The following is a 124,817-nucleotide window of genomic DNA, read 5'->3' on the forward strand; positions in this document are numbered from 1 at the left end:
AGCTGCAGACATAGCCAGCGCTGGGCTGGACAAAAAAGTATATATATATATATATATATATATATATATATATATATATATATAAAGTGGGGCAAAAAAGTATTTAGTCAGCCACCGATTGTGCAAGTTCCCCCACTTAAAATGATGACAGAGGTCAGTAATTTGCACCAGAGGTACACTTCAACTGTGAGAGACAGAATGTGAAAAAAAAAATCCATGAATTCACATGGTAGGATTTGTAAAGAATTTATTCGTAAATCAGGGTGGAAAATAAGTATTTGGTCAATAACAAAAATACAACTCAATACTTTGTAACATAACCTTTGTTGGCAATAACAGAGGTCAAACGTTTACTATAGGTCTTTACCAGGTTTGCACACACAGTAGCTGGTATTTTGGCCCATTCCTCCATGCAGATCTTCTCAAGAGCAGTGATGTTTTGGGGCTGTCGCCGAGCAACACGGACCTTCAACTCCCGCCACAGATTTTCTATGGGGTTGAGGTCTGGAGACTGGCTAGGCCACTCCAGGACTTTCAAATGCTTCTTACGGAGCCACTCCTTTGTTGCCCGGGCGGTGTGTTTTGGATCATTGTCATGTTGGAAGACCCAGCCTCGTTTCATCTTCAAAGTTCTCACTGATGGAAGGAGGTTTTGGCTCAAAATCTCACGATACTTGGCCCCATTCATTCTGTCCTTAACACGGATCAGTCGTCCTGTCCCCTTGGCAGAAAAACAGCCCCATAGCATGATGTTTCCACCCCCATGCTTCACAGTAGGTATGTTGTTCTTGGGATGCAACTCAGTATTCTTCTTCCTCCAAACACGACGAGTTGAGTTTATACCAAAAAGTTCTACTTTGGTTTCATCTGACCACATGACATTCTCCCAATCCTCTGCTGTATCATCCATGTGATCTCTGGCAAACTTCAGACGGGCCTGGACATGCACTGGCTTCAGCAGCGGAACACGTCTGGCACTGCGGGATTTGATTCCCTGCCGTTGTAGTGTGTTACTGATGGTGACCTTTGTTACTTTGGTCCCAGCTCTCTGCAGGTCATTCACCAGGTCCCCCCGTGTGGTTCTGGGATCTTTGCTCACCGTTCTCATGATCATTTTGACCCCACGGGATGAGATCTTGCGTGGAGCCCCAGATCGAGGGAGATTATCAGTGGTCTTGTATGTCTTCCATTTTCTGATGATTGCTCCCACAGTTGATTTTTTCACACCAAGCTGCTTGCCTATTGTAGATTCACTCTTCCCAGTCTGGTGCAGGTCTACAATTCTTTTCCTGGTGTCCTTCGAAAGCTCTTTGGTCTTGGCCATGGCGGAGTTTGGAGTCTGACTGGTTGAGGCTGTGGACAGGTGTCTTTTATACAGATGATGAGGTCAAACAGGTGCCATTCATACAGGTAACGAGTGGGGGACAGAAAAGCTTCTTACAGAAGACGTTACAGGTCTGTGAGAGCCAGGGCTTGTCCTTGTTTGAGGTGACCAAATACTTATTTTCCACCCTGATTTACGAATAAATTCTTTACAAATCCTACCATGTGAATTCATGGATTTTTTTTTCACATTCTGTCTCTCACAGTTGAAGTGTACCTCTGGTGCAAATTACTGACCTCTGTCATCATTTTAAGTGGGGGAACTTGCACAATCGGTGGCTGACTAAATACTTTTTTGCCCCACTGTATATATATATATATATATATATATATATATATATATATATATATATATATTAGGGGTGCAACGATACACAAAATTCACGGTTCGATACTTTGGTGTCACGGTTTGATATTTTTTCGATACAAAAAAATGTTCATACCTTTCTAATTTGTCATTTATTAAAATTATATATATATTTAACTCAAAAGTACAGTTTTTAATTAAATTTAATGTTGCTGAAACAACAGAATAATAAAATAAAATAAATCTATCTGATCGAGAAATCACTCATCTTTGGAGTTTATTACAGAGAAATGGCTCTTTCCAAAATAAAAGCTATACTATAGGCTTCTTCTGGGGTATATTCTCAGCAGCATATTAAACATATCAGGTCCCCATAAGGAGAATCGTGCTAACGGCTGTCTAAATAACTCGGGTAAAGTTTGTAGCATGCGTGCTTGTTGTTTTTGTCTGCTTCCACTTGTCTTTGCACTAGGATGATGTCGGTGTAAATGTGCAGTCATATTCATTGTGTTCCCACTAGTGCTGTCAGCGTTAATCTCGTTAAAATGACTTTAAAGCCATAATGCCGCAAATCTCCGTTAACAAGTTACCGCGGATCGCCCCGTGCGTGGGGCTGGACGGCGTCAACACGTTAACAAGCTAACTGCGCTAACACAGTAGTTCCCAGCATTGCGTGGCACATCTGACATACTGTTTTACTTTTGTCCATGACGCTTACCTTCGGGGTCATACTTCACATGAAAACCAAGGTAGTCCCAAACGCCACTTGATAGTGCAGCCTAGGCGGAGTAGTCGAACGCAGATCCACTGAGCGCTCAACACAGACAGCATTGTCAGAAGAAAAGTTGATAAAATAAATTTTAAAAATTGTATTGTTCGATACATATGTGTACCGAACCGAAAGCACTGTATCGAACGGTTCAATATCAATATATATCTATATATCTATATATATAGATAGATAGATCACGTTTAGTGCAGGAACAAATAAAAACGTGATTTCCTTTAAAAGATAGATAGATAGATAGATAGATAGATAGAAATTTCCCTTCTTGCCCCTGTGGGCAGTCTATCCTTCAAGCTTAGGTCCTCTACCAGAGGCCTGCGCAGTATCTTGGCTGTTCCTAGGACTGTGCTCTTCTGAACAGAGATATCCAATGTTGTTCCTCGGATCTGTTGGAGCCACGTGCTTAGCTTGGGAGTCACCGCACTTATTGCTTATTGCTTGCCCTCGGTACTTCTCAAGATTCTCGTGTTCCTTCTTCCTGATGTTGCTGTCATTCGGAATCGCTACATCTGCTTATTTTGTTGGTTTTTGTTTTTTGCCCTTTATTCCCGTCCCTCTTCCCCGCTGTTTTTCTTTCCCTCTTCCTTTCACCCCTTTCTTTTCCCCAGTCAAGTATGTCCCATATTTAGCAAGTGAAAATAAAATAAAATAAACAATTAAAGGTGAATCAAATAGACCATTACAGCAAGGCTGGGTGGTCCATTTGGTAAAGTAAATCCGTTAGGCATCTTTCTTCACCTTTAGACAATAATTCTGATGACAAAAGAGCCAAAAGGGACAGGCAAAAAAAAAAAGGAATCGCTACATCTATCACTACGGCTGTCTTCTTCTGTTTGTTTACCATCACTATGTTTTGTCCATTTTGTCACCATTTTATCTGTCTGTATCTGGAAGTCCCACAGGATCTTAGCTTGGCATCTCCCATTTTGACTTCAGGACTTCCAAAGATGTTTCTGTATACTATGCCGGCCACTTAGTTATTGCGTCCCATTATGCCCTGCCCGCTAGCATCTTGCACCCTAGTAGATCTTCTGAGGGTACTTCATGTAGTCTTGGTAACCGGCTATGGAGAATCCAGGTTTCAAGCCTCGCTATGACTTTATCTTTCAGGTCAGTTCCTTTCGCTCACTTAACAATCCTTCTTCGAACACACTTGGGGCTTGGTACCCAATCTTGGGTGGGGGTGATGGTATCTCCCCCCTGACCTATATCCTGGCTCCCCCTTGCCATAGCATGTGTGTTGTACCTCGTCAATCTCTAGCCGTGAGAGCATTCCCTTCTTCCAAATGTGGGAACACTGAGAGACTAGTTGTTTCGCAGTCAAAGTGGATGTGGGTATCGAAGATTCCATAGGTCCCTCATCCTATTCATGTAACTCCTTCCAAATTTGTTTGATTTTTGGGTTAGTTCCTAGCTGCGCTACACTGTATTATTTAATGGTCAAATGTTACACTATAGCTTGTAGGAGTGGCTCATAGTCAAAGTAGCCATTGATTTGACTTGAAGCCTTGGATCTCTCCAATCCTAATTATGTCCCTCCATCTTTTTTCCTACCTTGATAATTTCACCCTCTTGTGTCTCTTCCTCTGAATCAAAACAAGTCAATGATGAGGTCGCAGTTGCTGTTTTTAGGATTGGGTTTTTTGGACACAGTTTGGACTTTACTTTTTATTTTTATGCAATAAAACAAATAAATTGTTCTTATATCTACTGCTTAGCAGTTGTTGACTCAAGATGAAGTCAACTGGAAGGAAGTATGCAAATTCAGTGTAGGCTGTCAGTTCACCATTTACCACAAATGTTATGTTGTCTATTTATACAAAGTAAATAAAGTAAAAAAGAGTGGATGAGTCAGTGAAGCTCACTTCTGCCTGATGACAGCAATACTGGCTGAGTTGTTAACGATATCCTGAACTTTTTTGTCAGTAGGCGCTGCTGTTAGCCAGCATTACTGAAGCTTTATTTGAAGTGGACCTAACATTGCTGGATTCAGACACTTGGCAAATAAACTCTCATGTGATGTTAGAATATGAGAGGGAAAGTGAGATTTTTAGAACCCTCAAGCCTAATATCAGCTGGCATTAATGTTAGCTTATAACCAAGCTGTTGTTGTTTAACCCGCTCATTATTCATTTCCTGGAGACAGGAGGGTCACATGTCTAATCTGCTGACAATAATTGTGACAATATCTGGAATGGATAATCATGTTTATGTTCACTTTCGTGTGTCAGAGACCTGATTTCAGTTCAGGAGATGAGGTTTGAGGTGAGGAGGAAGAGAATGAGTTGAAAATGAAGAAAGACAGAGAGTAATGGTGGAGAAAGCTGGTGGAAAGGTGGATGAGACAGGCATAATGACAATAGATGATGATAATATACACGTACGAACGTCAATGGTCTCATGTATTTTCAAGTGACAATTCTTTACTGTTAGTGCACATTTGAGGTTGTAGAAGTAAATTCTTTAGACAAACAAAACAAACAAACAAACAAAAAAACCTCAGGTGAACTAAACATGGAATCGATTTAAATAAATTTTATTAAAGGGGAATGCATTCAAGTTCTGGAAAAATGCAGTGGTGGAGCAGATTTAAATCATCTATCAAGTTGCCAGCAGAAATGCTATTTTAGCTTAATTCAATAATCAGAATGGAGGCACTTAATAACAGTTGTCTTAAAAAAAATATGAACTGACAATCAAATAAATTTTATGTGCAGGGTCAGTAGGAAGCTGAATTACACACACTGAAATATCTGAGGTTTATTTCAGCATCTGCATTTACCCACACAGTGAAAATACCTGTCAGTTTTATCACTTGGCAACACGGTTTCTCTCTGTTCAGCTTTAACCTTATACATAAAAAGGTCACAAAGTGGGACTACACACACTTAGCAAACATCACTATGCATCAGAACCCTGTCACTACAGTGGTAGCTGTGCAAGCGCTTAGGGAAGAAAATCATCGTAAAGCAAATCACTGCATACCCCACGTAAACGGGGAACGTGGATAAATTAAATTCATTAAAGTAAATGATTAAAGACGTGGAGGTTTGCTGATGCATGTCTAAAATTACATTTGAACCAACATCAAAGCCACAGCTAATATGTGCATGCCGTTTATATATGGGTTTTTTTATGTTTAGGTATATGTAAGGATGGATATGCAGCCCGTGAGTAATCTTGGAAAAGGAAAAGAAAAATGAGTTTAAGTCTCCTTCTTGCCAGTTTTCCATTTTCTTTTATCACAGTCGTGATAAAAGCCTGTGTAAATTAATTTTATATTAATGCATATTCATATTTCCATTATTTTTTGGCATTTTCATAATTTATTTTTATAAAATCTAAGTCAAAGATTTTAAAAATCTGCAGTAGCCTGTATATCAAGTATAAACATCCTACATCTGAAAAGTCATTCAGGGAGAGCAAAGTTGTGGCACAGACCTTCAAATTTAATATGAGACTCTCCTAACACCAGCAGAAATGCAGTGGAAATGAAGAGTATGATGGGTGAAGAACAAATAACTTGCATTTCTCCTTTCCTCTCTGTTTGTGATTTTCACTTAGATGTGAATGCCTTTGTTGAATTAAATTTATCTGCCACATGTATTCATTTCCAAGAAAATTATATTTGAAGTTTCCTTTTCTGTCTGAACTGCAACCACATTACCATAATGCATCTTAGGCAGTTTCCATAGAAACAATCTTTGTGAACATTCCTTCGTAGAGCTGATGTTTTCCAGCGTCTAACTTTTGTCATTAGATGAAATAACACTGCCAAAGTTACCTTCAATAAATGATAAATATGCAAGTAGCTTTAGTTAGATAATGCATAATTATTATCATTATTTTGTACATTCGTATGGAGCCCGACCTTTCTTACAGTAAAATGCTGCTCGAGGGCCTGGAGATGTAGGAAAACCAGATGAAAAAACACATTTACATGTTTAAGACATGTTAGCGTACTCCCTGAGTTTACTTGGTGTACCTCTCACCAAACAAATCATATCTTTCAAAAATACTTTTTTTTTTAAAGTAAAGCTACACAAATTCTAAATGCAAATAAACAAAATCCAAAACACTTTTAAAATTGCTATGTATATAATAGTGGTTCAGATATTACATGTTTGCTCACTGTTATCACTCTCAGCTTTATTTATTTCTTTAATTCCTGAAATGTTGTAATAATAAAAGTTTTAAGCTCAAGTGGTCTAGGTTGAGCCATGGACCCTAGAATGATGGTTTTGCACTAAAATGAACAGAAGTCTCAAGTTCACTCAGTTCTAATTATTACTGTTTAGGGATGCTTAATTGTTTTACCGGAAAAAATAATGCCTTCTTTGTCCACACAAGAAAAAAACAGGTTGATGAATGAACAAAACCAGCTTTAGGGTCAACATAAAGATGACATGAAGAGCATGAACACAGAATAAGGAAAAGGAGGGACCTCAAGCCTGGGACACTGGTAAGCAAACAGACACAGTGACAAACGGCAGTGCTTTAAATACACAGTGTAATGGAAACCTTTGTGGAAAAATATATCATAAAACTGTAGTAAAACACAATAAATATGAACATCTGGATATTACTGTCTGATGCTAAACTGTCTTGCATCTACTTTATAGTGTCACTTTACCTGTATTCAGAGTACATGAGCCAATTAAAATGGTCTCAATCTTATATAGGTGTCACAAAAGTCTTGTGAATTTCAGGATTTGATGCGTCTGTAATTATTCCAATTAGGGGCACTACGCTTAAAGATAAGCCTATTACATTTGTATGAAGGCATTTTTTTCAAAATACTTTTTAAAGGGCAATCTGTTGTTTAATTGAATCATATAATCCAAAATTAATCCATATTAACAGTCATAATGCAATATGTGAAAGTATTTACCAAATTAATTATTGCTGCAGTTGCAGTGAGCAGAAGGTAAATTCATATGCTGGATCAACCTTGTGGAAGACATTTCAGGCTTATTGAAATTTTATTGATGTATGTTGTTCATTTCATATTCATATGTTTTTACTTTTGGCTTTATTGATAGAAAAAGCAGGGAATGTTAACTGTTCTCTAGCACTAGATGAGAGGACTTTGTGTGGACTTTGTTTTGACACAAAATAGAAAGAAAAAGAAGAAGTAAGAAACAGTCCTCTCCCTGTGTTTGTCTATTACGTCTTAATTTCTGATGCTTAACCCTTGTGCGGCCCCGGGAGAAAACCAAATAAAAGCCCCGAGCAAAAAAAAAAAATACAAAAAGTACAAAGAACTACATTGAGGAAAACCGAGTATCTGTCCCACACGTCCTCATCATCATCATCATCATTTCACACACACACACAAACACACACAAACACAAACCTCTAAACGGGACCAGTCTCTTGTCCACGGTGACCTTGGGTCCTGATCGGTACATGAGAGTCAAGCGCCCGCACCACTCGACCCACACCGCTCGGACCAGGGCCAGCTTGTCGTATCGACTGCGGTCGTCGCAACACCTGGCCTCTCTGGTCTCTCGGTCATTGAACAGCAGGGTGCTCCAGTAGGCCCGAAAGGTCTTGAGCGGCATTGTGGCTTTGAACATGGACCTGCCGCTCTCGGCGTCCCACAGGCTCTTGCAGGCCTTGCCTTGCGACCTGTACACGCCGGCGAGTATCAGCAGCCCCACGTAGGCTCGGAACTCGGCGCGGCCCAGGGGCTTCCAACCGTCGATGGCGGTCCGGCGCCTGGATGCTTCCAGGTTGGTCATCGCGATCGCAGTGTCCTGTATCTCAGGCAGAAAGTACGCCATGAACGAGGACGCCTCGTCTCGGACCGTGGGTAGAGCCTCTTTGGTGAGTCCTCCTCGCTGTTCGAGGTTGCAGAGTTTGGGATAAGTCGACCGTGACAATTCTTGTTCTTCTTCGTAGTTGTCGGTGTCGTCTTGTCGCTACCATCTTCGTGATAATCATCATCACCATCATCGCCATCACCTTCGTGGCAATCGCCTACTGCTTCGTGGTAATCTACGTCGCCGTCTTCCCCGTAATTATCAACCATCATCACCGCAATCCTCAGCACCCCCCTCAGCATCATCCTTGCGAAGCTCGGCCTCCGAGTGCTCATGGTAGTCTTCCAAGTCCTGTTTCGAGACATCTTCCGAGTCATTGTCCTCATAAGTTTGTGTCTCGATCGCAACACAACCAGAGATTTGCAACTCGTGCCGAACACCCAATGTTTAGATTGACTCTGAATTCTTCTTCTTCTTTCTCTTCTTTTTCTGTCTTTCTGGAGAAGGTTTTGCGTTCGGACCTGTCTATTACGTGACCACTGGCGACCGTGTTGTCCTCTGCGTCTTTGCTGGATAGCCCTTGATAATGAAACATTCTAATAGAGCAGCAGGAGCAGCAGCAGCAGCGCTCAATGTGCCTAAGTTTCTTCCGCTGAAGGAGCTGCGCTTTCCCCAAGAGGTTTGCGACGCTGACACAGATGTTGATGCTGTTGATGCTGCTACGTGTCGATCCCTCCTCGGCTCCCACGGCCTGGTGCGGGACATGTCCTTTGTCGGTGGTGTGCGCTCTGTCTGTCTTTCTGGCTGGCTATTTGTCCGCAACCCCGACATGCTTAGTAACTCATATATCGCTACCTTTACCGATGTCGTGGTGGGGTATTTCGCTACCCCGCATTATTCGCATCGAGGTATTTTGCTACCCCCGTCTCATTGCCTCGGTGGTATTTGTCGACCCCCTAGTAGTCGCGATGGGGGGGTATTTCGCCACCCCAACCCAGACTCGTAAGTTACGATAGCAAACCTTGATGTCTGGAGGGACCCCAAAGCGCCGCGACAACAACTCTCAACTTCACATCATCGTCGTCATCATCATCGTCGTCGTCATCGTCGTCATCGTCGCCATCGTCGTCATCGTCTTTAGCCGTATTGGTCCCGGGTTACGCGTTAACCGGCCTCCACGAGGACCTCGGACTCTCCCTGCCTCCCAGTCCTCCTACCTCCTTCTCCTCGGTTCTCCTGTGCCTCGCTGGCGAGCGCTTAGCTGTGTGGCCTGCGTATTACCCGAACACCGCCCTCCATTTGGACTTCAGACACTCCGTGCCTCCTCATCCTCCTTGCTCCTTCTGTTTCGTTCTCATGCGCCCCGCTAGCGTACGCTTAGGTCTGTGGAGGGCAGGTTTCACGAACACCGTACACCATTTGGACATCAGACTCTCTATTCCTCATTTGCTGTTTTTGCTGTCTTTGCTGTTTTTTTTTTCCTTTTTCTCTTTCTCATGCGCCCCGCTAGCATACGCTTAGGTCTGTGGAGGGCGGGTTTCGCGAACACCGTACACCGGTGAGCCTCAAGTCGAGTTTCACGCAAGAGGAACTGGATGCTGTGAAGTGGATTCGAGACAACTTTGGTGAAGATGTCTCCACCTACGTCATAGTTCTGTTTACGCATGGGGACCTGCTGCGGGACAGCAAGTCAGTGAAAGACTACATGAAAAAAAGTAAACATTTACAATGACGCCGAGCTTGGCGGTTGGGCGTCTTCTTTATTCGTCGATACCGTGAAAACTGCGGTGTATCACCTACTCAACCTAGTGATCAACGAGTACCGCACCGACGCATGCGATGGGTGTAAGAGCAATCACCCCAGCCAGAGACAACACGAGTGTCTGTGAGTCTTGGCGGATGACTTTTACGCTGAACATTATTACAGCATCAGGAAAAGACTCCTCACGCCTCGTTTCATTCCTTCCATTCAACATCTCCTGATCGCCCGCAACATCGAAGCAGACAATGTCAAAGTCGCCACCGCGGCAGAGACGCTGTTGCATGAGCTGAAATCAAAATAAAATTCAAAATTCAATTAAAAGAAAACTCAGAAGCGTCTGTGTGTTGTTTTCTTCTTATTATTATTATGATGATGATGATGATGATGATTATGCATCATTTTCATGTACTGAGGTATCAATGACCCCGCGCTGCTGCAGCGGCTTATGTGCGTGGCCGTCAAATGCTACATTTTCTTTCCTGATCCCCTGACAAACCCATTACAATTACAATCCACTACAGGAAATTAAACAAAGTCTGTGATACAATGACCTTGCAACTTGAACCAAAAAACGTTTTAATAGTCTTAGATTTACAACATTAATCTCCCAGTCCTAATCTAATTTTCCACTGACGAGTCCAGTTGGTTTGTTCTCAAAAAAATATTTTATATCCTCTTATGTGATGTTAATTCCACATTAAGATGGATTGGATATAGGAGTTTTTAGATGTTTTGCATGTAATGTGCATGCATTTTTACTTTACTTTATTATATTATTTACAGTGTTATATTACATCCGAAAAGGTTATGTATATTAGAAAAAGGTCATGGTGTGAAATCTCACCCAAAAAGCAAGACTTAACATCACACATTATTCAATAAAAAATGTAGTTGAAAAAATAGCCTTTCAAATTTTTAAATTACCAGTATTCAGCAGTATTAAGCTTGATAAATGAAACCCTTTAAGCCTATGGGATGGTGTGTCTTTAGATATTGTATTATACAATGAACTAATGTGGTAACTATTGATAATGCGTCCTTTAGAAACACCAATTGAGTATTTTAAAAAATTAAGAAACTTCTCGGATTCTAATTCAGACAGTGTTTACATTATTGCTTATTGAACACACCAAATTCCAGAGAGGAACTCTTGAAAGTAGGACATGTTTGACATGTTAGACAAATGAAATAAAATTAAATTATTTCTTATATTAAACTAGATCTAATACAACCAAAGAACTGGTTGTATTAGAAGAAAAATGTCTGGGAAAAGGGGACAACATTTAAGAGAAATTCTGTTTGATATGCGCCTCAGCAAAGATAAGAGAGTTAATAAAGTTGGAGATAAGTAATTTAATTTCTCTGCCACCTCGGTAGGGAGTGATAAGAGTATAACGGAGAAGAAAATGTTAGCTGAAACTGAAGGAAAAGGCCAAGCTTTTAGCTCACATGAAAAGATTTCTTCTGGTCAATAATTAAAAGTAATTTCTGTGATGAGGCATGCAGTTCCAAGTTATGGTCTTGAACTATGAAGTAGCTTGTCCTCATCACTGTTTATGTGTCTTATATTCTTCTTAAACAGCATTAACTGCTATTTGCTTGCTAAAAATAATATGCCTTTTGACACAATGACTTCCTTTCTCTAGTCATCCAAAAAGTATAAAAATGGATTAATGCCCATTTTAATAATTGAATTAAAATGGGCATTAATGGGTGAATTGTAACAAAATGTACACCTCACATCATTGGCGAGAGATGGGCATCTCTCAGCTATTTCAGAAGAGCTACTGCACAGAGAAGTACTTTGGTTAACAGTAAGCCACAAAATAGATGTCACCCCTTAAGCCAGACTTGTTACTTTTTTTTCTGAGCAATGTATTATAGAACCATGATTTTTTTAATTAAGCTGATTTGCGATGTGCACCGCTGACACGGCCATTTATTTTTTAATGCACAATCTCAGATTAACTCACTGCATGTCGTGCCCATGTGGGCTGGACTGGGACGAAAAAACAGCCTGGGCATTTTGACTAGAGACCGGCCCACCAGGTATTAAAGCCATAAAGCCTTTGAATGAAAACAAACGCTGTTGTGACAGTGATGTACAGTCTTGTTGGTATATGTATGATTTCTATACATTTTACATCAGATAAAAACTTTGGTTGTAAGCTTCAGATAATTATTTAATAACAGCCAGACATTTTAAATGAAAAAAAGAAAGTATTTCTTTGTGCCCCCCTCTCCCTGTTAATGCCCCACCTGGCCCCCCTGGCAAAACTTTGCTAGATCCACCCCTGCACAGTTACCAGCTGTCAGCTACTTAGAAAATGATATTGGTGTTATTTGTCTCTCAGAAACAGTTCATAACTTCCCTTCAACTCATTCATGTCACCTAAAAGGTAAACCTGTTTCTCCATCACCTGTTCAGCTCTGATGATTCAGTAAGGACATCTCCTGGTTTCATCTTCATGTTTCCCTCTCAACAGATATACAAACCGATATCATGATGTGGTGGGGCGTGGTCTGCGGTGCCATGCAGGGTTAGGGCGGACGCACCTGCATGGCATCCGTAATCACGCCCGCCGGGTTAAAACACGGGGACTCAGGTGTGTGTGGTGTTGTGGTGAGATGTGAATAAAGATGGCTGTAAATGATACTCCGTGGTGCCGCCGTGCCTTAATTCCGCCACACATGACCAGCACTTTTTACAGCTGTGGCTCCAGCAAACATCAGCTAACACTAGAAATTAATATAATAAATTCTAACAACAGCTGATCAAGCTTAAACGTGCAGCTGTTGTTTAGTGCGACATCCGGTCTCCTCTTTCTGGCGCAAAGTGGGCGATAAACAAACAAAAGAAAAAAGCCAATCAGCTGATCATTGATCAGTTTCATGATTAAAGCAGCAACAGGAGAGAGAGGGGAGAGAATGAGAGAAGAAGAGGCAGCTGTGCAGCAAAGACAAAGAATAACTCCAGCTTTGTGTCTTTTTCATTCTAGCTGAAGTCCGGAACAAACTGCGTCCCCTCTCAGCTCAACACAAAACGCGTAATAATTTCTCTGAATGTGGAACGATTCCGTCTTTTTACAGGACGGTTGGCAACTCTACTAACTAACCTTATGAATTAAATAAAGTTCAACATCAGCAACATCAAAGCACCCACCCAGCTGTATAGAAACTCCGTCATGCTAGCTAGTACGCAGTACGAGTTATTGTAACTGACTGTAAAAAGTCAGCACAACGAAAATAAACTCCACCTAAACTTGGTCATAACTTCACCTGACGCTCGGACCGGCGGCCGCCTCGGGTCTCTCCTCGCCTTGCCTCCGATCTCCCTCATTCACGTGCTGGCCTCCACCACTTGTTAATTTTACTGAATCTGTGGAAGCTCCGCGATGCCACCACCAAACAACTGAGTTATTTTTACACACCAGCCAGCATCTGGCCAATCCAACACCTTTCATTGTTTATACCTTTACAAAAAAAAAAATCATCGGGCCACCGAGCAAATGTCCGATGGCTAGTCCAGCTATGGCCGTGCCATCAGTTAACCCTTCGCGTGCCAACTGTGGCACACGTGCCTAGGGTTGCTGACCCCTGGCTTAGAAGAAGACATTCTTAAGGAAGGGAAAGTGGAAAAAATAACATATTACAAAAGAACTGAACTAAAAACAATGCCAGCAGATCTTATGGAGTGATGAATCCAAATTTGACATTCTTGTTTCAAAGCACTATCATTATGTACAGACAAAAGACACTGTCTATAGTTGTGTGTAAAACACACAAATTCATAGTTTGGGCTGCCAGTGGTGTTGGGATATGGTGTTTTCAAAATTAATGTAATTATGAAAACAGATAAGTGCCATCAGATTTAATGCCAGTTGTAAAGGATGTGAATATATTCATTTTTTGAGCATGAAAATAATCCTAGAAACACTGCCAGTGTAATAAAGGGATACATAGACAATGGAACACTATCAGTCATGGACTGACCTCCCCGGAGGCCGGACTTCATCATTATTTAAGCAGTGTGCAATCATCAGACAATGGAACAAAAGGCAGCAAACAGTCAAAGAAAAGCTTTGAATGTCCTTCAAGAAACCTGGAGAACTATTCCTGAAGACTACTTAAAGTAGTAGAAAGAAAGTTTGTCTAAGACAGTGGTTCCCAAACTTTTTTTTGCTAGGCCCCCCTTTGTTTTATAAGAAAATCCCCCTCCCCCCAACACACACACACACACACATCCTCCAACCACACACACCCACATTTTGTTTTCAACCTCCGGTGCAGTTTATTTCATAAACAATTAAATAAATAAAAGTAAACTGCAATAAATTACAGGTAGCAAGAAAATAAACGACTAACTCTTTAACTCTTTTATGCTACGTCCACACCTACATGGGTATTTTTGAAAACGCAGCTTTGTCTGTGTGTTTGGACCTTTCGTCCACATGTAAACAGCGTTTCGAATCACCGAAAATTGCGATTTTTTAAAACTCAGTTTTTGCATTTACGTGTGGACGAGGAGTACAGAGTTCGTCATGCAACGTCAAAGGTTTGTGCTTTTTTTCACGTCACTCTCTACACCACGCTATTGTTTACATGAGATGTAAATAACCCTAAATGCCTTTATTTAGTTCCTTGCACCTTATTTTGACACTCATCGCTGTTTTCTACTACCAGCTTCCTGTTTGGCTTTAGAAGGTTTTATTTTGATGGCACGATTTCCTGTAAAACAGTTTTTGGCGCAGTTTTTGTGGCAGTCGCTGGAGTTTTGAAGTGTGATGGTTTAACGGAGCCCATGGAGATTTCTTTTGTCATTAACAACCCCCTTGATAGAGGCACAAGGTATGTTAATATTATATGTATGTTATTATTATTATTATTATTATTATTATTATTATTATTATTATTATGTTATTATTGTAATATGTTATTATATGTATGTTAATAACATTAAAGGTTGTTGGCCAGAGGGGCCGATTGCGCGATATGGCAGCCTCGCTTCTGTCAGTCTGCCCCAGGGCAGCTGTGGCTACAACCGTAGCTTGCCTCCACCAGTGTGTGAATGCGAGAGTGAATGAATAGTGGCATTGTAAAGCGCTTTGGGTGCCTTGAAAAGCGCTATATAAATCCATCCATCCATTCGCTTCCGCTTATCCTTTCCAGGGTCGCGGGGGGCGCTGGAGCCTATCCCAGCTGTCATAGGGCGAGAGGCGGGGTACACCCTGGACAGGTCGCCAGTCTGTCGCAGGGCCAACACACAGGGACAGACAACCATTCACGCTCACATTCACTCGCACATTCACACCTAATGGCAATTTGGATTTTCCAATTAACCTATCCCCACAAGCTGCATGTCTTTGGACGGTGGGAGGAAGCCGGAGTACCCGGAGAGAACCCACGCAAACACGGGGAGAACATGCAAACTCCACACAGAAAGACCCCGGCCTGATGTTGGAATTGAACTCAGGACCTTCTTGCTGTGCGGCAACAGTGCTAACCACCGTGCCACCGTGCTGCCCATAAATGCTGCTATATAAATCCAATCCATTATTATTATTATTATTATTATTATTATTATTATTATTATTATTATTTTATTTTATTTTTTTAAATAAGGAGATGTTCAGATGTTTTGTGTGACAGAGGCTACATTTGTTAAATTTTATGTTGAAGCTTACTTTATGTTATAAGGTACGATTGTAAGAGTGTGGAATTTTACTTACACGCTGCTTCTGTGTATATATCCCCAGCTCTTACGGTGAGATTGATGGTTTACTGCCATTAAACCTTCAAAACTTCATCAGTAAAATGTCATCCTTCATTCAGGGGGGTGGGGGGGTGGTGGGGTTCGCTACATGAGATGAATTTCTACAAGGGCGCATAGAGACAAAATACTGGTATTGTTAATGTTACTATCTTCAGGTTTTACACGCTTACATATACACACGCAGTTACTGTCCCTCCATTTAGAAAGGCAGAGGCGTCACGGTGTGATTATTTTACGTGTAGTTGTTTTTTTCCTGTGTAATAATATTCAACATTGCTATCAATCCATTTTTCAAAAAATGCCTCTCTGTGCAAAATGGGTTGAAAAACATAAACAACTGTGGGATACTGTTTGTCCGTGATTTGGACAGGGGGAACAAATCGTGGCAGGATCAGCCTGATATTATTTGTATCCCACTGTAACTTTACTGTATAAAGAGCTAACATCTCCAAAATGTCAGGAATAGTTAGCTAAGAAGTAAGAAGTGTTTGTGAACTAAAAATCAAGAATGTGGGATACTGTTTTTCCGTGATTTGGACAGCCCAGCGCGTGCTCCCGACGCAGGGGAAACTAATTCTGTCGGGGAGACCTACCTTGGCACTTGTGCAGGTAAAACCAAAGGCAAGATATGCTTCATCATATTTTCTAGTATTTGACTTGGAAGGAAGTTGGGTTGGAAACATATTTGACGATGCTTCAGCTTCTGCTTTGCGTTTGTGTGGAAGCCCCGTCAAAAACCTGTCCATAAAAACCTGTCCATTATGCTAGCATTGTCCAAGCGTTCTTTTTTTAATTCATGCCGCGTCCCCCTTACAATGGCTCTGCCCCCCACGTTGGGAACCTCTGGTCTAAGTACCTAAGAAAATAAAGATGGTCATACCAAATATTCATATTGAAGGTTGTTAGAATTGTACAAAGTCTATTTTTTGCCTTATACACTGTTTTTTCATGTGCGCCTATTTATGCTGATATATGATGTATAATGTGTGTGTGTGGGAGCTGCATTTAAATTTGCTTTTCATTGTGCCTGTTTTTTTATTTATTACCCCAGCATAATGATTTACCTACCTAATTAAATGCATTAATGCCTTTCTTTCCTAAATTTAAAGACCACTAAATAATTGATTAGAGAGACCCGCTTTTATTCCTAAAATATTGATTTCATTAAACCGTGATATCTGCATTATGAATCAAGCAAAGATCACTGTCACTAAGCCCTTGAGGGGACATACACTCCATTGGAAGTAAGCATACTTTCAGTGTTGCTGTAGCTTTCAAAACTACTCAAAAGACATCTATACAAGGACATATTAGTCCTGTTCTGCTATTTATAATAACAAGCTTGAGGCAGCACTTATCAAACCAGACAAAATACTCACATCTTCAAATATAATCTTGTTCTCAATCATTGTTTTTCTACAGGGAGATTATATTGCTTCTAAATCATTTTAAAGCCGGTGTACAATGCTTAGGTCTCACATTTCTGGACAGAACACTCTCTCATCTCAAAGTCATAAATGTGATCTGCTGCATAAGTGCCTCATAAGCCAGGAACAAACGCCTACAGCTTTGAATCTATGGAGAGGATGAAAAAGGTGGATTTAAGAAAGAGGCCAGGTAAACCGCAATGTGATTTCCCATCGGACTAGAAAGGATAAACTCCATGGGATTTCTTACAGCATTTTTTTCATATTGAAGTTTGCCCAGCAATCGACCCACTGCCATACCACTCCCTTCCAAGAATGATTACCTGCTAAAAAAAGCAGACCTACTTACATGCCACTTTTTTCCTTACCTTTGTTTCCTTTTTTTTGGTGTGTTCCCTATTTTACTCCACATTTAATTCGACTATTTTTCTTTGAATATTTTTTTTAGAAACGAGAATATTGAGCATTCACTTACATTTTCTTTTAAATTTTTAGTTATTTTTTTTAGTTAAACTACAGCTGTACCAAATTGTATGATTAATGAAATAAAAAAAAAAAAACACAGCTCTACTGTTTTTTCTTTCGTAAAGAATGGATGTAGCAACATCAAGTAAGATTGCGTGAACACATGAACAAGGTCATCTACTTCATTCATTCATTCATTTTTCAACTGTTCTCTTACATTCACCTGAGCCACTCCTACAGTAAAGCACAAATCCACTATGCGCTCTTTCCATCTGAACATTTTTCTTTTGGTGAAGGCAAGCTGTGGAAAGTAATTATTAGAAAATTGAACATGGAATTGCAAAGTGAAAGTGAAAGGTAGAAAATGAGTGCAACGTGCATTACAAGGTCGACAAATTTAAGTGAGGTGGTTGCTGAACGGACAAAGCATTCAGTCGAACAGATTTAATGGAAATGCTGCACAGTCAACTTCCCCTTGAATTATTCTAACTAAACGAATTCTCTAAGTAGATGGAGTTTAACAAATACAGATGGGGACTGCACTACCTTCCAACATGTGGTTAAAAAAAATACAGAATAGCAAATGTGTAATGGATGTGTTATTCTTGTCCCTTGACCTATGATGCTTAGAAATAAATCAAATAAGATGAAAAATAAATATAAAATAAAAACACCTCTGTCCGTTTCAGCATATGATCTAACCTTAACTATACAGCAACACAAAGAGCACTGAAAGCAATTTCCAGAGCTGGTTCTTTGCCACATGGCTATGGTCAGTTTCCATTTAGAGGATTTTGTAGAACAGGTGTGAACCTGATAACAACTGGATTCTCTGCAACTATTATTGAGTGATATATAGTTGTTGTTTTTTTCCCACAGTAACCAAGCAGAGTGTGACAGATGGAAATGTGAGGAAAAAGTGGGTTGGAACAGCTTGCTGCCACACACTCATGCATGCTCTTTCTTTCCCCCCTTGCTCTCTCGCTCTCACTCACACAGACACACACATTCTCCAGTCAGTAGGAAGTCCTGAAACTGTCTGCTGCTAGCCCATGAAATAAGCTGCTCCCACACTGTTCCACCATGTGCTTTAATTTTGGGCTTCAGTGGTCAGAACTTCATTCGGTGAGCTGGTTTCTCTCAACTGAACATCAGAGGTGTGGCTTTCCCCTAACTGACTTTGAAGTTAAAAAAGAAAAATCTGTTAGGGTTACTTTGCAATTAATGGTATACTTTTTTGACTGTCTTTTTTTTTTTTCTCTGTTTCCTGTTTGCTACACCTCTTACTCTTTAATGAGTATGGACCTTGTATTGTGCCATGGCTGAGCTGCATCTGAATTGTTTTTTTCGATAAACTGCATTGTGTCACAAGCTGGCCTGTGACAAAGAGGGGAGACAGATAATGATGAGCATGAGGTGAGTGGAGGTATTGTATCAATAAATGACAACGGTGCATAGATGAGTGAAATACACGTTTGATGGTGCTGTAACACACAAGACATGAAATATACCAAAACCCAGAGTTTTCTATCCTAGAATCAAAAGAACTAAAATGATTAGTGAAGGCCTACTTAAGCCCTACACAGGTGTACCCAAATTAGCCTAATAACCCTCTCTGCCTTCTGGGACAATTTAAGAGGGAGAGAGAGAAAGCTATAGATGGGCAGATAAAAGCAAAGGAACAAGTGACAGCAAGAAATATGGCTCTAGTCTACCGGCCCATAATCTATAGGTGGTTATGGTCTATATAAAGAATCAGTGGGATCACTCTAGAGCCAACATGTCAAAATAATTAACTAAATTCAATGCTAATTTTTTAACAATAGAATAATTCAGTTTGTTTTATTAAACTTCTTCGAAAATGATCTCACAAAGAATAATCTACCCTGTCCTCAATGTCCTTTTAGGGAACAACCCCACCATGTAGCTCGAATTTGGACCACACATAGTCCAGATATACCGCACACCCTGTCAAGCCTGGCCACCTGGTTCCTCGGCAGAAACATTTCTTAAACCAAAAACACATAACTGTGTATAACTGCTGACCTGAAGGGGGGATGAATGTTGATATCTTAAATGCCCTTTTGGTAAGTGGCAATTGCCAGTGACCAAGATATACATTTTAAATAAATAAAAAATGGCCTGTATTTGTCTAGCGCTTTACTAGTCCCTAAGGACCCCTTTACACATCCAGTCATCCACCCATTCACACACACATTCACACACTGGTGATGGCAAGCTACATTGAAGCCACAGCCACCCACAATGGGTGAAGTGTCTTGCCCAAGGACACAACGACCGAGACTGGTACATTAAACGAAACCTACATGATCAATATTCCATTCTAGAAGAGTACAGAACTTAGCTTTTATGAGAATATTTACCTTGCAGTAATCTGTCAAGCTGCCTTTTTAACCAGAAAATAAGAGAGCTCCCAGTTTGAAGGACATGGCTCTGCAATGCTATTGTCAAAGATGTACTTCAGCCTTCAGCTGGTTTTTCTTCTCCTCAGACATGTTTCTGCTATACCAGGACCAGCATCTTCTACATCTATGACACGCTCTAGGATGTATGTTAGAGATATGGTTTCTGATAAGTTTAACAATCTCCTCACTTTTAGTCACATCTAAATGTCTTAGTGTGTAAGTGTTTCAGAGTTTTCACCAGGCTCTGTATCAATTCAGACACCCCCCACCGTCCCACAAAAAAAAAAAAAAAAAAAAAAATGAGCCAAAGCCTTTACCACTCTCCTAGTAATGACAGTACACAGAGGATACGCAGACAGATACCTGGTCAGTTGACAGATCACAGTCAACGAAAAACAGCATCTGGATTTAGACTGTCACTAATAAAAAGGCTGTCCTTTTGAACACCTTGTTACACTGCAAAGTCAAGGACTTGTGACAGCACAAGCTGGGAAACTGTCATCAGGGCACAATCCATCAGAGTCTGGGGATTTTGGAAATTCCTCTCTAGAAGGCGCTGATGGCTGCTTTATGATAATAGGATAACTATGCGCCTGCACATGGTTTCCTGTCAAGTCATTTCCCAATAGCATTGGCACTCCCACGGCAGGCAGCCACAATGCCTTCAACAAGACCACAAGTTGGTGTCATTTGGTATTAAGGAACATAGAAGGGGACAGTGCAATGATATGAATAATGACACAGCAATCAGTATCAGCCAAAAAAATGGATTCCATATTTAAAAGAATCCGTCACCATTTCATGATACTATTGAGAACATTGCTACTTATCAATTATACAAAGCTATCAAATACAAAAGCAGAATAGTCGCAGTGAGGAGACACCAGGCCAAAACGGGTCTGTAGCTTAGTGTATTCAGGTGATTTCATAGGAACAACCATAACATCCACTTATGTTGAATCAAATGACTCTTTTTTTCTTTTGATCACAGAACACTCTTTCTTCTAATGCTGTTTTCCCTGAGAGTATCAACAAGTGTTGGAATTATCTTTTCATCCGACACACTGTTATCAGATTTTGATACAACTCCCTCACCTGCTGGCCTTATTGGCCTAAGGTAATTGTCATCTCCCCAAAACTCCTTGTTCAACATTTATCCTTGACTTTTGTTTATTAATAAATATATACAGAGTCCTTAAACCTCAGATGCAGTCTACATCAATTTTTTCAGTTGTGGCTTCTCCAGCACCAGTTCTAATTTCAATTTCATACACTTTACTATTTGCAAGGATGAATAGGCCTCTTGAGCCTTCCTAGTCAAAAACATTGTAGCCACATAGTCCTGTCAGTATCTGGCTAATCCCCAGCTTTAGCAAAGAGAAAAGAAAGAATCTTTGTCTGACTCACTGAATTTAGGAAGCAAGCAGAGATTTTTTTTTACCAAATCAAACCATTAGTCCTTGTTCTCGACCTGCTGACAATCTTTTGCGAGAGTCCCCTCAAACTACTTTTTCTCTTTAAATCTTTTACCAATATTGCTACACTTCTGGCTTTGCCTGTTCATTTCTGTGCTTTATTTCAGGCTCTACCTTTCGTTCATATTAGAGGTACCCTGTATCAAACAACTGTTTTAAATGTACCTCTAGTATTTATTTTTTTATTCAAATATGAAATGACCAGTGCTAGGTAATATATTGACTCTTGGACTGCTGGCAGGCTGCTCCCAAAGAACTCCAGCCTCAATAATATTCAGCAGGTTTCAGATGCTGCTCTTTGGTGCACTGCTCCAGTGCTCATCTGGACAAAATGTAAACTAGTAAAAGAGCTGCTTTTACATTAAAGTTTTTCTAACTCATACAAATCATCCTTTTGTCCTGCAGAATCAACACAGGACATCAGGTACACAATTCCAAGAGTGGGGAAAAGATTTGTAGTCTGTTACTTTAATGTAATGGTAGCCATCCTGTTGAAGGCATTTTAAAGTGATATGAATGGTGTTAAATGCTACCATTCATATCAATGAATATGCTCAATTTAGAATGTGAAATCTTCAATGAATGTGAGCAGAATAAAAGTTACCTTGGCTTTTTAATATTGTTGACTTTGACTACATGTCCATGTTCTGTTGTCTCTGTTTTTGCTGTCCTTATTCATCTTTCAAACCCTCTCTATGCAGCCTACCCTCTCAAATTGTGTGCTGTCACCAAAAGGTAAATGTAACAGTGGAACAGTGTTATCCTAATAATTAAATCCTAATAATTAAATGGCTGGAAACATGATGAGCTGGAAAACAAACCATATCTACACCTACCAGGACTGGTCATTTGCCACTAGTCCCATGACAGGTAGTGGACATATTAGTCAAATCATATACAGGCCAAGTCAAGCATGATGCTAGGTTTATTTCCTACCACATGGCTGGATCTCAGACAACCCCCACTTGTCACAAGCTGGTTCACAGCGATTTTTTGTCAGTGACTTATTCCATCATGCTCTGTGCCTAGTCTCCTTGTGTCACAAAGCTTGTTAGCATACTGCATGCTGAATATTGTGATAAAACACCACTTTAAGAATGTGAGGGGGTAATCAAGAGGAGCACCCCAGGCCAGCATGCTAATATCTTGCTTTGATTTCAGAAGCTACTTAACTAACAGCTAACATTTATTGAGTCAATTACAGCACAGGTTGCAAAATAAAAGCAGTAGCCATTACACTTCAGCTCATCAGCAGTCATACAAGCAGCATGAAAAAAGGAGTATGCTAACAAATTAAGTTTTAGCAAAACTTGAGGCAGAGTACTACATTTTCTTTTCAGCGTTTGACTGTACACTACAGTACAACGTATGTCCTTGCATAACTTTAAAAAAAGCAATCCTTCTTTATAGCAGCATTTCCATGAAATGTGTAATTAGAACACCAACATTGCCTTTTATACCCTTTAAAAAATCTTTTATGAGGCTCTACAAATTACTATTCAACTCTCCATGTGTGCTTCTGATGAAAAATCTCATGCGGTTTGTTATGTCTAAGAGCAATGATCTTGGAGTCTGTTGTATAATGAAAAAATAAAATGTATTATAGGGCTCTGTTTTTAACCTTACACCAAAACCCTGAGACAAATCCTTCATTTATTTCAGTCTGTATTCGACTTATGACCACTTCAGTCAGACTGGAAAAAGAACAGCTTTGTATACCATATTGTGAATGATGTCAGAAAATTTGCTGTTCACAGCTGTGCTGACGCACAAAATCCAATACAATCTATAACAAAGTGGATTGTGGATCTGTAATGATGTTCAGAGCTGCTGGCTCTGGTTAAAATTAAATTAGTCTTGCAGTCCAGAATCCCCACCCTCTCCGCTTTCAGTCAAGAGCCCATTAGTAAACCAGTGACAGACTCCATTCTGTTCCAGAAATATATGGCCCCTCACTGGCCTTGTTTGATTACATCGCTGCTCACCATTTCTCTTTTGTGTGTCCATGAAAGGACCTCTTAAGTCAAGTTACTTACCCAAGTATCAGTTCTTGGATTGATTTCTGGGTTGCTTTGCTCATCATTAGCATTGAGCGTAACAGAAAACCAATGAAAATAGATGGCTTCTTTGCATTTTTTTATTTCAGCAGACAGTAAAGATGAATTTTAGTTCCCCAAGGCACAGAATGAGCAGAAAACACCTAAAAGGAGTTGATCAATTCTATAACCTCTATGGTGACATTTGAAAGCTGTCTTTGGCCATTTGGGGTTAATTATGTAGCATAATGTGAGAAAGATTAAATGAAAATTTTATGCAATCCTCAAGGGAGACTGTGTTGCCATATAAGAATCTAACACAGAGAAGCTTATTAATTTGCTTGGCTGTATTTCAAATGATGTCTTCACTTCAGCTTTTTTTTAAACTACACATACATACATACATACATACATATTTATCTTCTTGTCTGCATCCAACAACTGAGCATCCAGTGACTTCAGTGTGACATGGTGGAGAGACCAGAGGGGTGTGTGCTGACCTCTTCTCTGACACTTTCTGTGTCAGGGATTTGTGGAGAAAAAAAATCAGGATAAAAGATGAGGCTGTGATATCGCTCTCCCTGTTCATTCGTCGGTGTCACATTTCACCTGGCAACAAAAGAGATTCGCGGACATTCCCTTGAGCCCACACCCCGGCTCTTTGTGCTCATGGACGATAAGAAAGAGCAGAATAAACTGGTCATTTTATCTGAACCAGGTGGCTGAGTGACATGTTTGATTTTTGTAATGCATAGCTTTGTATTCTCCTTGATGCTGTAAGATGGAGACTCTGTTTACATCAGCGTTAGATAGAACAGTTATAGTGTTGGGATCCCAAATACCCAAACTGCATTTTTATGTGACATATCAAAGCAAGTCTCAGTGTCAAGATTTCAACTGTTGTGACTCCAACATAATGATGTGGAAAGCATTATCTAAGCTGTTTGTGTAGATTCCAATCTTTCCTGGAGGTTGTGAGGAGTAAATCCAAATGTATACATCATATTAAATACAGTCTGTGAGACCTTAAAATAGAATTTTCATACTGACAGTCTCAATCTGAAAGTTAATCTTGCCCAGCTAATGAATCAGTGCAAACATTTTCTCTGCTACACAACATACAAGTGTACCCATACAAATATGCAACTTTCAAAAATGTATGATTTACATGAATACTGGCTCTGCTGTTGGCTTATGAATATTTAAAGAGGAAAAAATAGGCTCTCTAATCATACTTACTGAACAGCAAACAAAGATAATTATGGTATATGTTAGCCGCTAAAGTCAACATTCTCCCATCACCCTCATTCTATTATATGAAAACATAAAAATGTTTGACTTTTTTTTATGAACCTGAGCAAACTGGGGCAATTTTGACATGGGATTGCATGCACAGACATGGAAACTATATAAAAAGGTCATCCACGTACATTTTTGAACTCCAGAGGTAATGACCTACCAAAGCAAACAGACAGATCCCACTGACAAACAAACACTGCCATGTTTGCCATGCAAGCTGAGCAGCTGTGATAATCCTCATCTCTCTGCTTGTTATCTAAACAGGTAGCAGCATATGCATACATTACCAGTTTGCATCTCTGAAGTGAAGTGCGGTTGCTCGCAATGTGATAATAGTGGCATGATAGACTATTTATCCTGCTAGTGTAAATGTTCTACTTTTTGTCTAGGCCCAGTGAAGGCAGAGTTCGGCCGCAGGAGGCTGAAGGGCGAATATGCAAATGCTTGTTATCCATATACAGTATAAGATTATGTTTTAAAACATTCATGGCTAAACTTGGATACTTTATATGCTAGCTGAAGTTGGACAGCATGACATTTTGACAGCAAAGACAACTAAAGTAGATGGCTGAGTTTTCAGAACAGCTGTAAATTTATATTTACACATATGAGCAATACATGAAGAGCATAGCCTCCCCATTTCAACGAAACCCCAACCTAAGTAAGAGCAATGTCAAGAGAGAAAAGTACCAACCAAACACACACACAACAAAAGAAAAGAGTAAGGTTATGCCTACCTTACTGTCAGATGAAATATAACCTTGCTCAGCTTTTACTGTAACACAATATGGTATCATCTAGCAATGCACTTTGTTTGCAATCAGTTGAGTGTATACATCACTGCTAATGGCACAGGGGATAGAATGATAGCCCCTGTGATAAATTATTAGAAACCAATGTACAGGGTATGACAAGTTTAGAAATGTATTAATATATTAATGAAACCGACCTTGCTGGAACATACATCACCATCATTTTGCCAGCGCCCGAAACAGCGTGCTCCCACCAAGGTATTCCCTCAAGATTTTGGTAGGAATGCAGTTAAATATATCCTTGTCTTAAATTCACATGCTAATGTTAGCATTTATTTTACCACAGCAGGGAGGTCTGGGTGTAGAGAAAAACACAGCAAGCCATTTATCTTCAATATACCTGATCAAAGAATATAAATGGAACCAGCCCAAATTGCATTTACCAGCAGTCGCAGACACTATTTCTTCCCATAAGAATGTCGACTATCTGTTGACCGAGAGCTGCTTTTTGCCACTTCTTTATCATTTCTAACATTACAATGTTGTGTGGCGCTCATGTTTTTCCATAGAGATCAGGATGACATTTTTATTCTTTAGTTTTTCCTTATATGTTAAAAATAGTTTTAAAAAAAGAAACAAAATAGTGCACAGTGCATCTTAATTTAAGTATGTGAGAATGTGTAGTTTGAGCTGGGATTTCTTTATTATCATAATGCATTGTTGAAATAAATAAATAAATGTTCCTCATCTGGTAGTGATTTTCACTTACAACGGTCTTCTTCCTCTTCATTATTTGCCAATAAATCATTGCTAAATGAAATTCAGTTAGTACAATTTAATCCAATTTTATTTATACAGTTGCCCCAAGGTGCTTTATATTTTAAGGTAGACCCTACAATAATACATTCAGAGAAAAACCCAACAATCATATGACCCCCTATCAGCAAGCACTTTGGCGACAGTGGGATGGAAAAACTACCTTTTAACAGGAAGAAACCTCCAGCAGAACCGGGCTCAGGCAGGGGCGGCCATTTGTCGCAACCGGTTGGGGTAAGAATAAAATAATGGTCTTTCTTCAATAGGTACCATATTCTGTAAATGTGTTAAAGTGAAAGTAATTGAACAGCTAGCCAGAACAGACTAGGCGACAATCATTTACAGCTCAGCAGATATATCTGTTAGAAAAATAGCTCAGTGTCAGTGAAACTCTATGAGATATATCTTATTATATACTCTATATTGTGACAACTGCAGTCTATTGAAAAATGTACCAGTGATGTCTGAGATATCACACTCTATGGTAAAATGAAGGACTGATAATAATATCAGCTTTGCAAGCAGATAAGTTGTACTTTTGTTGTAGAGGGAAATATGTATTTCACTAAGAATTTCCTATATATTTTCTGATATGTGTGACAGTCATCAGTATGCATTCACACCTTAAACAGTCCCAACTCGTAAATCACACCACTGCCTGCCATATTTATTTCCATCATCCCACTCATAGCTGATGGACTGATGACAGTAAAGAAGATTATGTTTTTTGACCATCTCATCAATCAAATTTAATGTCTGCTGATACTTTATGAGTTTGAACATTAAAGGGAACACACACCTTTGGATAATCCTAATGTGCAATGTGATTCAGTCATTATCTAAGGTTATTCTTTGATGTTCTTATTTCTGTGATGTACTGCACCATTTTGTACAAGTTCATTTTTATCCCATTCCATCTTGTGATGAGCAGTTCTGTTTGATGTCTGTTTATTTTTTACGAAAAGTCATGTATACAGTACATTAGACTGTACATATGCTTTACTGCAAAGTGTACAATAAAGATTCAGCTACATGTTTCCTCATTTATTGTTTTTGCCTCTGCATACTTCTGTTCATACAGAAGTTCTTCTTATGTATGTTCATGTCTTTCTAAAATGTGTGCAGTAAAACATATTTCATGCTTGGTGTGTAGAATATAACAGGTTTTATACTCAGAAAAACAACCTCTCTTGGACTACTTACAGATTAATTTACTCAGACACAAATGTGTAGTTTCATGTTCTTTTCCTAGAGTGTAGTCACACAGAACATACTCTGACATTGTTATTATGTTTGCATGAGGACTGAAGAATTCACTAAATGTTGACATGCACAGATAAAGGATATAATGGCTTAGCATACTGTATGTGTTCTCTATATTTTTGTTATTTTTACTTAAGCAGATTATTTTTTGACTCTGGTGATGTTACAAACCTGTAGTTTCTATTCTGAAATAACCATTATGTGTGGTGAGGATAACTAAGAGAGGATGGAGGAGACAAAGCCACCTGAGTAATCCTCATGGCAGGAATATTATGAACTTTAAATAATACATTGCAGACTGATGAGGCTGACAGAGTTTTTTACTGAAAAGACAGATATATTTTCACAAGGAATCAGTTAATCACTTTGCCAGGGGGAGTGGAGCACTCAAGGATAAAAATAAGTCATTAATAACCACAGGAGGTTGGCAATGCCAATACAATTTTTCACATCTACTTTTTTTGTCTGAGTGCATTCACATATTAAGAGTGTGTTAACTAAGGTGCCTATTGCATCCCAACAGTATGGCACTCCACTGAAGAGTGGGGAATAAATGAAAAACAGAACACAGAGTAACCTAGTTCTGTTTTACAAATTGGCAATCAAAAGATAGCTTTATCAAAAAAGAAGGAATTTAAAAAAAAACAACATAAGAATACAAAGAGAAAAAGGAAGTGTGAGATAAACACCGGCTGCTGATTTACTTCAGTGTTGGGAACCAGCCCAAAACTCAAATGTTCACACATGATTTAGTCAGAAAAAAGATAAATAAAAAAGATAAAGAAGGCCACAGATGTTTAACATACAGTTCAGTACTCATACATTCTTCTAAACTATGAGAATATGCCCTAACACATTAGCTCATATAGATATTAATTAAGATATCTCAAATGTTAGATGGATAGCCATAACATCCATCCATTCGCTTCCGCTTATCCTTTTCAGGGTCGCGGGAGCCTATCCCAGCTGTCATAGGGCGAGAGGCGGGGCACACCCTGGACAGGTCACCAGTCTGCCGCAGGGCTAACACACAGGGACAGACAATCATTCGCAGTCACATTGACTCCCACATTCACACCTATGGGCAATTTGGATGAACCAATTAACCTATCCCCACTAACTGCATGTCTTTGGATGGTGGGAGGAAGCCAGAGTAACCGGAGGGAACCCACGCAAACACGGGGAGAACATGCAAACTCCACACAGAAAGACCCCGGCCTGATGGTGGAATTGAACTCAAGACCCTCTTGCTGTGCGGCAACAGTGCTAACCGCCGTGCCACTGTGCTGCCCATTAGCCATAACATGTATCACAGATGTTATTTTTTCTCTAAGAATTCTAAAAACATCATACTCTGAATCTATTTTCATCTAGGGTGGTTTAGCTCTCCAAACCTAACCGGGCCTATGTGAAACAGTAATTGCCCCCTAAAACTAATAATTTGCCGTGCCACCCTTTGCAGCAAGAACTGCAATTAAGCATTTGAGGTAACTGGCAGTGAGTCTTTCACATTGCTGTGGAGGACATGTGGCCCACTTCCATGCAGAATTGTTTCAAAATGCATTACGTGTTGCATGTTGTTGCCTGTCTAAGGTCATACTATAACACAGACTTTCACTAGGCCACTACAAAACTTTTTTTTTCTTCTTTTTGCCACTCAGAGGTCCACTTGATGTTGTGTTTCTGATCATTGCCCAGCATAACAAACATATTCAGGACAACTTGTGATTCATCTTCAGGATTTTCTTGAAGACAGTAAAATTCTTGGTTCCATCAATTACAGCAAGTAGTCCTGAAGCAGCATAGCAGTGCCAGATTTTTCTTTTAGTTTGTGTTAGATATACACCAGACGTCGCAGCACTCAAAACTTCCAAAAAGTTTTTTGTCATTAATGTGTCTTGGGCTAATGTTGTTTAGCCAGCCACTCCTTGGAAGATTCACCACTATTTCAGATTTTCATGGATTTTGTGGAATAACGGCTCTTATCAAGTCCATAAACTTTAGAAATTGCTTTATAAGTCTTTCCAGACTGATCATTGCCAATGACTTTGTTAATCACCTATTTCCAAAGTTAATGACATGATGTGTTGCTTTTTGAAATAGTTTAACCTACTTCATTATGTCAGGCAGGTTCTATTAGGGCAGTAATTAGGAGTTGGTGCAGCTAGTGGAATTGAACTTCGCTTTCCAAAAACATGTGGCTAATCACACTTAATTTATCATTTAACTAGGGGCGGCAATTACTAGGGCCAGGCATTTTTCTAGTTTTTTTCCCCTTAGTAAATGTAATAGTTTAAAAACTGCATTTTGTATTTACTCTGGTTATCTTCATCTAATATCAAATTTTGTTTAAATATTCAAAATATAATAAATGCAACAATTACGCAAAAAGCTAAGGAATGTGGAAAGGGGCAAATATTTTTTCTTGGTACTCTAACTTCTAACATCAGCATGCAGGCAGATTTTCCTGGCTTGGTTACCACTGAGGGTGAGAAGTGTGCACATTAACACACTTATCTTCCTGACAGTTACACAGATGTGCAAATATGTACATAACTGACCAAACAAACATACATAAATAAATGAAATTAAAACAAACAATGCTGGTTCAAAAATTAGTATGCACATGGTTTTATTTTGGCTCTGGCTTATTATTCTTTGGCCAAAAATTCCTCTACGTAGGAAAAACCCTGGAAGGTAGTTTCACGGTGGGTAATATAAATGGCAACACTGTTACTATGTGAGTACATCCTCAAGCAGTTGTTAGTGTGGCTTTTAACTCTTACATTTTGATAAATAACAAGTAAGCAAATCTAAAATTAAAGCCTGTATTAAATTGCTGTTTATGTAAATTCCTCAAAAGTTAATATCAAATATGACATCTGTGTATTTTTATATAAATTTAAATGAGCAGTGCAAGAGGTGGCAGTGCATTAATTTTCCACAATTCATGTCAGTTTTCGGAGCAACAAAACAGATATACCATTTAAACAGCCATTACAATTATCCCATTATACCTGTGTTTATTACACAGTTTACCCTGTGTCACCACAAAACTCATTTTCATTGTAGCTTCTAACAAAAGTAGTTCATATTTATAAGCCTATGAACCACAGCACATCAGAGGGAGAAGCCATATGGCTTAGATCAAAACCTCCCCTCAACTGAAACGAAAACTCTGCTAATTAAACGCTTCCCGATTAATTCAGCCACTCTAATTAGATGGGAATTTATTCCACATCAATATTTCACTATGTCAGCAGAAACACCGGCTGGGCCACAAGAGAGTGGAAAATATGGCTTTTTTAAAAAAAACCAGTCTGCCCTACCTCCCTATCACACCCCACTGCTACACACACAGGCACACACGCAGTAATTGTGTGTACACGCATATGCACAGCTGCCCAACTTATTTAATCTTTTTTTTTTTTTTTTTTTATGCTGATGAGTCATTTTCCTCACTGACTGATTTTGAGGGATGGAATGATGCAAGAAAATACACATACAAAGTTGATCAAGTATTTACAGCTTAACGTACTGAAAAGCCTCCAATATTAGACGTACCCCCTTTCATGATTTCCATCATGGACTTAATTGTAGCTTGATTTAAATCAAGTTCCACCTGAAATCCTCCCAAAATAACAACTGCTTTTGGGATCAAGTCATTGCATTTTTTTTACACTTGACTTCACTTTATTGTCTTATTCTGTTGTTCTTGAACAAAGCCCAATGAGCCCAATGTATTTATATCTATATTATTATTATCGATCTTGAATCTTACAATTTTGACATTTTAAATAACATTTGAAAGCATGTGACAAAGTGGTAACGGTGTTTATGTGGCTAACAAAATAAAATCTTGACAAGAAAAACTAATAAGTAAAAATGAGTCAAAGATGAGCCAGTCCACTTAAGACCTCTTTTGACTGAATTAAATAAAGCATTTATTTTGTGTGGCACTGCATTTGACCTGTGTTACAGTAGAAATCGTTTCCTTTTACTGTTTGTGCCTAATTTACTTCAGATTTTACTACATACTGCATGTGTAAAGCGTTCTGCTGTGTCCACCGCTCGTAGCTGCTCTGCTGTTTCACTGCCCGCTGTTCTACAGCAGCTGTATTTGTAATATACAGGGTGGGCCATTTATATGGATACACCGTAATAACATGGGAATGTTTGGCGATATTAAAGTCCTGTTTGTGGCACATTAGCATATGCCACCCATCTTGAGGGCAAACTCCTCAAGATGGGTGGTGACCATGGTGGCCATTTAGAAGTCTTGGATACAACTTTTGTTTTTTTCAATTCCTATTTTATTACGGTGTATCCATAAAAATGGCCCACCCTGTATTTTAGATTTGTGTATTTATTTTTCCTTCTTCTTTTATAGCGTACTGAATATACAACAATAGCTTGTTTGTGTAATAAGAAAGAAAGGTCATAAAAGTGAAGTTTTGTGATGAAAGAAAATGCTGACAGAAATCCATTTTATTCTATAGATGAGTCATTGTGTTTGTTTCCGTTTGATGCTTGATGCTTTCACTTCACTACGGGGATGTTTTTTGTGGTTTTCTTTGCCACATTTCAAGTTGATTTTTATGGTGTGATGACTTGTCAACTTGTTTGGATTTCTTGCAAGAACTAAAAGCACATTTTAAGTTCAAGATATAGGTTTGTATGTTTTTAATGAGAATTGGTAGCTTTATAGTTAAGAAACAAAAAAAAAACAGAAATATGATGTAACTGATTTATTTATACGACTATTTTTTTCATGCAGTTGGAATAATTCTGCAGTCATCACAAATGGCTTAGTTTCTGCCACCCTGTGTGGTTGGGAATTGATGTGATTAAGGTACTATTGCAAAACAGCCATTTATAAAACTGAATAAATAAATAAATAAATAATAGAAGATTAACATTATTGCAATAAAAAATAAAGAATGTTGACAAACTAGTTAAGCAATGAAAAAAACAAAACAAAAATAATATAGCCAAAGAAAACAAAGGTTTGATGATGAACAAATCCAACAGAGAGCAAACCGGTGGTTTGCTACACAGGAGTCCTTTTATTGATCTCGCACAAATCGCTCATTCTCACCACTTAGAGCACATTTTAGGCTTGTATGAGAATAATTCTAAACAAGCGAGATAAGTAACCAAGCGCTTGGACTGCCATACAAGTGAGTGGAAATCCAAGTCTAAAGTACAAAAACCACTTTAGCTTTATGTAACCTTGACTTGACTAACCTTGTAACTTTGACTGTGCTACTAACAATTAGCTGAGCCAGAAAGATGTCATGAAAACTGGACATAATTTTATAAAATGCATATATTCTTTGCTTTCTTTGTTATATGACTCCAAATGAACATGTGCCTTACATGTAAGACAATTTGGGCTGTAAAATATATAAATTACCTTTGGCAAATGAGGAGCGTAAAAAGTCACGAACTGTAAGTCAAAATAAAGATGACACAGAGGGATTAGCTGGCAGACTGCAGATCAACATGAAAAAAACTGAAAGGTATGAGGAGTTCAAGTTCAGGTTTGTTTGTATTGCATCATTTCATACATACAAATGCAAGTTAAATGTTTAACAGGTTTATGAAATTGAAAAAAACATACAGAACAGCACTGAACGTACTAATACTGAACTAAAATAAGAAAATCTGTGTGACTTTTGTTGCTTTCCGTGTGGTTTTGCTTCACTTTTTTCCTCATCCTTGGACTTCCATTGCAAGGAAAGGTGAAACTGCAAGTTGCCTATAATTACGAGTTGATTTGTTTGTGCTGTCTGAGCTTTTGTTATGTTGTTTGACATGTGGCCTGCCTGAAGGGGGTAAGTGTCACCCAAAGTAAACTGGGATATGATTCTCCTATCCTCCACCTGAATGAATAGGAGAAAACAGATGGAGCAGGAGGTGTTTCCGAACAAAATGGCAGCACTGTTGTCATCATGCTTCTTCACATTATGTTTTCCAGGAAGGGATGAGTCATCACACTCGTCTTGGTCTCTGACGACAGCAGTTTGGAGCCTGACAGCCTACTGAGAAAACCCAAACATGTCACAGTGATAAATAGGACATATGCATGTATTTAATTTTATCAAGCTGAGAGGACGATGGACAGGTTGCTGTATACTGAATAGTTAAAAGGATCCTTAATAGCTCTATGGTGCTATTTAATTCTGAGAGGATAGCTCATTCATGTTTTATGGTCTTAGCTCTCAAGGTGGATGTCCTCCATTCTGGGCTCTAAAAGTCTTGCAAGGTTGGGATGGTTTATGTGCTTTGGTGACCAAAGTAGTGCCCCTCCAAGCGAATGCCTCTCACGTCACTTGTCACATCTGAGACTGGTTTTAGACCCACTCGGCAGACAATGTCCTCACGAAGAACTCCTGGCAAGCTTCAGCAACATAAATTCAAACATCCATCCATCTGTTTTCTTAACCAGCTATCCAATTCTGGATCACAGGAGGGTTGGAAACTAATCCAACTGATATAAGGGGAAAGGTGGGATGAGTTACCAGTCTATTGCCGGGGCTTATAGATGAGCAAATGGTAAAAGGTGTTTATTGGCATCCCCGACTGACGGGAAATAACTATTTGACTGCTTAGTGTTAATATTGCGTGTGAAAATGCATCCTACCTGGAGCCAGTATACGGAGGCACAAGCTGTACTTTTTCAGAGTTTACATATTGTAAATAAAAGCAGAATACACACGTACACATCATTCAACACCTTGGACACATGTATTGTTTTTTTTTTATAACTCAGTGTTACACATTTATGAATTTTGTCCAAATGTAATATTTTATTTTTCGTGTACTATAACAGTAAAATTACAGGGAAAGAATTTTTAAGAAGGGCTGCTTACTCTTCTTATTTTTTTTCTCCATAGTGAGACAGCAGAGGTTGTTACAAGCCCAAGGAGATCACAGTAGTAAAAGCAGTATAGCTGAGAAACTAACTTACGTCCAAAAGGGAGGATTATATGTGTTTGAAATTAAGCTTCCCTGTGGACTGTACCACACACCTCACCCCCACCAGTCTAGTATCCATTAAGCTTACTTGTGTGAAGATTCATTAGGAAGACAGAAACATTGTCACTTGGCCCGACATTTCGTTTAGCCAGACAGTACGGCTATCCTGTATTACAGAATCTTATGGATATGGTGTCTTTGTTTTTTTTTTAAATTATTTATCAAAAGAATTCTAAATTGTTGCAGTTCTGAAGTTTTAGATTGTTCTACAGATTGGTGATCTGTTTAAAGGTCTGTTGTTGCTCTTTGCTTTAATAGCACATCAATTGTTTAATTCAGTTATAGCAGAAACACGTATATGCAGTACGTATATTGCCTGTTTTTCCTCAATATTCACATTTTTTGGTCATCATGCCTTCATTTTCCCCCCGTGCTATTATATATACAACATTTTCCCTTATATGGAGCGTTCCAGTGACCTAGAGTAAAATGTAACTGAGGGGCATTTAGATGATGGGGGTTTATGTCTTTCTTGAGTGGCCATCGTCATCACAGATGTTTGTTGAATGACACTCTTAACATTTAATGGAAAGAATGATGGAAAAAAAAAATCCATAAATTATGACCTTGATGCTTGCATGTAGGAGTCAGGATGTGGTATGACTGATGGTATTTCACTTGCTGCTAAGTAACCATATCCCAGTGGCATTATTCATGTAACCCAGCATAACCTGTAACCCATGCAAGCTAATTTTTGCATCACAACAGACTGAGTGATTTACAGAAAGAGCTTTAAACTTTATACAAGAAAAAGACGTGTAATATTGTCCTTCTAATTGCAATATACAAAATTAACTCAATATAAATCCCTTTAAGCTGTTGGATATTGTATTACAATGCATAGCCACAGTTTGCTTCCTGTGGTAAAAGGGTCCATCTGGAGGGTATGCACAATGTCATATCTTCAAGATGGCACCTTGTAATACTTGGTATAATACAGACAAGTTCATGGTTCTCTGGAAAAAACTATACTCTCGGGTTCCTCTGTGAATTTTGTGTGAACCCGAGTATGTAATGGCAGTTTTAAAACTGAGGTATCTAGGAGTTTTGATGACTGGAAAGGCATCTACACAAATCTGTTCCAAAGCTGTTTGGATTTTATGCATAGAGGAATGAAAAGGTATTTGCCCATCTCATTTCCTGGTAAACTACTGTCATGTTGCTCATGTTGCATATTATCAAATGAAGTATGTCACATGATTCAGTAGTGTGTAGAACCAACTTTGGCACCAATAACTTGAAGTAATTACTTTCTATATGACTTTATCAGCCTCTCACATCATTATGCAGGAATTTTCGCTGAATCTTATTTACAATGTTTCTTCAGTTTATTAGGCATTGCAACATCTTGATTCTGTTCTGTTGTAGATTTTCTGCTGTGATTCATTGTCCTGTTGCATAACGTAGATACCCTCATATTTGAGTCACTCTGTATGATACCAAAGTATCATACCGAGGTGTTGAACACATATTAAACAAATACATATGTAGGACTGCTTTCTTCCATTTGCACAATTTGTTTTATTTTTGTAATTTGTTATTATCCAGATGTCCTAAAACCTCCATAAAAAGCCTTCAGTTGATCCAAAAGAGCATATTTCTCCTATACTGGCTTCCCTTCATTGGCTCCCTGTTAAATCCAGAATTGAATTCAAAATCCTGCTCCTCACATGCATGGTCTTGTATAATCAGTCCCCATCTTATCTTAATGACTTTGTAGTACCATATCACCCCATTCGAGCACTTTGTTCTTGCACTGCAGGCTTACTTGTTGTTCTTAGAGTATTTAAAAGTAGAATGGGAGGCAGAGCCTTCAGTTTTCAGGCCCCTCTTCTGTGGAACCAGCTTCCAGTTTGGATTCGGGAGACAGACACTATCTGCACTGTTAAGATTAGGCATAAAACTTTCCTTTTTGCTAAAACATATAGTTAGGGCTGGTGACCTTGAATCCTCCCTTAGTTATGCTGCAATAGGTGTAGGCTGCTGGGGGATTCCCATAATGCATTGGGTATTTCTTCTTCAGTCACCTTTCTCACTCACTATGTATTAAGAGAACTCTCTGCATTGAATAATACTTGTTATTAATCTCTGTCTGTCTTGCACAACGTGTTTTATCCTGTCTTCCTTCTCTCACCCTAACCAGTTGCAGCAGATGGCCTCCCTGAGCCTGGTTCTGCTGGAGGTTTCTTCCTGTTAAAAGGGAGTTTTTCCTCCCCACTTTCTCATAGCGGCTCATATGATTGTTGGGTTTTTCTCTGTATGTATTATTGTAGGGTCTACCTTACAATATAAAGCACCTTGAGGCAACTGTTGTTGTGATTTGGCGCTATATAAATAAATGAAAATGGCCTCACCTGACTCCTACTTCCCCTCTTAATCCCTTTGAAAGCAGTAATGGTGTACTTAAATTTTTGCAGGAATTGTGTCGGTCTGGGAAAATGTTCTTTTTCATATGATTTTAGCTGAGCTTAACTGAACATATAACAGTTTGACCATTTTTTTAAATGTCTTTCATTCAGGTCATGAGAAAAACTTTCATAACTTAGCAAGCTGGATCTTAATTTTCCTAAAACTCCTTTATTTATTTTTTGTGTACCAATCTTTATTTGTATGAAAAATCAGCTCCCAATGGTCCACAAGTGAACTTGATTGGATTATAAATGTTTGCAGACTCTCAGAAATTTCATCTCAGTTAAAATCAAAGTCTTAACTCTGTGTGTTTTATATTATGGTTTCCCTGTATTTTTCCTGTTATTGTCAAGCTGGATAGGATAATTTGTCCTAGGCTGACTAGATTGATTTCTTCTTTAGATCTCTGCACCGGCTAATAAATAGTGGAAATCTCCCCAGCTGGCAGGGCTCTGGGAAGCAAGCTATTTCGTGAATATTAAATCTTCTACAACAAGAAATTTCTCTCCCTCCAAACCCTGAGCAAAAACAAGCACAATGTGAGATCGGACACCCACTGACGGATGTGCTGTAAAGGCTGAATCACGCTACACAATAACTACCTGTGTGTTCACGGAGGAGGATTTAGTCCGTGGGCATAGCTTAACAACTCAGTGGCTAACAGTCGTGCACCAGCACAGTGGCTTGCTGTGCACTGTAGCAGAAAATATAACACCAACAAAAAAACACAGTCACTTACAGCAATTTTCCAGCGACTGAGCAAGCTCGCAACTGTAGAACAGGAGAACAATGACAGCAGGAAGACACTGGGTTTGACACAAAGTCTGGTAGTCAAGTATGCTTTAAACTCCCTCAGCAGTGTCGTACTAATACTGCAAACTGGGGCTTACGTTAGAAAAACACCTGCACCCGGACAGTGTGCTAGCAGTGAACATGTGGGTGGAGAAAGAAAAATGTGGATGAGGAGGAAGCGCTGCCTAATTAGGCGGTGATGTAAAAGCCCAAAAATGTGATACAGCGCCTTAGAATTGTTACACTGTTACACAACTACTCTATTTAGATCTCTATTTGTAAGTCACTTGTCTGAATCAGCTTGTGACCTTTCAGCGCTTGGTATCTCCGTCATATCCGTCACAGCCTAATCAAACCAAATAAAGCACTGATGCATATAATACAGTTCAATGACTCTCAAGACATCTAAGGAACGGTATTATTGACTCAAGACTAGACTTAACAGACCAGCTGAGCATCCTGTAGTTGAGCGAAGGCTGCTGTTATGAGACAGAGAAAGAGGGCATTGTCTGAGAAACGCATGCTGTGTGAGATATTTACACACCTTTTTGACATGCAGATATAACCACTGGTGGTGTTTGGGTTGTTATCCTGTGATTTTTGTTGTAGCCTATTCCTACTGTATGTGAGTTCATTGAAATGATAAAAAATCAATGAATTATGGTAATCGTTACCATCATTTAGCCCAAGGACATGTGTCCACAAGCTAAGTGACAGCACAAGTTTACACTGCTGCTGCTGCCAGCCACTGAACCAACATCCATGATTATTTGCTGCCACCTACTGTTTTCAACGATAAATGCCACATTGTGTGCATTATATGTGAAAATTAACAGTGGGTTTTAAGAGAAGCTTTAATACTGCCGATTGTAACTACGCTCCTTTCAAGCAGTGGCCTTAGTGATTTCATTTTGGACATTGTGTTAAAACACCTCATTCTTGTTTCTTCTGCTGTGTGGTTCAAATATTAATATTCACGGGTTTTTCTTGTCCTGTTTAGAGCAAAACAAGATCTAGTATATGTGCCTATCTATACTGATATGGAATGCAGTCAAATATCCTGTAGATTTAAAATTTAGCAACAGAAGTAGTATTTCAACCGGAGTATTTGACTCCTAAAATGGGGCAGAGCAGTGGTTCCACCGACCTTCAGATTGACAGACAGCACACTCTTTCTCCTAAGCCAGAGCTGCCCTTGTTATCCAGGAGTGTGTGCATTTTTAAATTTCACATTTCAACCCAGATTTTTCAGCATGCAGTAGTCTACAATTATTTTTGCTTCGAGTATCAAGCTTAAGAGTGCATTATTTGCTTCATTTTGTTGAAGTATTTATGATTCCCATGGTATTAAAAAAAGCCTAAAAATGCAATCTTAGCTTTGTATCACTTTTCTAACACACTCTGCCTTCGCTTCTTCCTTCCCATCAGCCTCAGGGCAGTCTTCATTTTCACATCTCTCTTCATTTCCATCACGCTGTATTACATCTTTTTGCTCACTATCTGCTACACTGACAGACCCTCTCTAAGAAGCATGCAGGACTGATATATTAGCCTCTCAACCTGCTAACAGCACAACGGAGGTCAAACCAGATCATCAGGCACCCTATAATAATGGTAAATAACGTAATTGCATTGATAATTGTAAAAGTTTTAAGTAAGTGGCCACATGTATTTGTGTGTATGAAACTGTAACACTGTAATTACAGCACCTCGGTTGAATAGGACTAATAGCAGCATATTAAAATGTATTAGATTACAAGTGGGTTATGATACTGTATGTGCAATGACATAAAATGTAACAGCCATTTTCTGTTAGTGTTTCTTATATGTTCTGAAATATTATACAGCAGTCTAACGGTCTTGTGGATATACTGGGTGGTTTTGTAATCCGTGAAAACATTCATGACAGTATACACAGGTATGCTGGTGTGCTGGCTAATGATGTATTGTCACTAGCAAAAGCTAAATAAATGCATCAAATTTTTTTAAATTAAGAAGCAGTGTTATTGAAGAATTTTAAAATGCTATGTCATCAGCCTGAAGTGCACTGGCTTCCTCAAAATGCTTACTTCAAGGCATCCTGGTTGAAGACTTCTGGTCCAAAATTGGCTGAAGTGAAGCCTAACACTACTTAATGTTAGTGTTGCTCAGTTTTCAGATGAAACTGTCATTGGTGTAAATGAATGCTTGGAAAAACCTTTGGTTGCCATTATATGAGCTCACATCTTGCAGCTCATTTGCAGAGGGACCTGCTGCTGCTTCATGCTCTCTGGCTGTTTCTAAAATTAAGGGCCACACGTGTCCAGGGGCATTGGTGTGTCACAGTGTTGTGCTAGGTCATCTAGATATACTGTTACTGATCTGACACTGGCTCAGTGCCTTTTACAGCCCCTCAAAGCTAAATCATTCTTAATCTCTCGTCTTCTGCTTGCCTGCTTACCTTTCTTCAAAAAAACCAAACACTTTCCTTTTAATACCCTGATTTTGTTTCCTTGGGGAATGACACAGATATTCACAGATTAATATAAAGTTGTGTCTTTTGTAATTGCATATTGGGTCAAAATATTAGTCAAAGTAAACTCCGCTTACTAGATTGGAACAAGTTTTTCATCAGGCTCAATTGTTGTTCTTGTGACATTACCAATAAGTTTGATGTGTCACATGGCCCTCTTCCAATCCGGTCATTAAGTGATGACGTGACGAATCCTACTTCCGGGCCTAAAGTAGTCTGCGTTTAATATGGCTTTTGTGTTGTTAACATGTTTAATGTTTTGTATTTTCTTCTATTTAATCTCAAAAAGCTCCTAAAACAGTCAGTGATCACTGTTGACCTCCCTCGGCTTTTATCACCTCTAATCATTTATTTAAGCTCAGTTTTTAAAACCTTAGGATGTAACTACAGCCCAGCCCATGCAGCAGTATATAAATGACTAACCCCGTATTGTGGATGGATTATCTCAGTTGTTCTCCTGGCTGAAGTTTGGTCCTTTTACAGCATCCTGCCATGCGATTACATTTGTTCCTGACCACCGAGAACAGTCAGGTTAACTTTTATCGAGTGGAAAAAAAGTTAGCTTGTTTATATTATGCTAACATAGCTGTGTCGCTAGCAGTCACGTAGCACATCATTATATACCAGCTAGCCAAACTTCAGTAACCCTACAAACGTCACTGCTGTTTAGTTTTCTGTCTTCATTTATGTTGGTAGTGATAACAGAGCTGTACGTTTTAATTTGTTTCCAAAACCCCGCAGTCAGGACAAGCTATATTGTATTTAGATAGAAGCTAGCGAGCTAACTTCCTGCTAACCAGTGGCGGTCCTAGCCTGTTTGGCGCCCTGGGCGAACACTCCCTCTGCCCCCCCCCCCCCCCCCCACACACACACAAAACATATTAAGGATTGTACATTAACATAAAACTGTTGTACACACACATATGAAGAGAGAGAGAGTATGCATAGTATGCAAACGGTTACCTAACAGCCATCATAATTCGTCATACAATGAGAACAGGACAAATCAACAATTGACAATGACTAATTAATATTAAAACCTGTAACATAATGTATTGTTTGGAGTTTAGTCTGTTACTGTTACTATTTCTTCTTGGAGCAACTGTAACCCACATTATTTCCTTAGAGATTAATAAAGTATTCTGATTCTGATTGTTTCAGGATGACCTGCCATTATCCAATGACACATCTGCTTACCTGTATCTTTTACTCGTTTCTCTTCCTCTTCGTTTCTCTTTTTTCTAAACTGAGGACCTGATGGCTTTGAACTTTTCTTGTCCATCTTCCATTGGTTTTAATTTTGCACTCCAGTATGAACACCCATCCCTCAACCCGAGGATCACCACAACATGATCTAACACACCTACACCTTAGTTCACAGATTCACTTTGTCTAGGGTGCATTTCTGAGATTTCACACAACCTGACCTCATATCTGGGTTGTGAATACATAATGGGCTTGGATTTACAACATTATGAATGAAATGTGCTCTATTTGGAAGCAGCAGGGCCCACCACCCCTTTCGACGGCTTGTGTGTGAGACTTTAAATCATCAAACTGTAAATTTTAAATTTTAAATTGTTATTGATCCCTTTACCCCGAGTCCTAACGTGTATATGTATTTTCTTACTCTTCTTATATATATTGTTTGTTTACTTGCACTGCTGTAACTGGAGCCTCGTTGTCTCATCTCTCTATATACTGGACTGTATGTAGCGGAGATGACAATAAAGTTTTCTTTGACTTCAGCAGCGAGCAGGCGCGCCGAGGGCTCTCGCGCTCACTTTTCATGTATAGAATTTCAAAAAAACATCGGTGAAAATTATAAGTCTGCACTATAATGTCTGGTGTTTTTGTGTTTGTTTGTTTGTTTTTATTTTGTTTTACTTTGCGAGTTGGTTATTAGATGCTGCTCCAGCCGGTCAGAAAATCCCCCACCGCCCGGCCCCCTCCTCCCTGTGTCACAAGCAGCAGGCGCACCTCGCAAACGAAGGGCGCCCTTACTCCCAGCAAATGGGCGATAGAAAACCAATCGGTGCCTATGCCATTCCCAATATGCGCTGGCTGACGTCGGGGCAGCATGAGTACGAGCATTTTTTTTTTGCCGATGCCGGTGATGCCGCTCCCCACCACGATGCCGCCCCGGGCAACCACCCGTGTCACCCGTATCTAAAACGGCTACTGCTGCTAACTTCTAACTCCGTTAAATGTCATAAATTCCATTTTCATGGATGCATGGATGTTAAACCCAATTGTTACACCTGGTAGAGCAGAACGCTGATCATTTTATTAAAGATGAAAGACTTTAGACAGTTTTTCAACTCTCAGTAATGCCATAGTGATCGTTTGATATATGGACCTGCAGCGGAGTTTAGGCCCAGACACGGCTAGTGACGTCAGACTTAACGACCGGATTGAAAAAACAAAAGTTGTTTCCAAGATGGCCGACTTCTAAATGGCCACCATGGTCACCACCAATGTTCCCTCTAATGTTTCATGTGTCTGAGCGAACACACAAACTCCTTGAGCGATCCCTTGGACCACTGTGAGCGACATCAGACGTGTGCACTGTGGTGATGCCAGCATCGAATCCATCCAAGTTACATGGTTTATTAAAATCAAATCAAATTACAGCAGTTACATTTATGTTAGACTACCTTTAATTAACTACTTTAGCCCACTTACAATGAAAATGTAAAAAAAATCTAGTCATTGACATGTTAAGACTATTGGAAGTAAAAATAACTTGAACTCCAATTTCGAAAACACAACTTTCTTTCTTTTTTCTTTTTATAAAGCTCTGACTTGTATTATGAGTATGAGTCTGTGGTCTGGGAGAGAGTCCTGTAACTCTCTGTCTGCAAAAAGCAGTATATAATGACCAATGTTGGGCAATTAATTATATAGTTACTTCTTCAAAAAAGTAACCGAGTTTAGCAAACAACAACGTTTTTTGCAGCTATTTTTTTTTAAAATGCAGCCAATGCATTTTTAAATAAACATTTCAAACTATTTACAGAACAATCAGCTGTTCTGCATCAAATTTGATGCCACACAAATTATTTGTGCCACTCCAAAAAATAATTTCTGTCCACTATGAGATAAAGGAGAACAACAGCCTGATACCTGCAGGCCTGACAACAGGAGATGTATCACTGCTGTAACACCTGTAACATTCAGGAGTCGCCTCATTGTTCTGACACACACAACAAAACTATTGACTACACTACACACTAACTACACAAGATTTGCGCTAAACGTCTCAAATCTCACATCTCAAAACACCGCCGTCACTCCTAAAACTTCCCCCCGTTTCTTAACAACTAGATGCCAAGTTGCCATATCATTTTTTGATTGGTCGACATGGTACTTTTTTGGACGAATAGGAAAGGGGCAGCGGGGAAGAGGGGCTTTCGAGCTTTTTTTTTTTATAAAATGCAGTTTTTACCGTTTCTTCCCGCAGTAAATATAAACAACGATAGTATTCAGGAAGAAAACCAAACATTGCATTTCTTTTTATCACAACTCTGGTTTTACGTGGCCTATCAACACAATTTAAAAATTGTTATAAAGTCCACACTTTTCCCGTCAATTGTTCCGTCTGTCCTGCTCACATCTCCTGTGATCTCCTGGTCTTTATCTTATTATTTTCTGTTGAGATGTTGCAGCAGAAACTCAGGGTCAGCCACCAGATCATGTTCTAGACTCTGGCGTGTACACTGAAGACTATTTCACAAAAGACAACTACAACTACAACCAACAGCGCTGGACATTCAAGACCACCCAACAATTTAAATACAAGACAGGATATGAATCTTTGGAGACAAGATACATAAAACTGACACGTCTCGATGACCTCAAACAAATAATGATGTTTAGACGAGGACCAGAAGATGGCCAAAGCTTATTTGTCAGCCTAATTAAAGACATGTTGGGCTTGGATGCACATCAGCAGATAACACCCTCGGAGGTTCTCCGGCATCCGTTTTTCAGCCCTGGCCTCTCTAACAGGTCCCCAAGTATCAACACTGAAAAACCATACAGAATCAATCTCCAGCATGGCATCTTCCACCCTGGACAAAAGTGATAAAGACACAAACTGGTGTTGGAAAGGGATATTAACAGCAAATTACACTGGAAAAATTAAATACGCTGCTCCAATAATGACCACTATGGCTTTTTCTTTTTTCAAATTTTCACTCCCCCCACCCCAACCAGTCGTGGCAGATGACTGTCCCTTCCTGAGCCTGGTTCTGTCGAAGGTTTCTTCCTTTTTAAAGGGAGTCTTTCCTTCCCACTGTCGCTAAATGCTTGCTCATAGGGAATCGTCTGATTGTTGGAGTGGCCAAAACTCTAGGGGAACTAGCAATTCCTGTGAAAATTTAAAATAAAAAAAGAAAGCCTACCAATATTCAAAGCAGAGCAGTGGACTCCTTACCATCACATCAGTCCTTCAATCAGACCTAAAACACCATGTTTACAGAAATAAATTCGATACAAATTGGAAATATATTGTGTAATAATTGTTGTTTTTGATTGTTTATAAATATATAGTGCTACCCTTCAGCCTCCTAGTAGACATACCTGTGTTATAAATGTGAAACTCCTCTGATTCTCTGAAAAGTTGACCTCTGACCTTGAAGTAAAGGTCATATAAACTTCACAGAGAGTTTCAGTAGATGCTATCAGGGTATTGTTTTGAAAAATCTACACTATTACAAACTTGGGTGTCTACAGCGCCTCGCAATATATCAATGATAAAGAGATGTTTTTTCTAGGTTTTTTATAAAAATTACAAAACACAAATATCAAAAATGCCAACGCTATTGCCATTTTTGACAAGGCTATTTTGATGTTGTGTAATGTAGCACAAAAAACGAAACAAACCCTAAAATTAATAAATAAAGTAATTTTTTATCAGTACTGGATAACAGGTACTTCATAAATAAGAGTAAAAAAATATATACATTAAATAGGGATGCATCGATACACAAAATTCAGGGTTCGGTTTGATACTTTGGTGTCACAGTTCGATATTTTTTGATACAAAAAAATGTTCATGCTTTTTTAATTTGTCATGTATTAAAATTATAAATATATTTTTTAACTCAAACGTACAGTTTTTTAATTTAATGTTGCTGAAACAACAAAGGGATAAAATAATAAATCTATCTGATCAAGAAATCACTCATCTTTGGAAAAGAGAGTTTATTACAGAGAAATGGCTCTTTCCAAAATAAAAGCTATACTATACGCTTCTTCGGGGTATATTCTCAGCAGCATATTAAACATATCAGGTCCCCATAAGGAGAATCATGTGCTAACGCGTGTCTAAATGACTCGGGTAAAGTTTGTAGCATGCGTGCTTGTTGTTTTTTTCTGCTTCCACTTGTCTTTGCACTAGGATGATGTCGGCGTAAATGTGCAGTCATGTGTTCCCACTAGTGCTGTCAGTGTTAATCTGAAATGACGTTAACGCCACAACATGGCAAATCTCCGTTAACGAGCTACCGCAGATCGCCCGGTGCGTGGGGCTGGACGGCATCAACACGTTAACGAGCAAACTGCGCTAATGCAGTAGTTCCCACCCATGTAATTGAGCATTGTGTGGCACATCCGACATACTGTTTTACTTTTGTCCATGACGCGCTTACCTTCAGGGTCATACTTCACATGAAGACCAAAAAAGTTCAAAAGGCCAGATCTGAATGAGGGTGGGGGAAGTTCAATTTGCCATGTTGCAACGAGCTTAGCTTCTGTCTTGCTAGCTTGCGCTGTGCTCAGTAAGATAAGATAAGATAAGATAAGATAAAACTTTATTAATCCCTCGGGTGGGTTCCTCTGGGAAATTTGTTTTCCAAAAAGCACAGCACCGACAGAAGTTACAGAGTTAAGAATATTATATATATATATATATATATATATATATATATATATATATATATATACACACATATATAAATACAAAGACATATATAGATAAAATATACAAAGGGGATAAATAGAATAAATAGGAATAAAAATAAAAATAAAAATACAAGTGAATTGCACATTTCAAATATGGAGTCTATTGCACCGCTGATTATTAACAAAAAGTATTGCACAAAAGGTAATTGCACAGTGAAGTGAAGAGGCACTACAGCTTAGTTGTTCCCCCCTCCTTTGTCCTCCTGTTTCCCCTCCCTCTTCCCTCCAGAGAGGAGTTAAACAGTTTGATGGCGTGTGGGACAAAGGAGTTTTTAAGTCTGTTGGTTCTTGTCTTTGGGAGAAGCAACCTGTCACTGAACAGACTCTTTTGGTTGTTTATGGCCGTGTGCAGAAGATGCCCAGCATTGTCCATAATGTCCAGCAGTTTCTTTAGTGTCCTTTTCTCTGCCACTGTCACCAGTGTCCAGCTTCATGCCGACCACAGAGCCAGCCTTCCTGATCAGTTTTTCCAGCCTGGATGAGTCCTTCTTTGCTGTGCTGCTCCCCCAGCACACCACAGCATAGAACAGTACTCCAGCAACCACCGACTGGTAAAACATCCTCAGGAGCTTCCTGCAGATGTTAAAAGACCTCAGCCTCCTGAGGAAGTACAGTCGGCTTTGGGCTTTTTTGTACAGGTGCTCTGTGTTGCATGACCAGTCCAGTTTATTGTTCACCCACAGCCCGAGGTACTTGTACTTGTTGACCACCTCCACCTCCTCCCCCTCTATCTGAACCGGCAGTGGACATGCTCTGGACCTCCCAAAGTCCACAACCAGTTCCTTAGTCTTTGAGGTGTTGAGTTGCAGGTGGTTTGTGTGACTCCATGCGACAAAGTTCCTCACCAGACTTCTGTACTCCTCTTCCTGGTCATCCCAGATACACCCCATGATGGCTGTGTCGTCTGCAAACTTCTGAATGTGGCATAATTCAGAGTTGTAGCAGAAGTCAGAGGTGTACAGGGTGAAGAGAAGAGGGGACAGCACAGTTCCCTGTGGTGCTCCTGTGCTGCTGACCACAGTGTCAGACGTGATGTCCTTCAGCCTGACGTACTGTGGCCTGTCGGTGAGGTAGTCGGAGATCCAAGCGACCAGGCAGGGGTCCACCTCCATCCTGTTCAGTTTCTCCTGGAGCAGACAGGGCCGGATGGTATTAAAGGCACTGGAAAAGTCAAGAAACAGGATCCTGACCGTGCCTTTTCCCCCATCCAGGTGTGAGTGGGCTCTATGCAGGAGGTACAGGATGGCATCCTCCACTCCGACACCCGCCTTGTAGGCGAACTGTAGTGGGTCCTGGGCATGTTGTACCTGTGGTCGGAGGAGGTTGAGGAAGAGCCGCTCTAGAGTCTTCATAAGATGTGATGTCAGTGCCACCGGTCGGAAGTCATTCAGCTCATTGGGCCGGTTCCTTTTGGGGACCGGGACGATGCAGGATGTCTTCCATAGGGCGGGCACTCTCCCCAGTCGCAGACTGAGATTGAAGACTCGTTGTAGCGGCTCCCCAAGTTCAGCAGCACACGCCTTTAGCATCCTAGGACACACCTTGTCCGGACCTGCTGCCTTTCTGGGGCGAAGCTTCCTCAGTTGTCTCCTGACCTGATCCACTGTGACACTGGGAGATGATTGGAAGGAGGGGGGGGGAAGATGTCCTGCTGCTGAGAGAGGGATTGGAGGAGGGGGGTGTCATCATAGTGTCAGGAAGGGGGGGAAGCAAGGGAGGTAGGAGAGTGGGGAGAGGGCTCTGTAGTAAAGGTGAGGGTGAGGGGGTTGTGGGCTGGTCAAACCTGTTGAAGAAGTTGTTGAGTTCGTTTGCCTTCTCCACAGTCCCCCCCACTGTGCTGTTCTTGGTGTTGTGGTCTGTGATGGTTTTCACACCATTCCAGACCTCCCTCATATTGTTCCTCTCCAACTTCTGCTCCACCTTCCTCCTGTAGGTGTCCTTTGCTTCCCTCAGGCAGCGTTTCACCTCCCGCTGTGCTGCTTTCATCTCCTCCTTCACTTTGCTCCTGAAAGCCTTCTTCTTCATGTTGAGGACAGCTTTGACTTCCTGTGTTACCCACGGTTTGTTATTAGGGTAACACCGTACCGTCTTAGCAGGGGCGACCGTGTCCACACAGAAGTTGAGGTAGTCTGTAAGACAGTGTGTCGCCCCCTCTATGTCCTCACCATGTGGGCTCAGAAGCACGTCCCAGTCTGTGGTGTCATAACAGTCTCTCAGAGCATCCTCCTTTTCTGGGGTCCATCTCCTGATGGAGCGTGTTGTGACAGGCTGCCTTTGGACGAGGGGTGTGTATTGTGGCTGTAGGTAAACCAGGTTGTGGTCTGACTTCCCTAGTGGGGGGAGGGGGGTGGCTCTGTATGCATCTCTCACATTAGCATACAGTCCTGTCCTGTTGCTCCTTGTGGGACAATTCACAAACTGGTGAAAAGCAGCCAGAGTAGAATCCAGTGTGGCATGATTAAAGTCTCCAGATATAATGATGAAAGCCTCGGGGTTTTGTGTCTGAAGTCTTGCTGTGACTGTGTGTATTTTCTCACAGGCAGCTGTTGCGTCGGCCTTCGGAGGGATGTAAACACACACACAGATCACATGACTGAACTCCCGAGGTAGATAATATGGCCGCAAGCCAACAGCTAGCAGCTCCAGGTCCGGACGGCATACCGAAACTTTAACGGAGACGTGTCCGGGGTTGCAGTATCTGTTGTTAACGTAGACAATGAGTCCCCCACCTCTGCTTTTTCTGCTGGCCTGCGTGTCCCTATCGGCTCTCACGGATGTGAAACCGCATAGGTCTACGTTAGCCTGTGGCGTTAGCTCGGTTAGCCACGTCTCCGTGAAGATAAACAAACTGCACTCACGGTATAGTCGGTGGTTGTTCAGAGCACACAGTTCGTCCATTTTATTCGGTAGCGAGTTCACGTTGCCCATTATCACTGTCGGGATTGATGGTTTGAATCGCCTCCGATGATCCGCTTTCCTCGCTCCAGCCTTGCAGCCTCTGTAGCTCCTCTTTATCTCAGCCGGGATGTTGTGTCGCATGCCGGTCTGTCCCTTTGTTCTTAGAGCCAGCAGCTCCGCTCTCGAGTAGATGAAGGAGCTGGTTCCAGAAGTTTTAAAAAGTGCATTATCCATCTTGTATCGCTATATCTAAGAGGTAGAAGTACAGTAACTAGAGGAAGGTGAAATAAAGTTTGAAAGCCTAGTCTAAAAAAAGTTAAAAGTTAAGAAAAAGTGCGGTGTTGCAGAGCTACTTGGAAAGGCTGCCGTCACTCCAGCGCCATCTTGGAGGAGGATCTGCGCTCGACAGTGCAGTCTAGGCGGAGTAGTCGAACGCAGATCCACTGAGCTCTCAACACAGACAGCATCATCAGAAGAAAAGTTGATAAAGTAAATTAAAACTTTTGTATTGTTTGATACATATGCGTACTGAACCGAAAGCACTGTATCGAACGGTTCAATATTTATACGAGTATCGTTGCATCCCTAACATTAAAAATATAGCATACACCACATTGTTAAGTTTAATATGGCTTAAGTGGCTGTTTGGTCTCTTGTTAAGAGACCAAACAGCCACTTAACAAGCGCATGGCACAACATAGACAAGAGGACACAGGACAAGACTCAGCAGTTCATCTGCATCTAAAGGACAAAGGTCACTCTTTCGAGGATGCCAATGTTCATATTTTGGACAGAGAGGACGGATGGTTTGAAAGAGGAGTGAAAGAAGCCATCTATGTCAACTGTGAGTGACCATCTTTGAACAGAGGCGGTGATTTACGACACCAACTGTCTGCCATCTATAATCCAGTTTTGAGTTCCCTCCCCAGACGCCTTAACGCCCACTCACATCCTGGGCCATCTGACCTCAGGAATTCGCATGATAAGGTGGGGCCAGGTTTCACAAAGAGCTCACCCGAAACCCTGGCTGATTGGGACCCACACCCAGTTTCACACCTTGTCTCAAGCGATTAGAGGATCATCAGGGGGTCCTTTTGTCCCTCTGTGGGGGGATACTCCCACTATAGGTTTAAATCTGGGACTCCCCACCATTTGACCTTAGAACTGAAGAAGCTTCTCGGATGAGAGGTGAAACGTCTTCAAGCAACTTAAAGAAGTCCAGACGCTTTTCTTTGCAAGCTCCTTTGACTACAATGACCTGGATGACTGAGAACCTTCACAGACATCTGCCTGTGTAAGTTATTTGGGTTCTCAGGCTGCGTTCGCACTGCAGGTGGAAGCGCATCAAATCTGACTTTTTGATCAAATCAGATTTTTTTTGTCTGCTTGTTCACACTACAAATAAAATGTGACAGCAAACGTGCTCTCATGTGAACCCTCAAAGTGGCCCACATGCGCAAAAGAAGACATCACACACAATGCGCTCTGTTTAGACCCAGACCAAACAGTATTGTTTGACTGATGGCCTTAATATAAAGCTTTTTGGACTTTATGTTTCCCAATTTTGCTTTAAGTTATAAAGTTATTGTGTTATTTACATATGGCCTAATAATGATCCTTATTGCTCTTTTAGAGAGGAGCGGTGCTTCAAAGGATAGTTGCAGATTTATGACAGAATCTACAGATTCAGAATCTGCAGATTGTCTGCCCAACAGTTTCACTAACATCTACACTGGATGCCCAGGAAGCGTTCTTGATGTCTTCTCAGGCGCTGATAATTGGCGTCTGTCTTGTGTCAGTGATGTAAAAGACAGCTTTAATGCGACATGACCATTCAAACAACAGTTGCTTTCTAAAACATCAGATTTGCATCGGATTCAGTACCACATATGAAAGTGACCCAGGTCGGATTTGAAAATATGGGATTTGTGCTGTTCACACTCTCATACCATGATCGGATATGGGTCGCATAGGGTCAAAAATGTCGGATTTGATGCGCTTTTGCCTGCAGTGTGAACGTAGTCTTAGTTTTGTTCTGTTTGAGTTCAGCATTAAAGTTGTTTGAGTTCACGTTTGTCTCCGGAGTCTGCACTTTGGGTGCTCCATTTCACCACTCCTGCCTGCACACTAGTGATGGTGAGATGAAGCACCCAAAGTGCAGACTCCGGAGACTTCTTCAGTCTGAAGAAGTCACTTGGATGAATCTCCAGATGAACAGAATCAACCTTTTGGGTTGAAAACAGATTTATCAGCTATTTTAATGATATTCCAGTACAGAGGCTCAGAAATATACAGATGGACAGAGGGAGATGCTGCAACTGTTTGAAAACTTGAGGATTTTAGGGAAAAGAAAAAACCCACAAACCCCCCCACAAACCTGCAAAGTGTGCTTCTTCTTCAATTCAATTCAATTTTATTTATATAGCGCCAAATCACAACAAAAGTCGCCTCAAGGCACTTCATAGATACAGAGAAAAACCCAACAATCATATGACCCCCTATGAGCAAGCAATAGGGGGTCTTGAGTTCTTCTCTTCCTATATCAGCACTTATGTGGTGGTATTGTCTGAGTGGCGACACCTATTATTCAGGAGAATATTGCAGCAGGTAAAATAGAAATGGCTGTGTGATGACGTTGTGGCGTCGAGTGAAGCAATCAATGCAGTGGGTATACTAGTATGCTTAGAAAGTGTTAAGAACTGTGCACCACTATAGTGAAGTAAATGCTGAATAATCAACAGACTTTTGCCGACTGCTATTATGTAAATCTTGTTTTTTGATCTAAAGAACACCGAATATTATTAGCTGTCTTCTAACATCCAGAGATTTATATGATCTGTTTCACAATGATAATAATAATGATAATAATAAGCCTCTTATGAGCAACAATAGTCACTACATGACTGAAGCACAAACTTCATCTTTTCAAACTCATCTCTTCATCTCTAAAATTCAAACAGGTCCAATGTTAGAATTTTATTCTAGCAGACTCACTTTTTCTAGATGACATATTCAAATTTTGTAATAATAACAGCTCAAGCAAATGTAATTTATATAGCGCCAAATCAAAACAGTGGCCTCAAGGCGCTTTATATTATGAGATAAAGGCCCTACAATAATACAAAGAAAACAGAGAAAACTCAACAAATATATGAACCCCATGAGCAAGCACGTTGGTGAGATTGGGAAGGGAAAACTCCCTTTTAGCAGGAAGAACCAGGCTCAGGGAGGGGCGGCCATCTGGTGCGACCGGTTGGGGTGAAAGGGAATAACTCACCAAATTTCACATCAAATGTGAAAATCAGTAAAAAAAACCATTCTATACCCACTTTTTTTTTAATGGATGATATTCAAACTCCACAACAATTAAACTGGGCCTCGGGGGGACATGATTACCTAGACGGGTTAAACATTTGACGTTGAACTTTATTGTTAGCTAGGGCAAAGTTAACCTTGGGAAAAAAATTAAAGAAACTATATCAAGTAATATATCTTATGAAAGGGCAGGGAGACAGCTTTACAACACACTTTATTTTTTTGCAATACAATGCCTGATGATGTCACATTAATGTGATAAAGTGTAGCAAAATTGATATATATATATATATATATATATATATATATATATATATATATATATATATATATATATATCTTTAAACTCTTAGAGCTTATAGAAGCCAAAGATTTCAGCCAGTTCTGCTCCAATCATATTGGTAAAGATAATCAAATACACCATTTGAGTATGTAATTCCTCAGGGTCATAGCTAAAATGTCAGGGGTCACAAGAAGTAGGAGAAAGTTTTAGTTTCCATTTGATTATCTCCAAACTTTAAATCAATATATTAGTCATTGAGTGACATAAGAACATTCTTTAAAATGTTTTTTTTTTTTTCCAAAACAACATTATAGAACTTCATAATGACACAAAAATATAAATAATACTACACTATTTCCACATTAACAATGCTGACATCAGAATAAAAAGTCAGTTTTACTAAAGTCTTTTCCCTTCAGGTGGAGTCGGGCTCTTTAAGTCCTCTTGTTTAAAATATGTTTCATAAGGCAATATCTCTACAGCTCCCACTACTCATCACTGTGTGGTCAGTGTCAGTTTAAAACCTGAAGCAGAATTAAGGTTTTGACTAGAACATTTGAATTTCAAAATACATTTTCTAAATGATGGGAGTATTGCATCGCTGTGGGAAAAAAAAATCTGATGTTCAATTAAAGAAATAGGTGAATTTCATTCTTATGGATGGAAATTCAAATATTTTCAGTATAAAGTGAGAGAATACTCCACTGACTATGGCAGGAGAACAAGTAAAAGCCAAAGAGAACAACAACAACAAAAAAACCTTCTAAATGGCATCAATATCTTTTGTAAAATCACTTTGATGTCAGATACTCATAAGGAGGAACCTATCTACAATCAAAATTTGATGAGTTGTATTAATAAAAACTCAGGGTGCATTAATTCATTCCAGAGTAAAGTGGATTGAAGATGGTGGAGAAAAGGGGAAAAAACACAAAGAAAACTGTTAATATTACAGTAAATTAGAAAGAATGCAACCCCAAAGAACCAAAAGTAATAACTGATAAATTATTTACATTTAGTTAAAACCAATACTCTTTTTAATTTTCAGTGACTCATTCCAAGAACTGTTTAAAAATGTAAAATGATTCATCTGCCAGATTGATTTAGATCTGAACAAGAAATTTGACTTAATTGACTCAATTAAGTATATATACATATATATGTATATATATATATGTATATATGTATATATGTGTGTATATATATAAAAATACATACACATATATATCTATATATATATCTATATATATATATATATATAGATATATATACACACATATACACACACACACACATATATATATATATATATATATATATATATATATATATATATATATATATATATACATATACATATATATACATATATATCATAATGATCTGACAATACATATAATATTGGCCATATTATATTTACATTACCACAGTCAGATGATTTTGGTCTCATGAACAACATTAGCTAATTGTTATTTACTAACTAATCTTGAAATGACTGTTCAGTACAGAAATGAAGCCCAACAATCATGTTTTACAGTCCTGTGGTCTCAGCCTCAGATACTCAACAAGTGATGTCATGACAAGAATGAATGACCAACAAAACATTTTTCTCCGTCATTTCTGTCAAACAAAGCTGAATATAACGTTTCTCGCGGTTAGTATCATGGTTGCTAGGCAACCTGAACAGCGCGACGTAGGCCAGACCGTCCCATTTCACAGGCCTCTCACTTCCGCACTTCTCATACTTGTAGTACGCACCGTACGTAGTATGCGTAGTGCGCGTACTTCAAGCGTTCAGACCCTGAAATGGGACACAGCCTCTGAATTGGGACACAGATAAGGAAGTTGTGGCGCTTAAGGAGTCTTCCGGTTGGAGCTGAAGCCTTTCAAAGTAAAAGTAAAGCTTAGAGCAAATGTTCACTTAATGAAAGAAGAGAATACAATAGTAACGATTTACAGTATTCACTTTTTAACAACAGAAGCCAAAGATTAGCAATTAGCCTGTTAAAGCAGAGTAAAACATAAAATCTGTTTGCAAAGTCTTTTTTAATGGGAATACGAAACGACTTCTCTCAGGCTTGAATTGGGCTTTTATGTTGAAAAAGTCAGATCGGAAATCTCTTTGTTGACTGCACTGACCAAACAGCAGTCATGTTTGGCTTTTTCATACAGTCAGTTTGCTGGTCTTGAGCGGTGTATTAGCTCATGTAAATGTCCCAGCTTTTACTCAGGTTCGTTTTCTTCATCTGCACTCATGAACAGGACACAGCTGAAGCGCTCCAGCATCTTGAGGATGGCATTGAGCGGTTCTGAAATGATGGACCGGGACGAATCCAGAGAGACTTTCGTATTTCGAGCAGTGAGAATAGCAGCTGTGGTTGCACTATACTGGTTTATCTCGATAACGATGGTGTTCCTCAATAATCACCTGCTGGACAACAAAGACTTGGACGCGCCGTTGTTCGTCACTTTTTATCAGTGTGTGGTCACTGTTGCACTTTGCTGGCTCATGCAGCTGCTATCAAAAATGTGCCCCCGACTCATCGACTTCCCCTCGGTCAGGTTTGACGTGAAGCTGTCCCGGGAGGTTCTGCCGCTGTCCATCGTGTTCATCGGCATGATCACCTTCAACAACTTGTGCCTGAAACATCTCGGGGTGGCTTTCTACACGATCGGCCGCTCTCTGAGCACAGTTTTCAATGTGCTGTTATCGTACATTATCCTGAAACAAACCACGTCTTTCAGGGCTCTGGCGTGCTGTGGGATCATATTAGGTGCGTTTACCCTGACATGTTCCTTATAATGATTTGCATGTGATAATTGGTCACTGGATGTAAATAAGTCTGCACTCAGTTGCTCCTTTCAGAAAGCTAACACCAACAGTGGTGGAAACGGACACTCGGTCCTGCATAATAATAATAATAATAATAATAATATAATTTTTTAAACTAGAGCGTTTTCTCAGCTGTAATTCGTTTACTCTGGTCTGAATCAGTTCGTGAGTTTGTAAACTCCAAGCGAAATGCTTCACTACAAATCACGTGACAATTTTCAGTCTGCAAATTGGCCAAACGTTTATGAGGCGGGAGCAACAAGAGTAAAAACAGGAAGACGGTGCTGTGAGTGGAGAACTTGAAAAATTTACGTTCATTTCATGGATAACTGCTAGCCTGGACATACCTTTGTACGTCTATCGTACCTCGCCACATCTCAAAAGACAAAGCATTTCTTACTACTCACTAGCTGCTGACAGGCAGCTTTTTTCGTTCCTCTGTAAAACTCACTGCCACACTATGATTTGACAATTCAGGCTTGCCATGGTGACCCATGTGCAAATCTTTGCAAATTTTCTGCACCTACTTACAATTCGCTTGCAAAATGTGAAGAAATTAAGGGTTGTTTGAGACTTTTGCACAGAACTGTATGAAACGAAGAAAATATGAAATATAACACCCAGGTTTGCAGGCCAATAGAAGTTTTTAGTTTGCTGTGCTGTAAATACAGCCTGGATGATACTCGATTTTAGAGAACCGCATCAAATTTTAGGGAGGGAAAAGTTATAGTGTTAATACTGTACTATTCAAAATGTTTCCATACTGGGATAGCCTAGAAATGGGCATTGTCATGGAGTTTTCACCTTGGCAGATTACACTCTTTTTTTTCCTTTTTTTTTTCCTCTCTTTTTTCTTTTTTTTTTCCATGCACCTTAGAAGTAGGTCAGGTTGTCACAGAAACTCAGTTTTTACAATAACCTGGAAGTGGAAAATAAACTCCCTGGTGTGTCCCTGTTTCCTGACATGAACTGCGTGCATGTGCAGAGCTGTACCACATGTGACAGCCACAGGGCTCGCTTTCCATGTTGGCTTTCTCTTTCTAATCACTTCCAGGAAACTGGTGGGTGGAGTTGACCTAGTTAATGTAGCACACCTGAGCAGGCTGGACTTAAGGCACCATGAAACAGCCTTACCAGAACCTCTCATTGGCTCTTCTCTGCTCTGCTCAACCTCCCAATTCACGCTGACCACATGCATACACTCCTACCTCGTGTATGTTAACATATAAACATTGCAACACTTCATATCACCCTAAAACTGTGCAGTTTCCATCCTTTGTCACATTGTTTTGAGCTGGGTTTTTTTGCAGTGTTACAGTGACTGGATAGCATTACACTGAATGGGTGTAGATTAAAAATGAAATACTAGATATTTAAGTGTTTAAAATATTTGATTGTATGTTGTGCTTTCCAGGTGGTTTCTGGCTTGGTGTGGACCAGGAAGGCATCACAGGGTCCCTCTCCTGGACAGGCATATTTTTTGGGGTGCTGGCTAGCGCTTGCGTCTCTCTCAATGCCATCTATACTAAGAAGGTAATGCCTGCCCTGGATGGAAACATCTGGAAACTGTCCTACTATAACAACATTAACGCCTGCGTCCTCTTCCTCCCTCTCATCCTTGTGTTCGGAGAGTTGGGCCAGCTCATCAAGTTCAGCCGTCTCACTGACATCAGCTTTTGGGGAATGATGACTCTCGGAGGAGTGTTTGGTTTCGCCATAGGCTATGTTACAGGGCTCCAGATCAAATATACAAGCCCGCTCACGCATAATGTCTCAGGGACTGCAAAGGCCTGTGCACAGACCGTCATTGCAGTAGTGTACAACTCTTCCGCTAAAACCCTGCTGTGGTGGACCAGTAACATGATGGTTCTTGGTGGTTCGTCTGCTTATACTTGGGTAAAAAGTCTAGAAATGAAGAAAAGTCCCAACACAGTCCCTCAGGACTCAGCAAAGGAAAAATTGCTTTCAGGGGATAAAGAAAACCAAGCGATGTAAGTTAATAAACTTTGTCATTTTATCTACGTGGGCTGAGAATGTTGTGACAGTACAAATGAAGTAACTTTTATTCCAGAGGAAAAAGGAAAGTAAGTTAATTATGATATTCGTGGAACCTGTCTTTTTGTTTTTGTTTGTTTTTATGTGACAAATGTCGAGAGGTGAGGGGAATTGGTAATTTGTTGAAGTTTATTGAAGATGTGAGGGACAAGGTAATCAGAAACCTTGTGTAACTGTGACTGATCTACTACAGGCCTTTTTTATCCTTAAGGAAAGCAGTCCATGAATGTTTTAGTCTGTTACAGTTTTGAACTGTACACCATTTACTACTTGCTTTTGAACTAAATAATACTGGAAATTAAAAGTAAATATTGTCATGAGATATATTCATTTCATAATCACATTTCCAAACAAATGTGAAGCAGATCAGGAAAAGGACCTGTTTGAATATGTGCATATGTATTTTCATATGCCACAGTTTACTTCTATAACTGCACCTGGTTTATTCAAAAGAAGCTACTTGAAAAGGTTTTTGGTGAGGTATAATTTGTGATCTCGCTTTTTAAGGTGTCATGAAATCATCGCAGCATTTAAGTTTAACAGAATGAAAGATTGTAATTTATGGTGTCTTTGCTAATGAAATGATAGTTTTCACATGTACTCTTTTGATTTACAGTTGACAAATAAAATGTATAGTTTTTATTAGTGGTGCAACGGATCACGGTTGATCCGTAATCTGAACCAATCCCACTCCACGGTTCGGCACGCACGTGATCCGAAGATTCGAAAAAGAAGGGAAAAAAAAGTATGGGTATGGTGCGCGTGGTGGGTCTGTCAAGCGATAGTTATGGCCAGCGCTAGCGGTCCAAGTAGAGGAGCAGAGGAGTTTGCGGTATTTAAGCAGCCCTTTGCTGCCCAGTCAGCTATTACAAAAGCTACTGGGGTGTTTAGCTGCAGACTGGAGGCCGTATTCCGTTGTGCAAAACAAGTGGTTTAAACTATGATGAACATGCTTGAGCCACGCTATGATATCCTGTTCGCGTCCACTTTAGTGGCAAGATCGTTCCAAGCATGTATGAGCAGGAGAAGATTTAAGTTGTGGCTGAACTGTCCCAGGCATCTTCTGTTGTCCTAACTACTACAAATGGATGGACCTCCAGGGCAACGGAAAGCTACGTGACCGTGACAGCTCATTATATCACAGCAGAGTGCGATATAATGAGCGGTATGTATTATTGTAGGGTCTACCTTACAATATAAAGCGCCTTGAGGCGACTGTTGTTGTGATTTGGCGCTTTATAAATAAAATTGAATTGAATTGAGTGGTAGATGCAAAGACTGTACTGCCCTATATTGTACCATAATTTTTTTTTAATAATTGCGTGGAATGAGTCTAGAGTTGAATGTTTTTAACAGGCAAAAAATACTTCAATAAGTAAATAATTAAATGTTCAATTTCAATTTTTGTCTTTTTTTTTGTCTTTTTTTGTCTTTTTTTTTTTTTTTTTGCTGATCCGAAAATTGATCCGATCCGTGACTTAAAACCGTGATCCGATCTGAACCGTGAGATTTTTGATCCGTTGCACCACTAGTTTTTATACAGACATTTTCCATAGATCATCATAGATTAAAAGTCCAGAGCAAATGTAGTAAAGTTTGAGTTTTGACATCATTTCCTGTGTGACACTTCTCAAGAAAATGTTAAAGGCCAGCCTCATTCTCCTCATTTCCCTTTCACTTCCCTGTGGGATAAATGAACCTGGTTGTCATGTCAGTAGCTCATTTGGGACATGGGAAAGAAGATCAGTCATTGTGACATATTTTCTTCCACTTAATGTGGCTGATTCTTGGCACATGGAGAAGTTTCCCTGAAACATAAAGCTCTTTGATATGAATGAATAAAAGCTAAGAAATGACTCTTGTAAAACAATGTTTCTTTATTAAATGTATATGATTAACTTTAGTCATTTTCAGTACATTTATTTATGAGATGAGATGAGTTGCAGGTCTTTTGCCGACAACCGAGATGACAGACCTTGCCGACCGTACATACAATACACAAACATCACATTGGGGAGACAGGTCAGGCTAGGTAGCAAGGAAAAAAACATCGAAATGCACAGATATCAACACACCATAGCACAATAAACACAGACAGCAACATGGGAAAGAGTTCCGGTGTGTACATCTGATCTGGGACCGCTGCAATCTTAAGCGTTGGAGGTGGCATTGGATCCGGGGTAGGAAGGGTGATGCGTCGGTGAGTGCTTATCAGTATCAGTATATGTATGTGTGCGTGTCCATAGTTCAGCTGAGAGAGTGTCCTTCGCCCTGCCAGGCTAAGTAAACAGTCTTCCAGCCAACCCAGGTGGCCTTGCATGGAATGGGAAGGAACAGACTAAACACAGTCGTTATCAGGGTGTTTTGTTCAGCTCCGGCCTTGCAGCTGGCGCCGAGAGGGTATCCTCATGAAGTGATGTTATTTTTTTTTACTTTAGTGTGAACAGCTCATATGAATTTCAAAGCAGTTCTACAGTCCAACACTGGTCCCGTTGGAGAGCCGCGAGCTTCGCCATACTTGCGTTCTGTGATGTTGTCATTTCTTGTGCTCAAGGAGCCAATTTCTGAGAACTCACGGCAGTGTGCCTCCCCGAGATGTTATCCAATTTTGCGCCCAGAGATGTTATTCCGAGCGAGCCCTTCCGAGATGTATCCAGTCTGCAGTCAGAGATCTTATTCTGAGTATTCACAGCAGCCGTAGCCTCTCCAAGATCTTATCTGTGCTGACTCAATGAGCCCATTTTGAGAAACTCACGCCTCTCCCATCGTTCCAATCCCAGCGGGCAGCCTTGTGGGGGTTTGAACAGCCGGTTCCGCTTCCTTAATTCTTCGATAAGTCAGGGCCAAGCCAGCTCCGATCAGCCAGAACCCTGTTACCATGGTTCCGAATAGGTAGATATCTTCAGCACTCAGGCTCACCCAAGCCCAAACTTCTCGTTGAGAAAGGGGTGTCAATTGCATTTAGGGACCAGTTGATCCAATCCGTAATTCCTCTTTTAGGTTTTAGAGAACAGACTGTGAGAGAGTGTTCCAGGGAAAATACAAAAAAAACACGAGACTAGACAAGGACATAAGCAGGGAAGATAAGGGAGAGGAGAAAAAGTGTGTCCGCCTCCTCCGAGAGCCAAAGAAGAAAAATCTACATAGTTCTCTAGTATCTCTCAATAACCTTTTTTCAGTACTTTACTCATTTTAAAATAACAAATTTATGTTTTTTTTTCTTACAAAATTTGTCAATATTTTCTGATTGAAAATTCTTAAACACAACACCAAAGATGTGTGCTATAAAGCTATGTAGAGCTTAAAGTCAGTTTTCTTCTACCTTCTATCAAAGTGGCTCTCTTTTCACCAGGAAAAATCACCATGGTAACTTATGCTGAATTCATAAACTAGATGGGAGCAAGTCATGTTTAGAGTTTTGAGCTTTCACTGATTCTTTTATTTACAGCATGTTGCGTTATACAGACTCTCTGCTGGGCCAGTATGCTTTATATGTGAAAGTTGTTACCAACATCGTGGATGAAGCCCAGCTGTAACACTGTAGCCGCTAAGACTGCATCACAGTAGCACTGAAACTTACATGCATTCAGCTGATGATGCAAAAAATACTGATGTGTTTTGTACTTGGCCCTAACCCTCTACTGCGTAGCGTTGCCCTGAGGCAGCAAACCACATTTTCATGCCTCACACTGGCCCTTCAAAAAACCCCAAAAAAACCCAAAACATTTTTTTCTCAAATAATGCTACCAGGCACATCTCTTTCCAATAAAATGATGAGTTGAAGGTGGTGTGACTTTCATTTGGGGAGGGGGGGAGGGGGGGTCCCTTTCTGCAAGCTGCACTACATGAGAGACATCTCCATTAGGAGGTAAGATAAAGATCACTATTTTACATGTTTATAGTGAAATAAATGTTATAAAAATACTTGTATGTGCATGAATATGTTAAGAAGCATATTTGATTGTTTGTTCTACTTATTAAAATTTATTTATACAGTAAAACTTAATTTTCATTCGTTGCCTCAAGGCTGTGCAGTTAGCCTAGTTTTTTTTCCAGGCAATATAATGCATTAGCATATGTGTGTAGAGATGTGTTTGTGTGCATTTATATGATCATAGTCAATGTTTTTTACTTTACAATCTACTCATAATTACAGGACATGGATGTAAAAAACTTTTATGGAAGGAAAACAAGAGAATGTGCACTTTCTGTCCTCAGAAAGTGAGGACAGTGAGCTGACACTTGGGTGCCAAGGGGTCAGTTGGTAAAGTAATTGTGTGTGTGTGTGTGTGTGTGTGTGTGTGTGTGTGTGTGTGTGTGTGTGTGTGTGTGTGTGTGGACGTGTATTATTTATTGTGGTGGGGACAAAAAACATTGTGAGGTCTCGCCTACTTTATGGGGACAAATTGCAAGGTAAATCATTAAATTTTAGGGTGAAGGCTTGAGTCAGGGTTAGGTTCAGGCAGGGACTTGTGATGGGTAGGGTCAGGATAAGTCTCCAGGAAATGAATGTAAGTTAATGTAATATCCCCAGAAGTGATGGAAACACAACGTGTGTGTGTGTGTGTGTGTGTGTGTGTGTGTGTGTGTGTGCGTGCGCATGGGGTTAGGGTCAAATGTTGGATGTATTTTGGTGCCCACACACACGGACCAGTACCTCCTGTTTGACTCCCATCACCCTCTGGAACACAAACTTGGAGTAATTAGGACCCTACACCACCGGGCAGAACATGTTCCCTCTAAGCCTGAAGGGAAAAAGAAGGAACACACACATGTAAAGGAAGCACTCAAAATGTGCGGCTATCCTAAATGGGCATTCTTAAAGTCAGCAAAGAGGCACAGAAAAGAAGATCAGACACCAGCGAGGGAGGATAAGAAGGACAGACGCAACAACATTGTCATCCCCTATGTAGCAGGTGTATCAGAGAAACTCAGGAGGGTTTTCTCCAAGCATGACATCCCGGTGTACTTCAGACCCAGCGACACACTCAGACAAAAACTGGTTCACCCGAAAGACAAAACGCCAAAACACAGACTTAACAATGTGGTGTATGCCGTACAGTGCAGCGAGGAATGCCCAGACCTCTACATTGGAGAGACCAAACAGCCACTTCACAAGCGCATGGCACAACACAGAAGAGCCACCTCCACAGGACAAGATTCAGCTGTCCATCTGCATCTTAAGGATAAAGGACACTCTTTCGAGGATGCCAATGTTCACATTTTGGACAGAGAGGACAGATGGTTTGAAAGAGGAGTGAAAGAAGCCATCTATGTCCACTGTGAGCAACCATCTTTGAACAGAGGCGGTGGTTTACGACACCAACTCTCTGCCATCTGTAATCCAGTTTTGAGATCCCTTCCCAGACGCCTTAACGCCCACTCACACCCTGGGCCATCTGACCTCAGGAATTCGCATGATAAGGTGGGGCCAGGTTTCACAACGAACTCACCCGAAACTCTGGCTGATTGGGACCCACACCCAGTTCCACACCTTGGCTCAGGCGATTAGAGGATCATCAGGGGGTCCTTTTGTCCCTCTGTGGGGGGACACTCCCACCAGGTTTATATCTGGGACTCTCCACCATTTGACCTTAGAACTGAAGAAGCCTCTCGGATGAGAGGTGAAACGTCTTCAAGTAACTTAAAGAAGTCCAGACGCTTTTCTTTGCAAGCGCCTTTGACTACGATGACCTGGATGACTGAGAACCTTCACAGACATGTATTTTGGTGTTTTATTGTTCTGTGAAATGTTTACATTGTTTATTTATTGTTTATCCATTTGTTCGTCCTTGTTGTACTAATAAAGCTTATTATAGAATAACTTGGTGTTTGACTACCCTTGTCGCACAGTGTTGCCTTGGAGCAACAAACCAATATCTGTTTGGGGGGGGGGGGGGGGGCAGGGTGTCAAATTTTATGATGATATATTAATAGGGACCCTAAAGCTGCCCCAAAATTAAAAAGTCACGCAGTAGAATATCTGTTCACCTAAAACACATTTTCCTTTGATCTGCTGAGAAACTAAAGCAATTTTCACAGCGCCTTTGTTAGACTATGGGACAGTCAGAGCTGAACACAATGAGTAGTCATTAATGTTTAAATCTACCCACTTTAAAGATTCTGAACTCTAAAGTGCAGCTATCATGTTAAAAATAAACAGCATCACCAACAGTGCACTCAGCATTAAGATCAATATATTAGCTTGAATTAAAATGTTAATTTCATCACTCTGCGTGTCAAATCTCAAGATTAACAATTTTATGCAGCATTAATCTCTTAGTTACAGCAGAGTTGGATTCACTTTTTTATTTGTTCTATTCTTTATAAATTTTTATCACAATTTTATCATCATCAAAACATCTGATAGTAAAAGGAGTCACTGGCGGTGCCGGGTTATTTTGACAAAGAGTAATGTGGCACGTGAAGCACCCCTTTTTATGTGGGCACACACAGATCCTAAAGCAGAAGGCCCAGTTTAATGGAGAAAGTTGATAATCACCATCACAATATCACCGGCTGTGGATTTAGGTTTTGTCGAGCCAAAGAAAGCCTGGCTGTGTTGAACCTTCCATGTAGCAACCCCTCAGCTGCCTTGGTCACTCTCTGACAATACCGGTCATGTTGAAGTCACAGTCATAGTGTTTGCATAGTGCAGTATTAAAAAGTACTGTACTATCATTGGTTACTTTTTGTCAGGCCTGCATTGCTTGTTTGCTTTGCTAAGGTATTAAAACACAGACATGTGAGTTAGTCTACAATGTTATTCTTTTTATCACTACTATAAATATTACTGTTTTCAGTCAGATGGAAAAATGGTTGTTCACAAACACCCAAAAATGAATAATAAAAATATTTATTCTTCTTTTTAAACTGCAATTCCCTAAAGATATATAGATGCTGATAATCATGGTACCCCAGGCAATTTATATAGTAATTTCATCCAGATTGATTAACGCGTTTAAGAGGAGTGACACATGAATTATACTTTGTGTCAAATATACATTATAACTTACGGCATAACTGGAACCCAATTTTAATCCTATGCCTCAATGTTCTATGTAACCACATCGGATCAACAAATGCCACAATGACTTCAACGCCGTGGAAGATTGCGGTGTAGGGATAAAAAGAGTTTCCATTTACTATGTAGGCAGGTCTAAGTCAGGCTTTAGGGTAAAGACATTAATTCGTACTCTACAATCATTATAGTCAGATGGTTACACACTATGTGGACTGGTTCTTAATTAGCACTTTTCTACTTGCAGGACTTAAAGAAACTTTATACAGCTTGCCTCATTCACCCATTCATGCAAACACTTTTTTCCTGTGCTTTCCCTATGTAAGTGCTTTCATCAACTAACAAAGTGGAAAAAGTTTCTTTTAGCTTAGCTTAGTTTAGCTAAGCTCAATTAGCTGAAAGAGATTTCTCAGTAAACTTTTGTTATCGTTCCATCTGTTCAACTTGCTTTATGTCTGACGGACATGCTGAAGTTAGCTGGAAGTCACTGAATTTGATTTTCAGGCTATCGAATACATTAAACTCCTCAGCCTTCAGATTCATTTTGTTTGACCAGGTGTTTCCTTAGATTAGATGGGTTGTGGCCAGCTTTGCATTTTGCATTACAAATGTTGCAGAGATTTTTGTCTGTGCTGAATTTTAAAAAGCATTACCACAGATGAGACTGCTTTTGGCCCACAGCTGCCGCCATTGTCATGTGTGTTTGCAGTTCTTAGCCTTGATGTCCTCTTATACTGAAATTTGGCACTGAATGACTTCATATGAATTAGTACTCCGTAAGATCCATCTAATTCAGTCCCCAACCCTAGCATTCAATGTAAAGACATTAACAGCAAGGTTCATGTAACTGGTGTATCGCTGTCATATGTCTTCCACAATCCTTTTTACTGTGTATGATGAGAGGTCCCTGTGTTTCACTGGGTAGTTTGGTTATTGTCACAAGATGGAGGCCTGTGGATGTCGGAGCGGGGTTGGATGAGACAGTCTTTGACGTCCAAATGAAATATTTCACTGAGCAACAGAGGGCTAAAATAGCTGAAAGAGCACTGTGCGTAATTACATGAGCTAAAAAACACTGGTCTCTGATGTCAAGAACTCATTTCAACAGTGAGTTTGGCCTGGTGGCACTGATGAAAGTTTTGTAACTGTGCCATAATGCGGAATACATAATCCCCTACTCCTCATCTCTTTCTCTCTAGGTCAGATTTGACATGACAGAATGAGGAAAAAATCTTCAGCCATGACTGCCACTTCAAAGGCTGCACGTATCATAAGAAATCATTCAGGCCTCTTCATGTCTGTCTGCTCAAAGTGGTGGTCAAATAGTGGTTGTCACTTCACTGATGGCAGAGTTAATTGCTACTTTGATGTTTTCAGTCAAAAATCATGACGTGTAGAAACAGGTTCTCATCATGCAATAAAAGCTAACACAGCTCCTTCACTTTTAATTCTGTAAGGAGTCGGAATATTATGTAAGCGAGGTCCAATCTGTTTTCCTAAAATGAGATGGGTCATTACAACCATTGAGATTTTCGTACTTGTTGCTTACAAAAAGCTGTAAAGACAGAGTGACGGATAGCCAAGGATTTAGCAAGCTAATGACCAGGCTCAGTTGAAACTGCAGCAGAGGGTGGGGTAGGGGATCATTTTTCATGTTCACTTAAATTAGGTTCAATTCAGTTTTTAAAAAATATATTTGGTATATATCAAATACCAAATCACACCAACAGTCGCCTCAAGGCTCTCTTTGGTGACACATGACTGCACTGCCAAATTCTTAGCACAAATCAGCTCGTCTAGTTTGATGCAGCAGTATAAAACCCATCATCAGACAGGATGAAACATCTGACAGAGCAGTGGTGGAGCTGGTGTGGAGACAACGATCTGTCTCTTAGTGTCAACAAAACCCAAGAGCTGATTGTGGACACAACAAAAGATGAGCATGCTCCACTTCAAATCAAGAGCTTGACTGTGGAAAGGGTCAGCAGCACAAAATTCCTGGTTGTCTACATAAGAGAGGCTCTCTTGTGGAACTCAACACCACACGCCTGGCCAAGGAGACTTGGTAGAGGCTGCACGTACTTAAGATGCTGAAGCCACACACACACGCGCAGCCACACACACACACATATATATATATACACACAATCCTCACCATTTTTTACTGAAGTACTATTGAGAGCATCCTGATGAGTTGCATGGTGACTGACACGAAGATTTTGCAGTGTGTGGTGAGGATGGTTGAAGGGGTCAACAGGATCTCACTTGGAAACCAGTTTCAAGAATCAATGCAAGAAGAAAGCTCTCTGCATCATGAGAGACTCCTCAAAGGCCGCTCAAGGACCGTTTAATCTCCTGCCATCCGGTAGGAGATATTTGATTGATATGTTTATTGATTAGCATTCAAATATCTCAGTGAAGACAGAACAAAGATTTACCACAAAGCAAGAAAGCATGAGACAAGGCTAATCAAAAGGTATTGGCTGAAGCATTTGCTTATTACGCCAACCCTTTTAACAAAAGATCTTTTAGCATGCAGCTCCTGTACACAGGGCTCGAAGCAAATAATAAAATTCAATTCAATTCAATTTCATTTATATAGCGCCAAATCACAACAAATGTCGCCTCAAGGCGCTTCATAGATACAGAGAGAAAAGCCCAACAATCATATGACCCCCTATGAGCAAGCACTTTGGCGACAGTGGGAAGGAAAAACTCCCTTTTAACAGGAAGAAACCTCCGGCAGAACCAGGCTCAGGGAGGGGCGGCCATCTGCTGCGACCGGTTGGGGTGAGAGAAGGCAAACAAAGCAAAAACAAAACAAACAAACAAACAAACAAGAAAAAACACCACCACCTTAGTAAGTAACTACATCAAAGCAAAAGAATCAAGAGGTTTTCTGTTTTTTGTTTTTGTTTTTTTTTTTTGCTCTTTTCATTCTTGATATATATATTTTTCTAATACTCTATTTTTAAACATATTTTTAAACAAGGAAAAGGAACTACACCTTTTTAAATCACTGTCATAACTATTCCACAGGTTAACTCCTCTAACAGAAACACATCTCTGCTTTATATTTGTCCTTATCTTGTTTTTTTTAAAGAAATCTGTTCCCCTTAAGTCATATTGACTCTCCCTGACTTTGAACAGCTTCTGAGTACTGGGGCAAAGCAAGCTATTTTGTGCTTTATACATTATCTGTGCCATTTTATATTCAACTAAATCATAAAATTTCAGGGTATTCAGATTAATAAACAAAATGTTAGTTGGTTCTATATAGTTTGATTGGTTTATAATTCTTATAGCTCTTTTTTGCAACTTGAAAATAGGAAGAGTGTTCGTTTTATATGCATTACCCCATATCTCCAGACAGTAAGTCATATATGGAAGCAACAGAGTACAATAGAGTGTGTATAATGATTTTTTGTTCAGGACATGCTTTGTTTTATAGAGAATAGCAATGGTTTTTGACATTTTTGTTTTCACATGGTTTATATGAGACTTCCAACTCAGCTTATCATCAATTATCACTCCAAGAAATTTATTTTCGTACACTCTTTCAATTTCAATTCCATTAACCCTGATTTTAGATACATTTTTCATTTGTCTAGTGCCAAAAATAATCAATTTTGTTTTCTTTATATTTAATGATAACTTATTTACATCAAACCAGTTTTTTAATATATTTAACTCCTTTTCCGCTGTAGTCAGAAGCTGTTCCAGGTTTTTACCTGAGCAATACAGAGTGGTATCATCAGCAAACAATACACATTTTAACAGTTTGGAAATGCTACATATGTCATTTATGTATAATATAAATAATTTAGGGCCCAGCACAGAGCCCTGAGGAACACCACAAGTTACCTTCAACTGCTTAGATTTTACATTATTGAATTCGACATATTGATATCTGTCATCCAGGTAACTTTTCATCCACTTGTATGCTAACCCTCTTATGCCATATTTCTCTAGTTTATTCATTAATATAGAATGATCAATCGTATCAAACGCCTTTTTTAAGTCTATAAAAACACCAACAGTATATTCCTTATTATCTATAGCATTAGATATCCCTTCTACAAGTTCCATCACTGCCATCGAAGTGGACCTTTTCACTCTAAAGCCATATTGGTTATCACTTAGGAGATTATGCTTCTCAATATATTTATCAAGTCTATTAACAAATAACTTTTCTAAAATTTTTGAGAACTGTGGGAGCAGTGATATTGGCCTATAATTGGTAAACTGACTTCTCTCTCCGTTTTTATGGATTGGAATAACTTTTGCTATTTTCATTTGTGAGGGAAATACACCAGTTTGAAAGGACAGATTACAAATGTATGCGAAAGGTTGCACTATATATTCTATAATACTTTTAACTAATATCATGTCAATACCAAAACAGTCAGTGGACTTTTTATTTTTAAATGTCTTCACAATGTTAATTATTTCTCTATGAGTTACAGCACCAATAAACATGGAGGACACATTCTGAGTAATATGTTTATTTAGGTCGTTATTATTTCTTGACTCTGGAATTTCTTTTGCTAAATTAAAGCCAACATTTACAAAGAAATCATTAAATTCATTTGCAATGTCTTTAGTTTTATCAAGCACAATATCTTTATCTTTTTTAAAATAATCTGGATAATTCTTATTTTTTGAGCCCTTTTTGATTATACTATTTAATATCCTCCATGTTTCTTGTGTGTTACTTCTACTTTGCTCCAATAATTTGTGGTAATATTCTTTCTTACTTGTTCTTATAATATTTACTAATCTATTTTTATATAACTTGTACTTTATTTCAGCATCTTTTGTCCTCTGTTTTATGAATCTCTTATATAGATTATTTTTCTTTTTACATGCATCTTCTATCCATTTTGTGATCCATGGCTTATTTGATCTGTGATGCTTTCTAGTGATTTTCATTAAAGGACAATGTTTTTCATATAGTGAAATTACAGTTGATAAGAATGCATCATATGCACTATTTGAATCTTCATTTGCAAAAACCTCATTCCAATTGTATTCCTTTAAGTCCACCTGGAGGGCAGCAATGGCTCCTGTTGTTCTAAGTCGTATCATATCAAATATTTGATTCTTTTGTTTAGTTTTAATCCCAAAATAATTTTGAAAAATTGCAAAAACAGGAAGATGATCGCTTATATCAGTTATAAGAAGTCCACCTACTATTTCATGGTCAATTTTATTTGTGAATATATTATCTATCAATGTAGCTGTATCAATTGTTATTCTACTTGGTTTTATAATTACAGGGAAAAGGGAGTTACTATACATTGTATTTATGATATCTGTTGTTTTCTGATGTCCATTTGGGTTTAGCAAATCTATATTAAAATCACCACAAATTATTTGCACTTTTTTATCATTTAGGTTGCTAAACATAGCAGCAAGTTTTTCATTGAATGTCTCAAGGCATGAACCTGGTGTCCTATAGATGCAACTTATAATTATATTGTTAGCTTTTTCAACATGGATTTCAATAGTGACACATTCCAATACGTTATCTATGGTGCTTGACATACATTCAATCAGACTACATTTCAAAACTTTATCTACATATAAGGCAACACCGCCTCCTTTTTTATTCACCCTGTTCATTGTAAATAATTCGTATCCTTCCAGTCCCATTTCACTAATTTTCTCATTATCGAGCCATGTTTCTGATATTGCAATTATATTAAACTTTTTTAACTTACTTAAACATTCTGTAATTTTAGAAAATTTTTTATACAGGCTTCTACTATTGAAATGTATGACCGACAATGCATTTGCCATTTTAATATTCATATTGAATTGGTCATCCGTATAGTACTCACAAGTATTATTGGTGTTATTGTAGAAGTGGGTATCTGGGTCAATGTTACTTTCAGGGTCATGCATGTTGTGCTCTGCATAGTTAAATGTTTTGAAGTTCGTTTTCTCAGCGTGTGTGGCAAAATAACCACCTTGACAGTCCTTTTCATAATCAAATTCTTCCTCTTCAATATCTCTGAATGGAAACCTATAATCTGTGTCCAAACTTGTCATTTATGCGTTTTTGTTTTTGTTGTTGTTTTTTGAGCCGTAAAAAAAGCCGTATATTCCTCCATTAAATCACAAACAGCCAACATGTGCAATAACTTCTTTCCGCTCCCTATAACATACACAGTAAAATCTACCTCTTAACATTTAATCATAGTGTTTAATCTTTTGATTGTTTTAATATCTCTACATGGCATATATTTTATTCTAGCCATAGCATTTATTTATTTTTTATGTCATTTTCTGTTTTAATCATTTTTAAAATTTGGGTATTGACTGCACTGTCTCTGTATTATATTGTTCACTTTATCCTGTGTGGTTTCTCAATTTTTGCACCGACTGTAAGAAGAATAAATTTTTTCCAGTGCATTTTAAGATGGCTGGAATGAGAATTAAAATTACCTTGAACTTAAAGGTGCTGTATACTGCACAGTAAAGACCCTACACCAGGAGTGTACAACATTAGAAGCAGGGGACAAAGCAGAGACTCCAGTTTGGCTCACAGGATGACTTTGGATAATTGGAAGGAGTTTTAACAGTGTTTTTAATTTTTAGATTTTTAGATTCAAGTTATCTAAAAAAAAAAAAAAGTCAAAACCAAGACCTACTTAAGCTTGACCAATCAACTTTAGATTCTTCATCAGTTTTAGCTGTTGTCCTTGTGCCAAATTAAAAAGACAGGCACCTAGCAAACACAGAATAAATTTTGTGGTGTCATTTTAAAATTTGAGTCAATGTACCAGTCAAGATGTTGAGTCACGGACAGAGAACAGAAGCTTCAGAAAGTCAAATGGCATGTAACCACGGGATAATATAATATAAGAGACGGAGCTGTAATGGCCAATTTCACTGCCAGAAAACCTGGGATGTACTTTACAGATGCACTACATGATTCAGTTCTTTCTTTTAAATAAAACTGCCTACACTGCTGTTGAGATGTCAGGCTCAGTAACAGGCTAGGTAAGACTGGAAATATGTTCAAGAATAAAAATAAAGATTCATTACATTGCTTTTGCAACAAGATGAACTGGATTTTATCGAATGACTCCTACTGTCAGGAAATTTAAGCTTGTTGTGAGTTGGCTGTGTGGCAGTCTTCTCGTAGAACTAATATAAGAATCAGCATGAGTTTAATTCACTAAATGTTAATGTTGAAAAACTTTTTGCTGACTGGACCAAACTGTACACAAGTGCATCAAGTCGTGCAAATGTATCTATAAGAGAAAGCCCTGATTCATTAAGCTAAATATAATCACATTTATAGAGACAATAGCCATGTGTAGCTTATTTGGATATACGTGTATTTCCAGCTCATTCTCTTTTTAAACACTTCTATGAAAATTAATATAATACATTAACGATATATACAACCTGCAAATTTAAATATTGGATGTGTTATCCATGATAACCTTGACACCACAGAGTCTCAGACATTTCAAATCTCAGTTTAACCCTTTTGTTCAACATATACTGTATGTGAAGCCAAACCAGTTGTTAAAGCCTTAGATCTTCAAAATAACTGATATACATGGAGCTGCTTGAAATGGACTTTGACACATTTCAGCCAATTTAAAGTTATTTATTCTCCAGCCTGCCAGCAACCCTGACTGGCTGCAAGTTTGAGGTTAGACATAATTTGTGGGAAACAGAAATGCTTATATTTTTGAGTAAGTTATCTGACTTTAGTTGATATATTGCAGTTTAAAGGCAAATCATCACAGCTCCAAGTATTTAAGATGATATTTACAGTTTAAAGCTTCCCAGTCTGCCTTATACACAGATATGCTGATGAGCGATAGAAAACAGTGACAACAGGGAGCAGCAGCCTTTCAAACTTTCAAATTAAAAGCCTCCAGTTTATTTTAAAATGAGTGGAATTTTAAAAACAAAAGCCTTCAGTTTAGTGCAAGAAGTTTTCCTTTGGAGCTCAGAAAGCAGAGCTGGTCGGCTACCAATTGAAAGGTTGGTGTTTGGATCTCCGGCTCCTCTGTTCTGCATGTCTTGGTCAAGATACTGAACTGAGATACTCCCAATGTTCCTGTTTGATTTTCTGTTTCTGTACCAGTAATTTCTTCTGTCAATCTCACTTTGTATTTAGTTTTACTTCCTTGCCTGATCCTCTGTGATTAGTGTTAGCTCTTCTCTCACCTGTTTCCTGTACTCAGTATCTGGTGTGTATTTATTGTCTGAATCGTGCATTTCCCTTTGTTGTGTCCTCCCTCATGGTTATGTGACATGGTTTCAGGTTTTCAGTTTGTTCTGCTAATTTCCTGCTCTGTGTATGTTTTGGGTTGTTTCCTGTGATTTTCCAGGACTATAGCTGAGTTTGAAATTAATTCCTTGTCTCAGGGGTCCTGAGTCTGGGTCCAAATCTGCCTGCCGCGCAGCCATTTTACGACTTACGAGTTAACTTTAGAAAATACATTTGATCATCCAAAATGGATCAGATTTTCAAAATAAAACCCCTCAGTGAGTTAGATTTTAAAAAATAAAAGCGTAGTTTACTTATTTTTAATTTTAAAAGTTTCGAATGCTATCTCTCCTGAGCTTTTCTTATGCCAGTCTATTTAACGTTTTAACAAAAAACAATAGAAAAGTCCCACAGACAACTATACAAAAACCATTACAGCAACTAAAAGGAACATAAAACATTCAAACATGACATGTAAAATCTATGCAAAGTACTGTAGATCAACTTAATATCAACATATGTGATGAAACCATTTTTTTTGTTATTTATAAAATAAAAGAAGTGAAAGGCAACATCATCCACATCTTCAAGATGAATAATTTTAATGCTCTAACTCATTTAGAAAAAAAAGAAAAAAGAACAAAAATAATTTAATAGCAATGTTAAATTTGTTGTAATATCTATATTAGGTATCACAACAAGTTTACCTCCTGTCTTTTAAAGTCTCAAATTGTCTGTTCACGCCCTGCTTGTAAGGGAAAGCATGAAAACAGATACTTAAATATGGAAATACTGAAAGCTTAGGCGATGGAAAAGAAGCCTTGGACATAAAGTAGGCGGTGATGAGCTGTCAGCCTCATAGCTCCAGGCGCATAAACATTTCATAACAACTTTAGAGAGTACATCTGTTATTCGTTTTCCAAGATGTTGTGAAGCTGTCACGTCTAGTATGACAGCAGGTGCATGATGAACTATCAGTAAACGCATTTGGCTCGATGCACATGAAAATCTGCAATTGTACCATGAAGTGTTTCTGTGCAAAAACTACTGGTTTTGAGTGTCTAACTTGCAGCTTCAGAAAGATTCCCATAAAAACCTTCCTCGCTGGACTTGATGGATATTTTTTGCCTGCACTTTCTTCATCACTTTCCACTGTTCTTCTCATTATCGTCTTTTTATTCCTACTAAATGCACTTTCCATTACCTTTGCCAATATTTTTCCATTGTTACTCAGCACACATACCGGACTCATAACAAGAGGAGAGGAACAGGAACTGCTTGCAGACCCAGTACAGTTGTGCACAACTTCAGACCAAATGCAATCTTTCACAAGATGAGAGCGCAACGGAAGGAATGGGTTAAAGATTTCCGTCCACCGTGCTGAAACAGGAAAATGAATCGTCTATAGCCAGTTACACTTCAGACAGACCAGGATACTGCGGATATCATCAAGCTTTTGCTCCTTTCTTGGAGTTTCTCAGGAGGTTTCTTGCTGTTTGGCAGCCACCATGCTTCCTTTCCTCACAAAGAGCGTCCCCCTAATCTTCCACCTCTTCCTAAGTCTCAATTTGTGTCTAATGGGCTGGACACACGGTAAGTAAAATACATTATATTCTGATTCTGAAATTCCAATGAGACCGTCTTCGTGAACTTTTGTGTCTTTATGGGGAAAAAAAGTTTTAACAAGAAATAAGCGAGCTGACTGAGTTGCTGACTAATTGTGGAGTTATTTTATAACTATGAGTCACTTCTTCTGCTCATCTGAGACTTCAGTCACTTCATGCTATGCACTCAGTGTGGCTTACTGAAACAAGAGTAAAACGTACACAGATACAGATATCAGGCATGCCAGTGACTAAAGCTGGGATACTTTTACAGTTGAATTCATTTGCCTTTGTGAGTAGAATTAAACCTGGGAAAGCTCTAATTGTTTGTAGCCCTTTGGGAGCTATAACCTGAGACACATGTTTCACTCAATGACTGCAGTTTTCTGTTTGAGAGAAAACTACCATTATACAGCAGGTATATTCATTAGTGCTCCAAATGAAGCATCGTAAATTGGATTTAGGGCTGTATTTGGATCGTTCTCAAGCTGCTCAATATGATCAGCATCAATGTGACACTAGGTTCACCAGATTTTTTTTTTTTTACCTAATTTTTGTTACTAAGAAAAATGAGAGCCACATATGAGGATATTCGTTTAAAATTTCGATAAAACAGTAGCAGTATAATGTCCTCGTAAGTGGATATCAGGCCCTTGTAGAGCAAAATTGAGTATTTTGGTCTAAATAACCCAAAATGTGATGGCCACATATGTGTATGCCAGGTCCTAGGAGGTTAAACAAGGGCAAACTGAGATTTGGTGTACACACACTGTATACTCGTATAGCCCTGTTTGATTTTGATGTTTTTTACCTGCTGTGAAAGATCAATATGGTGCCATTCCATCATGTGATATGTTCTTGGAAGTTTGATCTGCCTCATCAGACGATATTTGAAAGGGACTTGTTGGTACTGTTGACTATTTTTCTACAATCACAAACACATAATTTACGATTACTTATTTTACTTATGCTGAGGTTTCCACTGGCAGCTCTTAGATTTAAAATCTAAATATTTTACTTTTCCTTCACAGCCCTGAGGGGGGACAACTGCCCGAGCTCTCAGTGGAACGTGATGTGTCGCCCGTGTTGTGAGTACCACCTGATCCAGTGTCGGTGTCCATCAAAGGGCACAAGGGTAGGCTACACTGTTCCCTGCTGCCGCAATGTCCTGGATGAATGTGACCCCTGTATTGTTCATCCAGGTAAATTCTTGTCCTTTTCTGTTTTTTCTAAACAAAACGTATTACATGATATATTGTTGTGAAAAAATATCAGAGCTGTTGTGGTACTGCAAATGACTAGGAGTTCCAATTTATCTTACAGTTTTTCTCCATTGGTTTGGCTCATTTCTTGAAACAGAAATTACATTCTCAAAATAACATGGACAAACCTCCAAACCTCTTGGCAAATGTTCACAACAGAATGGCATTCCTCATTCATTTTATCAAATGGCAAATGCCTTAGTACATGTCTCAATTGTCTCAGTGCATCTTTGCAAATGATTAAGTACAAGTAGCCTACAGTTATACAGTTAGCCCACATTTAGCACATTTTCCAAATGAATAGATCTTGTAGATCTAAAGTGATTAGTTGATTCTCAGTCTAATGATCATTCTCTCCAAAACATGTCAGCATGATTTCATTGTATAAGTACTCGCATGCACAACCGTCTGTTCAATTGTCAAAATTGGTCAAGAACATAATACCATGAATACCATATATGAATTTCTTTGAATATTTGATAAACTGATGACAGTCATTGACAGTCAGGTGAAACTAGGTGTCACACGCAGGTGTGTTCCATGATTGTGTGCTGCCAAACACAGATGTATAGAGCTTGACCAGAGCCAGTCCGATCTCTGAACATGGATAGACAAGGCCAAGCAAACGGACAAGGGGAAGTTCTTCCTCAAGGAAGAGGAGGAAGAAGAAGAAGAAGAGGAGGACTGAGAATGCGTGGTGGAGGAATAGGGGGAAGAGGAGGCCGAGGAGCACGAAGACACTGTGCTGTCCCGAATGAAATTCGGGCCACAATTATAGACCATGTCATAAACCATGGCCTCACAATGTCAGAGGCAGGTCGTCGAGTGCAGCCTAATGTGCCTTGCTCTACAGTCTCCTCCATTATCCAAACCTTTCGCAGGGAAAACAGGTATGTACTCTATGTAATCTATAATGGAATTATATGTTATATAGGACAGGGCACTGTGCGTGAGGCAAAAAATGTATAACTTACTGTAGAGATTTTGTGTGCACCTTCCTACAGTGGTAGGTCTATACTAGCAGGTGGAGAGGACTAGTGGAATGTTTTGATACTAAATATGACAAGAAATATATTGAACAAATTACTGTAAACTATGGAATTACATAATTTATACAGTTTAGAGTAGTATTCCAGTCACTGTGCAGCGGGAGAATTAGTACAGCAACCACTGAATAAGTCCTTGTTTTTTGATTTTGTGTTCATACAATTTACTACTGTAATGTACATTTTCTTTTTACATATGTATGAAACTTTCTTTGCGTGTGAATAAAAAATGGTTATCATTTCCTTGGTAGTGTGAGTGCAATCTGTGATGTCAAACCTTGGAGGCTACTCTTTTCTGTTGTATATTGTTGGTCCTCTGCCATAGTGACAAAACATCTAAACATTTTGTATGGCAGTACTCACACAATGCCAAAGGGACGATGCATTTTGGGGGCACTGACTATTCAGATTAGAAAGAAATGTAATTTTGACACATGAGTGAACTGTTTTAGGGGAGATATGAGCTTTTGCAGGTGGACCATGTTGTTGTGATCAACCATCCAGGTTTATTTTGACAAAAGCACCAAGAATGATGAGAATGTCCGATCTGTGTCGAGAAATGAGCCAAAGCTATTGAGAAGGATCTTTGCCATTTTGGAGACACTGACTGTTTAAATGAGAAAGAGATTTAGATTGAAGCCTGAGTGAACAGTTTTGGAAGAGATATGAGCATTTGCAGGTGAGCTATAGTGTTGTGCTAAACTGTAAGAGTGTTTTGCCAAATGATCTTAGAGTTTTGAGAATGTAATTTCTGTTTCAAGAAATGAGCCAAACCAATGGAGAAAAACTGTAAAAAAATGTTTTCAATTATTACTTTTTGCTCTGCCGTTGTCTCTCTCCAGGCTGCTGTCTATTTGAGAATTGTAAAACCTGCAACAATGGAACATGGAGAGCTAATGATGACTTCTTCGTGAATGGGAAGTATTGTACTGAGTGCCGTCAAGGCTGGAGTGGAGGGGATTGTAAAAGTGAGTAAGTGCTTTAATGAAGTATTCCTGTGAGGCCTGACCAAGCTACAGAAATGTCTAATATTATGAATCATATTCTTAAATGTGATTGCTGATAGGAAAACAGAGATCATGCAAAGCCTACATTATGAAGTGAAAATGAACAGATAAGTCGAGTGCTGATCTTTTTTGTAATAGCATCTTTACAATCCCAGGTTGTTTTTCTCTAAGGGATTTTCATTTTATGTCACATTTGCCAGTGTAGTGTCTTATATTTAGTCAGAAATATTGGGATGCTATGTAAAATGTAAATCAAAACAGAATGCAATACTGTGTCCTGAATCCACACTTTATTCACAATAGAAGACATCAAATATTTAAACTTTGATGAGTTATTATTTCACAAAAATGATTAGTACATTTTGAAATGTTGGGATGGGGCCACAAAAGGCTGGAAAAGTAACTGGTTCTAAAAAGAAATACTTGGAGACGTGCTATATAATTAGTTAGTTTAATTGTCTACAGGTCAGCAGCATGACTCTGTATGAAGACAGCATCCCTGACAGACTCTGTACTCTCACTTTTTATACTTATCTGTATAAAAAGGGCATCTTAAAGAGGCAGAGTTTCTCAGAAGTTGAAATGGGCAGAGGTTCACCAGTCTGCAAAAACGTTAATCTGCAAATTTTGGAACAATTTCAAAATAATGTTGCTCATTGTAAAATTGTAAAGAGTCCAATCCAATCCAATCCAATTTTATTTATAGAGCACTTTAAAATACCCAGCACAGGAACAAAGTGCTGTACAGAAAATAAGTTAAAACAATAGAATAACAGAAAACAGCAAAATAAATAAGTAAAACACATAAAACATAAAATTAAAACAGCCCTATATTGAAACAAAAACAATATAAAACAGCATTGAATCACCTAAAAACAACTAAAAATAAAAAAATAAAAAAATAAAAAACCAACATCTCACGTGGTGTCAAAGGCCAGGGTAAAAAGGTGGGTTTTCAAGAGGGACTTAAAAACAGATAAAGAACTGGCCTGTCTAATCTCTAAAGGAAGCTCGTTCCACAGTTTTGGAGCTGCTACAGCAAAAGCACGATCTCCTCTAAGTTTACGCCCAGTCCTGGGTACATGCAGGAGCAGCTGATCAGCTGACCTGAGAGAGCGGGTGGGTGTATAAGGCTGTAGCAGCTCAGAGAGATAAGATGGGGCTAGGCCATGGAGAGCTTTAAAAGTAAATAAAAGAATTTTAAAATGAATCCTAAAAGAAATGGGCAGCCAGTGAAGTGAAGCTAAAACAGGGGAAATGTGCTCAAACTTTCGAGTGCCAGTTAAAAGACGAGCTGTGGCATTTTGCACCCTCTGTAGATGACTAATATATAATGTGCTGACCCCAATATAAAGTGCATTACAGTAATCCAGCCGAGTGCTAACAAAGGCGTGGATCACTGTCTCAAAGTGCTGCCGTGAAAGAATTGGCTTTATTTTTGCCAGTTGCCTGAGGTGAAAGAAGCTTGATTTTACCACTGCTTTTATCTGATTATCAAACTTCAGATCACAGTCCACTTTGACCCCCAGGTTTGTGACAGTTGGCTTAACATACTGTGCCAGGGAATCTACATACACATTGGGGGTCTCAGTGGGGCTACCAAAAACCATCACCTCTGTCTTTTTATCATTGAATTTTAAAAAGTTAACAGACATCCAAGCCTTAATGTCATCGAGACACTGAAGTAATGGCTGTGTAAGGTATCTGCCTTTTTTCTTTAGAGGGACATAGATCTGACAGTCATCAGCATAAAAGTGGAAAGGAATGCCGTGCTTTCTCAGTACAGAACCAAGAGGAAGCAGATATAAAGAGAAGAGGAGGGGGCCTAGAACTGAGCCCTGTGGGACACCACACAAGAGGGGAGCGGAGGACGACACATAGTCACCAAGGCTGACACAAAAAGTTCGCCCCGCCAAGTAGGACCTGAGCCACTCCAGTGCTGTGCCCCTAATGCCCACCCAGTGCTCCAAACGAGAGAATAAAATGGCATAATCCACTGTATCAAACGCAGCTGTCAAATCTAAAAGCACAAGAACAACACAGTCCCCAGCATCAGTCGCTAGAAATATGTCATTAAAAACTTTTAAAAGGGCTGATTCAGTGCTATGAAAGGGTTTAAAACCAGATTGGAAAACCTCTAAAACATTTTGCTTTTCCAGGAAGGCCATTATTTGGCTGTAAACTACCTTTTCCAGAATTTTGGAAAGAAAAGGTAGTTTGGAGATAGGCCTGTAGTTTGCAAGAACCGTAGGATCAAGAGCAGGTTTCTTTAGGGACAACACCTGACATCAGACTATGGTTTACCAGCTCAAGAACCAAAGGACCAACTGTAGGTAACACCTCTTTTAAAAGTCGAGGAGGGACAGCATCATTTGGAGACCCTGCAGGCTTAAGATGACCAACAGTCTCCTTTAAAAAGGACAGAGTCACAGGCTCAAACCTGTCAAAGACAGCAGAGCAGGAAACAGAGACTGAGAGGTCATGAGCACAAGGAGAGATTTGAGCCCTTGTGGAGGAGACCTTCTCAATAAAAAAGTGTAAAAAATTTTCACAGGCATCTGATGAGGGCTCGATACAGTCAGTATAAGGTGCATTAAGAACAGAGTCAATAGTTTTAAATAAAACACGCGGGTTGTGACAGTTTGACAAAATAATGTCAGATAAGTGTTTTCTTTTGGCATCTTTTACAGTTCTTTGATATTGGCGCCAACAGTCCTTCAGCATCTGGAACGACACTTCTAGTTTGTCCTTTTTCCACTTGCGCTCAGCTCGACGGCAGTCGCGCCTGACAGCTCGGGTCATGTCGTTCAGCCAGGGCTCAGATTTAGTTTTAGGCCGTCTGGTTTTTAATGGAGCCACAGTGTCCAAAGCAGTCCGACAGGTAGAATAAAACCATGAGCTCAGTTCCTCAGTCTGGCTGCATAAAAAATCCGGGATCTTACAGATCTGGTCAAAGACTGTTGAAAAGTGTTCAGCAGTGGAGGAGTTAAAAACACGACGGCGTTGAGCAGTAGCGCGAGGTTTAACTGAGGCACAGGCAAGAGGAACTTCAAACATCACAGGACTGTGGTCAGAAAACACAGCATCACAAATATCTATGTTAAAAACAGAAAAACCATGAGATAAAACAAGATCAAGTGTGTGTCCACGTTCATGTGTGGGACCTGTCACACATTGCACCAGATTAAACGAATCAATAAGGTATAAAAAGCCCTTCGCCATGGGCATATCAGGACAACACACGTGAATATTAAAATCCTCAACAATAAGAACACGATCATATTTTGGCATGAATTCAGCCAAGAAGTCAGCAAAGTCACTCACAAAGTCCTTATTGTATTTTGGAGGCCGATAAACCACCGCACACAACACTGTGTGAGAGCAGCCCAGCTCAAACACAGACAGTTCAAAGATGGTGAACGACGGGGTTGATAGCTGCTTACATTTAAAATGACTTTTAAAGATCGTAGCTATTCCTCCTCCTCGGCCCAACATACGTGGGGAATTAAAATAGCAGCAATCGCCAGGTAGAAGATCTGAGAAGATGCTGCACTCACCGGCGCTCAGCCACGTCTCGCACAAACAGAGAAAATCCAGTCCTCGGGATGTGAAAAAATCCTTCAGGATAAAAGTTTTGTTCGCTAGGGACCTAGCATTTACCAGGCCAATCCTGGCGGTAAGCGGCGGATCCCCGTTGCTAGCCGTCCTAGAAGCCCGACACAGAGGCCGCAGGTTCCGCAGATTCACACCACGCCGACGGGGGCGAGGAGAGCAGGGTTTTCGGGACTGGAACATCCCATCCAGGCCGATGACAGGTACCAGCCAGGCACAGACAGGTTCCAACGATCGCCGAAAGAAACAGAAGTTTGGCACCGCTCCTTGTTTTCTGGATAAGGGCTTAAGAGAATACCTTAACGAAGCTTTCAGCTTCACCAGGAAGCCAGCCCTTCGACCCCGGCGACGGCACTTTTGCCGGAGTGGTGGATCTGGAACACGGCACAGGTGAGCTGGGATCTCCGAATTTAGCGGGGGCAAAGTTTTATATCCAGCTTGGTTCCACTTTGCCCAGCCTTTGGCAGAAGGTCGGAGATCCAGTAGGGTTTGGCGATCATACACCAAGAGAGAGTTGGCATTTATTACAATAGTCAATAAAATCAAAACAAACAAACATAACACTGGCAGTGACAGATGGCAAGCCACTGGCAAGCTTCACATGGCAAGACATATGTGAAGATGATCCCAGCTTCTCTGATCAAAGCACATTTAAAATAGACTGTGGAAAACTGTTCTGTGGTCAGTCTTTTAGGAAAACATGGACGCTGTTATCCTCTGGGTTAAAGAAGAGTGGGACCATCCGGCTTGTTTGCAGTGCTCAGTTGAATACACTGCATACAAACTGTATACATACCTGAAGACTTTACATAAATTCATTCAAATAACTCTAAAAATACTAAAAAGAACTATCACAACCAATAAAGAAATAACTAAGACACAAACTCACTTAATTATTTTCTTTATTGGCCAAAGGGCTCCATTCTCTGTGACTGTGATAAGATGTGCACCAGGATACCAGTTATGAGCACTAACCCAGTAAATCATATTCATGATCTGACATTTACATGGAACAGTGAGGCAGAGAAGTCCTATTATTCATCCCCCTGCATACATGATAAGTAGCTAACACTATTTACTACAACAGAAGTACAAATACATGCAATCATATTAAGAGACAGACAGCTGCTCTGCGAATTATGCCAAGCAGAAACATGTGCATAATGATATTTCATCTCACTGCTTCTATTTCTTCTTTGGACTAAGATGAAAACGATCCTCAATTCTCCTTTTTTGTTACTCAGAGCCCAGTTTTTGTGGAAGAAGCTGTGTACAGGATGCTGAATAGCACTGTGCAGCACACACACACACACACACACACACACACACACACACACACACACACACACACACACAAACACACACACACACACACACACAGACAGACCCTGGCCTTAGTTACAATTCATTAGAGTTGATGCTGACAGTGCTCGTTGCCACAAATGCAACAATTCTGCTGAAAGGCAGGTAAAACAAAAAAAGTAAAAGTGACTTATGACTGAATAACAGGCGTCCATCCATCCGTCCATCCATCCATCCATTCTTATCCGCTTATCCTTATCAGGGTTGTGGTGAGGAGGCGTTAGGGTGCTGCAGTCTATCCCAGTTGTCATAGGACGAGAGGCGGGGTACACCCTGGACAGGTCGCCAGTCTGTCGCAGGGCTAATAACCTTGAGACCTTGTCCTTTTAGTAAACTACTTTATTAAATTAATTAAATTACTTAATACATGTCTCCAAGGAACATAAGAACCTTTGTTTTTGTCTGAGATGCTGGTACCCTATGACATCCTGTGGCTCAGAGTGTTGTGTAAAGGGAAGAAAACATCAAGAGGAAACATCACCGCCATTTAATGTAAAATAAATATCTTTAGCATCTCCAAAGTATGTACAGTTCATGTATGCAGCAAAGGATATACGGGCAAAGCTGTTTAATAATCAGATCTATGGTTAAGAATTTTCAAAATGACACAACCTTCGTTGCAATACACATTATGGACATTTGGTGGCGACAGTGCTTTTTGTTGGTTTGCCTACAACTGTATGCAGCCTAGTGTCTACTTAGAGCTCAAGTACACAAAAAGGAAAAAAAAGATGGATGAATACTACTTAAAAAAAAGAATATACACAACTACAGATACAGATACAACAACAACCACCACGTAATAATTTAGACCAACTGTAGTGTGAGACTCAGTGCAACATGAAGCTGATATTAGTGCAAAGTAAAAAGGTTTACTTAGTTGCCACTCCTTCTATTCACTCACATGGTACTTTTCCATTCTCCACATTTAATGGCGTTGGGGAAATTGCCACTCAGGTGTTATTCTGTCATGTTCTAACATTCTGAGTTACACAAAAGAAGGCATTTGGACATTGGGCAATCTCTCTCTTGCACAGGCTTTTTACAGAATGTTCTACACAGTCTGACCAACTCCTTGAATAGACTGAATGATCTTAATCTGGGATATTCTTTTAAAATTCTAAACATTTCAACCCCATTCCCTTAGCAAAGACTGGTCAACATCAATTCAAAAAGGCTTTAGTATCTTGTCTTGCTTTTTCTTAACAGCATTAATAGCAGCATGATGATGATAATCAGAACCATCCGAATCCAGCCCCCCCCCCCCCCCCCCCCCCCCCGCACACACACACACACACAAGCACATATATGTATATTTCTTTTCTTTTTTTTTTTTTGGTATTATCTGCCCTCTTACACAGCATGTCAAATTATGGGGCTTAGCTTGCAACAGTCAAAATGCTCAGTGCCACTGAGATAAGTACACATTTAATGGGTATAAGTATAAGTAATTATAGTTCTCTTGTTGGTAGCATGTGGAGGCATCATTCAGCGAGCTCAGGGTCACATAGCCCTGGAGAGTTACCCAACAAATGCTCGATGTGAATGGATAGTGCAAATGGAGAGGGGGAGCAGTATCCAGCTCAGGTAGGTAACTTTTCCAAAGATCTGATATGAAAATCATTCAACACTGAAGGCACATGATTTGATCAAAGAGAAAAGATTTAGTTAAGTCTCTATTTGAAAGGCTCAGAAGGGATCAATGTGACCTCAGGTAATAAAGAACTGCTGAGCTGCAGATGATACGGGAGAGAGTCAAGCAATCTGGCGGCTGCAATTGACTGTGTTGGAATAATAAAAGAGCTGGAGATGAGCGTACTTTAGAGTGAGGACACTCTTGGGTTCAAAGCAGGGTAACAGTTACAAAACAAATGGTATCATTTTGTTTGTTTGGGAAAATACATAGTAGAACATTAACATAAGATATAGAAATTTCTTTCAAATCTATACTTTGGATTGCCGTTAACTAGTATAACTCATTCATCCCGCTTTATATCTGTCCTGTTAACGTGCTATACATCAGACTTGGCATGGGGATTAACTCACATCAGGTGACAAACATCATTTCTGTTTGTTTTGCTGCAGATTTTCACTGCTGAGTTTGGAGTCTGACCACAGCTGTCGTTACGATAACGTCGAGGTCCGTGATGGTGACAGTCTGACTTCTCCTGTGATTGGTCGGTTTTGTGGGGATCAGTTACCTCCTCCAATAAAAAGCTCCGGGAACTTCCTACACATTCTCTTCACCTCTGATGGCTATAATAACTTTGATGGTTTTGTTCTTACATTTCAGGAAATTTCAGGTAGGTATTAGTCATAAGCAATGTGAATGCATACACACTGCCGCAGAACAGACAATATAACACAAACACTTAACATTATAATGCAGCGTAATACAATTGGTCACAATAATGTTTTAAAGCCTGTCCATGGAGGCAGACTGGATTTATATTGGATTACATTACATTATGATACGTGGCATTCCTTTTATTTTGTTATCACGGTATATGAGTCAGCGTATGCTCTGTGTAAAGGGTTTTTTTCCTCTATGTAATCCACATACAAAACAAACAATACAAACCATACAAATGTGTTAGGCTCAGTGTGCACACAGGCAGTTAACAAATTAGAGAAAAAGCATTTGTTATTATAATTAGAGGGAAGAATTACTGCTGATAGCGTCTATTTTATCATATACATATAACAAATACATGGCACTATTCATGTATTTTGTTTCTTTGCAGCACATTTCGTCCACGTACCTTTACTTTCCCTCTTCACCTGTGTCTGTTCAGCCTCCTTCATAGGGCAGTGATGTGAGACGGACAGTCAATGACACAGATTTATCATACCTGCTCCTCTCTGCCCCATTTACTGCCTTTAAAGCAAATCATGCATCTAACTTCAGTCCCATTTATACAGTCTTTTCCCTCATTGGGCATCAACTGTGGTTTCCTAATCCCAACATATCAAAGCACCATGGCATGAATGAGAGTTATGGCAGTCTTCAGTAATATTTCTGTTGAAAAAAATAGAGGGAAGTATCCAGATCTATCTATCTATCTATCTATCTATCTATCTATCTATCTATCTATCTATCTATCTATCTATCTATCTATCTATCTATCTATCTATCTATCTATCTATCTATCTATCTATCTATCTATCTATCCATCCATCCATCCATCCATCCATCCATCCATCCATCCATCCTAGAGATTTACACAGATAGATACAATCTATCGATAGATATAAGTTACTTTAGGTGTTTATATTATGTCAATTTAATAATGTGCACCCTTATAAATGTTATGTTTATTGGTTATTCAGTGTTATCTTTCATTTATCACAGTCACACAAAATTTCTTCACAGTGTCAGCCATCAAGAATGTAGCATGCGCAGCACCAGACAAACCAGTGAATGGATACCTGCTGCCTGTATATGGTCCAGAAGAGGAGCTCATATTGGTAAACTACCGGTGCCATCCACCTTTCAGGCTGATTGGCATGCAGCAGAGGACCTGTCTACCTAATGGCACATGGAGTGGCACTGCTCCCTCATGTGTAAAAGGTTTTTTTTGTGTGTTTTAACTCCTCCCATGGTGCTTGTTGTGTTCTGTTATGGTGTTTGCACACTATTATTGACAGTTAGGAAAGACATTTTTCTCTCTTTTGTCTCAACCGGATACAGGTCCAACAAGCCTGGTCCGGTGCGCTCCTCCACCCAAACTGCTCCACGGATATCACAGACCTGCTCTTGACTCAGCTGGAGGTGCTGAGACAATTGAGTTTTTCTGTAAAACCTCCTACATTTTAAGTGGAAACCACCAGAGTACCTGTCTCTCTAATGGATCCTGGAGTAGCAGGTCACCAAAGTGTGTTAGAGGTAACAGTTTTCAAAAAGAAAAAGGAAGAAAGATTTAGGTTGTAGCTGCTTTTCCTCCTCGTTGTTACATGAGGAAAACAAAATATATAGAGTATAGAGTATTACGTTGTAATATATTGTAAACTGGGAAGTTTATAAAGAAAGATTAGACATTCTTATGTGTTTGTCACTACAGTATTTAAGTCCCTGATATTTTTAAGCAGAATCATTTACATACACATCTACGTATCGTTGTCACCTGTTTGATTTGCCTTCACAGTCTGTCGAGAACCCAGAGTGTCTGAACTTGTACGGCAAAGTGTTGTGAAGCCACACCTATTGCTAAGGTAAATTTTGCGATACTGCGTTATGTTATATGTGTGTATGTATGAGTTTTGCACACTTAAAGTCATTATTTTGGATTTTTTATGTTACTTTGTCATTATACAAATTGCTGTGATGGTTTCCTCTTCCGTGTTCTTTGATTTGATAGCAGTGAGAGCAGTTTACGTAGCTATCTGGTGTATTGCCCTGACGCATCTTTGAATTTTGCTCATATTCATGCCATGGGTGATTCAAAGACCAGAGATTGCAGGTTTTCAGTTGTACCAAACTAGTTACACCCTTTTGTAAATCAAGGCACCCACTTAAGTGCAGCATATTCAAAAAAAAGCAATGCAGCATGCATGTGAGAGAAGAATTCATTTATGCCCCTTATGCCCAGATGCTAAGCACTAGTAGAACTTGAAGCAAACATAGGTTATTCTCTTCTTGGTTTTATGATTGAGTAAATCCACACATTGAAAATGAAATGTTATTTAGCTCTAAAACAAAATAAGAAAGGACAGTAGTAGGAGCACGTTGGTAGAATTTGGAGGCTCAAAAAATATTGGAAATATCAGTTTGAAACAATGAATAAGCAAATCTGTATATGGGTAAATAAGAGATAAACAAGATGTATGTATATGTATAAAAACACACAATGCTTATCACACTGAAAAGATGAGCTTTAAAGGCAAACTATCTCTTTCTTTTAGACAGCGTTCACACCAGACTCACCTCTCATCCAGATACAGCGTGGATGATTTGTTGTCCGCTGGTTTTATTCCACTAACATCCGGTGGATTGTCCAGAGAGAAAAATGATGACACCGCTTTGGCCGAGATACCTCAAGGTTTTCACCCAGTCTACACTAGCATCGACTACAAGTGTGCTTCACCTCTCTATCGAAACAAAGGAAGCTCTCGACGCACCTGTCTGAAGACTGGAAGGTGGAGTGGGCACTATGTTTCCTGCTCACCAGGTGAGATCAGCAAAAGTTTACGCCTGGCTTGTTAAGTGAAATCTCTCTTAAAAAACAGAGAAATATAAAACACCATATTGGTACATTGCACAGACACAAATACCAGCTAACTCGTGCTTATGGAGATGATACTTTTAGCTGCAAAGGGTCACCAAAGCAGGTGGAGCCACATGTTTGATTTTGCACATGCTTTTATGCTGAGTGCCCTTCCTGAATCAACAATCCTCATACTCCTGGCTTTGGGCTGGTACAGTACCAGGAGTATGATAGCCTGTGACCCTGTGTCTCCTCCTGGTCTCAAACCAGGGATCTTTTGCATGCAAGACAAATGTGTACTTAACAACATAAAGAAAAAGTATTAGTTTCACTGACTACAAGTGAGGAACAGACTCATCTGACAGGCTGTTAGTTACATACAGTTAACCAGTTTTAACCACACATTACCCGTTAGCCTTTCCTCATAATATCAAGTTTTTTTGCAACAAAGATGGTGATGGTGGAAACGCTCATCTTGAGGCTTCATAACATGATTCCAGAAACAAATGGTAGGAATTTGGTGGGGTTTTTTTTAAAAGCCAACCTAAAGTGGTCATTTGAGAAACTGCACTTTTTGGCTTTATTTTTCTTCTTGATCAATACATTCCAGCGTTGTTAGCAAATTTCAGAAGTATATTCTTAAGTAAGCTAAATTGATGTGTGAACTTAGCTCTTACACCTGAAAGATTGTAGTTTGACTAAAATGAAATAATGATGATCTGTTTGAGTTCAGAAGCAACCTACCGCAGGTATTAGATTCATTCTGTAACATTTATTTTGCAATTTTGTGACTCTTCTGCAGTTACACAACACTTTTAAATGAATCATCTTGGTCACAGTGACATCTTATTGAGAAAAAAAAGTTACGCAGACTCATTTTGAAATAATTCTTTGACATTTCTGGAAGTCAACTGATCATCTTTCTTACCTGTCTGTCTGTTTTCTAAGGGCTAGATTCTAATTTTAAGGCCACTTTCACATCTGCACTGTAAAATTTAATACGTTCCTTTTCTTTGTCCTCTCTGATGTCACAGTTTGTGGCAAATTTGACGCTTTCAGCAGACACAACCTCTCCGACGCTCAGTGGCCGTGGCACGCAGCCATTTATATCCGCTCACCACCTGATCACACTGTGAGCACCTACACGTCCCCTGGAAGGATTATAACAGACCAGCAGGGGGCCCCAGAGGAGTCCACATTCTGGTTCCTGGCCTGCAGTGGAGCTCTTGTCGCCCAGCATAGAGTCCTGGTGGTGGCTCAGTGTGTGGTAGACAAGAACAAGCAGCAACCCATTCAGCCTGAACATGTGAAGGTTATCATAGGCAAGCAATACCATACACCCAGGGATGTGTTGAAAAGCCAGCACCACCTGAGGGTAAAGTCCCATATGCATGACAACTTTTTACTGTTTAAACTTGCCTAAACAATGCAGTCTAAATGGATGAGCATGTAATATGCAAATAAAAAATATTTATTAATGCCTTTTTATATCAGTAAATCCTTTGCAGGTCAGGTTATATGGCAAATGGTCATCTCACTTTCACCCCACATTAAACCTAGAAGCCACCATTTGGCCTGAAAATGACCAAACAGTGCTCATAAATATGTGGTCTTACATTAGTTTTTTCTTTTTTTGTAAGTCATAAAGTGCAGAAATGCTTATAAATTCTGCAGCACAACAGTTGATAAAAAAAAGGAAAAATCAGTCTTAATTAAATTGAAGTTATTTTCTGGATATATTGTTTGTAAATGTATAAAGTGGATAAGGTGCATATTTGATATGCACTTAAAGCTTACATGGAATGCAGCTGTATTTTCTTTGGTTCTGCACATCTTGCATGCATATAATCTAATCTTGATGTGTATTCCAAAAACAACAAAACTTGGCATGCAACTCAGTAGTCTAACTTCCAATTCTCCCTCATCTTCTCTTTCTGCCCCAGCAGGTTTCAGAGATAGTAGTCCATCCAAATTTTTTCTCCTCACCAGACTCTGATGTGGCTGTGCTTAAGCTAAAAGACAAGGCCAAGATCAGAGAGCGCGTGTTGCCTGTGTGTCTACCCAAAACGCAAGGAGGGGAGGTGACTGCGCAGGAGGCTTACACCGCGAGGTGGATTTTACCAAGCAATCCGAGGCACCTGGGCCACTCTGCAACCTTGAGCCTGACAAAACTTGTTGAGCTGACTGATGTTACTCATTGTGAAAGAGAATTTGCTCAAGGAGGGGCACATACCACAGCGATCAGTGACAATTCATTGTGTGTCATTAGCAAACCGTCCAGTCCTCAGAGCCCCTGCCCAATTGTTATTCCAGGCATCACAACCATGCCAGCTGTGTTTTCATCCACAAGGGCTGTCTTGTCAGGTCACGAGGATACTCACCGAGCCTCTAGTGCAGGCTGGCAGCTGCTTGGTTTAGAGAGAGCAACATCTTTTGAGAAAAACAACTGCAACCAACCGAGTTACACAGTTCACACACAAATTGCAAACTTTCAAGACTGGATAGAGCAACATGTGAAATAGGTGCTTTTGGTACAATCTTATAAAAGGCAGAATTTCAGCCATGTTAATAATTAAATCTGAGTTCTGTATATTTCAGTGCTGCTGATTATGCAAAACAAACTAAACTAAACTGGTTTTAAGTACCTAATGCTACCATGTGATCGTTAGAACTCTATTATGTGTTTGCAGCTGCAGCGATCACTCCCATATAAAACACATCCTCATGCTTCCAAGAATAAATTGCTGTAATAAAAAAGACAGACAATTGTTGACCTATTTATTCTCAAAACATGCGTGGTTATGTAATTATTGACATCTAAAACATTAATTCCAAGCAGTTATTGTTTTGTTTTTTTACTAAAGCTAGTTGATTTATAAAGTATATTGTGTGAAACATGTAATGTGCTTTTCTACAATATAAATTGCACAATATACATTAAAAATGTGTATTTCTGCATCATTTAACTTTTTGCCATTTCAAGTAAACTTTAATTGTGTTATATTTACAATCTATTATCAACTTGAAAATGAATTGTGTTTAAATAATTGTATCACACAATTTGACACAAAAATCATCTGCAAAGAACCTTGTGAGTACTTTTGACCAGCATTTAAATTTTGAATCTCACATCTCAAAGCTCATCCAGTGCTTTCTTGACTACTTTCACTTACTTTTCACATTTGGCAGTCCTCCCGTCTTGATCTGGTCCAGAACATACCAAGTAGGCTGCTAACAAAAACTAACATCACTGTCTTCCAGTGAAATTCAAAATTCATTTTATTTTTCATTAATTACAAACAAATATACAGTAAAACTGCTGAGATGCAATTCCACCTATCAGCCTCTCTGAATATGGGTCTTTTAACTGTTCCATCATCTCTTATTTTATAACCATTGGCCACCACATTTTTAAGGTTGTAGCTGCATCTGCACACAGATTCAGCCTTCCTACCCTATCAAGGTGGCTGAATCTGTGTTTTGTTTGCTGATAACTCTTTTTTTCTAGGTTTTTCTTAATCTTTCACCCAATATTTTTGGCTGTTTTTCACATCTAATGTGTGGAAGTGTGTGACAGGAAGGAGTGTATGATATATGCTCGTGTTTTTGTATGTTTGGACATGTATGAACACTTTTTCAAACACACTGCTCCACAAATAAAGTTATTGTTGTTGTTATTATTATTATTATTATTTTATTATTATTATTATTTTATTGCACATTGTTTCAGTCATTATAAAGTACTTTAGAATTATTTGAATTGCAAATTAAATAGTTAGCCTATATTAACTTATCAGGAACAAACTGACTGGCAGCTAGGGCTGGGCCATATCATACCGTTCATACCGGTAATACCGGTATAATGTTGGGCAACAATAAGAAAATGAAATATCACGATAGAATATGGGTAAAAGGCGCATGCGCGGTGCCTTTGTTTTCATACGCACATGGTGGAAAAAGCATGACGACGACGGAGAATGAGAAGGGCGAAAGCGGATTGTTGAATGAAACAGATGAACCAGAATTGGTTTGTAAGAAATGATACAACTTCAGTGGTGTGGAACTGGTTTGGCTTCGTCCGTCAGATACACAACAAAGCACTATTTTTGGTAGAGCATGCTAGTAGGCCGTCGTTATTACCGTGTTTTTTGGAAAATACGGCACACTTAAAATCAATCCTTTGATTTTTCTGAAAATCGGCAGTGCCCCTTATAAACCCGTGTGCCTTATGTATGAATTCTGGTTGTGTTTACTGACCTCGAAATAATTGTGGTACACGGCGCTGGAAAATCTGTCAAATGTTTTAGTACGACTTTGCTAAGCTACGAAGCCGCCTCGCTTGATGGATTGTCGGAGCATTACGACTATCGTAGGCAGGCGCCTCGTGGAGTGATATGTACTGTACTTCAACATAATATTACTGTATTGTGTGTGTATAACCTCTTTTTAAGTTTTGTGGATATTCTACATGGTTATGCTGAGGATATGTCGGCCAATTTCCACTGGAAATGCCTTTTGGTTAAACTGTCAGCAAGGAATTTGCATTTGCACTGTAAAATTTTTATATAACTTTAATGCGCATAAAAAACAGCTGCTTGTTTAAGTGAAAATATATTGATGGTTTTTTTTTGCACTAATAAAGTTGTGGAGTTGTAAAGTATTTTGTCTGGTGTCAATTATATTGTCAGTTATATCGTTATTGCAAATTTTCAAATGTATATCGTGATAAATATTTTTGGTCATATCGCCCTGCTCCACTGGCAGGCATAAAAAATTGAATAATAGAATGATGTACTTGGGAGAAATGACAAAAGGCATACCTTCAGACTGTGTTGATACCAGAGGCAGAGAGGGTTAAGATACTTTCTGATGTTTAAATAGTATTATTTGACTGTCACAGGTAAGAATATTGGCGCCTTTGGTTATAGGCGCCAATATTCGGTGATCATGCTAATGGCATTATCACCGACAAAAAAAAAATTACTATTATTATTATTTTTTTGTAATTCACAGATCATCTTAAGGAAATGTTTCTCTCTATCAAATTCTAGAGTCTGTCTCAAAACTCAAATGGACTTGACCGTCACAAATCAGGAGTTTGAAATAAGAGCTACTTCAATACGTCTCTCAAAGCAAAAGAGCCCAGTTACAATCTCCACCCTGTTGTTCGCTCTCTTCACCCAAGTAAAGTTTGACAAGTTATGGAATCTCTGCCACCTTAAGGCTTGATACCTCTGACCATCTTAAAGATGAGTGTAGCTGTGCAAATAGGCGTTTGTTTGCTTTTTTCGTAGCTGAAATTTAGTAACGTCATCATTATCAGTACTTGAAAATGCATTGAGAAACAATTCCCTGTATGTATGCATGTGTCCAGAAGCATGGAAGCACACTGTGTGCGCTTGTATCTGTCACAGCACATACGCTATGAGCAGTGCCTGTGTGTCTGCAGCATGTTGGCGTGTAAGGTTATGCATTCGTGAGTTTCTCTGCAAGACCGTCCAACATGTGCTGTCATTGAGAAACACACTGAGAGGATTTGCTAAACTTAGCTCTTACTCCTGAGACACAGACACCCGCTGTGCTCTCTACGGCTTTGTGCAGGACACCTTTCAGGCCGGCTAATTAAGCTAATTGAGCAGCACAGTAGTTGGTCTCTGCAACTTACAGGGAGAACTGCAAGAATTAAAGCAACTGCTGGCCGTCTTTTTTTATGGTTGCAGTTCTGATCTTGAGATACCAGAGAAAATGCAATATTCATATTAATAATGCCTTAGACTGTAGCGCATAAAAGAATCTACTGCTCATTCAGAAATTGTCGAGAAACCCACCCTACTCAACAACAAATATTGCAAATGCACTCATAGCCCCTTCTCTTATTATTTACATTTGACTGGAAACCTTGAGTTTTGCAATGTCACAGGTCTCCCTAGGTTTCCATTTTACTGTATGATGGCATGAGGCTAAAAATGGGTGGAAAGTCTGCTCATCTGTTACTCTTTAGCAGAGAGAACACCACAGCCACACCTGAGAGGAGGTACTGACCTCTAATCTCAAATCCACAGCCCTCTGTGCGTGCATCAGTGCGCTCACTGTGCATGTGCGTGTTTGTTTAGCTTGCTTGGATTTCCATACCTTAGAGTAGGTGGATCCCGCTGAAGCAGCTACCTTTTCTCCAAAGAATCTTGATGCTGTTTCAGTTTTAAAGAAATTTACAAGGAAGCTGAGCAGGAAAGGCGATAAATGTATCAAGGAGAAGACTTCCACAGGTGAGCACTTTACATCTAAGGAAGAGGAGAGGTGAATAATAACACCCTCCTTTGTTTTACAAGAAATCTTCATAGGCATATGACTGGAAAGCAGGTTTGTGTACAAGTCACTACATATGGAGTCCCCTCAAGGTCAGGAAAACTTATTTTTGGTCACAATGAGGTAAGCTGTCTGTAACTATTTGGCAAGACAAATCTGCAAACAGTGTTTTTTTTAGTGCTGTGACAGAGTCCTAAGTATACTTTAAATGTAATGTTTGGTGCTTGGTTGTATTCCCACACTGCTCTTAGGGCAATTGTTTGTTGTAGGTCAGCAGTGGATACTGACAAAGTGCCTAGCCAGTGAAAATCATCCATCCACAACGACTTGAATTAAGCCACAAACAAATATCCTTTTAAAAGACAAAATGAATCACTTACATCTCACATCTCAAGAGAGGGACAAATCATAATGCATTTTATGTAGCTGACAGCTTCTTAGAGGAATGCAAAACTGCTTGCTTTTGGCCAATTGTGCATTATTAAAGATTTGTTGCTCTGTGCGATTGACTCCCACCACATTCTTCAACTCGAGACAGGGCTGCAAGGGGATGACGTTCAAAAGGATATCCCAAAGGGCTACACTGCAAATCCCACTTCTATTTTTAGTTTAATTAAAAAAAATGTTTTTTTTAATTCTTCTGTCAGGGTGTGTAAGCTAATAAGGGTGACGAAGCAGTAGTGGGCCCTGGTCAAAAGTGCTGTAGAATAGTCTGGTTTAAAATATTTATCAACTTTTTGTTAGTATATTACCACTGGAAGGAGGGAAATGTGGCTGCTGCTGTTACAGCTTTAACTAAACTGTTAAAGGTTAAGATTAAGAAAATTCTAGTGGTTTAGGTTTAAATGTGCCCTTTTTCTTCTGCACTTAAGGCCACAAAGTGTGTTTAAACATGATGCCAGAGGTTGCTCAACAAGCATCCAAATGTGATGAGTTTGGAGTCAGACCCATCTCACTATTGCCAAGACCTGGTTTACTGCACCAATGCCTACGCAGAATATGCTGAAATATCTTGGGCACATCTCTGAGATGCCAGTGCCTTTAACAAAGTGGCAGTATTTGATTAAATATGAAAATACACTGAAATACGTAAAAATCCTCCAACTGGTACAACAGAAGAGTTGGACGCAGTCATGCAAATACCTTAAATTCTGCACACAGTGCCCATTTATGTTGGCTCCTGGCAGACTGGAGCCTTCATATATGCAGCTTAAAATGTCCCCCTGTCCTGGGTTTGGTTTTATCCAGTTTCTTCCTGTTTTCTGGCATAGTTAAAAGACATGGAAGTCTGGCTGGCAGCTTTAAATTGCAAAGGTAGGTCTAAATGTGAGCATGAATGGTTGTCTGTCTCTATAAATCAGCCCTGTGACTGACTGCCAAACCTGTACAGGGTGGCTTCAGTAGTTTCAATGGCTGTTATGCATTAGTTTCTATTAGTTTTTAATATTCATTTGTTTTAGTTTTATTAAAGGACTCTCTATTGGCTGGCAGCCCTTGCAAATGCCATGACATTTACAGGTAAAAGATCAAGCCAAAGATACAACTGTCAGGGATTTCCTGTCTGGGACTACATGTCCAAGCACATTTGAGCTGAAGCAGATTGCAAAACACTCTACATTATTAAAACCATTCAGAGTAGCGACTTCCTTTTTCTTAACGCTGTGTGTGAAATTTTCAAGAAAGATTTAAGTAGCCTTTGATTACAAGTAGTATTATTATAATCACTGAGAACTTCATCATCTTTTTCCTATAGGTGACGCTCAGCTACTGTATATTTAAACCTAACTAAAGTTCCATAGATGCAAAAGGATCAGAGCTTCATCTCTCATCTCTTTGCTATGATATGGGGATGCTTCGGATGAGCATCTGCAGAAGTTACTGACTTACTAAAAAACAATAGCAAAGAAAAGCGAGCTGGTTATGAAACAATAATCTGTTTTTAATCATTTCATAAATGGGTAGAATTACCTTCTCTACTCTACAATTAAATCAATACCTCCTCTAAGTCTTTCGCCTAGTTAAAATCTTTTTGGTGGTTTAAAATTCCAAGTCTTCCATTTGTCTATTCAGGGCCCCAGGCATAAGGGAAACTGTTAACCTTTAAAAGTGCAATTACTCCCAGTAAGCACAGAGAGTACAGGAAGGCTGAAAAGCACCAAGAGGAACTTTGACATGTGCCATACTATAATTTACAGATGCAAACACTCATGTTAGACTTTTTTCCCAGTTTTCTTTAAGTGAACTTCAGTTGTGCAGTTGGTAACAGATGTTGAAATGATTTTAAAAGACCAGATGCGATACTGAAAATGTCATCACTGTCTATAAAACACGTCACACCGGTCCAGTGTGGGAAGAGGTCATTTTCATCAGCTCCTAAATTCATGATGCCTCCTTATTAAAAAAAGAGCACAAAACAAAACCTCACACATGGTATGCTTATGATTTTGGAACTAATGAATGGGTTGTTTATTATCAGTGCCAGTTGCAGCTAGTGCCAGACTACACACTTTCAGCATCTGAATGCAAAGTGACAAAAAAAATAATATCAGTCTTCTTGTCCAACGCCTGGTAGTGCAGGAAAGAAGCGCATGTGCATAATTTAGCTTTATTTTGCCTGAGTTTGTGCGATGAGGGAAAAGAGGACTTTGTGAAATGAGTCTGAGTAGAAACAGCATTTCCTCCTCTGCTTCTCATTCTGAAGTGGAGGGCATGATGGCAGAGCCAGTCAAGAGCCGCTTATCCGATCTGAAATGTTTTAATTGTACATCTCCTGCATAAGTAAGAGCAATTAACTCTCATAATCAGGAGCTGGAGTAAAGCCCTGGCTCGAATCCAACTGAAATCCTGCTCTTACGAGACACGTGTCATTAAAATCATCACTGAAATATGATCATCAGTCGTAGTGGTACATCGTGATTGCAATCCATGCTTATGCAAAGCACGATGGGCTGCTGTTAGCCAGTGACAACACTCACTCTATATGACATTTAGCTTGTTGCAGTTTGAAGGCAAATACATGTCTTTGTTAAAAAAAAACAACAAATAATAAATAAATCAGTAAGTCCATCAGTCATGACTTACAATTGAGGATGTTACAGTAGTAAACTATCATGAACTGATTTAAATTATTATTTTTAATTATTTATTTATTTACAACACATATTTTAAACAAGATGGATTTCTCAGATGTCATGTTTTGGGATATTAAGTGAAAATTTTGCATAGACTATCTCTAGTTTGCTCTCTACACAGAATCTCTTGATAAAAGTATTTGCAGGATGTGAGCAGACGTGACTGATTGGCGGTGTCTATACACTAACTGCTGTTATATCTTTGAAGTGTCAAAGCTATTTTTCAGAACACCATGGTGACTGTTTTGTGTGTGTTATTAGTTTGAAAATGCTCAGAATACAAATGAGTGGTCAAGGCAAAACCACACACAATAGTAAAGGAAAATTCAAAGGACAAATAAAAAACATAACTTACCTCATTACTTCTTCTTGGTGCATAAAAGAAATAAAGTGCTTTGATTTAGTATTCCTCTGACTGTCTGAATAGAACAGATTCTGCATATCCATCTCGGACATTGCAATGTGATTCAGTAAAAATACCATTTGTCTTGATGAGACATTTAGTCTTTCGCTATTTGTGCAGGACTTTATTTTCTTCCAAGAAGAAAAAAGAAAAAAAAATCCTACTGAAATTACTCATTTTCACTTAATGTGTGTTTTGTAGAAATAAGCACTACAGTAAAGCTTACACGTGTTAACAATCTTGGAACAGTACTCTTTAACACAAATGAAATTTTATTTTTTTTCTCACTTGTGAAATGAAAAAAAAAAGTTAAATTGCTCTCTTGCTGCATGCCTACTGTATGTAATAGGCCTCAGTGCGTGTGGGGAGTTGTATTCCTTTGACCTTGTAGCATTTACAAAGAAAAAAAGAGGCAATTATGCCTCCTTTATGTGTCCTGTAAATATGAGAACATACTAGCAGGGGTCCTATTATAAGTTGTGAAGCACTGACTTTGGTTTTAGTTAAAAACATACTTTATTCACATCCATCCATCCTCTTCCACCTATCCTCATCAGGGTCGCAGGGGGGCAGGAGCCTATCCCAGTTACTATAGGGTGAGAGGTGGGGTACACAGGTCACCAATCTGACGCAGGGCTAACCCAGAAAGATAGACAACCATTCACACCTATGGGCATGTTTAGAATCCTCAATTAAGCTAATGCCACTAACTGCATGTCTTTGGACTGTGGGAGTTAAGTACCCAGAGAGGACCACGCAAACATGGGGAGAACATGCAAGCTCTACACAAAAACACCCAGGCCAGGTGGTGGAGTTGAACTCAGGACCTTCTTGCTTTGAGGCAACAGTGCTAATCACTGCAACCACCAGCCACCGTGCTGCCACCATGCTTTATCCATAATATTCACAACCAAACCTTAAAAGTGATTGGGGTGAAAAAAAAAAATACAGACTGTTTGGTGATGTAATTGTCTACTTTTTGATCAGATCTGCTACTGTTAGCCTGACTGAACAGTGAAATTGGGATCCGTGACAAAGTATATACCCATGATCTCACACATGGTGTTCTGCTCGGACCTTAAACTTCAATTTACCAACTAAGCCTTTATTTTCCATGCAGACTCCTGAAACAAATATAAAATGAGCATTTATGCATCTTGTGTTGCACATTTGCACTGAATATAAATACTCCAAAGCTCATTGTGCCATTTGTTCTCTGGCCCATTAGCGACAACAACAATTACTGCTAAACCCTAACCCACAGTTCCTGGGCTTTGATTTATCCTCTTCAGTTATATGCACAATAGCTACCTGATTAACTAATGAACATTAAACCAATAATGAAACCATCTGATAGTAATTCTCTTACAAGCTGTGTTTTTATGAAACATTACATTCTATTGCTTAATTTTCATCAGATTAAAAGAAACAGTTGTTCTAAATTTTACGCACTTGATGTTATTGCTCATCAAATAATAAGTTGTTCAGATAAACATTTATTCAATTATAAAATGGCCATTTGGTTTACTGAATTTGTCTTTAGATAGCTGAGGTCAGCACAAATATAGTTAGCACATCTGAATGCAAAAGTAGACACTTGGAATTGCTTGAATTTTAACGTGCATGTTATTAAACTGCAAAACCAAATATTACAATTAAAAATAAAATCAGACTTGTGGTTATTTGCGGTGAAATTCAGCGTCTGCACTAAAAACTGCAGTCAGGAGTGAATGCAAATGTAAGAATGGCTGGTATTTGTGTAGATTGGAAGGGGCTGTAGTAGTTGTGATAAGGGTGGGGCTTGGTGTTCTTAGCTTGCTCTTTTTTATAATTAGTGAGTGTTACTATTATTATTTTTTCTAAATCTGATAATATTACCATATAGCTGTGGAATTCGAAGAAAATATCTTAATGATTTTATGAAATTTATTCTATGACAGCTTAAGACTTGCTCTCCAAGTGTGCCTGATCCATTTCGGTGTGTATGTGCACTGGATTAGGGCGGCTCAGGACAGATTAGTTAATTATAGACACCTGCAGTCTAAGCGTGGCTTGTGTTGTCAGGTGTTGCGGCATGAGGCGGGCTCGTTGCTGAGAGGAGAAAAAGGCGGGGCTAGGTCCGGAGTTGCACGAACAAATGCTTTGCCATGTGCTCTGACTCCATCTCTTCTCCTGGCTCATGCTCTGAGAGCAGCTCCGTAATTGGAATCTTCACTCTGTCTTATAACCAGCAACTCTGCAAACTGTGCGGAAAATAGGCCAACTTCTTAGAACGGCTATGTAGCCTTTGAATAAAAATCTCCTTTGATTCTCGCCAGTGTGACGACTATCAAAGTTGTTAAAATGCTCCTCTGATATCATGCACATCTCTGTAATCATCTTTTCCACCTAAAGTCAATCACTCCAGCACTTTTGTTCTATCTTTCTTTTTAATTTGTTAAAACAAATGCTGGAGTCCTGCTACCAATGAGTGCATGTAACATGTCCATGTCACCCTGTTAGACCAAAAGAACTTTCAGCAAGAGAACAATCAGACTGGGGCCAATCAATGTCGAAGCTGTGTTTAACACACGAGCTTCTGCAGATACCTCAAATAAACGCATAACCCGCTGCTGCTGTTGCTATGCTAAGTTTGCTTGATTTAAACACGGTAGAATTAGAGAAACATTCAGTGTTATGTTATTGGATTATAACAGACATATATAGGGTTTAATTTACTTTGATTTACTTTTTCCTTCAACAAAGTCATAAAATCATCTCAGTCTTGTTGTTTTTAAGCTATGACTCCGACAGACGCTCCCTACATGCTAAAACTGCCTTTAAAATTGACGAGAGACACAAAATCGTACTCAAACACGAGTGTTAATTTGTGTCTGATTAAATATTCCAAAATGAAAATGACACGAAAGCTGCAATCAGTTTTTCCGTTATGCTCTAATAAACCAGCTTTATTCTGCTAAATGACTTCTCCTTCAAGCTTTTTTGCTGACTAATTTTGAAGTTTTTGTTTACTCTAAACTTCTTGCTTAATATTAATTGAGAATGTGACATAAACCCTTCAATTTATTGAACAAATGTACTAATGAAGCATGCGATTAACATTCAAGCGAAATCATGTTACAAATAAATCAGTTTGCAACAAGCCATAAGGCAGTACTAATAAGCGGGCCACATTTGATTAGCCATTATTAAATGCAGCACCTGATATAAATACATAGCAGCATGAGCCATATGAAGCTGAAAATGTCAAGGGGAAAAGACGGTAGCAGCATTGCTTATGTAAAACGTCCATGCTTATGATTTTACCTAATCTCCACCAAAATGTACATTTACATTTAAAAGACTGGTTAATAGAGCTTGTGAAGTACTCCTATTATGAAAGGTGTCAGCCATGAAAAGCAGGCTTTGAATGCTGACATCTACAGTACTGTCATTATGAGTAAAAGGGGTTGTACAGAATGGCATTTGTGCAGCCCTTGAATCTGAAAGTATTAATTATATACTCACGAATAGACTTTGCATATTTGCATTGCCCTAAGGACTTATACATGCAACCTTTCTGTCTCAAATACAAAGTAAACAAAAACAAAACAAATTGCAAAAATAGAAGGGACAAAATAAAGATGGCGACGAGGATTTCCACTCTCTGTCTAATCTTAGCAAGGTGACTCCACCCCTCCTGTCTGGGAGGCTTCTGTCAGACCTCCAGGTTAGTCACTTTACCTTTATGCACCTTCCTGCAGCTGAATGAACGGGCATCTGTGATTGTGGATGTACATCAATTGCTAAAGAGGAAGTCATTTGCAGAATTTTAAGCACTGAAGGTGCTTTTGTGTCAAGGGAGAAAAAAAGACTTTTGGCGGGGCTTTGATTGGAGGATTTACCAATGCATGAGCCATGATTTTGTTAATTTTTTCACTGAAGTCAGTAGCTGTGTAGTGCCTCTCTACAAGTACAATTCCAACTTCAAGCAGCATACAAACCAACTGGTAAGCACGATTCGCAGGATGTAGTGATGTGGTGGTAGTTCATGAGATGAGTAACGGCAGTGAACGGTGTGCCTTCAAAATACTTTTTCATATGGTTTTTTTTTAGCAATTTTTGTGAAACTTTCCAAAGGATCATGCAACTTTATGCATGGGCTTGATGCATTATACAGTACGTGCATTTAAGAAACAAAAGCTATAAGGACAATCTTTTGTCTGTTGTACAGCTACAGTAGTCCTGCTGTCCTTGGTGATCTACTAAAAAGTAGATAACGTCGTTTTTCATTGTTGCTGTTCTATTCTTCAGTTCACTCTGAATCAACCTCACATTGAAGGGGTGTGTTTCTTTCAATGCTAAAAGCATAAAATTATTAGCCTAGCCTGCACTTTCCAGAAGACCTTTCACTTGTGAGGTCACTGTCCAACCCTGCTTACTCATTTTTCACATCCAGTTATTTGTCCAGTGCTTTTGATTTTCTCCTTCTGCAGAAAAGAAGAAATTCGCTTTGAATACCAAGCTTTAAATTAAGTTAGCATTCACATGCATGCATAACAGTTTTAGGTAGGTAGTGGTGACACTTTGACTTTTCCTAGGAAGCCCTTGTCTGTTGCATAACTCAATCACTTGAATGCCTGAAGTGCTAAATTTATCCTCTTTAAAAGGCTTACGTGTCATTAATGCCAGAGCACAGTGTATCAGACAGGCATGATTGACTTGGCAGTTGTTCTGTCCTTACCTTGCATGTTCCCTGCCCACTTACATGTCTTAGACAGAAGGGTTGTTTTTAAAATAATGAATCATCAAATATGCGATTGATTTAGCAGATATACATATATGACACATTACTGAAGCTTTGTCTTTCCTGTTACACGTGAATTTTCATCTGCAGGATATTTAAAATACTTTAACTAGTAGGTGAAAAGGGATTTTTCTAGAGTTTATTGTTTTAAAACATCATTCCAGTTGTTCGTGTCATCAAGGTCATGGTTGCCCAAATGACACAGGCACGCGCTGTTGCATAACTGTGTACGTCTGTGCTCTACAGGATTTAAAGGCTGTACAGCTGAGAGTTGATCTTTAAGTCAAAGAGGCTTTACTCCAGACCACAACAAACCTGAGATACTTGTTGCTTCAGAGGCATCAAAAGGTAGTAAAATAAAGAAGTACATAGTCAGATGGATGAGCTCATTATCTGAAATTAACACAAAGCACCATGTCCAAGAAAATATCCTCAAAACTAAAAATGAATCAGTGAAGGAAATATATACATTTTGTATTTTTATACAATAGCTGCAGAAAACTCCAGTACTTAGCTAGCCACTTGCTCTTTTCTAGACTTGCTGACTACTCAAACACCTTTAAACCTCAAGCCAAAGTTACTCATATATATACAGAGCATTGCTCTCTGTTTAAATATCGAGGTAGTATTTTACCCAGATTAGAATCACCAGTTAACTCAGCATGCATGTCTTCCAACTGTGACAGGAAACTAGAATATTCCCACACAGCCACAGGGAGCACATTCACACTCCACATAGAAAAGCTCCTGGAGACAAGAGACTGACCAGCAGAGCCGAACCAAGAAACATGTCAGAAGCATAGAAGCATCAGTCGATCCAGCCATCTGTTCTCTTATCAGATAGTATTTCAGCATACTCTCTATGGACAGAAATACTGGGTCACCCTTGGGCTTAGTCCTTGAATTCAGGTGTTTTCAGTCCCCTTGCTACCATTTGATGAAACCAACCCTCTTGCCATGCTGTCTGCCCTTACAAATTTTGTAAAAGAATGAGTTATTTTAAAGAGCTCACTGAATTTGAGTGCGGTACCATAAGAGGACGCTACCATTGCAACCAGTCAGTTTGTGAAATTTCTTCCCTGCTAGATACTCTCTGTTAACTGTGAGTGGTCTTATTGCAAAGCAGGAGAACACACAGAGTGCTGAGTAGCATAGTGGACAGTGAAGTCGCCACAGCTCTGGTGACTCATTAACTGCAGACTCATAAAACCTCCTATGGTATTAGCATCAGCACAAAAACCATGCATCGGGTGCTTTCTGGTATGCGTTTCCATGACTGAGCAACTCCTGTGGGTGTAGTGTGTCGGTGACCCAGTGCTTTTGTCCAGAAGTGTAATATCAATTACAAGCACAATTTCTTCCTTATTTCCTCGCAGATTTTGAACCTGCAACCCACTGGGTTTTATTCATGTTACTTCTTCTAACTGCAACTTCCTCTGGCTGTTGAAACTTGAGTGTATACAGTAGATGGGCATGAGCCCCCTCTATGGTGTCAATCATTTGCAATGAGGAGCTACTGGTTGTGGGGGGACAGTGAGTTTCATAGAGCCCATCGTTATCTGTGCTGACAGTTACTGCATTAGCAGTAGTTGCTAGTACAGTGACAACAGCATTATCTTTAAGTGGCTTTCAACTAACAAGCCCAAGGACATTACATGCCTTCTCATCTATTCACACACTACTGTTTTTATATGTTTTCAGTATGTGAGATTGCATTAACATGTGCGGACATTGCACTTGAGTGTTCCTGCATTTCAGCTATAATTACTATTTATCTGAGTGCAATCTAAACATTGATTATGTGTTCTCTTAGCTACAAATCAATGCAGTTTTGTTTACTAAGCATTTGTTCTGCTTTACACTAAAAACATAGTAGTGTGGCGGAGATGTCGTGATGGCTCTCAATTATTATTATAACATCTTCCTTCTTTACCTGTTCCAGTGCCAACAAAATGCAGAAGCAAGTTGAGGTCAGGATGGATGAGAGCCATCTGGGACCAGGGGTCGACCCACCTGAGAATCCATGTGGAACCCTCTGTGATAAGATTATGAAGAACATGGTTCTCACTCTCACCATCCTTGGTAAGTTAAAAGTCCCTTTATTTACATTCATTCCTCCACAATACGCTTTTATTCATGGTTACATTTACACTGTGCAGTTTTAGGCTGTCCAAGACCTTAGCTTACAGATGTGAAAAAACACTGTAACTGTCCCTATTGGATACATGCTTCATGGGTGATTTTAAAACAGAGTGAGAGAAATTGTGTTCTAGATGAACGGCAGGTTTCCAAGTGCAGATGGAGAAGAGCAGGTGTTGCCAGCAGGAGGGCAAAGATAAAAATCTGCAATGAAGATTGAGTTTCCAGCAGTTGTTATAGCCTGTGAAGTGACCCTATGAATAAATAAATAAATAAATAAAAAAAAGCAAATAAAGCCTCACATCCTGTAAGGTATGATGCCAGGTTAATAAAATGTTATCAGATCGTTTTGTTTTTTCCAGTCTGTTTTATTGGGGTCTTCTATGACAGGGAACTTATTAAAATATATATAGGTAGTTTAATCATCATGATGGTATTTACACAAACTTAGATTTATCTGGATCATCATGCAAGGTATGTTGACATACCAATCCATCACTGTGTGTCAACTGCCAAACGCTGCCCAGGGAGTGCAGAAGGAACTTCTTCCTTCCATTTTTCTTATGAGACCAATGTTTTGGTGCGTGATGGAAGAATATTAAAAAAAAAAAAAAAAGCTATAGGATATTTCGACTGTCATAGCCATCACTGTTCTCCTCATGCTGCAAAAGCTTTGTGTTGTGTAAATGGAACTATCGTAGACTGTACTGTGCACTTTTTGAGAACTATCTGTAAAGGAAATTTTAGACAAAAAGAAAATATTGACAAACAACTAAACAAACAAGAGACGCCGCAAGCACGGTGCCATGTTAACGTCATTCACAGATATTTTCTGATTAGCAGAAGTCCCCATTAAAGTACACAGAGTCTATTGACCTTCTTAGTACAAAATCCAACTAAACAAATCAATACCTTTCCTATTAAATAAATAAATACAATTCTATTCAATGGAACCTCCTGTTGTTGATCCCACATCTGATCAGTTGTTAGAGCAGATAAGAGGCAGGTGTTTCTCATCGTGTGCCCCGAGGTTACGCAGTCAGGGGAGAATGGCAACACCTGGCTCCGACCAGTGAAGCAGCTGCAGTTGACCTTTACTGCATTTCTAGAAGAAAATCACCTTTGGGGAAAAAGAGGGGAAAAAATCCCCTCCACTCAATGTAAAAAAAGCATCCAATAGTTTTTTTTCCCTTTTTAATTCTTGCTCTATCAGTGCTCTCACTGTGTGCTCCTGAGTGCCATTAAAATGCATAAATGTTCACAGCTTCTTTCTTGATGTTAAACTAGCAGGCAGCCATGACAGCCTAGGTTGTATTGCATTTAGACTGCTGTGCAAAACACTAAAGTAGGAACCAACTTTGAAATGTAATTTCAGTGTATAAGAAGAAACGTTTACAAGCTTCAGTAACTTTTATGTCATCCTTTGGAGCTTTTTTTTCCCTGCAAACTTTTTACAGATGTACGGTAATTGGAAAAATATTTAGACTGAAGTCAAGGTGATAACATTTTTGGTGTCATTACTTTATTAGCTGCTGTAAGGTGAAAAATAAGCAACCTTATTAAGTCTGATTTTTCACACTTTGTCACACTTTATCACCTTTCTACAAGTAATACTATGACACAGTGACTATGGGAGGACAGGTGATGTTAAACAAATGACTGGCTCTGTGTTTGATTTGTTTCTTTTTTATTGGTTGTCTCAGGTGTGTTTCTGGGTTCCATCGCCGGAATGCTTCTGCGGCACATATCACCTCTCCCTCCTGATGTTATAATGATCATTGCTTTTCCTGGAGAGATCCTAATGAGGATGCTGAAGATGCTTATTTTGCCTCTTGTTGTTTCCAGTCTGGTCACAGGTGGGTGAGGCACAGTAACTCGAACATACGATGTTCTGCTGAATTTGCTGACAACTGTCGTGAAATGAGGTCAAACGGTGCTACTTGTTACCTTGGAGTTGAGTCACAACAGCAGAGATGTGAGAGTGGGTGTATTTTTTTTCCTGGTAAACTGGGGAAAAAATTATCTTAAAATTGCTTTTTTTACATTTTGGCAAAAAAAAAAAAGAAGAAGAAGAAGAAGAAAGGGGGGGGGGGGGTAGCAGTGGGAGGAAAAAAAGCCACAGAACAGATTTTGTTTATTTCATACTGCACAAGTACACAGGTGTTACTGTTTTTCTACACTGGGATCTATTTTTAGTGAATGCATGAGCCGCAGTCTGTTACTGTGCAAAGAAAAAAATAGAGCAGAAAGTTGCATTGGTGTGAAGCATATAGACATAGTTACAGTAAGTTCCCTGTGAGCCAGGTGTTTTTTTTTTAACAAGCTGAGCAGAATGACTGTAATATAGGATTGTGTTTGACCTTTTTATGCCTTATAGTTGTGTTATAGCTTTATATTTATTCATTTCAAAAATATCCGAGGTTACAACATGAGATATCAAAATACTTTTAAGAAAACTAAATATTGATGACCAATATATTAGCAAATAATACTAGCAAACTGATACTGTATCAGTCTCTAGTTAAAAGATTCAGTTCTGTGGCACAATGTCTCACAATACACCCCATCATTATTTACAGCAGTTATGTGAGTTTTAGTTGCAAAATGTGTTCTCTCAGACTGATACGGTGCTTTTATTAATGAATAATTATTAATAATTAATAATTAATTATGGCCACAGCTGCTTTAAACTAGCAATACCAATAAAGCAAATGAGTTTTTATGTTTCTATAATGGTTAATCCCCCAGTGTGTGCATGCTCTTAAATCCAAATTATATTTTTAATTATAAAATCTAATAATTTGTTTGTTATCAATGATGTTAGTGTTTTAGTAAACATACAGAAAATAGTAAAGCACATGATTATTATCATTATTATTTTTTTTTTATATCAAGATGCATTTATTTACTTCCATTCCTAAAAAGCAAACTTTAGTTTTATTGGTTGAACGTTATGCTTATTAATGTCAGACTTCTCAGAGAAGTTTGGCTCAAAATCGGGTAGAAAAACATGAATTCAGTTTGTTGTTTGCCTAACAAATAGCAATATAATTATTACGTTTTAAACGTGTTTTTTTACAGATGTCTGAAATATTTGTGATTTCTTCATTTTATGATACTTGGTTTAATAAATTTAAGCACTGTATGTTTGCTCATACTTAAATGGCAGTTTTACAGTAAGAACATTAACCCTTTATTCCTACATTCACTCCTCCTGATTTTGCCACCGCAGTCGCATCCATCAGTAAAAAGTTACTTAGTTCTCACCTTTATCTTATGATGAAAACATGTCATGCTAGATGGCACTCTTTACTGCACTCATATAAACATCAATCATTGGCAAGTTCAGAGTTTGAGACTGTCAGAGTGCAGCTGAGCTGTTCTTATGGCACTCTGTGACATAACACCTTGCTGGACTTCATACTTAATATTTTTAAATCACTTGATTTATTTCCCATCTGTATGTTATCCTAATGTAGCTGAAAGTGGATTTTAGAGCTCACATGCCACATGCTGCTCTTATTGGAAGGACTTTAGCAATTTGGTTACAGTAGCCGATTAATTTAAACAGATTAATTTAATGACATCTTAGCGCCTATTTTGATTCATTATTGTCATTCTGAGTAAATATTATTATATCCTGTAAAACATACTTTGCCAACAGGACTAGCTGGTTTGGATGCCAAATCCAGTGGGCGACTAGGCACCAGGGCCATGGTGTACTATATGTCGACAACGGTGATTGCGGCTGTCCTAGGAGTGGTCCTGGTGCTGGCCATCCATCCCGGGAACCCCAAGCTTAGGGCCAATCTTGGACAGGGAAAGAAGAACGACGAGGTGTCCAGTGTGGATGCTTTATTTGATCTCATCCGAAATCTTTTCCCAGAGAACTTAGTGCAGGCCTGTTTCCAGCAGGTAGGGGTTTCACAGATGGTCTTCGTCCACCGCAAAAATGTGATTCACATGTCAGTTCCTCCAAATGATTCTTGTTTTCTTTGCTTGCTGTCCAGATCCAGACAGTAACCACCAAAGTACCAGTACCCACTAACAGGACCAGAGCACCTCCGCAGTTCACAGTCAAAAGGTCACTTCAGTTCAAGAGTGGGATGAATGTCCTGGGTAGGTTTGAAAGCACACCCAGTGCATAAATGGAATCACTTAGCAGGGTTACTGATGAAAAACAAAAGTTCTGTTTTTTAAAAAAAAAAGTTCCATCATCAAAGGGAAACGTTCAGATAACACAAAGGCATTGATTGGCATCAGTGTCTGCAAACACAGATTTTTGAGCTCCTCACCAGGGGCACCTGATGTAGGGTGTCTCCCTCTCCATTGTGCTCATGTTTATTAACATTATTACCAACTTAGGACAGTCTTATAACTTTACATTGGCTGAATTTTCTTTAAACACTTTAATTTGTATTTAGTTTGCATTTCATTTCATTAGTGCTATAACTAAATGCTCTAGTTTGGTATTTTGAATCTTTCTGTACAGTACTTAAAATGAATGATTGGTTGCCTGTCACTTTAGATTTAGTCTACAATACATACAAATGTACTTTATATATTCTAAAATTAGGTATTGTACATAGCAGAATGTTGCTTTGCTGTCTAGTAATATGTCTGAATAATTCTTCCTCCGAGCAAGTAAAATGATTAACTTTCTATTAATTTATACTAAATTATCATATTCCGTGTCTTACAGGTTTAATTGGATTCTTTGTTGCTTTTGGAGTTATTATGGGGAAAATGGGCGAAAAGGCCAAGCTAATGTTGGAGTTTTTCAACGTACTCAATGAGATTGTTATGAGGCTCGTTGGTGCAATTATGTGGTAAGTTCAGTTCATCACAAGCACTGTTCCACACAAGGTTAAAACAGCTGCAGGCCCCAATTTTTAAAAGGCAGAAAAAAAGCTATCAGAACTTGAAAGTAGATGCCCCCCACCTGCAGTTCACCCCACTCCATTTTAAGCCCCTAACACTAAAACGCCACTCCCTGAAGGGATATTCCTAATGCATTTCAACAGGTTGCGTTGGTTTCCATAATAAGTATTTTTGCTCTTTAATACTTTCATTATCTGGATTGAAAAGCCCAGTGATTGGCCTAAAGCTTCTATTGTGGGGAACATTAAAGCTTGAAAAGAGACTCTCGAGTAAATACGGGAGCCTTGTCCACTATGAAACCACTTGAATAACAACATGCTGCTAAATCAAAGCAAAGCTGTGTTGCCTATTCCTAACAATTTATTCTCATATATATATATATATATATATATATATATATATATATATATACATGTACAGCATGAAGCAACTTGTTGTAGGATCTAAGCTGAATACTATATACTATATTTTCCTGTGCCTGACATATTTATAACCAAAATACACTCCGTCTTCAGGTATTCCCCTGTTGGTATTGCTTGCCTCATCTGTGGAAAAATCATCTCTATTGCTGACTTGGAGGTGGTTGCAAGACAACTGGGAATGTACATGGTTACTGTGATAGTGGGCCTTATCATCCATGGAGGAATTTTTCTTCCACTGATATATTTTATAATAGTAAAAGAAGACCCCTACAAGTTCTTCATGGGAATATTCCAGGCTTGGGTCACGGCGCTCGGAACAGCGTCCAGGTATGAGGGAGTTTTGCATCTGTTTGTGTTGAAAGTTTGTAGAATTCAGACTCTCTGACCCTCAGAGGACCACAGTATCCCTGTCTAGAAATCAGGCTTTGTTTTTCAATGTGATATATGCTTTTATAAAAACTTTTATAAATACTCCATCACAGATGCTAAATAATCAGGGCAACCGTTTTTTTGGAGTGATAACTATGGAATTAGCTTGCTAGCAACACTTTCTCACTTTGCATCCACATGGAATATCTCCATGTTTTATTAATGGCACCAGATACACTCTTCCCTCTACAGAGGTGAGCTCAGCTTTTTCCCAGTTCCTTCCAGCTCACCATTCCACAACCTTGGAAGAAAGAAGCCAAGCAAGTTTGGAGTCACAGCTGTGGTTATTTCTATGATATTCTGTCTTAAAAATGAATTCAAACAAGTTAAAGTTTTTGATTGTTTTCAAAAGTAAAACGTCTGAAAGCCCTTATATGAATCAAATTACCATAGTTTGGAGTAAATTATTTTCATTTTGAATGGAATAATGGTGCAATTAAATGTAAAAATTAATGCAATATAAAGAGTCATTCAGGCAAATTAATTCTCAACAGAAAGTCTATAATTTGTTGCAGAGTTCTTTATTCCTGCACGTTTTTAGTGCCAAATTGGGTGCACAGTTTGCAAGCTGAATCTCATTCCATGGCGTTCATGACTGTCATATTAACAAGCTTCTTCTTGTTTTATTTGCCACAGTGCTGGTACCTTGCCTGTTACGTTCAGATGCTTAGAGGAAAACCTGCGCATCGACAAGAGAGTGACACGCTTTGTCCTCCCGGTAGGAGCTACAATCAATATGGATGGCACAGCACTTTATGAGGCTGTTGCTGCCATCTTCATCGCTCAGATGAATGGCATCACCCTCGACTGGGGCCAGATTGTTACCGTAAGGTAAGCCTACAGTCCTCCTATCCATAGGACACAAGGAGTCCCTCTGTTCTTTGATTAGTATAAAAGCAATGTCAGTCATGCTGTAGCCTACACAGTCACCATTTCTCAACCCAAACTGGGGAGACAGGGGAGAACAAACCACAGTCCACAGACTTGTAAAAGCTTGTCCTATGGACCTGGTGTCCAAACTTACTAAAACACATTATTTCTTTTGTTGCATTATCCCCCTGCACTTTACAGGCAAAGTCATTGTGTAGAATAAGGTTGTGGTTTAAATTTACTTAGACAGTGTACACTCTTACAGTTCCCAGTTTCAATACTTAGTTATCAAAATACTTTTGTCATCATAAAACCTTTTGTAGAGATAGTATATGGTGTTAGCTGTGTACAGATAGTAAGGATGTGTGTGTATTAAAACCTTACACTTGAAAATTTCTCCTATTTAGCATGACAGCTACCTTGGCCAGTGTTGGAGCAGCTAGTATCCCGAGTGCTGGACTTGTGACCATGCTTCTGATCCTAACAGCAGTAGGGCTGCCCACTCAGGACATCAGCCTCCTGGTTGCTGTCGACTGGCTTCTGTGAGCGCCACATCAACACTGCTATCATGACAAAAGCATGCAGACATATTCTAATACCATTCAATGTTCTTACATTTTAAATTTTATTTAAGCAGTTTTAGATGTTACAATAATAAGGACAAATCCTTCCCGCTATATATTATCACGTGTAGTGAAATAAGTAATCTTTTTTTTGTAAATTTCCTGAGCATATATGCTAAAGTAATCATTTAATTTGTATGTACACATTTTTGCTAATATTAAAAGAGTAGAGTGCTTGTTTTACTGGCCTCTAACATGTGTAATCACTGTTATAATTGTGGTTGTTATGGTTTTAAGTTTTTTAATGAAAAACCATTTAATTGAGTCACACAGTGAAATATTTGTATTGTTTCAGAAAACACATAACCACAGTAAACCACAGTAAATGTCAAAAGTTCTAGCACCTACACATTTGCTCCATGAAAAAGTATTTTCCCCTTCCCTTAGATCTTTTTGTTTGTTTGTTTGTTTGTTTGTTTGTTTGTTTGTTTGTTTGTTTGTTTGTTTGTTTGTTTGTTTGTTTGTTTGTTTGTTTGTTTGTTTGTTTGTTTGTTTGTTTGTTTGTTTGTTTGTTTGTTTGTTTTAGGGGGATTTGTCACACTTCAGCATTTCAAATCTTTAACAAATTTAAACAAAGATAACTGGAGTAAAAGTGTCGTTTTAAAATGATCTTTCATTTATTAAGAAGAAAAAAGCTATCCAAATCTACCTACCTACCTAAACCTAATAACTGGCTTTGCCACCCTTGACAGCAAGAGTCTTTCACATTGCCTTGGAGGAATTTTGGCCCTCTCTTCTCTGAAGAATTATTTTAATTCAGCTATAGTGGATGGTTTTTGAGCATAAACAGCCTGTTTAAGATCATTTTAAAGCATCTAAATGCATCTCATCAAGAGTCCAGACTTTGACTAGGCCACTCCAGAGCCTTCATTTTGCATTCAGAGGTTGTTTTCTCTCTCCTTTTTTTTTTAGCTATTCAGAGGTGCTGCTCAAGGTAGCTTGAGCTTCAGGGCATGAGCTGATGGACCATAGGTTCTCCACCTGTTTTTTTTTCTGGTAGACAGCAGAATTCATGGTTCAGTTATGACATGACAGGTCCTGAAGCAACAAAGCTGCCCCAGGCCATCAAACTACCACCTCCACCATGTTTAACTGTTGGTATGATGTTCTCTTTATGAAATGCTGAGTTAGTTTTATATCAGATGCAATGGGATCCAAAGCTTCCAAAGACTTTCATCTCATCAGTCCACAGAATATTTTCTCTGAAGTCTTCATCAAGATGATTTTTATGTTGTCTTTGGTCAGCAGGCGTTTTTCGCCTTGGAACTCTCCCATGTATGGCACTTTTGCCTTTTTCTCACTGTTGCATCTTGAACTATGTCCTTAACTGAGGCATATGAAGACTCTAGTCATATAGCTGTTGCTCTGGGTTCTTTTATGACCTCCTGAGAGAGTGGTTGATGCACTCTTGGGGTAACTATGGTCAGCCCGCCACTCATGGGAAGCTTCAGCACTGTTCCAAGTCTCCTCCATTTGTGGATGACTCTGACTGTGGTTTACTGAAGTCCCAAAGCCTTAGAGATGGCTTTGGAACTCTTGATAGGCGTCAGTGACTTTGTTTCTAAGTTGCTTCTTTATATCATGGCTTTTATTTATGAGCTTTCTTGATTTATCAGCAGTGGCAGGAATGAGGCCTCGGTTTGACTAGTGAAACTGAACCCTGCTTTACCAAAAATGTGGTTAATCACATGTAATTCATGATTTAACAAGGGAAATTGTTGTGTTTTAATACAGGCCAAATTAGGTTTAGGTTTTTTTTTCCCTTGATAAAAGGAATCATCATTTAAAACTCCCTAAAAGCAAAATAAAGTGATTTCATGTAAGGAATGGAGTATTTTACGAATCTTGGAGTATTGTTCACAAGTGGTGGCAGAGAGGAGCAGAAAATTGACAGACTAATTGGTGCTGCTGTAACAGTCCATTGTTGTGAAGCGAGAGCTGAGCATAAAAGCAAAACTATTGATTTATCATTTGCTCTACGTCTCAACTTTCACCTGTGGTCACAAGCTCTGGGTTGTCACAAAAAACTGAGATCACAAATACAAGTAAGGAAATGAGCTTTCTATGAAGGCTGGCTGGTTCAGTCATTCAGGAGGGGCTAGGAGTAGAGCTGCTACTCCTCAAGAATGAGCCCGCTGAGGTGATTTGAGCTGACAAGGAGACCTCCTGGGCATCTCCTGGGTGAGGAGTTCCGAGGGAGGCACCAGGGTAGACCCAGGCCTGTAAATGCCTCAGTGTTCCCCCAGATGAACTGAAGGAGGTAGCTGGGGAGAGGGAGATATGAGTGTCACTGCTTAGATTGATGTCCCCACAACCTGGCCCCAAATAAGCAGTAGACAGTTGATGGATGGATGGATGTGCGGATGGTGTTTTTATTCATCTAGTGCTTTTTTCTTTTTGTTTTTTGTTTTTAACATGTAGGGATCGTTTCCGTACCTCTGTTAATGTGGTTGGGGACTCCTATGGAGCAGGCATCGTGTACCACCTTTCCAAAGACGAGCTTGACACCTTTGACGCCCAGCAGGTCCGGATGGACGACTTTGAGATGGCAAAGACACAATCGTTCTTTGAAAATAACACCAACCAGAATGTGTACGCTCACCACAACTCAGTGTTGATAGACGACTGCAAGGTACATTTCACGTTAACGGACATAGAGACCTGTATGTAGCGCATCCTTCCCAGCTGTGTGTTTGTCTTTCTTTTTGTGTCTGTTACTCTTTTCTCTGTGGCTTCCTATGTTGGCGTATTGGTGTCTGTGTGAATAGTACAAGTCATTCTTGACTGAAAAATGTTGTCTTTAAAGTGGTGAAAAGCTAAATAAATATTATTTTTATATTTATTTATTCACCTGTTGATCATATGAAAAAGCAGTTTTTGTGATACCAGGTTTATCAAAATATGTTCACTTCTACATCATACATTGTTCTTATTGTTTATAAAAACTGAATCAGTTTATTTTAAAGGCTCAACACTAATCTAATTCATTGTCTCGTACATGTGGCATTTTTTTCTGTTTTATTTCATTTGCTTACTTAATTGGACATGTATTTATGGTAGCCCTGACCAAATTATTAGTTTTTAAACTTTTAACCATATTTTCAAAGTGATTTTAGCCAGTGGTATACATAAAGACTGCTGTTTTTTCCATATCATCATCAATCATCCAAAGTGATGCATTCATTTAAGAAATGCCTATTTCATGCCTCCTGTCTATACTGTAGCTAGATTTCTAAACAAACAACAGAAAAAAAAATATTTATTCACGTTCATTGCCTGTATAGTGATGAATATCATTATTGTAATTTGGTTGGGGAGAGAATCCATTAAATACATGGCCAACTCTGAAAAAATGACTTAATGTACTTGTCTATCGCTGCATGACAACGTGTTTTTGTCTGTCGGGGACTAACTAAACTCAGCCCCAAGGTCAATGGCCAACATGTAATGAAGCAATGGTTTCTCTGCTCCCAACCACTGACAGTCTGTCGGTAACAGTGCCTTGGTCACAACAGTTAGTTGTTCTTGATAATTGCTTACAGGTCACCATGGGCAAAAATGGCAACACTGCAGAATTCTCTCTTGTTGAGGAAGACCCATGGAAATGCGGGTAAAGCAGATTCAGATGCCGCTGCACCTTACATGAGTATTACTTTTACTTTCTGCCGACACAACTGCAAAAATACAAGCAACGACAAAAAGCAATCATATTAAGAAGAAGACATAAAAGAAAAGAAAAGAAAGCATTAAGGGGAGGTTAAGAGGAGTCGGACAGATTTTGAAAATTCCTTTATCCATCTGGGTAACTGAATGGATCAAATCTTCACCCTAGATCAGATCTTGTATAACTTCTGCACAAACTGTAATAAACTTCCATGCACTTGTAGAGACGACATTCAGTTGACAACACTCAGGGCCTTACTTGGTGCTGCTGCAAGCTACCTGTCCTGTCAACGCAAACAAATTCTTCTACTCTGTGCAACATGTCATGTTTCTTTTGTACCAAACCATTTTCTTTGTAGCTTAAAGGAGGGTGTGTGACTGATGGCCTTGCTGCTTAACTTATATACGAGGAGCATGTGATATAAAAGGCATCAGAATCTGACAGATTTTATTGCTGAATTGTTGATACCATCAGCGGTTTCACAATTTGTAAGCTTATGGCAAAGAAAAGAAAAGAAACCAAAGCAGAGTGTCTTGTTGTTGAATTGCAAAGAAAGGTCATGGCAGTTAAACCTTTGACTGTTCAGCTCAGGATTATTCCCTGATGTCACACACAAGGTCAGAGCTGATAAGTGAAGATTAGGATTTAAAAGCACAGAGTGTGGCCTCTAAATGTAGCAACACAAAGTACATAATGTGTTGCTGAGAGTAAAGCTCAAATAGATTACATAAAGGGTGTCCTCCCAGTTATTTATCCATATGTTTGTTTCTTTGTTTTTTGTATGTATGTCCTTAATGTATGGATAACTGAGTTTCTGTTAATAATCAAAAGTCTGCTGTGTCCTAGAAATCATGTGTGTACGAGTGTGTTTCTGACAGAGAGTGGGGGAGATTAACGAAAAGAAAAGGAACAAAAAACTGGAGGTTTAATGAGAAGAAGTGGGGATGTCTCTCAAACTCTCAACAGACCAGTGCATTGTCCAGTGTTTTATTTCAAACCGTTTATTTCTTTACTATATGACAACTTTGCCTTGATGATGTCACCTGCAGAGTGCAGTTAGTATGATCATCATCACTGAAGCATGGATGAAAGCTAGTATGGATTGTCGCGCTAGACTAGAAAAGAGTAACAGAAGTTTTGTGAGTGAGGATGGCTGGGCCTTCTTCACAAGGTTTTGTAGCATCTACAAAACAGATTTAGATAGAAATAACAAGCTTGTAATTACACCTAGAGTTAATTAGCTATGGTCACGTCTGTTTAGCAAGTGCACGCTAAATTCTGCCTCCAGCACTCGCATAAATCTGACGCTGTAACAACAAAGTCATTGGATGTTGGCTCAGTATGTACATGTTTGTGAGTTTCACTCTGGTGTTCAAAACTAGATGAAACTGGATTATTTATTTCTTTTTCATATAAGCAGATGCTTATATAAATATATATATATAAATAAAAGTGCCTGCTTGCACTTTGTGTATATACTCTCTTTAGGTAAAAAGTGTACAAATCAAATGTATAGACTTGATATTTTTGTCATCATAATGGTTTTTGCTATGTAAAAAATTTATATAATGACCATAATGATATACAACTTTGCAGTTATGCTAGAACAATGCTAATTTATTTATTGAATGGGCCATTAGTTATCTCAATAGGTTGTGACCTTAGGGTTATTCATTAACAAGGAATCCATTACATGTGTTTGTTTTTAAGAAAGATTGCAAATTGTTTTCTGGGGGGAAAAGTCCACTATTTGTCAGTGTGGGTACAAATTGTTACTGACCCACTGCATATTTGGTTGCTTAAGGGTTCTGAGCAAGCTTATGGGGGTTTTTCAGTATGTGAGAATATGGGTAATGCCATATAGAGTATCTCTAAAGGGAAAGACTGCAGTAAGCCATTCATTTGTCACTGATTCTCTTTATGCTTCTCCATTTCTTTAATTTATTATTGGTCATTGTTTTAGTTGATGATATGTTATTAGTCAACTGGCCTACCATAGCAAGTGTTTTCTATAAAGATGTAAGACTTGTACCATCTTTAGATGATTAAACTCCTATTTTGTATCTTTGTTTGGGATTCTGTACACATATCTGTCTGAGAATGCATTAAATATTTTTTTGTGTCTGACATTCATCATCATGCTAAGCTCTGACTGGCTAAATGGAAGTAAGAGTGAAGGGATTTGTGCTTCACCATCACATCACAGGAGCAAAAATATTCATCTGAAAAATGGACCGAAAGTGTATAAATGTTTTAATGCATGTGTGTGTAAAGATTATTGGAAGCAAATAAAGGTTTATTGATGAGCTACCATTGTGATTATTCCTCATAGGAGGCAGGATGCAGTACAGTATATGAATGTTCAGTAAGTGCATGTTACCACTGCTGAAGTGCTGTGCAGGCTCTCAAGAGGAACTAGACTCAGTGAGCTGAGTACCATTCAGTACTCCAAGATTCCACAACAAAAACAACAGAGCAGCTTAATATAAGTTACAGTCTACAGTCTTCAATAAGATTATTACAGAAACACTAACTTTGTAACAAATGACACTTTTAACAAAAAAAAGAGAAAAGGCCAGCTGGAAAAAAGGAAACCATATGAATTACAAAGAAAAACTGGGGGAAAAAAACACTGTAGAGAGTTTAGCTCCATTTGAAATAAATGACATTACCACACTTTACCTGACCAACACATAATTTAAAAATTAAAAAAGAAAGAAAAAAAACTTAATAATGCAATAAATAGACTAATCAAAATTTACTGCAACTAAAGGTGTCATCAAAGTTTTTCAAAGTCAGGGGGGAAAAAAAGAAAAGACATATTGTTGTCATTCAGACAAGAATCAGAGGTGTGAGAGTCCACAAATCCCCTTTCGCTCTGCAGTTTGGACAATCTTGTTCCTCTTTTAAATTATTGTGCTTGAAACACAGTCTCGTGGTTCTGTTTTTCAGAGGGTTTGTTTCTGGATCTCAGTATGAGGGACCATATTCTGGAACATCTTCCAGGGGAATGACAGTGTACTCCCCTGAATGTCCATTCTCCTTGGGTTTCTCATTAGGCAGGAAAGTCTCCATCTCTCGCTCCCTCTTCTGGTTCGAGAGGTTATTTGAAGCCACTGTCAGATTTGCCTGGTTTGGTCCATTCCACCTGCAACATAAAAAACATTAATTAAAATTCTGTGCTTTGAGAAGATCTACTCAGATATGTTGTTCGTTTCTCTGACATATGAGTCTTACTTGTGTCTGGTTGCGATGGCAACACAGAGTATTACAAGTGCTGCAACACCAACGATAAAGCCAAGGATGATGATCCAATCTGGTCATATGGGAGAGGTGTGTTATAAAGGTGGAGTGTTATTCGTGTATTAATTGTGAAGAAGTGTGGTTTTTGTCTGACTCACCGGGTGTAACGTGTCCTTTGTGTGTCGGTTCAGTGTTTGTCGTCTGCGTCTGTGTCTGTGGTGCTAATTGCACATAAAAATAGAATTGTAAACCCCTCCATATACACCATAACAATTTAACATACAGGTACTTTTTGTTAATTACACAATATTTACCTTTAATATTGTACTGATTATTCTCCCGATGCAGAACAATTCGATTTTGTTTTGATAGTTCTGATGATACAGTGCTAGTTTCTACACTCGAGCCAGATGTCATAGTGGTGCTTTTAGAAACCAGTTCAGACCCTGAACCAGAATCCACGTTTGTTGTGACGTCACTGGTAGAGACAGCAGGATCAGTAGTTTGCGAGAGGACGTTGTTGTTTGAAGTGTTGCTTGACTGGTCTTCACTTGTCACCGATGTTGTGGTGGTATGGCTAAAGAGGGAAGGTGAGGTATATCCTGAACCTCTCCCCTTTAACATGTAATGCTCTGTGAAGTCCGACGTCGGAGCATGCGTTGCTGTTGTGGTATCAAATGCGATGGGGGTTGTTGATTCGACAGCACTCCCCTCAAACATGTAACTCTCTGTGGAGTTAGAAGTCGACGCATTTGTGGCATTCATTGTCGTGGTATCGAGTGTGAAGGCGATCGGTGATTCATCACTGGTCTCTCCTAAACCACTGCCATCATTCACGGCACTCTCTATGAATCCAGAGGTCTGAGCATGTGAAATACTCAGCATTGTGGTTTCATGCGGTGAGATGGACGTTGTTAAGATGTCACTGATCTTTCCAGCAGCACTTCCTTCGGTCATATCTTCAGAGTTGTAAACCGGTGTCTGTGATGCTTGAACTGTGGCACTTATTTTGGGTGTTTCAGTTGTAAGCGTAGGTGATGGACCAACAATGAACCCCTCCGTCATGGCATCCTCGAGAAAGCCTGCATCAGGGTTGGCAGGGTTCTGGGTCACAGCTAGGACAAAGAAAAAGGAAAAAATCCATGTATCATCTTAAGTGTTTACCTACTGGCTCTGACATGAGAAGGGAGGAAAGTTACCAAGCTTTGTTAAACACAAAAGGACCACACAGAGCTTATGTTGCTTCAGCCCAAAGTCTTGTGTTAGCTTGTTATGTGACCCGCTTTGATAAGGTGTGGTGAGAGACAGTAATAATTAACCTAGGTGACTATTCGTGTATTAGTGTGTTAACAAAAGAGAAACAGCTCTATCAAAGCATCAGTTTTAATACCACGCCAAATAAACCGGGGCCAACATAACTGCTTTCTGTCTTTCAAAAAGTATTAAGCCATTGTTAGGATTTTGTGTCACAAAGGAAGGAAGTCTCATATCTTCTGGTAAACCATTATAATCGCTGGTGAATAGAAAACATTTAACTTTTTATTTAATTGCTTCTTTCCTCAAATATTTCTATTTTAAGATACTTTCTAAGTTAATTCATTCTTATATTTACCTGACATCTACAACTACTTGGTATTTTTCAAGTAGACTTTACATTAGCAGTATCTTGGAGCATGAATTGAGTTGTTAGCAGTTCTACTACCAAAGGTCCCCCTTAACCTTGTAGCCCATATTTAAAATGCTTTATGTTGTTAAATGCCACTTATACACTGATGGAATAGTGTAAGTAAACCAATGAAACTATGTATAGTTTACATTTATATAGAAAGAAAGGAAGGATGAATAAAAGAAAGCGGCTCAGCTCAAATCACACATCTCCACTCTACATTTCTGCCCAGTCACATTCAGCTGTTACACATGTAATCTCATAGGGAACACCCTATGAGATTACATGTGCAACAGCTCTTCGCTGATCTTCGGTTTCAAGACAAATTCATTAATGCACCTCCTGGAACAGAACATTTCACAAAGACTTCTGTGTGTAATCGAGCTCTGCCAGTGAGACCTGTGCACTAACAATGAAATGTGACTCATTACGGAAGCGCCATACTTCAAATATAAAGAGAAATTTAGGTAGTAGCAGGAGGGTGCTGACTCACGGGGTAAAGAGAACCCTTTGCTCCTAAATCTTGCGATGGAATCTTTTTTATACAGCATCATTCATCATCAATTAATAAATATCTTTGTTGTGGTTGTTTTTACAGTTTAACTGTCAAAGACAAATCCACATTGAAATAAAAAAGCTGAAAATTCTGCTAAAAACAATTTACTACAATACTTATTTAAAAAATTATCACCTACTATTAACAGGTGTTGAATGAACAGCAGCAAGAAGTCCCAGAAGAAGTCCCAAAAGAAGATTCCTCATCTTCATAATAGAGAAAGGTGCTAAAATCAAGGACTGAAAGTAACTATGAGCCAGCTGGAACTATATTGCACAGTGAACTGATACTTTGGGCCAGATAAATCATGCCTTTGCCTTTTTATACAGCAGCAGGTCATATCAGCACAAAAGCTAGCGTCACAGAAACACACAAGAGCTCAGACACACCTTTTGACACGCCTTCTTCCTCATCCACTTTCTCACGGTTTTTTTCTCCCTCAGGCACAGCACTCATGTCAGAATTACATCAATGCAAAGTTCCTGCTCAGGATTTTCCTTGCCTAGTGAAAGTTATAACAAATGTGTTGCATGATGGGATTCGGTTATCATTTATTGCAGGGCTGTATCACATGAAGGCAAAACAAGAACATTTTTTAGTGTGTAGTACTCTTAGATTTGTTTCTCTTAGATTTGGTGGTGTTTAAAAGGGGCCAGAAAAAGTTTAAAGAAAGTGCTGCACAAACATATGCACCAAATGTCAAAACAGTATCAGTATCCTAATCTATAAACCTACTAAGATTATATAAGAAATGGAAAAATACAGTTTGCATGAAATACTTGCAAGGACCTGAGCTTGTCACTAAAGGGGTAGGTGCAATTTTTTTCTCATTTACCTACATTTAAGTATGACATGTGGATTTTTTTTTAACAAGAAAGATACACGCGGGAACTTATTCTGACACATTTGAATCTGTTAAAAGCCTAATAAAGCTAGCCATTGTTGCCTTTGTTTGAAAGGAGTGTATGAGTGTAAGATTACATCTCTCCATGTTGGGTAATGCAGGCGAGAAACATGCAAGAGAAAAGAAAAACATACAAGGGATCATTACTGATTGCTCGGGTGTTATGTAATGCAATCCAACCAGCAGTTGAATAATAGGGAAACTCAGGTGAAACTCTGGGTACCATGTAAAAAAGCCTTCACAGAAATGGAAAAATCTGTTGATGACAGAAGAGAGGCTTGGAAACTGCTCAAGACTCAGTTAGACAAATGATACATTATGTGCAGTTCTACAGATGCATGAGACAACACATCATATTTTATCAGTACTTTCTTATCATCCTATCTTCCATTCCCATGTCACAGAAGAAGCCTGGCATTTTAACAAAACAAGGCAATACATTGTTGGCCTGGTTTCATAGTTTTAATATCCAATTTTTGACTTCACTAGGAAGATTTTTGTTACAATCTCAGCTGAATATCACCTTCCTGCAGGCAGTGTGTGCTGTATATAATAGCACTTATGATATGCTGGTATCTGACGGAAATTGATGCATGCGTCACAGCAAGACTATTGCCTCAGGTGTTCTGGCGCATTCGTGAAGTTGTGACATTCGTCATGAATTACTCAGCGTGTGTGGGTGAGCTCTTGTCCAGACTCGTATTCCACACCCAGTAGAGGCTTGTTTCTGTTACTGTTAAGAATGGAATTTCACAATTTATTAGCTATTATGCACAGTAGGAAGAATCACCAGGCTAAAACACAAACCAGACGGTGCAAGTGATTCAATAATAATGAGGTACAATGTCTGTGAAGGTTCTCAGTCATCCAGGTCATCGTAGTCAAAGGAGCTTGCAAAGAAAACCGTCCCCCCTGATCAGGGGGTCCTTTTGTCCCTCTGTGGGGGGATACTCCCACTAGGTTTATATCTGGGACTCTCCACCATTTGACCTTAGAACTGAAGAAGCTTCTCGGATGAGAGGTGAAACGTCTTCAAGTAACTTAAAGAAGTCCAGACGCTTTTCTTTGCAAGCTCCTTTGACAATGAGGTACAATGCATGGAAGCCTTAGTCTTTCACATAGTTTGATAGAACTATAGTCACGATTAAATTGTTCAGTTGAGCTTTTAAGAGTATTTGCGCTTTCAGATTATAGCTATGGTAAATGGACTGGTTCTTATATAGCGCTTTTCTACTCTATCAGAGCACTCAAAGCACTTTACCTCATTCAGCCACTCACACCAGCACTTTTTTCTATGCTCTTTCTATGTAAGTGCTTTCTGTCACACAAATATGTATCCATCTGAGCAGTGGCGGTCCTAGCCTGTTAGGCGCCCTGGGCGAACACCCCCTCTGGCGCCCCCCCCCCCCCCCCCCCCCCCACACACACACACATACATATGAAGAGGGAGAGAGTATGCATAGCATGCAAACGGCTACTAAACAGACATCATACTTCGTCATACAATGAGAACAGGACAAATCAACAATTGACACTGACTAATTAATATTATATTATTGTATATATTGTTTGGAGTTTAGTCTGTTACTGTTACTATTTTTACCATTTCTTCTTGGAGGAACTGTAACCCACATAATTTCCTTAGGGATTAAGAAAGTATTCTGATTCTTAATGTTTTAGGATACATGACCTGCCATTATCCAATGACACATCTGCTTACCTGTGTCTTTTGCTCGTTCCTCCTTGTAGGAGCCATAATTAAATGTATTGAATTTTAAGGATCACTGGGTTTTTATTTGTTTGGTTGCTATGGTGATGTGTAACGGGAGTCACGTGGGTGCTAGCGGCGACATTAAGAGGGCGTTGTCAGTCTTTCATTCACTGGTTTGATTTTGACAGAGAGGAGGGCTGGGTAGCTGTGGTTTTTGTTGACCGCAGCACAACGAGTTTCCCCTTGTTGAATTAGAGCCTGTGATGTTTTAAGAGTTTGAATCGCGAGCCGATCACATTGCTCTGTAAACTTTTCAAGCACTTTAATAAACAAGCAAGCAATTCCACCTCTGGCATTACTGCGTAAAGTTGACAGCGCGTCAGGCAAATAGGCAGGCTCCATTCCCGGCCTCTAGCGACTGTGGAAGTCGCTACACTCCTCTTCTTTTCTCTTTTTTTAAACTTTAAAAACGGGTTGTGTGTGATACTCAGTAGCGGTTTTAGATACGGGCGACACGGGCAGTTGCCCGGGGCGGCATCGTGGTGGGGGGCGGCATCAGGGGCATCGGCGAAAAATAAATAAATGCTCGTACTCATGCTGCCCCGACGTCAGCCAGCGCATATTGGGAATGGCACAGGCACCGATCGGTTTTCTATCGCCCATTTGCTGGGAGTAAGGGCGCCCTTCGTTTGCGAGGTGCGCCTGCTGCTTGCGGCGCAGAGACCAGAGGGCGGGGCGGCGGGGGATTCTCTGACCGGCTGGAGCAGCGTCTAATAACCAACTCGCAATAAAACAAAATAAAAACAAACCAACAAACACGAAAACACCAGACATCCTGATACAGACTTATAATTTGCACCGATGTTTTTTCCAAATTCTATACAC

General features: G+C 39.2%; 5 protein-coding genes across 6 annotated transcripts; 3 read left to right on the top strand and 2 right to left on the bottom strand.

The window, feature by feature from the left end:
- Positions 1 to 47,987: 47,987 nt before the first annotated feature.
- On the bottom strand, positions 47,988 to 49,745 carry LOC146525280 (uncharacterized). Its single transcript, XM_085159885.1, has one exon. It carries the CDS (start codon positions 49,587 to 49,589, stop codon positions 47,988 to 47,990), a length of 1,602 nt encoding a protein of 533 aa, XP_085016011.1. The 5' UTR covers positions 49,590 to 49,745.
- Positions 49,746 to 55,065: 5,320 nt separating this feature from the next.
- On the top strand, positions 55,066 to 59,744 carry slc35c1 (solute carrier family 35 member C1). The gene is made up of 2 exons (XM_085159895.1): positions 55,066 to 55,727; positions 57,201 to 59,744. The coding sequence occupies exons 1-2, from the start codon at positions 55,208 to 55,210 to the stop codon at positions 57,779 to 57,781; spliced, it is 1,101 nt and encodes a 366-aa protein (XP_085016021.1). The 5' UTR covers positions 55,066 to 55,207; the 3' UTR covers positions 57,782 to 59,744.
- Positions 59,745 to 70,951: 11,207 nt separating this feature from the next.
- pamr1a (peptidase domain containing associated with muscle regeneration 1a) lies at positions 70,952 to 93,137 on the top strand. Its single transcript, XM_085162400.1, has 11 exons — positions 70,952 to 74,694; positions 75,737 to 75,907; positions 77,856 to 77,981; positions 84,467 to 84,581; positions 85,080 to 85,297; positions 86,368 to 86,565; positions 86,686 to 86,880; positions 87,140 to 87,206; positions 87,897 to 88,162; positions 89,233 to 89,573; positions 90,145 to 93,137. The coding sequence occupies exons 1-11, from the start codon at positions 74,610 to 74,612 to the stop codon at positions 90,718 to 90,720; spliced, it is 2,358 nt and encodes a 785-aa protein (XP_085018526.1). The 5' UTR covers positions 70,952 to 74,609; the 3' UTR covers positions 90,721 to 93,137.
- Positions 93,138 to 94,326: 1,189 nt separating this feature from the next.
- slc1a2a (solute carrier family 1 member 2a) lies at positions 94,327 to 118,158 on the top strand. 2 transcript variants are annotated; one of them, XM_085162419.1, is made up of 11 exons: positions 94,327 to 94,464; positions 104,767 to 104,906; positions 106,667 to 106,819; positions 108,628 to 108,878; positions 108,974 to 109,082; positions 109,666 to 109,792; positions 110,360 to 110,593; positions 111,332 to 111,526; positions 111,973 to 112,107; positions 114,610 to 114,820; positions 115,731 to 118,158. In XM_085162419.1, the coding sequence occupies exons 1-11, from the start codon at positions 94,439 to 94,441 to the stop codon at positions 115,800 to 115,802; spliced, it is 1,653 nt and encodes a 550-aa protein (XP_085018545.1). In that variant the 5' UTR covers positions 94,327 to 94,438; the 3' UTR covers positions 115,803 to 118,158. The 2 variants fall into 2 exon arrangements, with proteins under 2 accessions (XP_085018545.1, XP_085018555.1); XM_085162429.1 differs by lacking the exon at positions 94,327 to 94,464 and adding an exon at positions 101,761 to 102,027.
- On the bottom strand, positions 117,585 to 121,658 carry LOC146525284 (uncharacterized). The gene is made up of 5 exons (XM_085162457.1): positions 121,457 to 121,658; positions 119,410 to 120,210; positions 119,254 to 119,316; positions 119,090 to 119,168; positions 117,585 to 119,000 (listed from the first exon to the last, which is right to left on the bottom strand). Exons 1-5 carry the CDS (start codon positions 121,527 to 121,529, stop codon positions 118,823 to 118,825), a joined length of 1,194 nt encoding a protein of 397 aa, XP_085018583.1. The 5' UTR covers positions 121,530 to 121,658; the 3' UTR covers positions 117,585 to 118,822.
- Between the last annotated feature and the right edge of the window lie 3,159 nt (positions 121,659 to 124,817).

This window comes from Neolamprologus multifasciatus, chromosome 1 (genome assembly GCF_963576455.1).
Source record: "Neolamprologus multifasciatus chromosome 1, fNeoMul1.2, whole genome shotgun sequence".
In the NCBI taxonomy this organism is placed as follows: domain Eukaryota; kingdom Metazoa; phylum Chordata; class Actinopteri; order Cichliformes; family Cichlidae; genus Neolamprologus; species Neolamprologus multifasciatus.

Excerpts from the sequence above, each read along its gene's own strand:
- LOC146525280 (XM_085159885.1), bottom strand. The coding sequence starts at position 49,589 with ATGGATAATGCACTTTTTAAAACTTCTGGAACCAGCTCCTTCATCTAC.
- slc35c1 (XM_085159895.1), top strand. The coding sequence starts at position 55,208 with ATGAACAGGACACAGCTGAAGCGCTCCAGCATCTTGAGGATGGCATTG. Across the intron at positions 55,728-57,200 it reads GTGCTGTGGGATCATATTAG|GTGGTTTCTGGCTTGGTGTG; the intron begins GTGCGTTTACCC and ends TGTGCTTTCCAG.
- pamr1a (XM_085162400.1), top strand. The coding sequence starts at position 74,610 with ATGCTTCCTTTCCTCACAAAGAGCGTCCCCCTAATCTTCCACCTCTTC. Across the intron at positions 86,566-86,685 it reads TGCTCCCTCATGTGTAAAAG|GTCCAACAAGCCTGGTCCGG; the intron begins GTTTTTTTTGTG and ends AACCGGATACAG. Across the intron at positions 89,574-90,144 it reads AAAGCCAGCACCACCTGAGG|GTTTCAGAGATAGTAGTCCA; the intron begins GTAAAGTCCCAT and ends CTGCCCCAGCAG.
- slc1a2a (XM_085162419.1), top strand. The coding sequence starts at position 94,439 with ATGTATCAAGGAGAAGACTTCCACAG. Across the intron at positions 109,793-110,359 it reads CTCGTTGGTGCAATTATGTG|GTATTCCCCTGTTGGTATTG; the intron begins GTAAGTTCAGTT and ends CTCCGTCTTCAG. Across the intron at positions 114,821-115,730 it reads TGTTGATAGACGACTGCAAG|GTCACCATGGGCAAAAATGG; the intron begins GTACATTTCACG and ends AATTGCTTACAG.
- LOC146525284 (XM_085162457.1), bottom strand. The coding sequence starts at position 121,529 with ATGAAGATGAGGAATCTTCTTTTGGGACTTCTTCTGGGACTTCTTGCT. Across the intron at positions 119,317-119,409 it reads TAATCAGTACAATATTAAAG|CACCACAGACACAGACGCAG; the intron begins GTAAATATTGTG and ends ATGTGCAATTAG. Across the intron at positions 119,001-119,089 it reads GCCATCGCAACCAGACACAA|GTGGAATGGACCAAACCAGG; the intron begins GTAAGACTCATA and ends TTTATGTTGCAG.